Source organism: Ovis aries, chromosome 1 (genome assembly GCF_016772045.2).
Source record: "Ovis aries strain OAR_USU_Benz2616 breed Rambouillet chromosome 1, ARS-UI_Ramb_v3.0, whole genome shotgun sequence".
Classification (NCBI taxonomy): Eukaryota; Metazoa; Chordata; class Mammalia; order Artiodactyla; family Bovidae; genus Ovis; species Ovis aries.
In genome coordinates this window covers 188,410,462-188,523,754 of record NC_056054.1, presented here as the reverse complement: position 1 = coordinate 188,523,754, position 113,293 = coordinate 188,410,462, and the positions used below count along the sequence as shown (strand labels likewise).

General features: G+C 38.9%; 1 protein-coding gene across 2 annotated transcripts; it reads right to left on the bottom strand.

Annotated features, from left to right (window-relative positions):
- Positions 1–19,256: 19,256 nt before the first annotated feature.
- SEC22A (SEC22 homolog A, vesicle trafficking protein) lies at positions 19,257–108,477 on the bottom strand. 2 transcript variants are annotated; one of them, XM_060418607.1, is made up of 8 exons: positions 108,449–108,477; positions 106,391–106,485; positions 90,229–90,429; positions 78,917–79,080; positions 77,594–77,788; positions 46,510–46,625; positions 33,042–33,107; positions 19,257–23,092 (listed from the first exon to the last, which is right to left on the bottom strand). In XM_060418607.1, the coding sequence occupies exons 2-8, from the start codon at positions 106,393–106,395 to the stop codon at positions 22,892–22,894; spliced, it is 948 nt and encodes a 315-aa protein (XP_060274590.1). In that variant the 5' UTR covers positions 106,396–106,485; positions 108,449–108,477; the 3' UTR covers positions 19,257–22,891. The 2 variants fall into 2 exon arrangements, with proteins under 2 accessions (XP_060274590.1, XP_027812248.1); XM_027956447.3 differs by lacking the exon at positions 106,391–106,485.
- Between the last annotated feature and the right edge of the window lie 4,816 nt (positions 108,478–113,293).

The following is a 113,293-nucleotide window of genomic DNA, read 5'->3' as shown; positions in this document are numbered from 1 at the left end:
TTTGCAGCTAGATTTATTTATTAAGTAGGAAGAAAAGTGTGATGAAAATCTAATGTAATTTTTTATGTCACTGTATCTGAGTTGCTGCCGCTGCTAAGTCGCTTCAGTCATGTCCGACTCTGTGCAACCCCAAAGAAGGCAGCCCACCAGGCTCCCCCGTCCCTGGGATTCTCCAGGCAAGAACACTGGAATGGGTTGCCATTTCCTTCTCCAATGTATGAAAGTGAAAGGTGAAAGTGAAGTCACTCAGTCATGTCTGACTCTTCGCGACCCCATGGACTGCAGCCCACCAGGCTCCTCCGTCCATGGGATTTTCCAGGCAAGAGTACTGGAGTGGGGTGCCATTGCCTTCTCCTTTTATCTGAGTAAACCTGTGCAAAGAAAATAAGACTGCAGTTCAATAGGAAGGGAAGGCAAAGAAAGCCATTCTGCCTGATCCTAAGGAAAAAGAGGACTTGCTATTAACTCAGTAGAACACTCTGCTTGTTCCTCCTCCACCCCCATGTAATGGGGCTGCTACTCCTTCCCTGCCAGTGCCCGAGCCACAGCCTCTGGGCCACGGTTGCCCCTCTCTCTGAGAATCAAGAAGTAGGAATGGTCTCCCCTCTCATATCCACCAGAAAGTGAAAGTTAGTCACTCAGTCGTGTCCATCTCTTTGCGGCCCCATGGACTGTAGCCTGCCAGGCTCTTCTGTTCAAGGAGTTCTCCAGGCAAGAATACTGGAACGGTTGCCATTTCCTTCTCCAGGGATTAGACACAGGTATTCTGCATTGCAGGCAGATCCTTTACCATTTGAGCCACCAGGGAAGTCCAATCATATCCACCAGAGAGCCACCCAAACTCAGGGCAATCCTACCATTAAGGCAAATCCACACTGAGGGTGTAAATGCTGAGACTGGGCAGTTGATGGCATTGATTTGGGTCCACTGTTTCTTCAACTTCAGGTTTAATTAATCAGAAGAACAATATGCCAGAACTTCCTGGTAGTCCCGTGGTTAAGACTCTGCCCTTCCACTGCAGGGGGCACCGGTTCCATCCCTAGTCAGGGAACAACAATCCTGCATGCCACATAGCACAGCCAAAAATATATACATATGCCAATTTACAGAGATGACCCACAGAAAATGAAGTGTCTTTTCAATTTCTGCAACCCACAACTCAGTCTGGGCAGATGTTGAAAGTTTATTAAACACCACCCACACTTCAGAAGAACATGGAATGGTGCTGAATAAAGCTAGGGAGGAGGCAGATGGGCTTCATACAGAAACCCCTGGTAATTCAGTATGTGCTGCTGCAAGCAGAGCTACACCAACAGAGGATCCTAATTTGGGCTCGAATGCTGAACATTATCAAGACTGCATTCTTGTAGGACCCAGGGTCAAAACAAAGAAGCCTTAATAGAGTCAAGGAGGTAAGACAGAAACTGAGTGAGAATCTTCAGAACTTCTAGAAAGAGTCTGTGTCTGACGCGGGATGCAGCATGCTTGGGGCTGGTGCATGGGGATGACCCAGAAAGATGTTATGGGGAGGGAGGTGGGAGGGGGTTCATGTTTGGGAATGCATGTAAGAATTAAAGATTTTAAAATTTAAAAAATAAAAAACTAAAATTAAAAAAAAACAAAAAAACAAAATAAAATAAAATAAAATAAAGCTTATAGGCCACGTGCAGATACAGATCCTAAGACCCCAGAGAATTTTTAAAAAGGTTAATGGCTTTTATCGATGAGAGCAACCTCAGTATACGGAAGAAACTGCAAAAGGTGGAAGGGGCTTTAGGAATGCCTATGTCTCAATGTGCTGAAATTGCCTTCAAAGTTTTTAATGGTAGGAACCATGTTCAGGAGAAAAGGGAACAGCGGAGAGTGAAACAGGCTGCGTAGCTGGCTGCTGCCTTAACACAGGGGAGAGCTAGACCAAATCGAGGAGCCTCACAAGGGACTCAGCACAAGCTGGGAGGCCTCAAGCCCCAAACTTCCATTTGAATGGGGCACTTGACAGTGGGCCCCCCCAACATGCATACTGCCAACAGGAGGGACACTGAAAAAGACTGTCACATCCTAAATAACATTCTTGAAGATAAACAGAGGATGAGATGGCTGGCTGGCATCACCGACTCGATGGACATGAGTTTGAGTGAACTCTGGGAGTTGGTGATGGACAGGGAGGCCTGGTGTGCTGCGATTCGTGGGGTCACAAAGACTTGGACACGACTGAGCGACTGAACGGAACTGAAGGTAAACAGGCGGCACATCAGGTGTGTGAGCTGAGAATGACGGCGAACAAGAATGACAGCGCCCAGGGCCTCCTCTCAGTCCTGCATCCGTCAATATCCCCGTATGCAACCGCAGGTGACCACGACTGTGGGAAATCAGCTTTTGGACTTTCTGATTGATGCTGAGGCCACTCGCTTTGTTAAAAATAGGCTTTCTAAACCTTCTTCTGAGGCTAGGATGTCCAGAGAAACCTTGAAAAAGCCTTTTCTCCTGCTACTGGAGAGTCAGATGGGACAGACCCATCTGAAAGCATGGCTTTCTATACAAGTCTGAAGGCCTCATTCCCCTTCTGGGTTGAGATTTACTGAGTTAAATGCAAGGGTACCTTTGCACCTGCAAGAATGGACATTAAAATACCACCAGGGCAGGCTTGCACACTGCAGGCTCTATGGCTTTGACCCTGAAGAAAACATCCAGCAACTATCCAAGGAGAGAGACGGCAGAAGGTGAGCTCAGAGGAGTGAACGGATGGGAGGCAGGGGCAACAAACACAGCTATTCCTGTACAGGTTAGGCTTTGCTCTGGGGCAAAAATCCCAAACTTAAAAGCACTACCTGTTAAAGGAACAGGGGAAGTATGAAGTCAACCCCTGCTAATAGCTTTCCTTGAATATGATTTAATACACCTCTGCCTGTCACCTTCTAGAACTCTAATTTTACCAGTCAGAAACCAGACACAAACTGGTTTGTGCACAAACCAAAGAACAATTATTCAAACTGTAGAAGATATTCATCCAGTGCCTAATGCATACACTCTGCTCACTACTTTGGAGATTTTTGTTGGTTTACCATTTTGGATTCAAAGAATGCCTTTTTTGGGTATACCCTTGAGTTTTTGAATCCCAAGAGTTGTCTGCTTTCAAATGGGAAGATCTAGATACAAAAGTTTAACAAAAATTAAACAGTACTGCTGGATGGCACTGCCTCACAAAACCACACAACTAGTATTGGGACTCAGAGCATAGGCTGCCGAAACCTCAGAATGCATCTCAGGGCTAAATGAAGCTCAGGTTCTTTTGTCTCAGGGCGGAAAGAATTCTGCAAGCGGCAAAGGGTCAGGCAGGAAGTGATTTATTAGTATAGGATGCTTGAGAGAGAGATAAGCAGGCAGGAAAGGGTGTGCCACCCTGAGAACTTAGTGGGCTACAGTTTTATAATAGAAAAAAGGAGGGGGGAGGGGAAGAAGACCATCTTCTTCCTCATTCTTTTTAAAAAGTATATTTATTTATTTATTTGGCTGCACCAGTTCTTAGTTGTGGCGTGCACGATCTAGTTCCCTTCCTAGGGATTGAACCCTGGCCTCCTACATTGGGAGCATGGAGTCTCAGCCACTGCACCACCAGGGAAGTCCCCTTCCTCATTCTTGAGTAGACATCAAATTTCCACATCAGTTCCTTGTCCACATCCGGCCGAGGAGTTTTCTTGACCCTGTGTGGTCAAACTAGGACTGTTATGGTGCCATGGAAATGAGCAAAAAGGCAGTAACCTTCCTAATGTCACTCTGAAAGCAGTCTCTACTACAGACAAAGAACACAAAGAACCTTGCAGCCGTCAGTCACTGCAGCTGAGGGAACTCAGGATGGAGAAAGACAGGACAGGTTGTTATGGTGCATATCAAAGGGGTGATTTCAATGAGTCCAGACTCTTGCATCTTCGCATGTGAAGAAAGGGCTTCTCCAGTGGCTCAGATGGTAAAGAATCCACTTGCAATGCAGGAGACCTGGCTTCCATTCCTGGGTTGGGAAGATCCCCCTGGAGGAGGGCATGGCAATCCACCCCAGAATTCCTGGAAAATTCCATGGACAGAGGAGCCTGAGGACTACAGTCCATGGGTTACTGAGTTGGACACGACTGAGCGACTAAGCACACATACAAAGAAAAGTGCTCAGTTCAAAACCTTGAGATGTCTGTTTGCTTTAAGTGACTCTTCCAATGTTTGGCTACCCAGTTTGTTTTTGCTTTCGTGTTTTCCTCCAAAAACTCCTGTAGGTCCTGGCTCCTCCCTTACCTCTTCAGTACAGTCCCTCAGAACTATCCAAGAGACTGTACCCCAGGCTATGTACTCAGTATTGCCCTCAACATAATTATCAGCTTTTAGGTTGTGAATTTTTAAGTTGACAGGATGTTCACAGATGGAAGCAGCTTTAGAGACTGGGGCCACTGCAAGGCTGGGTATGTGGTGTTGACTCATCAAAAGGCACTGGAAGCTGAAACCCTTCCAAGGCACCCCTCACTCAAAAGGTGGAAGTTCACAGCCCTGATAAGAGCCCTCCATCTAATAAGGATAAGAAAATAACGATTATCACTGATGCCAAATATACTTTTGTGGTGGTCCAAGTCCGTGGGGTCATTTGGGGTAAGGACGGTTAACTGCAGGAAAGGAGGAAACTAAACATGCCAGGAAAGTTTAAACTTAGAAGCTGTCACAGAGCCAAAAGAACCCGCTATCTTCCACTGTGCAGGACATTAGAAATCAGGTTGTCTGACTGCTTCAGGGAATAATCTAGCAGTTCAAGTGGCAAAGCTAGCAGTTAGGACTAAAACCCCTGGGTTTCCAACTTGGCCCTTACCCTTGACAAAATGCTATCCAAAGTAGTCTCCTGAAGACTCAGAAGGGGCTAGGGAAAAGGAATTTGACTGGAGTCCTCCCAGCCATTCTCAGGAGGCTGACTATAAAGGTACACCAAGGAAGGGTGGGTTTAGAATAGACAATGCAAGGTGCTTGACCCTGAGCTCCTGATGGAAGATCTAATAAATTATTTACACAAGTGCACCCACAATGGAAAAGATGCCACCCTGCAGTGGATTCAGAAATTTACTATAGGACCCAACATGCAAAGAACAATTCAAAAGGTGATACAGAAATACACAGTATGTGCTGCTGCTGCTGCTAAGTCACTTCAGTCATGTCCGACTCTGTGCGACCCCATAGATGGCAGCCCTCCAGGCTCCCCCGTCCCTGGGATTCTCCAGGCAAGAACACTGGAGTGGGTTGCCATTTCCTTCTCCAATGCATGAAAGTGAAAATTGAAAGTGAAGTCGCTCAGTTGTGTCCGACTCTTCGCAAAGAAAGCTAACACTGGGCTACTGCCAATCAAAGAAGTTGAGACCGGATGTGCTGGACTGGGAGAAGATTGGTAAGCTGAGTTCACTGTGAGGCCAAGAGCAACTGGAAACCTTAGGTACTTACTAGTATTTGTGGACCCTTTTATTGCCTGGTGAGAAGCATTTCCCTGCTGGTCTGCAAAAGCTTCCGAGGTTGAAAAATCCCTACTAAAAGAAAGAATTCCTAGGTTTGTGTTCTCTGTGTCCATTCAGAGTGACAGTGGAGGGGCCTTTATAGCAACTCAAGTATCTGGAGCTTGAAAGCTTCGCTGGGGTTGCCATGAAACGTGTAATTTTTTTTTTGACATGTGCACACTGTTATATTTATTTTTTACCTGTTTTATTTTTGGCCGTGCAGGGTCTTCATCGCTGCAAGCTGGCTTTCTCTAGTTGCAGAGACCGGGGGCTATTCTCTAGCTGCAGGGAGGGCAGGCTTCTCATTGCAGTGGCCTCTCTTACTGGAGAGCACAGGCTCTAGGCACGCTGGTTCACTAGTTGTCATGCACAGGCTTAGTTGTGTGGCATGTGGAATCTTCCCAGACCAGGGATCAAACTCCTGTCCCCTGCATTGGCCAGGTGGATTCCTATCCACTGTGCCACCTGGAAAATCCACGCATGTAATTCCTAATTTACTGGCAAAAGGAAAGATGAATTATAATCTTAAAAAGACAAGTCTCTTGACAAATTTTAGCTATAATTCCCAGGAATAAGGTCTTACCAGTTGCCCTGCTTTGAGTAAAAGTAGCCCCTAGAAGCAAGCTCCAATTGAGCCCCTATGGAATGTTCTATGGGAGATGATTCCTATTTTCCAGAAATGGTTTATGAGACCAAGAGGGAACTTGAAACAAGAAACCAGACATTGTCGAATATATACAATCATTGGGAGCTACTCTAACTGCTATAAATGTTTTGCCTAGCAGGTTATGTTTCCCACTGCTGGTTTATTTCTTTGCTGATTTATACCTTCTGTGGTAACCATAAGTTTGTTTTTGATATCTGTAAGTCTATCTAAATAAGTTTATTCATATCATTTAAAAAAATTAGATTTCACATATGAGTGATATCATTTGGTATTCATCTGACTAACTTCACTTAGTATGATCTCGAGGTCCATCCAGGTTGCTGCAGACGGCATTATTTCGTTCTTTTTTATGTTGGAGCAATATTCCATTGTAAGTGTGTACCACATCTTTATCCATTCCCCTGTTGGTGGACACTGGGGTTGCTTCCATGTCCTGGCTATAGTAAGTAGTGCTGCGGTGAACACGGGTGCATGTATCTTTTCAAATTTAGGTTTTCTCTGGATACTTGCCCAGGAGTGGGATAGCTGGATCATATGATAGTTCTATTTTTAATTTTTTAAGGAACCTCCATACTGTTCTCCTCAGTGATTGTGCCGATTTATATTCCCACCAACAGTGTAGACGGATTCCCTTTTTCCCACATCCTCTCCAGCATCTGTTGTTTGTAGACTTTTTCATGATGGTCATTCTGACTAGTGTGAGGTGATATTCTCATTGTAGTTTCGATTTGCATCTCTCTGATAATTAGTAATGTTGAACATCTTTTCATGCACTGTTTGGCCATCTGTATGGTGTCTTTATTTAGATTTTCTGCTCATTTTTTGAGTAGGTCCTTTTTTTTTACTATAGAGCTACATGAGCTGTTTATATATTTTGGAGATTAATCCCTTGTGAGTTGCTTCATTTGCAAATATTTTCTCCCATTCTAAGGGTCTCTTTTCATTTTATTTATGGATTCCATTGTTGTACAGAAGCTTTTACTTTTTTTTCAGTCCTGTTTGTTTTTGTATTCATTGCTTTAGGGGGTGGGTCGAAGAAGATATTGCTGTGATTTATGTCAGAGAGTGCCTATGTTTTCCTGTAAAAGTTTGATGGCGTCTGGCCTTACATTAGGTTTATTTTTTATGTATGGTTCATTTTTTCTTTAACTCATACCTGTCTGGTTTTCCCAGCACCAGTTATTGAAGAGACTGTCTTTTCTCCATTATATAGTCTTGCCTCCTTTGCCATAGATTAGGTAACCACAGGTGCATAACTTTATTTCTTGGCTTTCTATCCTGTCCTATTGATATTTCTGTTTTTGTGTACAAGTGCCATATTTTTATTTTTTTTTTTTGATTACTGTAGCTTTGCAGTACAGTCTGAAGTCAGGGAGTCTGATGTCTCCAGTTCCATTTTCTTTCTCAAGATCACTTTGGCTACTTGGGTGGGGCCTTTTGTGTTGCCATTACAAACTTTATTTTTTTTTTCCAAAAATGCCACTGACAATTTGATAGGGCTTGCATTGAATCTATAAATTGCCGTGAGTAGTCTAGTATGATCATTTTATCAGTGCTGAGTTTAGATGCAAAGACTGGCAGGTTGATTTTACTATGACGCTAAAGAACCACTAGAGTACTCAGGTACTTATTGGTTTTCTTGGACACTTTAACTGGTTGTTTAGAAGTATTTTCCTGCTGTTCTGAAAGTTTCTGAGGTTAAAGCCTTACTGCATGAAATAAATCCTAGGTTTGGTGTCTATGTCCATTCAGAGACAACAGAAGGGCCTTTGTAGGAGGGCCTTTGCTGGAAATTACATGCTTCTTGGCAACCATGTCTATCCTGGAGACTGCGTCTTATTGAAATCTTGGAAGAAGAAACATCCAGAAGACCAGTTCCATACTTGCTGGACTGGACCTTGCCAGTGCTACTTGTGCCCCATTCCACAGTGAAGAGGAAGAGAACTAAGGCATGGTTTCATCACACTCATGATAAGCTCGTCTTGCAGAGATCAGCGGAAACCCTGCAGCAGAAGACAGCCTCGACAGAGCTCATCAAAGCATGGCTGCTCCAGCCCCAGCACTGGCTGCTCCAAGTGGGCACGTGGACCTCTAACAGTTCCTAAGTTGCTTTTCAGAAGGAAGCTACAGGAAAGAAATTGAGGTGAACAGCATTGCTGCAGTGGTAACTTCGTAAAGTAAAACTTTTCAGAAGGCACTTTAAATATTTGTTAAGTTAGCAGAATGATTATTTTCGTCTATTATGATTTCTCTGTCTCTAACTTTCCAGGCTTGAAAGAACAATGATGAGGATTTCTCAGACTTTGGCAAAAGCAGGTAATCTCTCAAGCTCTTGATATGTCATCCAAAGCTATTTTCCGTATTTCACATGTTGACCCCCTGGTTGTGCTTGTCATCAATTTTCAACCATCCCTAATGTCACTGTGACTTTACAATAAAAAGTCCTTGGATATAACATACCAACTTAGGCAAGTCAACAGAATTTCCTGTCCCCTATTTTTTTAACTAAGTTGAAATTTGGTCCTCAGATTGAAATTTAAAAAAAAGACCTTGGTCAGGATATTATAGAAACAATACCTATTTTTCCCAGCCTATGTCACTTCCATGTTTAATATCTAGGTTTCTGAGACAAACTGAGAATGTTGAGAAAGTCCAATAAGTAAAGGTAAGACACAGACCCCTAACTAGACCGTCTCCTAGGAGTCTAATGTCTGGCATTCTGTGTGCCCCTTCAGGGTGTGTCTCTTTGTCTACCATTGGTTTGATTACCAGTGAAGGCCTCGACAGTTGGCAGATATGTGGTATTGATTATTGAGGTTGTGAAAAGGGAATGTTGCCTGCCATTCCAGTTCAAGGATCAAGCTACCAGTCACCATAGCCACTGCCCATTGCTCCCATGGTGTGCACTGAAGGGAATTCAGTATGGAGAAAAATAGGATTTATGTTGTGCTTTGGATGCTGGACTTATATAATTAAGATGCATATCTAAGGAATAATTTGAATGAGCCCAGACTCAAAAGACCCCAAACAGCCAAAACAATTTTTAAAGAACAAAGCTTGAATCACACTCGACTTCACACTATACAATGAAGCTACAGTAATCAAAATAGTATGGTCTAGCAGAAAAACAGACATAGGTAAATGGAACAGGATAGCCCAGAAATAAACCCACACTCCTATGGTCAATTAATCTACAACAAAGGAAGCAAGAACATACACTGAGAATGTATCTTCAGAAGTGGTACTGGGGAAACTGGATAGCTACATGTATGAGAAATTAAAACATTTTCTCAAACCCTATAAGAACCTCAATAGATTAATACCTAAATGTAAGATCCAAAACCATAAAATTTCTAAAAGAGAATACAGGTAGAACACTCTAACATAAACCCTCCACAAACTGCTATAATTTGTCTCATAAGGCCAAAGATAAAAAAGCAAAAATAAATGGGATTTAATTGAACCTCAAAAGCTTTTGCACAGCAAAAGAAACCGCTGAAAAAATTAAAGAAAACCTACTGAATGGGAGAAAATACTTGTAAATGGCATGGCCAATAAAAGGTTAACATCTAAAAGATATAGATTATACAACTGAACATCAAAAAACCAATTTAAAAATGGGCAGACAACCTAAATAGACATTCTTCCAAGGAAATATACCAGATGTTCCACAGGCACATAAAAAAGATACTCACCATCACTAATCATCAGGGAAATGAAAATCAAAGCTACAATGAGATATCACCTCACAACCTGTCAGAACAGCCCTCATCAAAAAGAACACAAATAATAAATGTTGGCAAGGATATGGAGAAAAGAAAATCTCACACAACAATCTGTAGGCACCAGTGTCGTGATACTGAAAATTGCTCAGTCGTGTCCGACTCTTTGCGACCCCCTGGACTATACAGTCCATGGAATTCTCCAGGCCAGAATACTGGAGTGGGCAGCCTATCCCTTCTCTAGCAGATCTTCCTGACCCAGGAATTGAACCGGGGTCTCCTGCATTGCAGGTGGACTCTTTACCAACTGAGCTATCAGGGAAGCCCTAGTGTAGTGATGCCTCAGGCCAAACAACTAACTGGGTATGGACACAGTCCCACCCATCAGCAGAGAGGCTGCTTTAAGGCTTCCTGAGCCCACGGCCACCTCTAGACATGTCCAAAGACACAGCCCTGCTCACCAGAGGGCCAAGACCCAGCTCTGTCCACCACTGGGCAGGAACCAGCCATACTCTAGAAGAAGCCTATGCTAGCCTCTAAACCAGCCTCACCCACCAGGGAGCAGACATCAGATAGGGGAAAATTACAACCCTGCAACCTGCAAACCGAGTCCATCCACAGCAGCCCAGACCCTACCCTGTGACCCTCTGAGCCCTGTCTACTAGCAGGCCAGTTGAAGCTTCAGGACACCCCAGACCCCATTACTCAACAGGGCCATTCTGGGTGCAAAAGCCCATTTGTGTCCCTCATTTCCTGTTTGTAGATAAGAGACTTTAGTCTCTAGGCCTTCCCTGAATTCCAAAGAGCAGACTCAGCAGTTACTAAGTATGGAAGTGAGAGAAAGCAGAAACCAAGGAAAAGCAGTGAAGCAAGTTAAGTAATGATAGCTTAAACAATACAATCCTACCTAGGTCCTCCTCAAGGGATATATATATATATATATAATCTATTTCTGCTTTATAGACTACGCCAAAGCCTTTGACTGTGTGGATCACAAAAAACTGTGGAAAATTCTGAAAGACATGGACATACCAGACCACCTGACCTGCCTCTTGAGAAGCCTATATGCAGGTCAGGAAGCAACAGTTAGAACTGGACATGGAACAACAGACTGGTTCCAAATAGGAAAAGGAGTACATCAAGGCTGTATACTGTCACCCTGCTTATTTCACTTATATGCAGAGTACATCATGAGAAACGCTGGGCTGGATGAAGCACAAGCTGGAATCAAGATTGCCGGGAGAAATATCAATAACTTCAGATATGCAGATGACACCACCCTTATGGCAGAAAGTGAAGAGGAACTAAAAGCCTCTTGATGAAAGTGAAAGAGAGTGAAAAAGTTGGCTTAAAGCTCAACATTCAGAAAACTAAGATCATGGCATCTGGTCCCATCACTTCATAGGAAATAGATGGGGAAACAGTGAAAACACTGGCTGACTTTATTTTATTGGGCTCCAAAATCACTGCAGATGGTGACTGTAGCCATGAAATTAAAAGATGCTTACTCCTTGGAAGGAAAGTTATGACCAACCTAGACAGCATATTAAAAAGCAGAGACATTACTTTGCCAACAAAGGTCCGTCTAGTCAAGGCTATGGTTTTTCCAGTGGTCATGTATGGATGTGAGAGTTGGACTATAAAGAAAGCTGAGTGCTGAAGAATTGATGCTTTCAAACTGTGGTGTTGAAGAAGACTCTTGAGAGTCCTTTGGACTGCAAGGAGATCCAACCAGTCCATTCTAAAGGAGATCAGTCCTGAACATTCATTGGAAAGACTGATCCTGAAGCTGAAACTCCAATACTTTGGCCACCTGATGTGAAGAACTGACTCATTTAAAAAGATCCTGATGCTGGGAAAGATTGAAGGTAGGAGGAGAAAGGGAAGACAGAGGATGAGATGGTTGGATGGCATCACCGACTCAATGGACATGAGTTTGAGTAAGCTCCAGGAATTGGCAATGGACAGGGAGGCCTGGCGTGCTGCAGTCCACAGGGTTGCAAAGAGTCAGACACAACTGAGTGACTGAACTGAACTGGACAGCAAAGACGCAAAGATCACTAAAACTAAGACCTGATTTCATCCAACAGGGGGATAACTTAATGGTGGTAGTGATGTTAGCAGTAAGGCACAGTGAATATTGGTGCACTGAGGAAGCTAAAGCTAAATGTTCACCAGGTAGCCATGTTATGTTAAGACATTCAAAATTACATTTATATAACTTTTCCTAAAATGAGTATCATTTGAGAGGCACACATATAAATCATCTCCTGAACTGTGGTCTTTACACGATTAAAACATGGATGTTTCCATATGCAATCTGGCCACGAGTTGCTAAGTGATAGAATATGAGCTTCCCAGACCCAGAAAGAGATGCTGTGCTTGCATCGTCATGGGGCAGGAAAGCATTCTTGGACACAAGATACACGTTCAAAAGCAGTGCTGGGCAGGGTCTCATTGTCACTGAACAGGAGAACTGCACTGGCAGGGACAAGCACACTAGGAAAGCCCAGTGTTTGAATTTGCCTAGATTGAAACAACTCCACACTGACGAGAACACTGTACAGGTCATCATGTCCAGAAGGGAGGAGTGACATGGCTGGGCCACGCTGGTTGTGGCAAGCAGCATGGAGCACAGGTGTCAGGAGGAAAGTTGGAAGCGCTGGTGTTACTTGTAGAACTGGGGTCAGGCGAGGGGATGGATGACCAGAGGATACCAAGCCCCGTGATTTGGATGAACGTCCCAGTGTATAAAGAGCTTTCAGGTACACTTTCTCACTGTGCTGCCCCATGCCTAGCGGGCAATGGGAGAAATGATCAGTGCAGCTCCTGCGGTGGCTTGGATACTTAGCCCAGAGGCAGCTCTGTTCAGTGTGCCCACCTGGCTAAGTACCAATGATCCTGGCAGGAACAGAGGGTCCACCCTTCTCCAAGGTTGACAATAGATGAAATGAGATCCAATTACTATAGTATCCTGTAGATTTTATCTTTCCAAAATTTCTAAAAAGCCTTTTGGTGGGTTTTTTCTTTCTGTCTTGGGAGGAAAAACTTTTTTGCTGTCTTCCTCTAGCCTATCTCCCCTTCTCACTGGCAAAGTCACTGCTTTGCAAGACAGACACAAGAACAAAGCCAAGCGAGGCCACTGGAATGGCTGACCTCCAGGGTTTCTTTCTTCTCTGGCATTCCCTAACTAAATATTTGTGCAACTCTTCATCTTACCTTCAAGTGCCAGACTACAAGGATGGTGCAAACATAAACACAATCGAAATAGGATTTGAAGATGTTAGACAAAGACAGAAAGACAAATGAGGTGAAAGCACATTGCCAAGGGGGATCTGTGGGAGGATCACCTCCAAACCAAAGCCGGAAGCAGCCTTTGTTCAGTCCTCCTACCCAGCAGCAGCAGCAACCATGCATGATGGATGCCCTTTTCTATCAAGGGCCCTGGTCCAAGGAGTGGGGAGAGGCAAGTGCAGGTCAACCTAGGTTCACAGAGCAAGCAGAGATCCAAGAGAGGCAGGATGATGGTGAGAAGACAAAGAGAAAGAAAAGGATTGTTTGGGGCTGAGGGCATCCTGTCCCCACTGGCTTGTCAGCCCCAAACCTCACCATCTGTTTCTAATGAGCAGAGCTGAGCTGCCCCCTCCCTTGCATATTCATCCCCAAGGCCCTTTTCATATTGCTGGCCTATTAGGCCTGTGTGAATTTAAAGAAGTCTCACTGGAATCCGTTAGAAAGAAGCCTCATCACTTTTTTCCCCTCAGCCAATTCCCAGTGTAGACCCACCCGTAATCTCTAGTTTGTCAGCATCTCTGGTTATTCTCTTAGACTATTTTCCAATTTTGCAAACTGTGCTGCTCTGCTTTGACTCTGTTAGCTAGTCAGGCATTTCCCCGGCTCACATGGGATTTTTCTGGGGTGGTAGGGAGAATGCATTTCTCTTCAGATTACTCTCTAGAAAGCCATGTTGCATTTGCATGTTTGAAGAATGCCTTGCACTCTCACATCCTCAGCATCTACATATTTCCACTCTGTGCTAGAAGGCTGCTGGCTGCCTCCTCACCCCTTTCTCCCATCCAGGCACAGACCACGTGCACACACACTCCACTCTGTGGAGGCCCTGCAGAGTGGTAGGCACTAGGTGGCAGTCATCCAAGAATCCCGAATAGACCCAAACGGGATGTTCAAAGCAAACAGCGATGAGGCCAAAGGACTCACGTCGCATTGTAGCAGGCGAGGTTCCCAGAGGCACTTTCCCCATCTGACAGCAGTGCTCCAGTACCCAGGACACTGAGGGGGCCCAGAGAGTAGTCTACTTTTTCCAGGTTGAGTGACGTTGGATTAAGTGACAACTTAATCCTGTTTACTCACCTCAGATGGATTCTGTTAAGCTCACATAAATCCTGTATGTAAAACACCTGATGCACAGCAGGCATATGGCAAATGTCAGTCCCTCACTTCCCTTCTCTGACTTTGAATGCATCCCCAGCACACTGCCCTGAAGTCTGCACACAAGAGCTTGCCAGAGCAGGTCAACTGCCTACCAAATATTACAACAGGATCCTTTGTCTGTTTTTGTTTTTGAATTAGGATCCTTTCTTAATTCACAATTTCTGAAAAGTTATGTGCAGTGATATATTCGGGGGCATTTGCGTTGCTGTATGTCTCAGGGAACTCAAACAGGGGCTCTGTATCACCATAAAGGGGTGGGATGGGAAGGGAGATGGGAGGGAGGTTTGAGGGGACATATGTACACCTATGGCTGATTCATGTTGAGGTTTGACAGAAAACACAAAATTCTGTAAAGCAATTATCCTTCAATTAAAAATAAATAAATAAATAAATATAAAGATGCCTATTATCTTGAAAGTAACAGCAACACCTATCAGAGAGACCACAATAAGGCAGCAAATGTTGTCCTAGCACTTGCTGTGCCCGGCTCTGGGTGATTTACATTTATTGACTCATTCAATCCTCACAACACTTTGCCCAAAGCACAGTTACCTCTACTTCATACCTAAGGAAACTGAGGCAGAGAGGTTACATGGCTTGCCAAGGCCACCATGCCAGTGGCAGGGAGAGCTGGTGGGGCGGACGGTCGCAGGGGAGACAGTCTGGCTCTAAACTCATCATTACTACTTTTTGATTAAGCAATTAGTTACCTTCTACCTTTTGTCTAATGTTTTCAGATATAGGAATGACTTAAAGCAGAATTCCTATGAAATTATTTCATATCAAAGAATCAACCTATGCTGGCCTTCAGCTAGAAAAAGGAAATGTTTGTAACATCTTTACATTGGTTTGTAACTCCAATGAAGCTTTAACATTCTATATCATTAATTTGTGAGTTAGTTTTATGAGAAAGAATAAACTTTATAACTCCTTGCCCTAAAATCTAAGGCACACCTAAGGTTCACCAAACCTATGGCAGCCATCTGTCCTGACCATTATACATGTAGGAATTTTAGGAAACAATTTTACTAGGACATCTATACTGCAGGAATTAGCCATGATTTCGCCTCTTTTCAAAGTAATATGCATTACTTGTATATATATTCCTTATATATTTCAACATATTTCCATGTTGCCTAGCTTAATGTTATAGGGTGGTTGGTTAAGAGTGTGAGTTCTAAGACTGATGTGGATTGAAATCCTGGTGCCACAACAAAGGTTAGATTTGGACTGTTTACGTCATTTAACTTCTTTAGGCCTCAGGTGCTTCATCTAAAATACAGAAAGCCTTCATAAAGCAGCCTGTGAGGATGTTTAGCACACCCGCAGTATTGTTTTCCCCTCTACGTTGGCTTCATTTGTTCTCATTGCTGCTGTAATGGTAAGAGCCCAGTGTTGTCAGTAACACACACATAAAGAACTTGCTCTCTGAAAGGCTCTGTGGCATGGAAAAATGAGCCCCAATTTTTGAGTCATTTAATCTTGAATCCTAGGTTTCACTCTCAGCCTTTGTTTCCTCGAATGAATGTGAAATAGTGCCACCCTTGTCCCCTAAGGCTGCCATAAGGATAAACTACATAGGAGGCCCTACACTGGCCCACAAAAGGTGCTAATGAGCATTCTTTTTACATGAGTTGTAGGTACTGTTGCTGTTGTTCAGTTGCTAAGTTGTGTCCAACACTTTGCGACCCCATGGACTGCAGCACGCCAGGCTTCTCTTTCACTGTCTCCCAGAGTTTGCTCAAACTCATATCCATTGAGTCACGATGCCATCCAACCATCTCGTCCTCTGTTGTCCCCTTCTTCTACCTTCTATCTTTCTCAGCATCAGGGTCTTTTCCAGTGAGTGGGCTCTTTGCATCAGGTGACCAAAGTATTGGGAGTTTCAGCTTCAGCAATAGTCCTTCCAGTGAATATTCGGGCTTGATTTCTTTTAGGATTGACTGGTTTGATCTCCTTGCAGTCCAAGGGACTCTCGAGTCTTCTCCAACACCACTGCTCAAAAGTATCAATTCTTCGCCACTCAGCTTTCTTTATGGTCCAACTCTCACAGCCTTACATGATAACTGGAAAAACCATAGCTTTGACTAGACGGATCTTTGTGGGCAAAGTAACATCTCTGCTTTTTAATACACTAAGTTTGTCATAGCTTTTCACCAAAGAGCAAGCATCCTTTAATTTCATGGCTGCAGTCACTGTCCACAGTGATCTTAGAGCCCAAGAAAATAAAGTCTGTCACTGTTTCCACTGTTTCCCTATTGGCCATGAATAGATGGAACCAGATGCCATGATCTTTGTTTTTTGAATGCTGAGTTTTAAGCCAGCTTTTTCACTCTCCTCTTTCAGTTTCATCAAGAGGCTCTTCAGTTCCTCTTCACTTTCTGCCATTAGAGTAGTATCATCTGCATATCTGAGGTTGCTGATATTTCTCCCAGAAGTCTTGATTCCAGTGTGTGATTCATCCAGTCCAGCATTTCCCATGATGTACTCAGCATATAAGTTAAATAAATAAGGTGATGATATACAGCCTTGATGTACTTCTTTCCCAGTTTTAAACGAGTCTGTAGTTCAATGCCTGGTTCTAACTGTTGCTTCTTGACCTGCACACAGGTTTCTCAGGAGGCAGGTAAGGTGGTCTGGTATCCCCACCTCTTTAAGAATTTTCCAGTTTGTTGTGATCTGCACAAAGTCTTTACCATAGTCAATGAAGCAGAAGTGGATGTTCTTCTGGAATTCTCTTGCTTTGTCTATGATCCAACAGATGCTGGCAATTTGATCTCTGGTTTCTCTGGTTTTTCTAAATCCAGCTTGTACACCTGGAAGTTCTTGGATTACATACTACTGAAGTCTAGCTTGAAGGATTTTGAGAATTACCTAGCCTGCATGTGAAATGAGCGTTAACTGTACATAAGTTTGAATATTCTTTGGCATTGCTTTCCTTTGGGATTGGAATGGAAACTGGGCTTTTCCAGTCCTAAGGCCACTACTGAGTTTTCCAAATTCACAGCCATAGAGTGCAGCACTTTAATAGCATCATTTTTAAGCATTTTAAATAGTTCAGCTGGAATTCCATCACGTCCACTGGCTTTGTTCATAGTAATGGTTTCTAACGCCCATCTGACGTCACACTCCAGGATGTCTGGCTCTAGGTAAGTCACCATACTATCGTAGTTAGGTCCAGGTCATTAAGGCCTTTTTTGTATAGTTCTTCTGTATATTCTTGCCATGTCTTCTTAATCTCTTCTGCTTCTGTTAGGTCCTTGCCGTTTCTGTCCTTAATTGTGCCCATCTTTGCATTAAATTTTCCCTTGGTATCTCCCAATTTTCTGGAAGAAATCAAAGGGCAAGGGCAAAATGTCCTTTGCTCACCTTTAGGCAAAGTCCCTTTGAAAACCCAGCCTCAAAGAAATTCACCAGCACAAGGAGGCAGGTAACCAAGGCAGAGCTGGGAAGGGGCTGCTGGGACCAGAGAGGAGACAGAACTGACGAGCCCTATTTCCCACTGTCAGATGGAGCCTGGACGTGCTTTTGTGCATGATGCTTGCACTGCCGTACTGTGGGATGTAGAAGAAAAGGGCAAATGTGAACTGTGGGTGGGGTTGGGCTGAAAACACCATTTGTTGCCAAGGAAACACCAGGAACAATTCATAAGGTTCCAGTATCGACTTCAGGAACTCTTTGAGAATGAAGCCTTTTCTCTCCTTGAGATTCTTTAGCCTCCACTGTGTTGAGGCTATTCTTTACACACCAGCATCACCAATGCAGAAGAAAACGTCTGCACTCATGTCAATGCCACTCACTGTAACGGGCAAGGAGAATACAAGCCATGTGGCTTCCAACCACACAATGCTATGGCACTGTGATTTCACTTGTTGAATAAACCTAGAAAGCTTGGCCACCCAAGGAAGAGATGTTACAAGAGTGGCAGCCACAGATACCACTTCTCTTTGAAAAGCTCACTGCTCAAACAGAAGGCTACAATATGCCAGCATTCAACAGCAATCCTAGGACATTGATGAAGATCATCAGACCCTAGGCAGTACAACCAGAAAAGTAAAATCCTCAGCTGACATGGGCTCTGCACAATTCATTTATAACCCTGGGAGTTGGAAAGGTTTCTTCTATTAACTTTAGGCCAGGATATTCCTAAAGCCAATTTAACCCCAAATTTAGATTTGACTTTATCACAATATTTTTAGAAAGACTCCATCTCCTTAGTGATGTAAAGCAGAAAAATAAAAAGGCTTGACCACAGACAAAGAATGAAACCCTGAAAAGAAAGTGAAGTCGCTCAGTTGTGTTTGACTCTTTGTGACCCCATGGACTATAGCCTACTAGGCTCCTCTGTCCATGGAATTTTCCAGGCAACAGTACTGGAGTAGGTTGCCATTTCCTTCTCCAGAGGATCTTCCCGACCCAGGGATCAAACCCAAGTCTCTCGCATTGCAGGCAGACACTTTACCATCTGAGCCACCAGGGAAGCCCTGAAGAGCGACCTATAATATGTAGTAGAGCTAAGTGTTCAATTTGGTCTGAGTGGTGGCTGATTTTGAAATAATTTGTTCTTTTACTACATACTCTATTAAAACTATTTTACAGTGAATAAAAAGTCTGTTAAAACAGCAAAGAGAATAGTGAACACACACACACAATTTGCTGTGTCTCTTGGAAATCCAACAGCCTGGAATGGGCTCTCGGTTACTCAGTAAATCTTTTGTATTAAAGGCCAAGTGTATGCCTTTTTGGTAGGTCGCTAACCCCAGGAGGAAGCACTTTTGTGACAGGAGGGTTAAACGTTCACCTGACAAATCTGGTCTCTGTGGAGGCTTGACAAATCAGAATTCTAATGAGATTCCACACACAGTCCAAAAGAAATGGAGCTATGCATTTCTCCAGAATGGATTCCACTGTGAAATAGACAATATTTAATACAAAACAAATGTGCTAACCCAGAGGTAGCAGATTCACTTTATATAAGTTATAAAATTACAAAATTGGGTAAAGGTTTCCCAAGTGTCAAGGCATTTGTCTTAAATGGATTTTCAAGCTTTAACACGGATACTTGCTTTTAGCTTAGGAGCAGAATTCTTATTGGAACAAAATCCTCTATTAAACACATAAAAAAAAAAAAGCCCTGAAATGAAAGCCTTTGAACGCTGGTACAAAGTTGAGGATCCAAGGCACAATTGTAACATGGAAATGTGTGTAAAACAACTGAGGATTTTGTTCCTTTTAGCATTTCACAAGACTGCCAAGTGAAAACATTTTTACCTGAATTCATCAGGAAGACATCTTTTCTGAGAAACACGCTCTGACTTACAGATATAAATCAAGACAAAACTTGTTTTCCTTCTTCTAGCCTTGACTTTCAAGAAATTCAAGAATCAAATTTTATACTCAGTAACAGCAATGTGTTCACCCTTCTTTCTAGTCTCATTGGTTTTGCTTTTCTTCCCTTAATGTTCATATTTTATTACCATTATTGTGTATGTCTTTTTTGGATATGCTTCCCAAATTCTTTTGGCAAGGAGGCCAGGTATACTTCAAATACACACCCGACAAAAGCAAGCAAATATTGCAAATACTTTTAGGATATAAAAGGGAGTATCTTTGCCCTCATAGAACATCATAATCAAAAGCAACATTTCAGAATTACCTTAAGTAAGATAATATACACCTAGATACAATAGCGGGCTAAAGCTCATTATTTTAAGAAGTCCCCAGGACTTCAATTTTACCAAGAATAGACATATTTCCTGAATATAATCTTAGTTATCTTCATTAATATACTCTTAGCTACCTTCATTAGCCCAACCCTGGGCTAAGAGATTAGAAATTGTGTGTGCTTTGCTTTTGACCCTAGATAAGTCATTAACACCTGGTTATCATAGTGTCCTCTTTCCTATTGGGAAAATGGTACCTCCTCAACAGTAGAAGACCCATTATGATTAGGTAGGTGCTCTTAGAAGTAAAATTGCAATATAAATGCAATGTATCACCACCATACACATTAGAGGCCTAAGTGATTCTTTCTCAAGAGCTTAAAAACTTCTTTACATTCATGGCAAAAATTTATCTTTCTAAAGTCATACTTTCTTTGGCAACAACATGAAGAGGCAGGAAAGCTGTATAAACACACAAAGATGCAGGAAACAAATAATGAAAGAAAACATTTCTATACATAAAACATTATTTATACCTGTTTTCATTGTTTACATTAAAATATAAACATCCCCTTATCCAAAATAGCTGGCGAAAAAACTAAACGAAAAACAAATGAAGGATTTAAAGATAGCTGGTGAGTTTTCAAGTGTCCTTGCTTAATACCAGACATTATGACTCAATAATAAAAAGAACCAAACTGGTAAGAGAGCTATAAAGTATCAATATACAGCAAAATCTCGATGAACCAGAATACTCCAATTTCCTGGTTAATCAACTATTTACAAGAAAACTCTTCTTGCTTTAACCATTAGTTTATAAAAAACTTTCTCAAGTTTTACTTTCTAAAGTAAAGTGAACCAAGTTAACTTTCTGGTTCAGTAACTACAAAACACCAAACATAAATCAATTTTATTTTGATGATTTAGGATCATGTGGTACCTTGGGATAATCTCTCAGAACACTCACAATTTCTTTGCAGTTTTTTTAGGGGCAGAAAATTGGAGGGAACTGGAGTTTCTTGTATTAAATAAATCCCCCAAATCATAAGCTTTCACTGTCTTCTTTTGCCTCATTCTCCTAAAAAGGAGAGTGTAGCAAAAAGGTTGTAGTTAAGCAGGATTTCTCATTGTAAGCATACCTATATATACTGGTTCTGGAAACAAGGCAGTTTGGTGACTTTACCCCTCTGGACAATTTTTTCTGTTTAATTAATATACCCAGTAACATGAATTATATGTAATGAGTCCACTGTTTTTCTGGACATCAAATTTCAAACCTTATGAATTCCTTAATTAGAATCTTTCTTCAAGAAAATCACTCATGAAGATGATTTCAAAACCAGAAAGTGAAAGTGTTAGTCTCTCAGTCCTTGTCTGACTCTTTGCAACCCCATGGACTATAACCCACCAGGCTCCTCTGTCCATGGAATTCTCCAGGCAAGAAATACTGGAGTGGGTAGCCATTCCCTTCTCCAGGGGATCTTCCAGACCCAGAGATCAAACCAGGTCTCCTACACTGCAGGCAGATTCTTTATCATCTGAGCCACTGGGAAGCCCTCAAAACCAGAACCAAAATATGCTTCCTCTCACAACTGCTTAAACAATCTTTACAAGTTATCAAAAAGCACCACTTAGATAGTAGGTGCTTAACTCCTCGAAGTCATGAAATAATATGAGGGATAATAAGTGCTGAGAGAGGAGTTACCTTCTGACTCTTAGAACAACTCAGTGTTTCCACAGGGCAGGACCCATATCACTTGGTGGCTTGTGAGATGACTTTAGGTGATACACAACACAGAGTTAAATGATGTTGAGTCACAGTGTGAATGTCATTCCCTTTATAATTTTCTTTTAAACTTCTGATAATTCCACAGAGAGAGCCCATTTTGGGGCTAGCTAACATCTCTCACTGCAATAAAGAAAGAGTAGGCTTCTTGGATTCAGAGCCTTGGCAGTCATTAGCATCCAGTTAGAATCTCACAACATCCTGTTTTATTTTTAATTTATTTTGTAGTTCTCTTTTTTAATGGCAAACTGATGCTGGTTTTTCACTTGGAGTAGAGGTTAGTTTCTTTTTAAAATGTTTTAAAATTTAAAAGATAAATATTAAGTAAATAATAGCATATGTAATAGTAATACTTAAGTGATTGAAGTTTGGCAAATAATGGCTATAGCCTAATGACATATTTTTAAAAAGTGATTTCAAAAGAAGGTGTAAATGTGGTCTAGGAAAGAAACGTGTCACTGTGTTTTCAATACTTATGATGCTCTAGGGATGAGCTCACCACAGCCTTCTCCTACATCAGGTGATTTCCAGAGTTAAGATTCAAGCAAAAATATAAAAGGAAAAAGAAACCATTCCATACCAATCAGGACTTCATAGACTCATGGTACAATAAATGTGCAAATGATCTAATATTTAGTGAGTCATTTGTTTTACACATAAACTTTCCAATTCACTGCAGCATCTTTTATTTGGTCTGTACTAATGCCTCACAAAGGCAAACTGGGGTTGTAGAGTTCCTGCTTGGTTCTCAGAGCAAGTACCACACACACTTCTTGACTGAATTCTCCAGCCATGATTCAGAGCTGTTGGCCAAGTCTTCCAATGGCATCTGACTGTTCTTCCAATGCCATTGCCCTGTAGAGAGGGCTCTTCATCTTCTTCTGAACGATAATCATGGCCAACATTCTGCTGACAGGAATTTGCCTACCAGGTATTGCATGCTCACAGGCATGCCATGCTGACTTAAAAAGGACAGCTGGAGAGAAAGAAAGCAGAGCTTCTCATTTGTGGTGAACAGTTTCTTCATCACAGTGGTAGTGTCCTTCCTTTTCCTCTTTAAGGCAAGGCAATATGTCTGAAGGATGGTGTCAGACATCATAATCAGGAGCTTTGCCCTGGGCTTGCCTTAGCCAGATCTGTAGTGTAACAAATGCTCCCACAGTCACGTGAAAAAAAAGCTGCCAGAGGTTGCGCAGTTCATAGAGATACATGTTGCATAGACAGATTAAACCGAAAGTCAAAAAAGATTTGACATTCCGCCAGCTGGTATAGTAGACGAGTAAATAACACTGTTGAAAATATAAAAATAAATGATGATTAGGGTTATAGGAAGAAGAAATGGATGCTGCAACTATAAAACTTTAACAGGCCACAGGGTGAAATATGAGAGTGGAATGAGGGGATTTTTCAACTACAGATAAGACAATGTAATATCTTTAAGACATTCAGCTATGAAAGCTCCACAGCTTAAAAGGGAAATAGGTTTCTCCTTTTATGTTTTTCATTTTTCAAAAGGAAAAGCGTTTTGTATTGTATTTAAAATAGATAAACTTCCATGCAAACAAGCTAAACAAATTCCTCAAGATGACAGGCAACTAAGAAGCAGTCTTAGGATCTTAAGGGTTCTTATCCCAGAAAGGTTAAAAAAAAACTCATACAAGTTATTCAGCAAAATGGGCTCATATAACCTGAATCTGTATATTAATGAAATCAACAAATATTTACTTGAGTCTAAGGGGCTAAACTAGAACCTGAGAGAACACTTGAGGGAGAATTTATTCAATGGAAATTTATTTATCTGTTTGGTGTTGTTCTTTGGTTTTAAGTAAACAAAGACCTCACTCAGATGGAGCTTACATTCTACTGGGAGAAGACAGATTATAAAGTTTATATATAAATATATATATGTGTTTATATATATAAAATCAAGCAGTTATGTTCTAAAAAAGATTTTTAAAAATGGGACACAGAACTCAATGAGTGCTGATTTAAAAGATAAAATACTCTCCTGCACCCAAACCCTGGCATTCACCTTTCCTCCTTTATTTTTCTCTATATTACATTTATTAACATACTTCAAAAATATGCTTATTTTTTTTGTCATCTATAGTCTTCCAATGAGATCCAAGCTTCATGAAGGGAGAGGTTTTTAACTGCCTTGTTCACTCACTTTTCTCCATTGCCCCAAACAATGCCTGAAAGTTAAGTCGCTCAGTCATGTCCGACTCTTTGCAACCCAGTGGACTGTAGCCCACCAGCCTCCTCCATCCATGGGATTCTCCAGGCAAGAATACTGGAGTGTGTTGCCATTTCCTTCTCCAGGGATCTTCCTGACCCAGGGATCGAACCCAGGTCTCCCACATTGCAGGCAGACGCTTTAACCTCTGAGCCACCAGGGAAGCCCAAACAATGCCTGGTATGTATATAATAAGTGCACAATAAAAATCTGTTGAATCAATGAACTATTTTCTAGAAGATATCTAAAACTCCAAGTCTGGGATATATAGGAGTTACATATGATCACAAAGTCTTAGGAAAGAGGTGCAGGACTCTGTGTGAGATTTATATCCAGACTTCAGAACAGGAAGAACATTAGAGTGTTTGTGACAATACAGAAAGAATGTGATGCTCTGCTTAATGCATTTAGTTCTTATACAGATCAGGCCTGTGTTTGCTATCCAAGCAAAATTTAACTAGAAAAATTTATTTTATTGGAGTGTTTTGAATTTAACAAGTTGAAAAAAATAGAAATTTTCTTTTGAAATAATTTTAAATGTAAGAAAAGTTACAAAAGCTTTTCACCCCAACCAAATGTTATCCTCATATAACCACAGTATAATCATCAAAACAGGAAATTAACATTGATTTTAATACTATTAAGTAACCTAAAGACTTCACTTGAGTTTTGCCAGCTATCCCATAAGACCCTTTTCCTGGTCCAGAATCCAATCCAGGACTCCATATTTAATTTAGTTGTCAGGTCTCCTTGAATCTTTAACAGCTCAAGCCTTTCTTTGTTTTCTGTGACCTTAACAGTTTAAAGAGTACTGATCAGTTATTTTGTAAAATGGTCCTTAATTTTGGTTCGGCTGATATTGTCTCAAAATTGAATAGAGGATATCCAATTTTGGAAAGAAGAATACCAAAGAGGTAATATGTGATGTGTCAAATTACTTATTAACTGTGATCTTTTGGTAAGGTGGTATCCAACAGGTTTCTCCGCTAGTTACTGTTTTTCCCTTTGTAATCAGTATCCTGTGGGAGGATACTTTGAGATAATGTAGATTTCTATCCCATCATACTTTTGCCCACTGGTTTTAGCATCTATTGATGATTCCTGCCTGCCACAAGTGTTTGCCAAATGGTCACTTTCAATTTCCATCATTCTCTACATTTATTAACTGGAAAATTCTACTATGAAGAAGAGCTAGATTACCTGGTATTTTTTAAAAATAAATATTTAATTTGTGGTTTTCAAAGGCTTTAAAGATAATGGTCTGTACCCCACAGATTACTTACTAATTACAAAGAGGAAAAAGATACTTTTGCAATGGAGATATCTGATAGGCAATCACTTAATCAAATGATCAAATTTATTACATGCCTCTTGACTTCTGTAATTAGAGGTATACATTATACTATACTACATAGTATGGTCACCAAAATAATTAACCTGAATCTAATCACAAGAGACACATCTAGATTATGGGGCATTCTATAAAGTATTTGCTGGGACTGTTAAAAAATGTCAGGGCTATGAAAGACCAAAACAAAATATAACAACAAAAAGGGCAGGAGATGGCATTGTAGGTTAAAAGATACACAACAACCAAACACAACGCACAACTTGAAATCAGAGGAAAAGAGCTACAGAGAACATTTCGGAGACAACATAATCTGAATATGAATCCTATGTTAGGTAATACTGTATCAACGTTAAATTTCTTGGGTGCGATAAAGGTATCACAGCTATGTACAACAGAACGATGTCTCTGTTCTCAAAAGACACACGCTGAAGTTTCCAGAGGTGAAATATCTTGATGTTTGTAACTTACTTTAAAAAAAAAAACCTGCAGAAACCTCTGCTTCTGGGAAGATGGAGTTGATGTACTTTCCTCTATTCTTACCACTGCATACAACTACAAATCCTGGACATTATATATCAAACAAGTATCAGATGACTCTGGATGATAAAGAGAAGAAGGCAGACAGGCTAAGGACCTTAAGTCTCAAGGAATGACACACTGGTAAATTACCTAAGTTTGTTTGTTTTGCCTCATATACCACACTTGGAGCTGAAGAAGTTGACAACCAGAAAACCACTGGATGTACACCAACAAAACAAACAAAACTCAATAAAAATTTGCTTTCTCTAGCCAAAAGACCAAGAGTGACGCGATTTTCCACAATAGAAACTTGTACATAACAACTATTCTACTACAGCCAAACACCACCAAAACCAAACCAAAACAAACCAAAAAAGCCAACACACACACACACACACACACACACACACACACACACACACAAACTGTGACCACCCATATTCACCCCATCAAAGCCTATGTGGGCAGCCTATAATGCTCTAAGGAGATGTTCTCATTCTCCAGGGCTTCAGAGAAGGCAAGTGGGAAGCCAGAACTTTGATTTCCACTGGATGGTAGGAGTCTCTCAACCCCACCCCATGGGGTATCACTGGAGACTACGAAGGACTGCAGAAATTCACCTCCACTTGGCATTAAAAAGGCAATGGATTTCTCATTAGAAGCTATGAAGTTCAGATAAGAGTGGAACAACATTTTTCAAGTGTTGAAAGAAAATTAGCTCTCAATCCAGAATCCTATATCCAACAAAAATATCCCTTAGGAATGAAGGAAAAATAAAGACAGTCTCAGATGACAGAACCCACTCCAGTGTTCTTGCCTGGAGAATCCCAGGGACGGGGGAGCCTAGTGGGCTGCCATCTATGGGGTTGCACAGAGTCGGACACGACTTAAGTGACTTAGCAGCAGCAGCAGATGACAGAAGATGAAGAGAATTCATCACCTGCAAATATACTCTAAAGGAATGGCTAAAGGAAGTTCTCTAGACAGAAAGGAAACCAAAAAAAAAAAAAAAAAAAGGAACCTTGCAACACTGGATAGAAAAGGACTACATCAAAAATACATGTTAATGACTAGCTTTGCCTTTTTAAGAATTTTCTAAATTATGTTTGATGATCGAAGTAAAAATTGTGACAAGGTCTGATATGTTTCTAAATATATGTAGAGGAAATATTTAAGACAGTTATAAATAGAGAAGGACAAAGAGATATAAAGAGTTACAATTTCTATGCTTCACCTGAACTAGTAAAATGATGACATCAGTAAACTGAGTAAGTAAAATGTAATACCTAGAGCAATATTTAAAAAGTCATCCAAATAAATACATTCAAAACCATCACAGATAAAACAAAATGGAGTTCTAAAAAAAGTGTTCAAGTAATCCACAGGAAGAAACAAACAATAAAACAGAAAAATGAAAAAGCTGAAGACAAAAAATAAGATGGCAGACAAAAGCCTTAACATGTCAACAGCTACACTGGATATAAATGGCTTAAACATAGCAATTAAAAGATAGAGATTGACAGGATGTATTAAAAAGCATAATAAACTCTATGTTATCTACCAGAAACTCACTTCAAATGATATAGGCAAGTTTAAAGTAAAAGGATGGAAAAAGGTGTAGCATGCAAACACTAACCAAAGGCAAGCATGAGTGGCTATCCTACTATTAGATAAACATAAAAATATTTTGGGACTTTCCGGGTGGTCCAGACTCCATGTTTCTACTGCAGGGTGCACAAGTTCCATCCCTGGTTGAGAAACTAAGAAACAGAAAGTGCAGCCAAAAAAACAAAAATAAATAAGTAAAATTATTTCAAAGAAAGTAAAAATAACCAAGGACAGAGAGGGATATAATGATAAACGGATCAATCAATTAAAAAGATCCAGTAATCCTAAATATGTATGAAGCAAACAACAGAGATGCAAAAACTGATAGAACTCAAATAAGAAATTCACAAATACATGAATATAGTTGAAAATTTCAACACTCCTCTGAGCGTGCATACATGCTAAGTCGCTTCAGTCATGTCCAGCGCTTTGTGACCCCATGGATCCCATATAGCCCACTAGGTTCCTCTGTCCACGGGATTCTCTAGGCAAAGATACTGGAATGGGCTGCCATTTCCTCCTCCAGGGATCTTCTTGACCCAGGGACCAAATCCGCATCTCTTAAGTCTCCTGCATTGGCAGGCGGGTTCTTTACCACTGGTGCCACCTGGGAAGCCCAACAATTGATAGAACTAGCCAGGAAAATCAGCCAAGACATATAGAAACTGAGCAACACTACCAACCAACAGACTCTAATCAACACTTACAGAACACTCACTTAACAACAGAATACACAGTCTATTCAAGTGCCCGTGAAATATATACCAAGACAACACATATTCTGGGCCACAGAACAAACCTCAACAAATGTAAAATAACTGAAATCACACAGAATCTGTTATCAAACTACAATGGGATCAAACTAGAATAATGGAAAGAAAATGAAAATATCCAAACACTTGGAAACTAAGCAACACAATTCTAAATAATCCATAGGCCAAAGAGGAAACTGCAAGGAAAACATTTTTTAATACACTGAATTAAACGAAAATACAACATCTCAAAGTATGGAATGGAACTAAAGAAGTGCTAAGAGGGAAATCTGTAATATTAAACGTACACATTACAAAAGAGAAAATTCTCAAATCAAATAATCTAAGCTCTCACCTCAAGAATCCAGGAAAAGAAGAGTCAAATAAACCCAGAGGAAACATGAGGACACAAACAATGGAGGTAGTGCAGAAATCAATAAAATAGAAAACAGGAAAGAAACCATAAAACAAGGAACAGGCTCTGTGAGAAGATCAATGAAACTAATAAGACTGATCAAGAAAAGAGAAGATACAAATGATCAATATGAGAACTAAAATAAGAAATATCACTACATATCCTATAGACATCAAAAGGATAGTAAGGGAATACCACAGCCATCCAACACACAAATTTGATAACTTAAGTGAAATGGACAATTTCCTCATAAAATGCAAACCATCCATTGTACACAATTATGCGAACAGCTCTATAACTATTAAGAAAATTGTAAGACCTATTAGGGTTTTCCTGGTGGTCCAGTGGTTAAGAATCTACTTTGCAATGCAGGGGACACTGGTTCAATCCCTGGTCCAGGAAGATCCCACGTGCTGTAGAGCAACTAAGCCTGTGTGCCACGACTACCGGGCCCACGTGCTACAGCTACTGCAGTCTGTACATCTAGAGCCTGCGCTCTGCAACAACAGGAGCCGTCAAAATGAGAAGTCCACACATCACAATGAAGAGCAGCCCCTGCCCCTCGGAACTAGAGAAAGCCCATGTGCAGCAGCAAAGACCTACCACAGCCAAAAATAAAAATAATCTTTTTCTTTTAAAGACTTACTAATAGTGGAGGTAATCAAAACTGTATGGTACTGGCAGAGGAACAGACACACAGATCAACAGAACGGAACAGGGGATCCAGAAACAGATCCACACAAACATGCCCAACAGATTTTTTCAGTGCAAAAGCAATTCAGTAGTGGGGAAAAAAAGGAAAAACTGATAAATTAAACTTCATAAAAATTTAAAATGCTTGAACTACAAAAGACTCTTAAGAGGATGAAAAGCTAAGACTGGGAGAAGATATTTGCTACATATTTGACAAAGGACTAATATCTGGAATATATAAAGAACTCTCAAACTCAACAGTAAAAGACAAACAATCCCATTAGAAAATAGGCAAAAGACATGAACAGACATTTCACCCAAGATGATACACAGGTGACAAACATGAAACGATTTTCAATATCAGTAGCCCCCAGGAAACTGAAAATTAAAACCACAGTGAGATTATCACTACACATCCATCAGAATGGCTAAAAAAAAAAATACAGACACCACCGAATGCTGACAAGGATGCAGAGAAACTAGAGCATCCACACAGTGCTGAATGTAAAATGGTACACCACTCTGGGAAACAGCTTGTCTCTTAATAAGCATGCAATTGCCATGACCCAGTAATTACACTCCTGGGCACTGAGCTCAGAGGAACGAAGAATTTTTTCACACAAATCCCAACCATGAAAGTCTATAGCAACTTTATTTATAACAGCCAAAAACTAGAAACAATTCAGATGTCCTTTAAATGAGTGAAAGATCAAACAAACTGTGGTACAGCCATACCATGGAATACAATTCAGCAATGAAAAGGAACAAACCATTGATACGTGCATGGATAAACCTTCAGAGATTACGCTGAATAAAAAATGCCAACCACAAAAGGTTATATATACTATATGGTTCTATTCATATAACACATTCAAAATGAGAAAATTATATTAATGGAGAACACAGTAGTGGTTGCCAGAGATTAAAGAGGGGTTGGAGTTGGGGCAGGAGGGAACTATAAAAGGCAACCTGAGGAGTCTTTATGGTAAGGACTGTTATATACTTGACAACATCAATATGCATTGTGATGTTGTATTATAGCTTTCCAAGGTGGTTACATTGGGGGGAAACAGATAAAATGTTATACAAGCACGCTTTATGACTCCAGGTGAGTCTAATTGTCTCGAAATAAAAAGTCTAATAAGGAAAACAACTTCACATATTCATTTTACCTGCAACTTACACTGTAAACAATGAGTATATACCCCATATACACACACAAACAAAAAAAGAATAAGACAAAGCAAACGTTGTGAAATGTTGACAACTGGTGATTCTAGGTGCACCAGTTTCTCAACTTTTCTAGAAATCTAAAGGTTTCCAAAATAAAACACAGAAGGAAAAGTACAGTCTCTAGTTCCTTCTGATTTCCTATTTTACGTTTTTGGTCCTGCAGTGCAGCTTGCGGGACGCTAGTGCCCAGATTAGGAACTGAGTCCATGCCCCCTGCTGTGGAAGCGTGGAGTTCTAACCACTGAACTGCCAGGGAATTCCCAGATTTCCTATTGTGAATGCTCCATATCAAGACTGAACCCTGTGATTCTGTAAGTATCCAGAGACTGGAGGAAAAGGCACCAAACCATTTAGTAGTGGCCTTTGAGGTCTGATCTAAAGGAGATTAAAAAATACCCTGAAATTGGAGATACAGCACATCCCATGGTAAAAGCTAATCACTTAATTTTTCCTATGGGGAAATCATAGGAATATGCTAATCATATTTGGAAAGTATTCAGTTTCAAGCCTGTCAATATGAAGGACATTGTTTTTTTAATTTTTCTTTTTTAAAGTATTTATCTGTTTACTTCTCAAGTGAAAAGAAGACCTGGGTGACATTGCTCCACCATAGGCTACTCTTAAAACTATCAATACTTTCATCTGTTCTGAGAAAGTTAACAGAGGTATGCCTATCCTTGGCAAGAGCACTGGTTCTAAGATCACCTAGATTCAAGTCACTGACTGACTGTAAGAACTGTCTAGGCTGGAGTGAAAAATGGCGATAATGATAGGATTAGTGTGGGGCTTTCTTTGAGGATCAAATGGCATAAGGAATGTAAAGAGGTTACCACAAAGGAAGAGCTCAACACATTTTTGCATTATTATTAGCATTTAAAATTATTTCATTAAGGTAAAACAGCTTAAAGTATATTTTATAAGGATAATCATTCATGAGACTATTTTAAAGTCAATATTTACCTCACATTGTTTTAGAATATGAAATAGTGCATATAAGTTATTAAGTTATACACTTACAGCATTATAAAAGTCATGCAAATATAGGAATTTTGCTTAGAGGTAGCATGATATAGTGTAATGAATATGACATTTAAAATCTGAAGACCCAGTTCAGTTCTGACTCTACCACTTGCTGGCTATGTGATCTCAGGATAGTATTGAAACTGCTTCAGATTTCTCTTTTTCAAAAAAGTGAGGATAATATACCCTCTATGATAGACTGTAGAGATTAAAGGACGAAATCTGCACAAGAATACTTCATAAAATTAAAATACCTGTGACATCAGTGAAGACAAGCTTTCATATCTCCTGTATGAAATGTCATTCATTATAACCCAATCTGTCAAATTTGACAGAAAAACAATTTCTAAAGCTAATATAAATGATTAAGAAAAATTAGGGGAATTAAAAAAAATGGAGCCACTGTAACTAAAATTTCTAATGTCTTTACATAAAAGTCAAATGCATACATTTAATATATTTCCCTAAAGATTTCTTCTGAGTTTTAGGTACCCTTTTATTTGCAGTACTGAATCTAACATTTTTCTATGCAAGACAGAGAAATGTGACACCTGTAAGTGTTAAGTCAAAAGGCCTTACTTGCTCTAACATGTTTCAGCAAAAAGACTTGAATCTGGGTAATCAGCATGGTTAAATCTCCCTTCTCTAACTCATCTGTGCCTCTTCTGGTCTTGGAAATGAGAGTACGTATCTCCCTATCATTCAGGTACAAAACCTCCTCTCTCCTGAAGTCTCAGATCTACTTGGCCTTCGAATCTCAGCGAGTCTTCCTTCTCAGCGTCCTTTCTTTTCCTATCCCTACTGCCATTCCCTGGAGAAGGGGTAGGCTGCCCACCCCAGTATTCTGGCCTGGAGAATTCCATGGACTGTGCAGTCCATGTGGTCGCAAAGAGCCGGAAACAAGCGAGCGACTTTCACTTTCACTTTTCACTGCCATTACCATAACTTAGGCTTTCATTACCTTCTGCCTCAAAACTAATAGCCTTACTTGTAGTCTCTCTGCTCTGACAATCTACTCTATTCATCACTGCTAAATTAAATATCCTAAAATCCTGCTTTTGCTGTTCCCTCTTCACAGACCGTCTCAAAAATACAAAATTCTCAACCTGGAGTAAAAGCAGAGCCTGCAAGTAGAATAATAAGTCACCAGAATATCTAGAAGTAGCCCTTACTGCCACAGGCTGATGACCTGCTGCCAATGAAGCCCCAGCACAGGAAAAGGGCTAATACTGAATTCACTGGGATCTATGTTCATTCAAAAGGGTCACAAAGCTTACAGAGGCTCAAACTGAAAAACGAGGTAAAGAACTCAGACATTATTTTATTTTAAGTGCCCAAGAAGTTAATTAGAAATGACACCTGAAATGAGCAATGACAGGAAGGTATTTCTTAAAAATGAGAGAGAACCTACCTGGTAAAGGCAGGCTGCTGTTCCAAGAAAAAATGCAACAATGTAATTAAAGTCCTCACCATCACTCTGCAAAAATAAAATTAAAAGTTACTCTCTGTGGAAGCCCATTTCCAAAAACAATCCATTGGGATAGGATATGACCTTTATGCACAAATGGTCAAAATTTTCAAAAGTGGCATATAAAAAAAAGAGTCCTAAAAGAGAAACATAAAACCTGGGAGTGTGAGGTAGGGGAAGCCTACCAGTGTTCCTCTAGGTCTGGGCTCCCGCATCAATTATATCTTACCCAAGAGAAGATGAAAGCCAATGGAAACAAGTTTCCGTGTAACATTAAACGTGCCTCATGTGTCTCTCCTTTCCACTAAAGAAACCATATGAAAATACACAATACCCCAGCAGCCTATAAAGCTAGGCCTGCTTATTGGGATTACTATTTGACTCAAATAAATACTGACAGTTTACATCTAGAACTAGCAGATCACGGAACTGTCCAATGAAGTCATTTGACATGATTAACATTTTTTTAAAAAGACACCTAAAATTGAAAAGCTACTGTCCACTAGAGTGTGCTAAATCCCAATGAGGAAATTCAGTCACATGTATTATGCTAAAACCACTCAGAGGAAAAAGAGAGATAGATTATGCATAAGAGTATTTCTTTTAAAAGAAAACTGATGGAGACATGCAAAAACCCATTTTTTCCTACTCCTTTTCGGCTCCTTTTAAATATCTGTATTTCTCAAGTCTTTTGATGGAGTAGAACATAAAGCCCAAGCAGCAGCATCGCATTTCTTTTCTTCTAGGTAGGAACATTAAATATGGCCTTTATTTTAGAAAAAAAAATCTCTATAGACAATAAAAATTTTCAGAAGACATGGGAGTGTCTCTCATGACCATGAGTTCTTGAAATAACATAAAGCAGACATTCCTTTTCCATTCGCTACTGGACAACAGAAGTGCCTGTAAGGCAGAAAGAAAATGGCTTACCCTAGTGAGAGGATCTTAAAATAGAAACCATTAATCTGTCTGGGATGGTTAGACCAGTTCTATACCAGAGACAAGGAAGGTCAAGAAAAAGCCCTTCTACTTTAATAATTCTAAGACTTTTAAATAAGTTCTGCTTCATTGTTTTTTCTTCTTCCTTTCAATTATCTTTTTTGATTATAAAAGTTCATATTCATTGTAGAGAATCTGATACAAAACGTTACAAAGAAGAAACTCACATAGTACATAATATCACAATTTTAGGAGAATTACCACTAACCATTTATGTACTTCCTTCTAATCCTTTCTGTACAAAAGTATATGTACATTGAAAAAATGGAATCATACTTTTATGTACTTTTTAGTACTTCACACTGTATCATAAAACATGTTCTCAAGATACTAAATATTTCTCAACCACTTAATTTGTAATCATTACATAACCTTTAACTGTGGGGCTATATAATAATTTCATTATTGTCTTAAAATCAAATATTATATTTTCCCTAAATCTACAGTATCACTTTATAACTCTCCTAATTGCCTTTGGAACACTTAACAGCATGTTTCTGGAGTAGATCAGAACTGGGTTCAAATCTTTACTTATTAGCCAGCTGTGTGACCATGGATACTATTATTAATATTTAACTCCAATTCCCTTTTTTGAAAATAAAAGTTGTAGAGAGTGAAATATCAATAATATTGGGAAACACAAAGAACAGTAACTGACACAGTAAGTATTCAAAAACATTCACTAATTTTTCCTTCCCAGAGGTTACTATGTGCATCATTTATCAGATAATTAGGATTACCTTTCAATATTGTTTAAATCTCTAATTTACTAGCCTTGTCTTCTCAGTGAGATCCTAACCTTCCTTCAAGGAAGAAAATAAATGTTATTACTTGCAAGAAACTGCACAAAGTGAGAATTCAACAAATGAATGCCAAATTGAGTTGTGCTTTGGAAAATCTTTATTTCCACTTAGTAAAGAGAATATTTATAAACATATTCTTCCATTCAAGAAATAGTCATTCATTAAACACTGATGGCCCAAGTACTCTGTTATGCAACCAAGGATAGAAAACAAGTCAACACAAAATGAGGAAGCTCAACTCTAATTAGGAAGGCAGATATAGAAAGTAACAATTTACATCCGAAGTGGTAACTGACGGGATAGGTGTATGTATAGGGTACTAAGGTAGCATACTGGAGACACATTTAATTCTGGAGAAAAACAGGATCAGGGAAGGTCTGTCACAGAAAGTACAGCTTAATTTGCATCTTGAAGGATAAACCAGTAGACAAGGTAGGACAAGAATTCCAGGCAAACGGAGTAGCCTGTACAGTTTTAAGAGGATAGGATGACTCCAAGGTCTCCTATTTAGGCAACATTTGAATGATACATACACTAAGTTGGCCTTTGCTGGTTGTTCAGATGCTGCAATGTGGGAGACCTGGGTTTGATTCCTGGGTTGGGAAGATCCCCTGGAGGAGGGCATAGCAACCCACTCCAGTATGCTTGCCTAGTGAATCCCCATGGACAGAGGAGCCTGGCAGGCTACAGTCAGTCCATGGGTTACAAAGAGTCGGACACGACTGAGAGACTAAGCATATACAAACACTAAGCCGGGAATATAGGAGGAAAAATGCGCTTGAGAGAAGAAAAAATGAGTTCATTCTGGACTCAGGTATTTTGGAGTTGCTCGTGAGATATCCAAAAAATAAGTTCAGTAGCCATTTAAGTCAGCTTCAGGGAAGAGTTTAACCTAGAGATCTAGTTTAGTAGTCAAATATTTACATAGTAGTTAAATGAAATAAAGGAATATGACAACGAAATGCAAAATATATTTCTTGACTGGCTGATAGACTAGAGAGAGGAAAAAATATAAATATAAAGGATATTTGGGATCAAATATGAATTGTGAAATCTGAAAACATTTTATAATTAGCTAATACTACATTGGTCTTCAGTTTCTTTGGTTTAATAAAGGTATTGTGATTATGCAGGAGAATGTTCTAGTCCTAAAGACAGACATATTGAATAATTTTGGAATAAATCTGTCATAATTCTGAAAATTTACTTTCCAATGATTCAGAAAAAAAGTAAATAAAGAGAGAACGGAAGAAAGAATGGTAGGTATGTAACAGTTCAGTTCAGTCACTCAGTTGTGTCCGAATCTTTGTAACCCCATGGACTGCAGCATGCCAGTCTTCCCTGTTCATCAACAACTTCCAGAGCTTACTCAAACTCATGTCCATCAAGTCGGTGATGCCATCCAACCATCTCATCCTCTGTTGTCCCCTTCTCCTCCCACTTTCAATCTTTCCCAGCATCAAGGACTCTTCCAATGAGTCAGTACTTCACATCACATGGCCAAAGTACTGGAGCTTCAGCTTTAGCATCGGTCCTTTCGATGAATATTCAGGACTGATTTCCTTCATGATGGACTGGTTGGATCTACTTGCTGTCCAAGGGAGTCCCAGGAGTCAACACTACAGTTTAAAAGCATCAATTCTTCAGCGCTCAGTTTTCTATATAGTCCAACTCTCACATCCATACATGACTACTGGGAAAACCATAGCTTTGACTAGACAGATCTTAGCTGGCAAAGTAATGTCTCTGCTTTTTAATATGCTGTCTAGGTTGGTCATAGCTTTTCTTCCAAGGAGTAAGCGTCTTTTAATTTCATAGCTTTACTTTCAAGGAGCAAGTGTCTTTTAATTTCATGACTGCAGTCACCATCTGCAGTGAGCCCCCCAAAATTTTTTGGAACCCCCCAAAATAAAGTCTCTCATTGTTTCCATTGTTTTCCCACCTATTTGCCATGAAGTGATGGGACCAGATGCCATGATCTTAGTTTTCTGAATGTTGAGCATTAAGCCAACTTTTTCACTCTCCTCTTTCACTTTCATCAAGAGGCTCTTTAGTTCTTCTTTGCTTTCTGCCATAAAGGTGGTGTCATCTGCATATCTGAGGTTATTGATATTTTTCACGGCAATCTTGATTCCAGCTTATGCTTCATCCAGCCTGGCATTTCTCATGATGTACTCTACATATAAGTTAAATAAGCAGGGTGACAATATGCAGCTTTGACATAATCCTTTCCTGATTTGGAACCAGTCTGTTGTTCCATGCCCAGTTCTAACTGTTGCTTCTTGACCTGCATACAGATTTTTCAGGAGGCAGGTCAGGTGGTCTGGTATTCCCATCTCTTTCAGAATTTTCCAGTTTGTTGTCATCCACACAGTCAAAGGTTTTGGAGTAGTCAATAAAGCAGAGGTAGATGTTTTTCTGGAACTCTCTTGCTTTTTCCATGATCCAGCGGATGTTGGCAATTTGATCTCTGGTTCCTCTGCCTTTTCTAAATCCAGCTTGAACATCTGGAAGTTCACGGTTCAAGTACTACTTGGAGCCTGGCTTGGAAGATTTTGAGCATTACTTGGCTAGCATGAGAGATGAGTGCGATTGTGCGGTAGCTTGAACATTCTTTGGCATTGCCTTTCTTTGGGATTGGAATGAAAACTGACCTTTTCCAGTCCTGTGGCCACTGCTGAGTTTTCCAAATTTGCTGGCATATTGAGTGTAGCACTTTCACAGCATCTTCTTTTAGGATTTGAAATAGCTCAGCTGGAATTCCATCACCTCCACTAGCTTTATTCGTAGTGATGCTTCCTAAGGCCCACTTGACTTCTCATTCCAGGAAGTCTGGCTCTAGGTGAGTGATCACACCATCATGGTTATCTGGGTCATGAAGATCTTTTTCGTATAATTCTGTGTATTCTTGCCACCTCTTCTTAATATCTTCTGCCTGTGTTAGGTCTATAACATTTCTTTCCTTTATTGTGCTCCGGTATCTCTCATTTTCTTGAAGAGATCTCGTCTTTCCCATTCTATTGTTTTCCTCTATTTCTTTGCATTGATCACTTATCTCTCCTTGCTATTTGTTGGAAGTCTGCATTCGAATGGGTATATCTTTCCTTTTCTCCTTTGCCTTTAGCTTCTCTTCTTTTCTCAGCTGTTTGTAAGGTTTTCTCAGGCAACCATTTTGCCTTTTTGCATTTCTTTCTCTTGGAGATGGTCTTGATCACTGCCTCCTGTACAATGTCATGAACCTCCGTCCAGAGTTCTTCAGGCACTGTCTATCAGATCTAAACCCTTGAATCTATTTGTCACTTCCACTGTATAATCGTAACGCATTTGATTTACGTCATACCTGAATGGCCTAGTGGTTTTCCCTACTTTCTTCAATTTAAGTCTGAATTTGGCAATAAGGAGTTCATGATCTGAGCCACAGTCAGCTCCCGGTCTTGTTTTTGCTGACTGTATAGAGCTTCTACATCTTTGGCTGCAAAGAATATAATCAATATGATTTCTATATTGACTATCTGCTGATGTCCATGGTAGTCTTTTCTTGTGTTGTTGGAAGAGGGTGTTTGCTATGACAAGTGTGTTCTCTTGTCAAAACTCTGTTAGCCTTTGCCCTGCTTCATTCTGTACTCCAAGGACAAATTTGCCTGTTACTCCAGGTGTTTCTTGACTTCCTACTTTTGCATTCTAGTCCCCTATAATGAAAAGGACATCTCTTCTGGGTGTTAGTTCCAGAAGGTCTTCATAGAACCGTTCAACTTCAGCTTCTTCAGCATTACTGGTTGGGCAAAGACTTGGATTACTGTGACATTGAATGGTTTAGCAGCTGTTAATTGTATTGCTTTTTAAAACCTTTCTGTAAGTTTGAATTCTGTCAAAATAAAATGCTGTGTTGGGGGGAAACAGGGATACAAATGAAAAAAAAAAATGCTTTTCGGTCACTAACAAGAATCTCTATATACTGCTATGAAATGATTTACATAGTTAGATGGAAAAAGATTCAAATCAATATGAATAGTATACTTCCATTTACAAAGGAATAATTTTAAAAGAATATATAAGTAAAAATATAAATACATATTTATTAACATATGTGGGCTCCCCTGGTGGCTCACTGGTAAAGAAACCACCTGCAATGCAGGAGACCTGGGTTCAGTTCCTGGGTTGGGAAGATCCCCTGGAGAAGGGAACAGCTACCCACTCCAGTATTCTGGTCTAGAGAACTCCATGGACTGTATAGTCCATGGGGTCACAAAGGGTCGGACACAACTGGGAGACTTTCACTTCATTTCACTAACATATGCACAGAGTCTTTCTAGAAGGATATACTGGTGGTTGACTCTGGGGAGGAGAAATAGGAAGAGAATTGCCTATTATGAAAATTACAGGCTCTGAAATTTGCCATGTACATGTTTTACTTATGTATGCATGACTGTTGATATCTGTAGGATACATGCATTAACTTTTTAAAAAGTCATTATGAAAATATCCAAGAAGATGTAGACTTTAAAGACTATAAAGCCAAGCACATGACACAAACCCTACAATTTAAAGGACAGGTGGAGGACGAAATTTACCAGATAAACTGAACAACAAGAAGAGAAAGGGAAAAAAATACAATAGGAAAAACTGTTTCATGGCAATGAAGGGATGAGATTAAGTCAAGAATAAAGTAAAACATCGAACTATTAACAGTAATCTATTTTATTTGGTTCTAAGTTTTCTAAAATAAACATTATTTTTTAATTCAAACAATGAATTATTTTCAAAAGCAAGCACTGAACAACATGTGTGATGAGACAGAGAGGACACATAAAACAAGGCTTCTAAAGTGGCTGCAATATCTGGTGACCCAAAGGACACTGGTGAACTTAATGGTCACTGAAAGAATTATAAGGGCAGAAAGGGATCATGGTAAACCAAGAGAATAGAGGTAAGGGAATAGGGGCACAAGTATAGTCTATGCTTTCAAAATATTAGAAGGGAACATACATCAAGAAGTTTTTTAGGGGTGTTTGTTTTAAAGATCAGCAGGCTATAGCATACTTATGAGCTGAGAGAACAGAGCCAGTAGAGAGGGAGCATATGAAAAACAGATGGATAGCTACAGGATGGGGAAACATGGGGCAGAGGTTTAGAGAGGGACGAAAGTGGGAGTCAGTGGGGGCAGGGTGGACAGTAGATGGGATTAAGGGTGAGGTGGGGAAGAAAGGGCTGAAGTAAAGAGTTCAAAATTTTAAAAATCACATCCACCTTCAGAGGCTGCTAGGGTACCAATATACTGCTTGAAAAATAATTAATAAAGGGAAAGAATTTTTTAAAATAAGGATGTCAAGGTAAGCAGAAGCTTGCTATGATAGCCACAAAATGTATTAGAATGATACTATTTAAATGTCTGTAATAATTGAGAAACATTCACTTTTTAAACTTCAGTGAAAAAAAGGACACAAAGTTACATAATGGTATGATATGTGTGTGTATATATATGGTAGATATTAATAAAACAAGGGAAAATTGGGGGATTTTTCTTTTCTTCTTTATATTTTTCCTTCCAACTCTTTATGCACAGAACACATGAAAAATGCATTTATTTTTTTGAAGAAAGCAATCATTGCATCTTAACATAGATATAATGCTGCTGCTGCTGCTGCCAAGTCGCTTCAGTTGTGTCCAACTCTGTGTGACCCCATAGACAGCAGCCCATCAGGCTCCTCCATCCATGGGATTTTCCAGGCAAGAGTACTGGAGTGGGGTGCCATTGCCTTCTCCAAGATATAATGCTACTAAAGAAATAAAAACTTCCATTGAGCTTTAATAGGTATATAATTTGTTTAAAAGGTAGTAACAAATCTATGGGAAATAAAGAACTCCAGGAATAAAAGCAAGCTGACTTTTAGTTATAGTATCCATTACAAACGTCAGACATGACTGAGCAACTGAACTGAACAAACAATTTCAGAACCAGAGCCGTAGTAATGAAGTGATCCTTGAGCCTCTGTAGTCTAAAACTTTCCTCTTGCAAAATAGAAAAATGATATCCAAGAAGGTAAAATAACCCATCCAAGGTCACAAAGTTTTCTATTAGCAAATGTGACCCAGGTATTCTGACTTCCGGGTCAGCATTTCTACTTCTGTATCAGAATACTCGTCTTTTTTTCCTAGTGCACCACATGTGAATTACTTCTGGTTGGCATCAGTCTAATTAAGATCATCGTTCCAAGGCTGATCCTTAAAAGAACACAGGAAAAATAAGCCCAATCTGATAAAAGCTTATGCATTTGTGAGGTGTCAATTCACAATAACATCTCTAAACTCAGAACAAAGTATGGAAATAAGCGAAAATAATCTAATTTACACGTTACTGTGAATACCAAATCAAATTTACCAACTTGAAAAAAAGCTGTACTCATCCTAAACCTCCCCAGTCTGAACTTAGATACCAAAGAAAAACTTCACTACTGGGCATTGTAATAAATCACTTCTTATCACCCTAAGAATCAGTTATTAATCCAGAAGAAACAAACTTGTGCTGAACCTTCAAACGACATTAACTACATAGGAATGTTAATTCCTGTGGGTTCTCAAATTTAAATTGCCTCAGGCACCAAGTTACATACTAGAAGATAAATGTGGCAATCAGTTTTAATACTTAAGGACAGTATTTAGAATTCACAGCCTTAAAAAATCAAATTTGAAATTAATATCAATATATTGCTCACATTCAGGACACATACTATACATTTTCAGCTAGATCTAAAAATATGGCCCCCAAATAAACCCTTTGCTCTTAAATCAAGTATTAAAGAAATGCTGAGGCCACTTAATCTAGGTACTGTTTTTCCACTTCCTCTGTTACTACCATGATCTGCTGCTGCTAAGTTGCTCCAGTCGTCTCCGACTTTGTGCGACCCCATAGACGGCAGCCCACCAGGCTCCTCCGTCCCTGGGATTCTCCAGGCAAGAACACTGGAGTGGGTTGCCATTTCTTTCTTCAATGCATGAAAGTGAAAAGTGAAAGTGAAGTCACTCAGTCGTGTCCGAATCTTAGCGACCCCATGGACTGCAGCCTACCAGGCTCCTCCGTCCATGGGATTTCCCAGGCAAGAGTACTGGAGTGGGGTGCCATTTCCTTCTCCAACTAGCATGTGAGATGAGTGCAATTGTGCTATAGTCTGAGCATTCTTTGGCACTGCCTTTCTTAGGGACTGGAATGAAAACTGACTATTTCCAGTCCTGTGATAACTATATGTTTTTTGTTTGTTTGTTTTTTTTTCCTTTAGCATCCTTGCATTTGAACTGGGGGCATTGCTGCTGAGCTTCATGTCCAGCTCCTCTTGCAGACAGGTGTGGCCATATGACTAAGTCTATATCAGTGGGCTGTGATTAGATACAGGTAAGTTCAGAACAGATAAAGGTTTAAGACCCATGTTCGAGATTTTGCACTCAAGTCTACACAGTGGACCACCTCAAAAAGATCTACTTTACTGATCAAAAATTATCTACAGCAAACACAAAGCACAGAGAAAAGGCTAAGAAGTATGTCTTAAATTCAGTGGCTTTAATGAGAATAAAAAGAACATTCTAACGAACACAAGTCATAAACAATGATAAAAGAGATGCTGAGGGAAGAGTAAAAGAGAGAAAACTCAGGTCCCTAATTTTGTATATATTTCCTTTCAGGTTAATTCAAGCTATAAAGGACATACTGTTGAAATTAATCTAGTTTGCATGCCTAAACTCAACCTGCTAAGAGCTCTAAGTTTATCACAGTGCTCTCTGCAATCACATTTTTCTCCATTTGCTAGCCTATTATCCATTCCATCTTTCAGGAATCCAACACTACGTGGAATCCAACACTACATGGAATCCAACACTACACAGCACTCCTTCATTAGTTTCATAACAAGACAAGGAAACATATTTCCAAGCTCTAGTCACTTACCAGAACATTCTCTCTATACAGATGTAAAAACCCCAATAACTGGAACAATGGGAATCTCTACTTTTGGTACAGTGAATTTCCAAAAGCAGTAATTCTCATTTAGGTGAGAGGATCAAAATTTGCTGGAAAATGCCTTAAAACTACCAATGAGTGACAAAGTACCTGTAGATTACATTCCCCCAACTTTGTACTCTTTTGTTTCCTCAGTCCTCTCTTAAAGCATCAGTTTTAGGAACCTCAACTGTTGATGAGTGTATTTGGGTTATGGCAGAACAAAGACTTAAAACAATGCTAAGAGAGTAACATAACCAGGTGTCCCTGGCCTCCAGATAGCTAATATCCCCACACGGAACAATTTACAGTTCCCTGGGTCAAGTGAGAAAGCAATGTTATTGGGGTGAATTTAGTCTAGGACGACAGTGAAAAAGAATTCCATATCAACCATCAGAAAGACATATCTTCAAAGATATAAGCATCCCAAACTATAAAAGACCACTATAACTTTTTCCCCATTCATAATTCACCCCATGCTGCTTTCATACCCCACCACCACAGTTTTAAGGAACTGTTTAAAACAAAAAAACCCTGAAGCTCCTCGGGAAATTGTAGACTCTAAGAGACAATAAGAAGCTTCAAAAAATGTAGGGAAAATGCTCAGCTTCCTCTTACTCTTTATGAAAATATATACCTTTACTCTGCCTGAAATTTCTGTTTCTTGAAAATCTACCTATTAATTTGGATTAAGACAAGTGTTTTCCAGATTACATAAGTGCTAATAAATATTAATTTTTAGCATTTAAAATCTGAATGTCATATATTTATATGGTTCAAAAAGTAAAAATTAAGATATATATTGTGAAGATTCCCAATCCTACTCTGCTTCCTATCTATCCAGTTCCCACTACATTTATTAGTTTCTTATCTTTCCAGACTTTCCTTGTGCAAAGTAATGCAAATCACAGTTATTTCCCAGGACATCTTGATGAGGGAAGCTGGGGGCCAAGCTGAGAGAGACTGGTGGGTACAATGTCAGAGAACCTGTTCTGTCTCTCAGTGGCTTTCTCAAAATGGCCATAGTTCTCAGACAGCAAAAATTTGTACATCCGACTATGAAATACAAATCAGACTCCTGAACCCAGGCTCCATTCTGGCTAGGGCTCTGGTGTCCCTACCTGGCCCATGTGAAGGGGAACACTGCCACTGTTAGAAAAGAAAGCCCCATCCACCATTTCTTAAGAGCTGGCCAAATGTGTAGAGCCACACTTAATGAAATATCAAAGTCCGGAGAATGTGCCTCCATTCTTTGCTAGAATCTGGTGGTGGGGGGGAGGTGTGTGTACATATGAACAGACTGCTATCTTTAGAGCAGCTTCAGGTTTACAGAAAATTTAAGCAGATGGTACAGCGAGTTCCCATGTATCCACCCTTTCCCTTACTCAGTTTCCTCTATCATTAGCATCATGCACTAACATTGCAACTGATGAACCAACAGTGACATACTATTACTAACTGAAGTCCATGGTTTACATCAGGGCCCACTCTTTGTGTTGTACATTCTACTGGTTTTGACAAATGTATAATGACATAGGGCTTCCCTGGCAGCTCAGACAGTAAAGAATCTGCTTGCAATGAGGGAGACCCAGGTTCGATCCCGGGGTTGGGAAGATTCCCTGGAGAAGAGAATGGCTACCCACTCTAGTATTCTTGCCTGGAGAATTCCATGGACAGAGCAGCCTGGTGGGCTTGGAGTCGCAAATGAGTCAGACACGACTGAGCAACTAACACTATATGTGTACTATAATGACATAACCACTATTATAGTAAGAATTTTTTCACTGCCCTAAAAACCTCATGCTCCCTTCCTCCATCCCTCCAAATCTTTTCACTTATTCTCTTTATAAAGTTTTGCCTTTTCAAAATGTCATATAGTTGAAATCACTTAGTATATAGTTTTTTTTTTTCAAACTGGCTTCTTTCATTAAGCAATATGAACTTAAGGATTAGCCATGTGTTTTTGTAGCTTGATAACTCACTTCTTTTTATTACTGAATAATATTCCATTGTATAGTTTGCTGAAATCTGTTTATCCATTCACCATTCACTTTTTTTTTTTAAACATGGTAGATTTATTTGGATGTATTTTGCCTTTTTTTTTTCGGTTGTGCTGCATGTGGAAACCTTAATTCCCCTACTGGGGATTGAACCCATTTCCCCTGCATTGGAAGCATGGAGTCTTAACCACTGGACTACCAGGAAAGTCTCCAGTCTCCTTCATTTTATAAGAAATGAAACTGAGGAACCAGAAAGTTAAGGTGAGCAATTCAAGGTCACAGAGCTAATCAGTAGCTCAGCTGGAGTCAACCCTCTCTCTCGCTCATCCACAAACAAAAATCAGCTCTCACACTTCTATACGACTGTTCTTTCCACTATATCAAGTTTTTTTGTGTGTGTTTTTTTTAAAGGCAAGAGAAGATCTTATTTATTAGCTTTTTCCAGTCAGCAGCCTCCAAATTGCCTTTGTTTCTTTTTGGCAGGTTGTTTAAGTGGCTTGAAATTGATGCCCTACTAAAATAAAGCTAAACAGCTAAGCAACCAGGGCAGGAATGCCAAGAGACAGCAGCCAGCTGCCCTGTGCCTGAAAGGGAACAGGGGCTTTACCTGCAGGCCCAGGATGTTCAGGAGAGGAACCAGGAAGTCATAAGAAGACCCCCAATCCCACTGGAGGGACAGCTCGGCTGCCTGAAAGCTGTGATGTCCTCTGCTCTTGGCTTCATATGGCTGAGGACTTTCAGAGGGTACTCAAGATGCCACTCTCTTGCGTATTCCCCAAACTAACAGCAACTTTAAAACAATATAAAGTCCCTTGACTGGGTTCTTACAAATGATATTTTTAGCATAATACTGGCCAAAAAAAAAAAAAAAAAAAGAGAGAGAGAGAACTAATTTACAATGTGTAAGTGTCAAAAACTTCAGAGAATATGAGTAAAAACAGGGAAAAGAAAAGGGGAGATGTGTGTAACTTCAAGAAAGGAAGTTTCAAAAGTTTACAAAAAGAGTAAGAGAAAAAGTATGTTCTGATAGCTATAGTCTCTGGGAGAAACTCCTCTGGAAAACAAAATAGTTGGCAATATCTGAAAAAATTAGCGATTTCAGAGGCAGCCATCAATAAAAAAGAAAAAAAGGGCAGATAACTAGGGAGGAAACCCCAAAGCAGGACGAAAGCCTGCCTATGAGTGCTCTCCTCTTTCTTCCACTTATCTCTGTCTACTCAGGTCCTTCCAGGTCCTGCTCACTGCCCCCTCAGAGATTCCTTCTCGTACCCTGACTCCTCTTTCAAACTCTCTGTACTTGTCATTTATTTGTGGACTTCTCTGCCTCCCAATTCAATTCCAGGGCCTGAGACTGCAAGGCCCTTGTCACACATATCTTGGTTTCCCCAGAACACCTCTAAACAGTGCCTCCTGCAGAGCAGATAATAAATAAATATGTGTTAGTTAAGTCAAAGAAGCCAACTAGAGTAGTGTTTTTAAGAGGAGAGGAAACTAGAGTAGTATAAAGGATACAAAATCTGAGCACAGTAAGTTGTACTAATGACCAAATCAATCTAAATCAATTGTGTAACAAGTGGAATCAAAAAGCACAGTCACCTGAAATTGCAGAAATAGCACAGTACCTGCAGGAGACTTTCTATGGCATGAAAGCCTCGAATTAAATTCAGAGCAGCACATAAAAGACTAAGGATAAATGCCACAATCCCTGAAAGAGTTGCTGGTTCCAGTCTCTGGTGAGCTGAAAAATAAAAGAAATGATCAGAAATGAACATCAATATCTCACATCAATACCTATACTTATATAAAATGAAATTCACTGCCCAATTTATATGGATCAAATATTGGTGAATCTTCATAAAATTATTTAATAATATACCTTACAAATTAAATACTTTTTTAAATGCAAAATGTCTGACATGACACCTTCATTCCCTTGAACTCAAGTTAACTTTTTTTCTACATTTTTAACAAAGACACCTAATTTGCATTTGGGGTACATAGTGCTAAGGAGTTCTCACATTTGCCAGTAAACCATATAGGAAAAAAATCTTATTGCCTAAATATGTCTACCATTTACAAGTAGCTGCAAATATGTATATTTTTTTAGCTGCAAATATTTGCAAAGGTGACTTTGCTCAGAAATTCACTGCATAATTCCTATTTTTTCTGAAAATGCTTAGGAGACATTTTAAAGGATAAACATAGCTTGCTTTTAAGAAAAGCTCTTCCTTATTTGGGTCCCAGGGCTATAAATACCACAGGATATATGTGAAAGCTCATCTATAACCACTGATCTGAACTCTATAATAGAATGGACTCTTACAGTTATGAAGCTCCTGGTCTCTGAAGACCACTTGAAGATAAAACAACAGTTGATGAAGTGACCAGTTTATTTTATAAACACATGCCTTATCCATCGGGGCTTTACAGTGTAACACATTTAGATATACAAGAGCTTCCCTTCATCATTCTGCAGTTAACAAAATTAACTATAGAGTCTAAATGAAAACACAAAATTAAATACATAATCATCTAGACCTCAAAAGGGAGAGAGAGGGAAAAAGAGGACAACAGAACTATATTTAGATCATTTTATTTTAAATCATTGAAGTGTAAAAGCCCTAACAATGAAGCTAATGAGGTAGAACATTAATATAAAGGCTTAAATCTTTGCAACTTATATTCAACAATTACAGCAGAAAAGCATCCCTAAATAATTCATAAAAACACAAAAACCCATGTGTCACGAAAAAAGTTATTCCTCAAATTCAGTAGGAATCCAAATATAGGATATATTTTCTTAAATTTCTTCTGTGCCAAAGCTAATTGCTTGTTCTCCCAGTTAATTTCTTTGAAGTCACTCAGTCGTGTCCGACTCTTTGAGACCCCGTGGACTGGAGCCCACCAGGCTCCTCTGTCCATGGGATTCTCCAGACAAGAATACTGGAGTGGGTTGCCATTTCCTTCTCCAGGGGATCTTCCCAACCCAGAGATCAAACCCGGGTCTCTCTCCTGCATTGCAGGCAGATGCTTTATCCTCTGAGCCACCAGGGAAGGCTTGAGATTAATATGAAAGCAAAAATTAAATTTCTTTGTAAAGTATTGGTACCAGATTTTCTATCACTAGGGAAAAAATCACACAACTTTTAAGAATCTATCCAATGGTCTAACAATTAGTCCTACTCTGCATCCCTCCCTCCATCCTTCTCCACTTCCTCTGGGTAGTAAGGGGGATCTGACCTCCAAGTGAAAAAGAAATCCTTAGCAAGGACCTCACAAAGCTACAAAGCTACCTGATAACTAAACAGATTACAGAAATAATACTTCTAATGCCCATGGGATTTTCCAGGCAAGAGTACTGGAGTGGGGTGCCATTGCCTTCTCTGCAAGTATACAAGTTTATCTTACAAAAAAATCAAATAGTAATCTATACTATTAGATTAAGAACCATAATTAAGAACCATAGCCTTTTGTGGTCAAGTAAGGAATGGCCATTCTTTAATGAAAAAATATTACCATTTTAATGTGTTGATCAATACCTATTTAACAAATAAATAATATTTACCAAGTTTCTAACACTTGCCTCTTAGGCCCTTGGAGCACTCTCTTTATAATGATAGTATATGACTTAAAAATTATTTCAAATAACTAGAAACATTTTTAAAGGCATTAAAGCAAATGACAAGCCTCCTTTAACAAGGACAAGGCACAGATTATGCTGAAGGACAGGCTGGAAAGGCGCCAAATCACCACAAGAAAGAAAATTCTCAAGTGGAGATTCCCCCACTCCCACCCCAACCCCTTCCTAAGACCTGTGGGAACGCTTACTAAGAAAAACTCCACCTGCACAGAATGTGAGGCTGACACTTTGTAAGGACACTTTCTCATTTTAATGAATTGAACGAGATATTTAATCACATTTCAATGAATTATATTACATATTTTTTATTTTATAAAACAGATTTTAGATGAATTATTATCCACAAATGCTTACTTCACATTTTAATTTGGCACCATGATAGGTACTATTAGGTATAAAGCAGGTTTAGAACAGTAAGAAGTGAAGAAATGAGAGGTAATATAGAAAATAATAGTTTTGTTTAATTCAAAATAACACTATCGGGTCACTTTTTATTTGTTTAGCTATTATTGACTTCTGCTATGATGCTTTTTTTAAAATTAGTCTCCTTGAGCCCAATAACTGCATTTTCACATGAAAATTAAAATTTTAATGTGCCAATGATTAATGGAAAGTTTAAAAAAATTCCTAAAGAAATAAGAGCAAATCCCTTGGAACAAAAGGGCTATCGGTTATAGTGAACTAATATATTTATTCAGCATACATTTTGGGGCATGATTCTGTGTAAGATGCTGTGCTTTACAGGATTAAAAAAATAAATTACCCAATCTGCCCACAAGGCACTTCTAGTCTTTCACAGCAAAATGGACAGATAAGCTCATGGAAGTAATAAGCATTCTAAATTAAGAGTTAGGGAATTTTGAAGAAGAAAGGTGACACGGGAGTGGTAAGAAAACCAAGATAGGTCTTTAAAGATGGTTAAAACTTAGACACGTACAAATGGGAAGAACTGTACTCCACACACAGAAAAGAACATGAGGAGCCTGGAGATGAAAATGGGAGAAGCAAATAATAACAGCATCAACAAAAACCACTGCCACTACTTCTAATCCTTCTAATAGTGGCTGCTCTCAATGTACCAGGCACCAAGTGCTTCATATACACAATCTCATTCTATCCTTCCAAGAATTCAGTGCAGTACACACTACAGTTGTCGAAGTTTTTTCTAACAGGAAACTATGGTTTAGGGAGATTGAGAAATTTGCCCAAACTGAGTAAAGGAACTGACATTTAAATTTAGGTGGGTCTTCCCAGGTGGCACAGTGGTAAGAATCAGCCTGCCAATGCAGGAGATGCAAGAGACCTGGGTTTGACTCTTGGGTTGAGAAGATTCCCCGGAGTAGGAAATGGCAACCCACTCTAATATTCTTGCCTGGAAAATTCCATGGAAAGAGAAGCCTGGCAGGCTACAGTCCATGGGATTGCAAAGAGACATGACTGAGTGACTGGGCACACACACAGCCTGACTCTAGAATTCATGCTCTTAACCACTTTGCTATTGGGCATTGCTACTGGTTTTGTTTTGCTCAAAAAGATGTTTATAAAAGTAGGAAGAAATCAGATCAGAAAGGGAGGCTAAAACAAATCAACAGTCTGAAATATGAGGCTAAAAATTATGAACAAACTCAACAACAGGGAAACATGGAAGAGCAAGATTTATGATAAAAGCTGTTCTTAAATAATATTAACCTGTAAATGGGTTGTAAAGAAATTAAAGGTATAGAGAGATACATAATATTTCCTTAGTGCCTTCTCACTAGGGATACACAGTCCCATTTATCCTTCAAAACAGTGTACTTCGTAAGGTAGGAATGACTAAATTCTTTGTGTTTGAATTTTCTCACCTACAAATTAAGGTTAAATAATTTGCTCTAAGATGGCTAGTAAGTGCCATCTTCACAATCAGCAGTTGGGTCTGAAAAGCCCATGCTTTTCTACAATTCTGCATTAAGAAATTCATGAGTGAGTCATTGTAAGATATTGACTGAATTGAGGACCTGAATTAGAATAGTGAAGTAGAAATGGAAAAGAAGAAAGAGGTGAGAGAGATTAGAGAGTCTAAAATTATTAGACTTGGCAACTAACTAGATGTGGGAAAAACAGAAAAGAAAAAATCAAGGAAAATGCCAAGCTTCGGAGTGCAGGTATTAGAAAGATAAGGGTATTATTAGCAGACCCAGAGGAAGAAACCCAGGTTTGATTGAGAATGGAGACATGTTAAACATATCAAACTTGAAGTGATGGTGAGATATGAGATATGTTTAATAAGCAACTGAAGAATGCAAGAAAGGTGAGTTGGAAAAACAGATGAGGTCTGCATCTGATGGGAAGGGTGTGGATGAGATTACACTGAAGGAACTGAGCCAACAGCAAATCCTTGGTCAACACTACCTTCACAGAAAGGAAGAAGAGGCAGGGAAGACAGACGTAGAACAAACAGAAGAGGAGGGAGCAACAGAAGCTCAGGAAGGGGAGGCCATCAAGAAGGTGTGGATTACAATGCCTGTAAACAGGCCAAAGACAATCTGAACTGAAAAAGAAAACAGATTCGATTTACTGACAAAGATGGTTCTGACTCTTCAGAAAGTATTCAATGGTTTCAGAAGAGTGGCTGAAGGTGAAATTCAGACTGCAAGGAGTTAAATAACTAGTAAAGCTAAGAGACAGCAGCAGTAAGTGAACACTTCTGCAGTTACAGGAGAGGAAAACAGGACGACAGCTTGACAGATACAACAGGATTGGAAAACAATTATTTTTCCCCAGTAATGGGGTGGAGGAAGGAGACTTTAATAAATTTATAGGTAGAACAACAAATTCAGAGAAGAAGAAATAGAAGAATCAAGAGAAAGGAAAAATAATTGGTGAAACAGAGTACCAGAACAGTCATAGTGAGTATTCAAAAAGATGGTCCCATTCTAACTTCAAACCTCATTAGTGTCTATGCTGAGTCAAAGACAAAGTTCAGAAGTTGCAGTCATTCAATGATGTCCAAAACACCTGGAGACACAGGTTTTAAAACGCAGAGAAATTTCAAATCAGTTCTATCTAAATGAGCGTAGCTTATTACTAAATTGTGACTGAGACTAACTGAAAGGTATAAGAGCACACTATTTTTTTTCACTATAAGACCCTTTCTTATCATTACCACTTGTCAAAAATGTGCATGTCCTTCAAGTTTCCAAGGTCTAAAAGTGTTACTTCCTTTTTATCTTAGAGCATGTATCACATTCTACCTTGTATTTTATTTACTGACTTTTACTTGCTTTTCCCATCTTGAAACCAGACATGTGGTTACTGTCTTTATAAAATGCCCTACAATATTTAAGCATAATACTTTGGAGGGAAAAAAGCAATAAATATTTGTTAGATTATGAGGGTGTGTGTGTGTGTGTGTGTATGAGAAAGAGATTGGGAAATCTACTTGCATTGTGGGACAACAGTCAAATACAGCCACATTTTTAGGCAACTAATAAATTGTCTAGAAAATTATATAGATTGACAAAATGCTGATTAACCACCAAGTACTTATGCTAAAAACAGAGGTATTAAAGAAACTAAGAAACGTGTATTAAATTTAGGGTTTCATAAATTTGTTTTGAAGGATATAAAATTTAAAAGAATAACAACATTAAATGTTGGTGAGGATAGAGGGCAATCAAAACTCTCATACACTGCTTGTGGGAATGTAAAATGGCACAACTACTTCAAAAAACTGGCAGTTTCATGAAGAGTTAAACATGCATCTAACCCGTGACCTATCAACTTGACTCCTAATACTTACTTGAGAGAAATGAAAACACACAGCAACAAAAGATGAATGTTTATAACAGGTTTATCTACAATAAGCAAAAACTGGAAACAAGCTAATGTCCAGTGTTTACTCACTCTGGATAAACAAATTGTGGTATGCCCACACAGTGACTACTACTCAGCGATGGGAACAAACTACAGAGATGCAACATACACATATGACATTTTATTAAGCAAAAGAGGCCGAACACAAGAATTACACTACATAGTCTTGTTTACATAAAGCTCTAGAACAAATAAAACTAATTTAAAGTGAAAAAAATCTCAATAGTGGTTGTCTGGAGTAGGATAGAGATTGACTGAGAAAGGTCACAAACAAACTTTCTAGGGAGATGGAAATGGTTCACACTGTGATAGGTGTATGTACTATCATGGTTTTTTTACTCTGTATTTTTGATGCTTTGACATCTTGGGCCTTGCAGACATCGAAGGACTGCCTCTCCCAGGACTATTTAATTGCTAGAGATGGCAAAAAACTCACCTGCAAGCATGGCTTTCATAAGCAAACCCCACATCTGGAGCCCACACTCCTAACTACAAGGTTCTCATACCAAAGGGCACTATTCCCCTGCATGAAGTACCCCAGGGGCAGGTATCACTACAAGTATTCAAACTAGCCAATCTTAAATGTACTTTCTCTGCCTCTCCCATTCCTTCCTGGGGAAGGCACAGCAAAGCCTCTTACCTCCTAATCTGTTGGCCATGCCGTGCCATACGTAAATAAGAGTAAAATCTATATTTTGAAACAGAGTGTGGTTTATACACTAACTGTTATATCCATTTGCTGAACCATACAGCAAATATCTGTGCATTTCAGTATGTGCAAATTTCCCTTAAAAAAGAAAACTGTGGCAAACTATTGGGTATAAGATAGGCTCAACAATGTGTTATACAACATGGGGAGTATAGCCAATATTTTATAGTAACTGTAAATGGAAAATGACCTTTATAAATTGTATAAAAACTTAATTTAAAAAGAAAAAGAGAAAGAACTGTATAAATTATCAAGTGGATAAGTGGGTAGTGAGGGGAGGTACAGATGAAACAAGAATGTCAAAATATTGATATAACAGTTGGATGATGGATACAAAAGTGTTAATTATAATATTCTATTTACTTGATATATGTTTAAATTTTTCTATAATAAAATGTTTAAAAAAGAAAACAAGTAAAATTAAGACATAGTATTTAACATATTGACCCCAGCAGAACATCTGTCGAAAAAAGATATCAAAAGTAAGAGAGAAAAAGGCCTGCAAAATAATGTTTATCAAATAACTATTAATTAGATTCTAAAATAAATTCATTTAGGAAAGACAGCTGCAAAACAAGAAAGTATATTTAAACCGGGAGACTATACAGAAAATATTATGCAGGCCTGATCTGAATTAAAAACAAATTTAAAGTTAATATTATGATAATCTCCAATTGCCAATTACTTTAAAATTTTCTCTTTCTTATGATTTTTCTCTCCTTTCTTAAAACAATAACAAATTCCAGATTTCTCCCCATTTTCGAAGTATCTCCTATTTGGTGATCCAAGATACCATTGCAATCTACACATCAGAGTAGAGACTTATGGAAGTTAAGTAATACAAGGAGTTTCTAATAAAATCTTCTTCCTAGTAGGTCAAGTTGAACCCCTACCCCAAATTAAGGTAATTCTCCTGGATCCTGAGTATATATTTTAATGAACATATATTCTTAGCAAGTGCTAAACCTATGGAATTAAAACTACTGGAGAAGGAAAGACCAATGGAAGTCTTGGAGCCCCCTCAATCCAAATATCATCAAAAAATTAATCCCTAGGCTAACTGCAGAGATTGGTGTGACCACCCGAGGCTTGCTTAAAAAGATGCATAGGTGATCATCACTATCATCCTATCATCCTCCTTTTTAACTTTCTAGTTTGTCTCCAAAATAGGTGCATCATAGAGGATGACAACAGATTACTGTAGGTTTCAACCGCACATGCTTTTCCAGATGCAGTCTCCAGGTGGAACAAACCAACTAACTCCCTGGCACACAGGTACTAACTTTTGTACACTTTTTTTTACCTATCCTAAAACAGAAGATCAGAAGCACTTTGCTTTTACTTAATACAGATATCAGTAAATTTATCATATTGCCACTGCTGCTGCTGCTGCTGCTGCTGCTAAGTCGCTTCAGTCATGTCTGACTAGGTTTTATCAGCTGTGTGCCACTGATTTGTCTAGAGCATGGGTTAGCAAACCATGACCCACAGACCAAATCCAGCCTAGCACCTATTTTTATAAATAAAGTTTTACTGCAAGACAGTTTCAGCTATTCTTTTACATACTGCATATGGCTGTTTTCATACTATACCAGCAGAGTCGAGTAGTTACAAGAGAGACCACATGGCCTGTAAAATATAAAATATTTACTACCTGGCCTTTTACAGAAAAAGTTTGCTAAATCTTGGCTTACAAGCACTTAACATCTTAACACCTCATAGAATATTGTATTAATCTACTTCATTGAGGACCTCATGCTGACAGGACCTGAAGAACAGACAGTATATGCTTTGTGTTAGATATCTTGAGATGACATATATGCCAGAGGGTAAAAAATAACCACAAGATTATAAAAGTCTACCACCTCCGTCAAATTTCTGGTGGTTAAAGGTCTAGAAAACATAGAAAGTAAAGATCAAGTTGCACCTTTCCACCCATACCACTAAGAAAACATATATTGCTTAATATGCCTTTGTAGATTTGTATATGATGCTTCAACATGTTTACTAAATGACAATGGTTAAGGAGGGCCTAAAGCAACAGAAGGATCCAGACTTCAATACAGGACATTTTTCTACTCAGCACTTATGACCCAGGGATCCAATGTTGCTAAAAATATCTGTGGGACTTCCCTGGTGGCACAGAGGATATGAATCCTCCTGCCAATACAGGGGACATGGGTTCCATCTCTGGTCCAGGATGATTCCATATGCTGTGGAGTAACTAAGTCCACGTGCCACAACTATGGAAGCCTACATGCTCTTGGGCTCTTAAGCCACAACTAACAAGAGCCCCTGTGTCACAACTACTGAAGTCCACATGCCCTAGAGCCCCCACGCCATAAGTGCTGAGCCCATGGGCTGCAGCTACTGAAGTGTGTGTGCCTAGAGCCTGTGCTCTGCAACAATTTCAAGAAGCCACAGCAGTGAGAAGCCCATGCACCACAACTAGAGAGTAGCCCCTACTCTCCACAACTAGAGAAAGCTCGTGTGCAGCAATGAAGACCCAGTGCAGCCAAAAATCCACTAATTAATTATTAAAATCTGTGGGTAAGAGGGATGATGTTTTGAGCCTGTAGTAAACCTGGAAAGAAAAATCATAAAAGAGGCTCCAGGTATTCTGAAGCAATGACACAGCCCTTAGGCAAAAAATGTTTTCATTTTCAGAACTAGTTTTAGGCTTATTAGCCACCACAGAAGTCCATACCACAAAATATCAGATATATATTAATAATCTCTCTTCTCTTTTTTTTGTTTTGTCAAATAGGGCAGTTAAGGCATGAGAAATTGTATTTTCAATTACCATCTTTTCTCAATCATAAGTTACCTTGTCAGCTTATCCATTGGAAAGAAAGACTATAAAACCCAAAAGAACCACAAAAACTGACAAATGAAACAAAGAGGTATAATAAGGCAACAAAGAACAGAAAATAGATCAAAAGTAATCAATACAAAAAGAGGCAGAAAAAGAGACATCTGATCAAAACCTGAAAGAACAAAACCAAATAGCCAAGATGATAGGTTTAAACCCAAACATACCAATAAGCACACTAAACATCAATGATCTGAATACATAGGTAAACAGGCAGATATTGTCAAATTGGATTTTTTCCCCAAAAGACTCAACTACATGATACCTAAAAAAAAAAAAAAAATACTCTTTAAATATAAAAATACAATAGTCTCCCAAGGCAATATAAATAAAAGCAAAAATAAACAAATGGAACCTAATCAAACTTACAAGCTTTTGTACAGCAACGGAAACAATAAACAAAACAGACGGCCTACAGAGGGAGAAAATATCTGCAAATGTTTTAACCAACAAAAGCTTAAACTCCAAAATACACAGATAGTTCACACAACTTAATAACAAGAACAAGGAAAAAACCCAATCAAAAAATGAGAAGACTTTCTCCAAAGAAGACATACAGATGGTCAACAGGCACGTGAAAAATGCTCAACATCACTAATTATTAGAGAAAAGCAAGTTAAAACTATAATGAGGTACCGCCTCACACTGGTCAGAACAGCCATCATTAAAAAGTCTATAAATATCAAATGCTGCAAAGGGTATGAAGAAAGGGGGACCCTTCTACATCTTGGTGGGAATGTAAATTGGTACAGTCACTATGGAGGACAGTATAGAAGTTCCTCAGAAAACTAAAAATAGAGTTGGCATATGATCCAGCAATCCCACTTTGGGGCATATATCCGGACAAAACTATAATTCAAAAATGTTCACTGAAGCACTATTTACTAGACATGGAAGCAACATAAATGTCCACTGACCGATGAATGGATAAAGATGTGGTACATATATACAACGGCATACAGCAGCATGGACTTTGAGATCATCATACTAAGTAAGCCAGAAAGAGAAAGACAAACACCATGTGATATCATTGACATGTGGAGTCTAAAAGATGACATAAACATGTCTATAAAACAGAAACAAACCCACAGACACAGAGAACAGACTTGTAGTGGCCAAGGTGCAAGGAGGGAGGGTAGGGATGGACTGGGAGTTTGGGATTAGCAGATGCAAACTATTGTGTATAAAATGGAAAACAAGATCCTACTGTATAGCACTTGGAACTACAGTCAACATCCTGTGATAAACCATAAAGGAAAAGAACATGAAAGAGAATGTATAATATAGATAGATATGTATAACTCAATCACTTTGCTATAAAGTAGAAATTAACACAACACTGCAAATCAACTATATTTCATTAAAAAATATATAAGTAAATGTATATATTTTAAAATATATAAATGTAGTTATTTAAATTAACTAATTTATTTAAATATTAAACAAGTATTTTTAAAAATACATTTACCTATTTAAAAATATGTTAAAAACAAATGTTAAAAGAAAAAAGACGGTAAAATATATCCTAATTTAAAAAAAGATTATCATTGCTCTATTAATAAAATAGACTGCAGAGCTAAGAATATTACTGGATAGAAAGAAAGTAATTTCAAAGGACAAAGGAGTACATAACACCAAGAGAACAATCCTAAATATTTAACAAGATTTAAAATATACAAAATATAAACAATAAGGAACAAAACATAAATTTGCAAATAGAGTAAGAGATTTCAACACCTCTTTCTCAATAATTAACAGAAATAGAAAATCAGAAAGGTATAAAAGACTTGAACACCATCAACTAGCTTGATCTAAATGATATTGATCACTGATAATGATATATGATCATCTAGCCAGTAACAGTAGAATACATATTCTTTTCAAATGAACAGAGAAAAATTACTAAGATATACTATACTCAGAGAAAACAAAACAAACTCAATAAATGTAAAAGGATTAAAATTATACAAAATTTGTACTTGGCTACAGTGAAATTAAATTTGAAATCAATAACAGGTATCTGAAAAATCTCTATATATTTGAAACATGTAACATATTTCTAACAAATCCATGGATCATGAAAGAAATCAAAAGGGAAATTTAAAAACCATTCTGAACAGACTGAAAACAAAAATGCAATAGATTATAATTTAAATTCACGAAATGTAGCTAAAGCAATATTTAGCGGGAAATATACAGTACTAAATGTCTGTATTAAAAAAGAAAGTTCTGAAGTAAACTATCTCAACTTCTACCTTCAGTTCAGTTCAATTCAGTCGCTCAGTCATGTCCGACTCTTTGCGACCCCATGAGTCACAGCACGCCAGGCCTCCCTGTCCATCACCAACTCCTGAAGTTCACTCAAACTCATGTCCATCGAGTCGGTGATGCCATCCAGCCATCTCATCCTCTGTCGTCCCCTTCTCCTCCTGCCCCCAATTCCTCCCAGCATCAGAGTCTTTTCCAATGAGTCAACTCTTCGCATGAGGTGGCCAAAGTATTGGAGTTTCAGCTTCAACAGAGAGTGAAAAAGTTGGCTTAAAGCTCAACATTAAGAAAACAAAGATTATGGCATCTGGTCCCATCACTTCATGGGAAATAGATGGGGAAACAGTGGAAACAGTGTCAGACTTTATTTTTTTGGGCTCCAAAATCACTGCAGATGCTGACTGCAGCCATGAAATTAAAAGACGCTTACTCCTTGGAAGGAAAGTTATGACCAATCTAGATAGCATATTGAAAAGCAGAGATATTACTTTGCCAACTTCTACCTTAATAACCTACAAAAAGAAAACTCAACTAAACTCTAAGGAAGCAAAAGATAGGAAGTAATAAACATCGAAACATAAATCATGAAACAGAAAATGAAACAATAAAAAGTCAAGGTAAGCAAAAGCTAGTTTTTTAAGAAAATCAATAAAAATTATAAACTCCATAGGGGAGAATGGATACATGTTTATGTATGGTTGAGTCCCTTTGCTGTTCACCATGGAACAATCACAACATTGTTATCAGCTGTACCCCAATACAAAATATATTTTTTAAAAAAACAAAGAAAAATGATAAACTCTAAGAAGACTGATATCAAACTTTATGCCCCAAAATTCAATAACTTAGGTGAAACAGACAGAATTCTTACAAGAAACAAACTAATAAAACTCACTCAAGAAGATAACTCGAATAACTACATTCACTAAAGAAACTTATCTGTAAACAAAAACCTTATCACAAAGAAAACTAGAAGCTCGAAAGGCTTCACCTACTAAATGCTTAAAGAAATAAAACTTCTACAGAAATATTTCTCAAATTTTGAAGAAGAGAGAATACCTTTCCATTTATTCTATGAGGCCAGTTTTTTCATGTTAGCAAAACCAGACACCCCCTCCCCTCAAAAAAAAAATCACAAAAGAGGAAAACTACAAACCAATTCCCTGATGAATACAGGTACAATATCTTAAGAAAATTTTAGCAAATTGGATCTGACTATATAAACAGGATAATACAGGATAAACCTCAGTGGGGTTTATCACAGAACCACCAGATTGATCTAACATTTGAAAAGCTACAATCATCTCAATAAATGCAGACAAAGCATTTGACAGAATACAACTTCAGTTCCTGATAAAAACCACTCATCAAACTGGGAATATAAGGGAATTTTCTCAACCCAGTAAAAAGGCATCAAATATAAACCTTAAGTTAATATCGTATTATAAGTATTTAACTGTTTAGACTGAGCTTTTCCTGCTAAGATCAAAATCAGGAACAAAGCAAGAATATCCATTCCTGCTACTTTATTCTTTCAAGATATCTTTGTTAACCACAGAATTCTACATTTGTAGTTAACCTCTCTTTTAGAAGATATTATTAAGTTGCCTTCTGGCCTCCACGGTTTCTATGAGAGGGACAGAGAGAGAGAGTGTATGTATGTGTGTGTGTGTCTAATGGTTTGCATTCACATAATCTGGTCTCCTCAAGGAGTCTGGTTATTTTTTGATTGCTTGCCAATCTATTTTCAAAATCGTATTGTAGACATTAAAGCTTGTGAGACTATTTCTTCTAGGATATTTGTTTGTTTCTGCCAGGATCTTTGGAGCAAAGCATGGTGTAATCAGCTCAATTCAGTTTCAGAGACCAATATAGTTCAAAACTAAGCTGCAGTCCTGATAAAGCCTATCTACTTCACACAGAAAGCCTACCTACTTCGTACGCCTTCCTGTCTATCCTTTTCTTAGAGTGCAGAAATGCAAAATCCTAACCCAAAGCTGAAGAGCTGCTCATGAGGTTCAACACCTTGGTGGGTTCTGCTCTCTAATCCCTGTCTCCCAAGTCTTGAGAGGTTATCAGTAGTTCCCTCCAGAATTGGAAAAAGCCTCCCCACCAAAAAAGTAGTTCCAAACATTGGGCTCATTTTTCTGAGCCACCATTTTCCCCTGTAACCTAGTAATTTTTAGTACTCTGTTAGGTCTCCAAAGACTTCAGGAACATTATATTTTAAATTAAATTCTACATTAGACCTGTTATTCTATACAATATATACATTCCATTTATCTCGTCCACATGTATTTCATGGGACTACTGGTCTGAATGTCTTCCCTGGGGGCTCAGATGGTCAAGAATCCACCTGCAATGCAGGAGGCCAAGGTTCAATCCTTGGGTCAGGAAGATCCCCTGGAGAAGGAAATGGCAACCCACTCCACTATTCTTGCCTGGAGAATTCCATGGACAGAGGAGCCTAGCAGGCTATAACTCATGGGGTCATAAAGAGCCAGACATGACTGAGCGACTCACACAATTGGTCTCAATTACCTATTCCATCATTACTGGAAGTCTTTAAAGTAATAACTCCTTCATTTATTACTTATTTTAATAATTGAATATAATCCAAATATAATAAAATTCACCATTTTAAAGTATACAATTCAGAAATTTTAAAACATTCACAGAGTTGTACCATCATTATCAACTAATTCCACAACATTTTTATTACCTTAAAAAGAAACCTCATAACAATTAGTAGTTATTATGCCTATTTTGCTCCAGCTCCTATCAATGGCAAAGATACTTTTCTATCTGTGTAGATCTGCCTGCTTAGGACATATTGAATAACTGAATTATAAATATGTGACCTTTTGTACCTGGCTTCTTTCACATCATGTTTTAAAGTTCATACAGTACCATGTAATATCAATACTTCATTCTTTTTTTATTACTTAGTAATATTGCAGAAGCTCTATACAGTCAGCAAAAACAAGACCGGGAGCTGACTGTGGCTCACATCATGAACTCCTTATTGCCAAATTCAGACTGAAATTGAAGAAAGTGGGGAAAAACACTAGACCATTCAGGTATGACCTAAATCAAACCCCTTATGATTATACAGTAGACATGAGAAATTAAATTAAAGGAGTAGATCTGATAGAGTGCCTGATGAACCATGGACGGAGGTTTGTGACATTGTACAGGAGACAGGGATAGAGACCATCCCTAAGAAAAAGAAATGCAAAAAAGCAAAATGGCTGTCTGAGCAGGCTTACAAACGGCTGTGAAAAGAAGAGAAGTGAAAAGCAAAGAGAAAAGGAAAGATAAACCCATTTGAATGCAGAGTTCCAAAGAATAGCAAGGAGAGATAAGAAAGCCTTCCTCAGCGATCAATGCAAAGAAATAGAGGAAAACAACAGAACAGGAAAGACTAGAGATCTGTTCAAGAAAATTAGAGATACCAAGGGAACATTTCATGCAAATATGGGCTCAATTAAGGACAGAAAAGATATGGACCTAACAGAAGCTGAAGATATTAAGAAGACATGGCAAGAATACACAGAAGAACTGTACACAAAAGATCTTCACGACCAAAATAAACATGATGGTGTGATCACTCACCTAGAGCCAGACATCCTGGAATGAGAAGTCAAGTGGGCCTTAGGAAGCATCACTACGAACAAAGCTAGTAGAGGTGATGGAACTCTAGTTGAACTATTTCAAATCCTAAAAGATGATGTTGTGAAAGTGCTGCACTCAATATGTCAGCAAATTTGGGAAACTCAGCAGTGGCCACAGGACTGGAAAAGGTCCGTTTTCATTCCAATCCCAAAGAAAGGTAATGCCAAAGAATGCTCAAACTACCGCACAATTGCACTCATCTCACATGCTAGTAAAGTAATGCTCAAAATTCTCCAAGCCAGGCTTCAGCAATACGTGAACTGTGAACTTTCAGATGTTCAAGCTGGTTTTAGACAAGCAAGAGGAACCAGATATCAAATTGCCAACATCTGCTGGATCATCAAAAAGCAAGAGAGTTCCAGAAAAAACATCTATTTCTGCTTTATTGACTATGCCAAAGCCCTTGACTGTGTGGATCACAATAAACTGTGGAAAATTCTGAAAGAGATGGGAATACCAGACCACCTGACCTGCCTCTTAAGAAACCTATATGCAGGTCAGGAAGCAACAGTTGGAACTGGACATGGAACAACAGACTGGTTCCAAATAGGAAAAGGCAGACGTCAAGGCTGTATATTGTCACCCTGCTTATTTAACTTATACGCATAGTACATCACGAGTAACACTGGGCTGGATGAAGCACAAGCTGGAATCAAGATTGCCAAGAGGAATAACAATAAGCTCAGATATGCAGATGATACCACCCAATGGCATAAAGTGAAGAAGAACTAAAGAGCCTCTTGATGAAAGTGAAAGAGGAGAGTGAAAATGTTGGCTTAAAGCTCAACATTCAGAAAACTGAGATCATGGCATCCGGTCCTATCACTTCATGGCAAATAGATGGGGAAACAGTAGAAACAGTGGCTGACTTTATTTTGGGGGGCCCCCAAATCACCACAGATGGTGACTGCAGCCATGAAATTAAAAGACGCTTACTCCTTGGAAGGAAAATTATGAGCAACCTAGACAGCATATTCAAAAGCAGAGACATTACTTTGCCAACAAAGGTCCGTCTAGTCAAAGTTATGGTTTTTCCAGTAGTCATGTATGGATGTGAGAGTTGGACTATAAAGAAAGCTGAGCGCCGAAGAATTGATGCTTTTGAACTGTGGTGTTGGAGAAGACTCTTGAGAGTACCTTGGACTGCAAGGAGTTCCAACCAGTCAGTCCTAAAGGAAATCAGTCCTGGGTGTTCACTGGAAGGACTGATGTTGAGGCTGAAACTCCAATACTTTGGCCACCTGATGTGAAGAGCTGAGTCATATGAAAAGACCCTGATGTTGGGAAAGATTGAAGGCAGGAGGAGAAGGGGACGACAGAGGATGAGATGGTTAGATGGCATCACCAACTCAATGGACATGAGTTTGGGTAAACTCGGGGAGTTAGTGATAGACATGGAGGCCTGGTGTGCTGTGGTTCATGGGGTTGCAAAGAGTCGGACATGACTGAGCGACTGAACTGAACTGAATATTCTATTACGTGATTATGCCCTCTTTATTTATTCATCAATTGATGGACACTTGGGTTATTTCTACTTTTTAACTGGTATGCATATTCATGTATACACTTTTGTTTAGACATACACTTTCAATTTCTGGGATATGTACCAAGAACTAGAATTGCTGAGTCATATGATAACTTTTTTTACTCTTCTAAGAACTTTCAAACTATTTTCCAAAGCAGCTGTACCATTTTACAATCCTATTAACAACATAAGAATGTTCAATTCTCCACTTCCTTGCCAACACTTGTTATTGTCTGTCTTGTTACAGTCATCCTAGTGGGTATGACGTGGTATCTTAACACCTTGCTTTGCTTTTTACTAATGACTAACAATGTAACAGTGAAAGAGGATAGTGAAAAAGCTGGCTTGAAACTCAACATTCAAAAAACTAAGATCACGGCCTCTGTCCCCATCAATTCATGGCAAAGAGATGAGGAAACAATGGAATTTTCTTTAACAAACAATTTATTTTCTTGGGCTCCAAAATCACTGCAGATGGTGACCGCAGCCATAAAATCAAAAGACGCTTGCTCCTTGGAAGAAAATCTATGACCAATCTGCTGCTGCTGCTAAGTCGCTTCAGTCATGTCCGACTCTGTGCAACCCCATAGATGGCAGCCCACCAGAATCCCGTCCTTGGGATTCTCCAGGCAAGAATACTGGAGTTGCCATTTCCTTCTCCAATCTAGACAGCATATTAAAAAGCAGAGACATTACTTTGTTGACAAAGGTTCATCTAGTCAAAGCTATGGTTCTTCCAGTAGTCATGTATGGATGTCAGAGTTGGACCATAAAGAAAGCTGAGCACTGAAGAACTGATGCTTTTGAACTGTGGTGTTGAAGAAGACTCTTGAGAGCCCCTTAGACTGCAAGATCAAGCCAGTCAATCTTGAAGGAAATCAGTGCTAAATACTCACTGGAGTACTGATGCTGAAGTTCCAATACTTTGGCCACCTGATACAAAGAACTGACTCACTGGGAATGATCCTGATGCTTGGAAAGATTGAAAGCAGAGGAGAAGGGGACAATAGAGGAGATGGTTGGATGGCATCACCGACTCAACAGACATGAGTTTGAGCAAGCTCTGGGAACTGGTGATGGATAGAGAAACCTGGAGTGCTGCAGTCCATGGGGTCACAAAGACTTAGACATGACTGAGCAACTGAATGATGTTCAGCATTTTTTCATGTGCTAATTAGCCAGCTACACATTTTCTTTGTAGAACCATAAGTTTTCTGCTAGGAATCTCACAGTTTTAGCTGTTAAATTTAGATCTCTGATTCATTATGAGTCAGTTTCAACACATTTTGTAAGGTAGAGGTCTAACTTCATTCTTTTGCAAGTTGGTATCCACTTGTCCCAGAATTATTTGTTGAAAAGACTATCCTCTCACCATTGCCTTGGCATTTTTCTTAAAAATGAATTGACTATAAGGATTTCTTTCTGTACTCTCAGTTCTAGTCTGTTGATCTGTACATCTATCTTTACACCAGAACCACAGTCCTGACTATCTAGCCTGGTAGTAAGCTGGGAAGTGTGAGTCCCCCAACTTTATTCTTTTTCAAGATTATTTTGACTATTCTTAGTTCCTTGCATTTCCATATGAATTTTAGGATCAGTTTGTCAATTTCTGCACACACACACACAAAAGCTGGAATTTTCATAGAGACTTCACTGAAGCTGTGTATCAATTTAGGAGTATGAAATGAAAGCAATACTGTCTTTGAATCCATGAACAAAGGACTACTTTACGTTCCATTAATTTTGGTCTTCTTTAATTTTTTCCTATGTTTGGTACTTTTCAGCATATGGGATTTTCTTTCTAATTGCAAACAGTGGAATACATACGTGTCTTGTTTTGGCCAATAGTTGCTAGGATCTTCTTAATTTCCATTTCAGATTGTCCATTGGTATTATTTAGAACACAAATGACTTTTCTATTTTGGTCTTGTACCCTACAACCTTGCTTGATACATTAGTTTAACAGTTTTTTGGTGAATTCTTTAGGATTTTCTCAGTTGAGAAATGCATAGTGTATTTATAACTGTTATACCTTAGTATATTGATTCTTTTATCATTATATAATGTCCTTTGTTTCTAGTAGTGGTTTCTGTTTAAATTCCATTTGTCTGATATCAAAATAGCTATTCCAGCTCTCTTTTGGTTCTTGGTTGCAATATCTTTTTTTCTTCCTTTTACTTTCAATCTATCTGTATCTTTGAATTTTGGTTTTTTAAATCCAGTTTAAAAATCTCTAACTTTTGACTAGAATGTCTCATCCATTCACATTAAAGAAAGCCCATTCGCATACGATGTGGTTACTGAGACAGAAGACTTACACTTGCCATTCCTACTTACTTGATATCCCTCATGCTTTTACTCTCTTCCTTATTCACTGCTATATTTACGATAAGTGAATACTGTAGTGTTTTTCTTCAGTGATTTCTCACTATTTGAGTTATTTGCTTAGTGTCTGCTCTAGAAATTACCATATACATCTTAATTTATCAGAAACAGCTTCAGATTTATACTAACCTAATTCAAATGAGCTACATAAAACATTACTCTTTTATGGCTTTATTCCCTTTCTCCTGTTTTTGTGGCATTGCTCTATGTGTATGTCTTTTAAAGAAATTAAGAGGAAAAAACACTGCAATTATATTTTTGCAGGTTTTTGTTAATACGAATTCTTATCATTTCTGGCTTTTTTCATTTACTCCTGTGGAATCAAATTACTACCTGGGGTATCAAATTACCATCTGGGGTCATTTCTTTAACCCAGTGGAGCTTTGCTACCATCTACCTCCTTTGTACTATAGAAACAGAAAATATACTACATTTTTATATGTCATTGGTAGCAAAATATATACATTGTTTTATTTTTTATTAATTTTTATTGGAGTACAGTTGATTTTCAAATTGAGGTGCTGGAAAAGACTCTTGAGAGCCCCTTGGACAACAAGGAGATCAAACCAATCAATGCTAAAGGAAATTAACCCTGAATAATTGACGTTGAATGATTCTATGAAGACCTACAAGACCTTTTAGAACTAACACCCAAAAAAGATGTCCTTTTCATTATAGCGGACTGGAATGCAAAAGTAGGAAGTCAAGAAACACCTGGAGTAACAGACAAATTTGGCCTTGGAATGCGGAATGAAGCAGGGCAAAGACTAATAGAGTTTTGCCAAAAAAATGCACTGGTCATAGCAAACACCCTCTTCCAACAATACAAGAGAAGACACTACACATGGACATCACCAGATGGTCAACACCGAAATCAGATTGGTTATATTCTCTGCAGCCAAAGATGGAGAAGCTCTATACAATCAACAAAAACAAGACCAGGAGCTGACTGGGGCTCAGATCATGAACTCCTTATTACCAAATTCAGATTCAAATTGAAGAAACTAGGGAAAATCGCTAGACCATTCAGGTATGACCTAAATCAAATCCCTTATGATTATACATTGGAAGTGAGAAATAGATTTAAGGGACTAGATCTGATAGATAGAGTGCCTGATGAAGTATGGATGGAGGTTCGTGACATTGTACAGGAGACAGGGATCAAGAACATCCCCATGGAAAAGAAATGCAAAAAAGCAAAATGGCTGTCTGGGGAGGCCTTACAAATAGCTGTGAAAAGAAGAGAAGTGAAAAGCAAAGGAGAAAAGGAAAGATATAAGCATCTGAATGCAGAGTTCCAAAGAATAGCAAGAAGAGATAAGAAAGCCTTCCTCAGCGATCAATGCAAAGAAATAGAGGAAAAGAACAGAATAGGAAAGACTAGAGATCTCTTCAAGAAAATTAGAGATACCAAGGGAACATTTCATGCAAATATGGGCTCGACAAAGGACAGAAATTGTATGGACTTAACAGAAGCAGAAGATATTAAGAAAAGGTGGCAAGAATACACAGAAGAACTGTACAAAAAGAGCTTCACAACCAAGATAATCACAATGGTGTGATCATTCATCTAGAGCCAGACATCCTGGAATGTGAAGTCAAGTGGGCCTTAGAAAGCATCACTACGAACAAAGCTAGTGGAGATGACGGCATTCCAGTTGAGCTATTTCAAATCCTGAAAGATGATGCTGTGAAAGTGCTGCACTCAATATGCCAGCAAATTTGGAAAACTCACCAGTGGCCACAGGACTGGAAAAGGTCAGTTTTCATTCTAATCCCAAAGAAAGGCAATACCAAAGAATGCTCAAACTACCGCACAATTGCACTCATCTCACATGCTAGTAAAGTAATGCTCAAAATTATCCAAGCCAGGCATCAGCAATACGTGAACCGTGAACTTCCAGATGTTCAAGCTGGTTTTAGAAAAGGAAGAGGAACCACAGATCAAATTGCCAACATCCGCTAGATCATGGAAAAAGCAAGAGAGTTCCAGAAAAACATCTATTTCTGCTTTATTGACTATGCCAAAGCCTTTGACTGTGTGGATCACAATAAACTGTGGAAAATTCTGAAAGAGATGGGAATACAGACCACCTGACCTGCCTCTTAAGAAACCTATATGCAGGTCAGGAAGCAACAGTTAGAACTGGACATGGAACAATAGACTGCTTTCAAATAGGAAAAGGAGTACGTCAAGGCTGTATATTGTCACCCTGCTTATTTAACTTATATGCAGAATACATCATGAGAAACGCTGGACTGGAAGAAACACAAGCTGGAATCAAGATTGCTGGGAGAAATATCAATAAGCTCAGATATGCAGATGACACCACCTTTATGGCAGAAAGTTAAGAGCAACTAAAAAGCCTCTTGATGAAAGTGAAAGAGGAGAGTGAAAAAGTTGGCTTAAGGCTCAACATCCAGAAAATGAAGAAAGATCATGGCATCCAGTCCCATCACTTCATGGGAAATAGATGGGGAAACAGTGGAAACAGTGTCAGACTATTTTGGGGGGCTCCAAAATCACTGCAGATGGTGACTGCAGCCATGAAATTAAAAGACGCTTACTCCTTAGAAGAAAAGTTATGACCAACCTAGATAGCATATTCAAAAGCAGAGATATTACTTTGCCGACTAAGGTCTGTCTAGTCAAGGCTATGCTTTTTCCTGTGGTCATGTATGGATGAAGGTAATGGCACCCCACTCCAGTGCTCTTGCCTGGAAAACCCCATTGATGGAGGAGCCTGGTGGGCTGCAGTCCGTGGGGTCGCTAAGAGTCTGACACGACTGAGCGAGTTCACTTTCACTTTTCACTTTCGTGCACTGGAAAAGGAAGTGGCAACCCACTCCAGTGCTCTTGCCTGGAGAATCCCAGGGATGAGGGAGCCTGGTGGGCTGCCATCTAGGGGGTTGCACAGAGTCGGACACGACTGAAGTGACTTAGCAGCAGCATGTATGGATGTGAGAGTTGGACTGTGAAGAAGGCTGAGCGCCGAAGAATTGATGCTTCTGAACTGTGGTGTTGGAGAAGACTCTTGCGAGTCCCTTGGACTGCAAGGAGATCTAACCAATCCATTCTGAAGAAGATCAGCCCTGGGATTTCTTTGGAAGGATACTAAAGCTGAAACTCCAGTACTTTGGCCACCTCATGTGAAGAGTTGACTCACTGGAAAAGACTCTGATGCTGGGAGGGATTGGGGGCAAGAGGAGAAGGGGAAGACAGAGGATGAGACGGCTGGATGGCATCACTGACTCGATGGACATGAGTCTGAGTGAACTCCGGGAGTTGGTGATAGACAGGGTGGCCTGGCGTGCTGCGATTCATGGGGTTGCAAGGAGTTGGACACGACTGCGTGACTGAACTGAATCATTGGAAAGACTGACACTGAAGCTGAAGCTCCAATACTTTGGCCACGTGATGCGAACAGCCAACTCATTGGAAAAGACCCTGATGCTGGGAAAGACTGAAGGCAAAAGGAGAACAGGGTGGCAGACAATAAGATGATTGGGCAACATTACCGATTTGAAGGATATGAACCTGGGCAAACTCTAGAAGATAGTGAGGGACAGGGAGGCCTGGGGTGATGTAAGTCCATGGGGTCGCAAAGAGTTTGACCCAGCTTAGCGACTGAACAACAACAACAAATAGCTGCTTTACAATGTTGTGTTAGTTTCTCATTGTACAGCAAAGTTAATCAGCCATACATACACATATATCCACTCTGTTATAGATTTCCTTCCCATTTAAGTCACCACCGAGCACTGAGGAGAATTCCTCGTGCTCATTAACTATTTTATAGATAGTGGTGGTTTAGTGGCTAAGTCGTGTCCAATCCTTGCAATCCCATGGACTGTATGTAGCCTGCCAGGCTCTTCTGTCCACGGGATTATCCCGGCAAGAATACTAGAGTGGGTTGCCATTTCCTACTCCAGATTTTATACACAGTAGTGTACATATGTCAGTCCCAATCACCCAATTCTTCCCACTCTCTCTCTCCCATCCTTTGGTGGCCATACATTTGTTCTCTATGTCAGTGTCTTTATTTCTGTTTTGCAAATAGGTTCATCTCTACCATTTTTCTAAATCCACATATAAAGTGTTAGGTACTGCTCTTCCGTCCATGGAATTCTCCAGACAAGAATACTGGAGTGGGTTGCCATTTCCTTCTCCAGGAGATATTCCTGACCTAGGGATCAAACCCAGGTCTCCTGCATTGCAGGCAGATTCTTTACCATCCGAACCACCAGGAAAGCCATGATATTATACAATATCTTTTTCTGACATACTTCACCTGTTATGATAATCTCTAGGTCCATCCACATTTCTGCAAACGACATTATTTCATTCCTTTTTATGACCAAGTAATATTCTACTGTGTATATGTACAGTAGCAAGAATAAAGAAGCTATTCTTTATCCATTCCTTTGTCAATGGACATTTGCATTGACACTGTGCTGCAATGAACACTGGAGTACATACATCCTTGAGAAATATGGTTTTCTTCAGATATATGCCCAGGAATGGGATTGCTGGGTCATATGATAGCTCTATTTTTAGTCTTTTAAGAAACCTCCATACTATTCTCCATAGTGGCTGTACCAATTTACACTCCCATCAACAGTGTAGGAAGGTTCCCTTTTCAGCATTTATTGTTTGTAGAATTTTTGATGATGGCCATGCTGGTGTGAGGTGATACCTCATTGTAGTTTTGATTTGTATTTCTCTAGTAATAATGTTGAGCATCTTTTTATGTGTCTGTTGGCCATCTATATGTCTTCTTTGAAGAAATCTCTATTTAGGTCTCCAACAGTTTTTGATTGGGTTGTTTATTTTCTTTCTATATTGATCTGCATGAGGTGTTTGTATATTTTGGAGATTAATCCCTGCTGTTGCTTCGTTGGCAAATATTTTCTCCCATGTAATGGTTGTCTTTTTGTTTTATGGTTTCCTTTGCTGGGTAAAGCTTTTAAATTTAACTGGTCCCATTTGTTTATTTTTGTCTTTTTTTCCATCACTCTAGGCAGTAGATCAAAAAATGTCTTGCTGTGATTTATGTCACAGAATGTTCTGTCTACATTTTCCTCCAAGAGTTTTATGGTATCTAGCATTTAGGTCTTTAATCCATTTTTGAGGGGTGTGTGTGTGTGTGTGCGGTGTTAGGGCATGTTCTAATTTCATTCTTTTACATGCAGTTGTTCAGTTTTACCAGCACAGTTTATTGAAGAGACTGTCTTTTTTCCACTGTATATTCTTGCCTCCTTTTTCATAAATAGAAATATCTTGCTTTCCTATACACTAACAATGGAAGATCAGAAAGAGAGATTAAGGAAATAATCCCATTTACCATTACATCAAAAAGAATAAAATACCTAGGAATAAATTGATCTAAGAAAGTAAAAGACCTGTACTCGGAAAACTGTAAGATACTGATGAAAGAAATCCAAGATAACAAAAATAAGTGGAAAGATATACTGTGTTCTTGGATGGGCCACAGGTGGCCACAGGTGCATGGATTTACCTCTGGCCTTTCTATCCTGTTACGCTGATCTATATTTCTGTTTTTGTGCCAGTACCATATTGTTTTGATTACTGCAAATTTGTAGTATAGTCAGAAGTCAGGGAGCCTGACTCCTCCAGCTCCATTCTTCTTTCTCAAGATTGCTTTTGCTATTCAGAGTCTTTTTTGTTTCCATACAAATTGCAAATTTTTTTAATTCTTTGAAAAGTGCCCTTGAATAGGGATTGCATTAAATCTACAGATTGCTTTTGGGTAGTATAGTCATTTTGACAATAGTGATTCTTCCAATCCAAGAACACAGTATATCTTCCCATCTATTTTTGTTATCTTGGATTTCTTTCATCAGTATCTTACAGTTTTCCGAGTACAGGTCTTTTACTTTCTTAGATCAGTTTATTCCTAGGTATTTTATTCTTTTTGATGCAATGGTAAATAGGATTATTTCCTTAATCTCTTTTTCTGATCTTTTATTGTTAGCGTATACTACTACTACTAAGTCGCTTCAGTCGTGTCCGACTCTGTGCGACCCCACAGACAGCAGCCCACCAGGATCCCCCGTCCCTGGGATTCTCCAGGCAAGAACACTGGAGTGGGTTGCCACTTCCTTCTCCAATGCATGAAAGTGAAAAGTGAAAGTGAAATCACTCAGTCGTGTTCAACTCTCAATGACCCCATGGACTGCAGCCCACCAGGCTCCTCCGCCCATGAGATTCTCCAGGCAAGAGTACTAGAGTGGGGTGCCATTGCCTTCTCCGTTGTTAGTGTATAGGAAAGTAAGATATTTCTGTTTATTAATTTTGTATCCTGCAACTTTACCAAATGCATTGATGAGCTCTAGTAGTTTTCTGGTAGCATTTTCAGGATTTTCCACATTTGGAAAACTCAGCAGTGGCCACAGGACTGGAAAAGGTCAGTTTTCATTCCAATCCCAAAGAAAGGCAATGCCAAAGATGTTCAAATTACCATACAATTGCACTTCTTTCACAGGCCAGCAAGATTATGCTCAAAATCCTTCAAGCTAGGCACCAGCATTACATGAATGGAGAACTTCCAGATGTACCAACTGGATTTAGAAAAGACAGAGGAACTAGAAATCAAATTGCCAATATCCACTAGCTCATAGAAAAAGTAAGGGAATTCCAAAAAACATCTACCTCATTGACTATGCTAAAGGCTTTGACTGCAAGGATCACAATAAACTGTGGAATATTCTTAATGAGAATGGGAATACCAGACCCCATTACCTGCCTCCTGAGAAAGCTGTATGCAGGACAAGAACAACATTTAGAAACAGATATAGGACAAGAGACTGTTTGTAAATTGGGAAAGGAGTACGTCAAGGCTGTATATTGTCACCCTGCTTATTTAACTTATATGCAGAGTACATCATGCAAAATGCCGGGCTGGATGAATCACAAGCTGGAATCAAAATTCCTGGGAGAAATATCAATAACCTCAGATATGCAGATGATATCACTTTAATGGCAGAAAGCAAAGAGGAACTAAAGAGCCTCTTGATGAAAGTGAAAGAGGAGAGTGAAAAAGCTGGCTTAAAACTCAACATTTAAAAAACTAAGATCATGTCATCCAATCCTATCACTTCATGGCAAATAGATGGGGAAAATGTGGAAACAGTGTCATTTTTCATTTTCTTGGGCTCCAAAATCAATGCAGATGGTGACTACAGCCAAAATTTTAAAAGACGCTTGCTGTCTTGTTCTTGATCTGAGAGGAAATGCTTTCAGCCTTTCACTATTGAGTATGATGCTAGCTGTACGTTTGTCATCAGTTCAGTTGCTCACTTGGGTCTGACTCTCTGCGACTCTATGGACCACAGCACTCCAGGGCTCCCTGTCCATCAATAACTCTAGAAGTTTACTCAAACTCATGTCCATTAAGTCGGTGATGCCATCCAACCATCTCATCCTCTGTCGTCCCCTTCTCCTCCCACCTTCATATCTTTCCCAGTGTCAGGGTCTTTTCAAATGAGTCAGTTCTTCGCATCAGGTGGCCAAAGTATTGGAGTTTCAGCTTCAGCTCCAGTCCTTCCAATAATTATTCAGGACTGATTTCCTTTAGGATGGACTGGTTGGATCTCCTTGTAGTCCAAGGGACTCTCAGGAGTCTTCTCTAACACCACAGTTCAAAAGCATCAACTCTTTGGTGCTCAGCTTTCTTTATAGTCCAACTCTCACATCCATACATGACTACTGGAAAAACCATAGCCTTGACTGGATGGACCTTTGTTGATAAAGTAATGTCTCTGCTTTTCAATATGCTGTCTAGGTTGCTCATAACTTTTCTCCCAAGGAGTAAGTATCTTTTAATTTCATGCCTGCAATCACAATCTGCAATGATTTTGGAGCCGAAAAAAATAGTCTGTCACTGTTTCCACTGTTTCCCCATCTATTTGCGATGAAGTGATGGGACCAGATGCCATGATCTTAGTTTTCGGAATGCTGAGTTTTAAGCCAGCGTTTTCACTCTCCTCTTTCACTTTCATCAAGAGGCTTTTTAGTTCCTCTTAACTTTCTGCCATAAGGGTGATGTCATCTTCATATTTGAGGTTATCGATATTTCTCCTGGCAATCTTGATTCCAGCTTGTGCTGCCTCTAGCCCAGTGTTTCTCATGATGTACTCTGTATATAAGTTAAATAAGCAGGGTGACTTGACAGATTCCTTTCCCTATTTGAAACCAGTCTATTGTTCCATGTCCAGTTCTAACTGTTGCTTCTTGACCTGCATACAGATTTCTCAGGAGGCAGGTCAGGTGGTCTGGTATTCCCATCTCTTTGAGAACTGTCCAGAGTTTGTTGTGATCCACACAGTCAAAGGCTTTGGCATAGTCAATGAAGCAGAAATATATGTTTTTCTGGAACTTTCTTGCTTTTTCGATGATCCAGAGAATGTGGGCAATTTGATCTCTACCTTTTCTAAAACCAGCTTGAACATCTGGAAGTTCATGGTTCACGTATTGCTGAAGCCTGGCTTGGAGAATGTTGAGCATTACTTTACTAGCGTGTGAGATGAGTGCAACTGGGCAGTAGTTTGAGCATTCTTTGGTATTGCCTTTCTTTGGGATTAGAATGAAAACTGACGTTTTCCAGTCCTGTGGCCACTGCTGAGTTTCCCAAATTTGCTGGCATATTGAGTGCAGCACTTTCACAGCATCACCTTTTAGGATTTGAAATAGTTCAACTGGAGTTCCATCACCTCCGCTAGCTTTGTTCGTAGTGATGCTTCCTAAGGCCCACTTGACTTTGCATTCCAGGATGCCTGGCTCTAGATGAGTGATCAAACCACCATGATTATCTGGGTCATGAAGATCTTTTTTATACAGTTCTTCTGTGTATTCTTGCCACCTCTTCCTAATATCTTCTGCTTCTGTTAGGTCCATACCATCTGTCCTTTATTGTACCCATCTTTGCATGAATGAATGAAGAGATGGGGCCAAAGCTAAAACAACACCCAGTTGTGGATGTGACTGGTGATAGAAGCAAAGACTGATGCTGTAAGGAGCAATATTGCATAGGATCCTGGAATGTTAGTTCCATGAACCAAGGCAAATTGGAAGTGGTCAAACAGGAGATGGCAAGAGTAAATGTCGACATTTTAGGAATCAGTGAACTAAAATGGACTGGAATGGGTGAATTTAACTCAGATAAACATTTTATCTATTACTGTGGGCAAGAATCCCTTAGAAGAAATGGAGTAGCCATCATAGTCAACAAAAGAGTCGGAAATACAGTATTTGGATGCAATCTCAAAAACAACAGAATGATCTCTGTTCGTTTCCAAGGCAAACCATTCAATATCATGGTAACCCAAGTCTATGCCCTAACCAGTAATGCTGAAGAAGCTGAAGTTGAATGGTTCTATGAAGACCTACAAGACCTTCTAGAACTAACACCCAAAAAGATGTCCTTTTCATTACAGGGGACTGGAATGCAAAAGTAGGAAGTCAAGAAACACCTGGAGTAACAGGCAAATTTGTCCTTGGAGTACAGAATGAAGCAGGGCAAAAGCTAATAGAGTTTTGCCAAGAGAACGCACTGGTCATAGCAAACAACCTCTTCCAACAACAGAAGAGGTTTGTCATATATGGCTTTATTACGTTGAGGCAGGTTCCCTCTAAGCCTACTTTCTGGAGAGCTTTCATCACAAATGTTTGCTGAACTTTGTCAAAAGCTTTTTCTGCATCTATTGAGATTATATATATATATATATAGCTTTATAATATTGCTTTTAACTGACTTAGAAAAGAAGAAAATACATTTTATTGTCTAACTACCTTTATGATTGCTCTTTGCTTTTTATTCTTTCAGTATGGATTCAAACTATTGTCTGGGTCTTGCTTTCAAATATGAAGAACCTGCATCAGTATTTCTTTATGGTGAGTCCACCAGAAACAAATTCTCTCATTTTCTGCTTATTTGCAAATATCTTTATTTCACCTTCATTTTTGAAAGACAGGCTTACTATATATAGGATTCTTGGTTGAGTTTTTGTTTCCCTTTGAGTTTTTTGAGCATATTATCCTATCACTTTTTGTCCCCACTGTTTCTGTTGAGAAGGCAGTTGTTAATTTTGTTGTGGTTAACCTTGCAAATGACAAGTTGTTTTTCTCTTTCTGTTTTAAAGATTTTTCCTTGTCTTTCAGCATTTTTAATGATTCATCTATTTGTGAATCTCTTGCATGTATCCTATTTGGAATCCCTTGAGCTTCCTGGAGGAGCAGATTAACATATCCGAATAAGTGGAAACTTTTTAGCTTTTATTTCTTCAATGCTTCTTCTGCTCCCCTCTCTCCTTTCCTTCTGGCTCTCCCATCATGCATATGTTAGTGTGCTTAATAGGGCCCCATATTTTTCTGAAGTTCTATTCATTTTTCTTCATTTTTCTCTCTGTTCTTTGGACTACATAATCTCTATTAATCTTTTTTCTGCCTGTTCAAATCTACTATTGAGCCCAACTAGCAAGTTTTTAAATTTTAGCTGTATTTGTCAATTCCAGAATTTCCATTTGGTTCCTTTACTTTAAATTTTCTTTCTTTTATTAAAACTGTCTATTTGATGTGACATCACCATCATATTCTTTAATCATGGCTTCCTTTAGTTCTTTGAAGAAAATTATAATGGCTACTTTGAAGTATTTGTTAAATCTGACATCAGATCATTCTCACAGGCAGTTTCTATTGCCTGCCTTCCCTACCATACCCCATCCCCAGTGGATGAATTATAATTTCCTTTTCTTTTGAATGTCTTGTAATTGTTTTTATTGGAAACTAGGCATTTTAGAAACTATATTTTAACAACTCTGGGTACTGATCCACCTCTTCTCCCCCAAGGTTTGTTACTATTATTTGTTTGTTTACTTGTTTTCTGGCTAGCTGGATTATTTTAGTGAAATCTGCTTCCTCTGTCTCCCATAATTTATATTAATCAAACCAAACATGAAAGGTTGTGTTCAACCTTGAATGTCACATCTGAAGAATACTAACAAACATAAGCATAGAAAGAGGAAGCTTCCAGGATGAGGAGGGTTTCAAAATACAATAGACAAAAAGGGTAAGGAAATTGGGGATATTTTACATGAAGTCAATCAGACTAATAGGATAAAAAGGACACAAAGCTGCTGATTTCAAAGCTGTGGTACAGCTGAAGCCAGGGAGGGAGAGGTCACAGAACTTAGACAAATGTAGGCATTACAGGGAACAGATTTTAGCTCAAAAATACAAGAAAGAATTTTTAAAATAAGCAATTCAACAGTGGCATATACTACCTTATAAAAGAACAAGGGTTTTACTTTTAAGCAGAAATTTTCAACATGTCACAGCTGTTGAGAATGACACTCCTTGTTTGAGAGGGACATCTGAGCAGATGATCATATTTTCCGTGACAGCCAAAAACCTTGACCTCAAATGTAGTCATTTTTACAGAATGCAAAGCACTTTACATGCCTATAGGTATACATTGCAAATAAACTATTATTCTTTTCAAGAAAAATGTGTACAAGGAAACCTTAAATGTTTCTCTAGCAAAGAGTTCCTTTGAGATTGCTGTTTAAAAGTATTTTTCTGATCAGTCACATATCTGAGAGATAACTATATAAATCATTGGGAGAAATGATTAATTACTTTGAGCTTCTACATTCATGTACTTGCTTTAAAATTTTAGAATAAATTAATTCATTTTTTAAGAGCCCCTCAGTTCTTAGAAAATACTTTTTTAATGAAGTAATTGAGATCCAGAACTCACCAGAAGAAATCTTACCAGCACCTTTATAGTCAACAGAAAATGCAGATGTGACTCCATTGGCTGACCCCAGCTCACCCATGGAAATTTGATAAGGGGGCCTCAGCTTGATTTCCATCTGCATGTCAGACAGATTTATCTTTGTTGAAAGAGATCTGGGATTATTATATCGCTGCTTGGTCCTCTGAATGAAGTTATCTATGTAAAATAAAAAATAAATTTCCTTGCAGTCATTTGTTAATTAAATCATTTGAAAGTGTGATGTTTACAGACAGTAAATTTGGTGATAAACAGTTTGTTATCCTAAATGTTCAACCTGTCATGGAATGCCCTAATATTATTTGTGTTTAATATATCATGGCATCATCAGTTTTTCTCACTAGAAATTATACTCTAGAAACTAGTAATTATAACTAAACTAAGGATTTAATATCACATGATTGTGAGAATACTTCTACAATTATATCCACTTCAAGGAATTACTCTGAACCTCTTAAAAAAAAATGAAAACAGCTCCCTTTAAATTTAAACCAAAGCTTTAATTTGTACAGGGATTCAGATCTCATAAAATATTATCTGTAAGTATTACCAGTTGTAATTACATTAAAACATACACTGTAAATTGCATGTTCATATAAACCTGTTTTCTTATTTATTGCTTATACCATTAGAACATATGCTTTAAAGAACAAATTTAATGAAATCAATAAAAGACATTTCCTAAATTTCTCCCAATTTTATTTCCACTATTTGCACCTTGAATTTACCCTTTTTCCCCCTTCTGCATCAGGAGTCAAGCAAACTAATGTCCACAGGCCAAATCTAGCCTGTTGATTCTATTTGTGAACAAAATGTTACTGGAATATAACTATACTCATTCATTTATGCACTGCCTATGGCTGTTTTCAAGCCATAATAGCAAGGACTGAGACTGAGAAAATAATCCTTAAAGCCTAAAATTGTACTATCTGGTCCTTTCCAATAAACGTTTGTCAACTTCTGTTCTATATTAAGCAGCCTAAAAATACTATCACATAAACACAAAGCTCTGAATCTGTAGCTTATAAATTTCTCACTGAGAAATTATCCTCTGGGATTAATTCTTTGAGCCAATAATCACGATCCTCTAGAGAGTTCAAAGAGAACCTTTTCTAATAGGCATCCAAGTGAAGAAGTTGCCATAATTTATAGACTGTCGAACTATTCTGTCAAAAGAAAGTTAGTAGAATTTTTTGAGTTTTCTCTCTGTCCCTTAGTATTAGATGAAAAGTCATTTATGACTGAATAGAGACATGAAAAGGGAGAAAAAAAAAATCAGGCCCTTACCAAATTCAATGAAACAGTACGGTCTGACAGCAGTATTTGTCTTCATCATGTTATAAGTAGTAATGAACTCCTTCTGAAGCTCATCCAGGAAAGAGAAGGCCAGAACATTTGGGTAATTTTCAGTGCACAACATCATGTAGCTCACTCCCATAGAGCTAATAAAACTACAGTGTAGAAAACATCGGATTTAAAATTTCAAATTAAATCAAGGTAATCCATTACTTCACAAGACTGGCTCTATACACCATACACTGCTGCTACAGAGGCATTGATGATATTAACACTTATTAAATATTTTGGCAAAAAATTAAAGGAATTGAAATCAGTTGCAGTTTAAAAACAATAGACAAAAAAGTGAATGTATCCACTTTGCTGTATAGCAGAAACTAACACAACATTGTAAATCAACTACATTCAAACTAAGATTCATTTTTAAACAGTGGAGAGGGACATATACTGTGATTCGAATGTTTCAGTTACTTATCATTTGGGGTAGAAAGCAGGAAAGACTATGCAAATAGATAAGAGTCACAGATAGCTTAACATTTCAATCCTTCAACCTAGAGGAATTCAACACTGAGGTTCTGATGAAAGTTATGGACACTCTTTGCAGAAACAACACAGAATTTGGCTAACAGTCTCAAGGTGATTACTGACCTCCTAAAGTTATCCACTGACTCCAAAATCAAATCCTCTACTTCACAAAATGAATTATGTATCATTGGGGGAAAAAGAGAATTTAGGAGTTCATAACAACAAATAAAAGGGAAGAAAGGAAGACTCATTCATAGCAGAATGCTGAATACCACCTGGTAAATGTGGAGACAGTGGTAGAACTGGGAAACTTAGCACTTTGCAGCCTACACAGTAAAGAATGAATCCATTTATAAACAGTGGGTGCTAAATCTAGGTAGGTACTTTGGTAAGGAGCAGGAAATCGTGCATGGCTTTAAAATGTCTTCTCATGGATTGCTTATTGGCTGCAGGGGAATTCTACTGTATTTATAAAACAGTAGAAACTAGACAACACCTTAACCAGGTACTCTAATATCACTAAAGAGGGACAGATGGCCTTCCCATGCCTCCAGATGTGATCCTTGGTAAGACATATCAGTTCTGGCTGAGAATGCATAATCTGAATCTAATCACGAAGGAACACCAGAGTAATCAACGTTCTATTTTCTTTAAAAGGGTATGGGGTGGGGAGCTGTATTCTTTAGAAATCTCAAAGTTGTAAAAAAAAAAAGAAAGAAAGAAAGGCTTTGGAAACATTTCTGATCACAGGAGGTTAAAGAGACACAACTAAATGCAATACCTAACCCAGTCTGGATCCTGTGTTACAGAAGGGGAAAATTCTATAGAGGATATTCCTTGGTCAACTGACAAAAACAGAAAACAGGCGGTACGGTAGTTTAGGTAAAGGTATAGTATCAATATTAAATATACTAGATCTGATAACCATACTATAATTAAGTATAGGAATATCTCTAACCTTAGAAAATACACTCTGAAGTAGTTAGGAATAAAAGGGTATGGTATTTTTGTTTCTCTCAAATGGTTTAGACAAAAATAAATCAGATAGATAAAACAATAAAGTAAATGGGGTAAAATGTTAACAAAATGTGACTCTGGGTTCAAGTAATATTTGTAATTTTCATACTTGTGCAACTTTTCTGAAAGTTTGAAATCATTTCTAAATAAGTTAAAATTTAAAAACAAAAATGTTTAACCATCTTCTATTGGAAAAAAAATTTCTAAAACAAAGTATACATTGCCCTATAACGTGCATAGGATGGGACAGAAATTGATAGTTTTCAACGAGTCATTAAATGTTCTTGCATAGTACTGTCAACATCGTTCTGGTCTAGCTCAAGGGAAGCAAACAGAGCATACAGGCTATAACCTTGCCACTCCCATGCCAGACACTGCTAATCTGTCACAGCAGTTTTTCCTACCGAACCCTGATCTACATCAGAGTCTCTCTCTCTCCCTTTTTCTCTGCTATTATAGAAGCAGAATTTATTAATATCACTTTAAATTTAACTTTTAAAATATTCACATGACTCAAATTTTAAAAGAATGAAAAATGAAAGGAAATGTATACTTGAAGTATCTTATCCCCACCGCTGCTCTCAGATACTCAGTTCTCTGTCCCTCAAGCAACTCATGTTACTATTAATTTCATATGCATCCTTCCAGTCAGAGTTATGCATATGAAAACAAATATACATCTGTCTTTTTTAAAACACCACCCAAGGCAGCCAAATGATGTGGGTTTGGTACCTATTCATCATCTATTATTAACAGTGCAGGATATACTACTAGAAAAACTGCTGATCTTGTTCTTCTGGAATAACCTGAAATTCCTTTCTGAAGTTCCACTTAACATACAGCCATTTGATGCAATGTTTTTCAAGCTGAAAGTTGTGACCCCTCCCCAGTAGATCATAAAATTAAAGAATTACACACAGCATTTTCTTAAAAACTGAAATAGAATATTACAGAAAATGCCAGAATGCAAATTGTTTCATAAAACTTTGGTGTATTCTATTTGTATGCTAAGTAACGGTCACAAAGTAAAATGTATCTCTTCTTGTGGGTCACAGTCAAAAAAGTTTAGCCATAATGTACTGTACTTTTCTACAAAATTGTCAAGTAAATTGAAAAATCAAAGTATGATTTTCCCAAATACTTTTCCCTGTCCAAAAAAATCTTCACTGTCACTATCAAAATTCTTCAACATGTCATTAGCATTCAAATATATCTCACAATAACTTGAACTGTGATAGAACAAAATTGGTGATTGGCTTCTAAACACTTGGAACTTTCAAGTAGCTACGAGGCGTTATTTCACTATCCTTCAATAATATGATGGAAGCTTTTACACTCCAGTTTTTGTGCTATAACAGGGTTTTACTGTACTTCCATGTTAATAACAGAGTGAACCATAGACACCTACATGTGTTTATCCCAAATGGTTTCTCTTGCTTGCACTCAATTTACCTGGCAAATTATTTGTGAAATTTAAAAAGTCCTGTTTTTAAGATGGTATGTTAACGTTTTCAAGTCTTTATTATAAAGTCTTTATTTTATTATAAATGCTCGATATTCTCCAAAAATGCTATATTCTATAGTATTATGACTTTTCATAGTGAATTTACCCTTACAATGCTGTCTTTTTTTGAAATGCAAAGCTGGTTTTCCAAAATTACATACAACTCTGTTATCAAAGGTTCTACTTTTTCATATCACTGGGACAAACTGAAAGACTCCTACCATCGCGCTGAAGACAACTTGCAATGAAATAGTTTAAAGTCACTAGAGGCAAGCAAGTTTGTGCAGGCTTTAGCCTGTCCATCAAGTTCATTTGGCTCACTTGTTACAGACAATCTGGCTGTTGTTCTTCTGCCTTGATGAGGAGGAAGAAGAGAAGCAGTAGTAACAGTAATGGTGCGATTTAATAATAGTAACAGTAATAGCAGGTACGGTTTACTGATCACTTGGTATGAACCAGGCCCTTTGCTAAGTATTTTACATATTTTATCTAATTTCATTCTTACTTTACGTAAATAAAGCACATGCTATCTATCTTCACGTAATTAACCCAGTTTATACTTACATATTTGTATGTTTGTTGTTATGTCTCTCTCACTAATATTTATGCTCCATGAGAGCAGAGACGATTCTTTACAGTTCACCACTGTATTCTTAATATCTAGAATATTATGTCCAGTACACAATAAGTGCTCAATAAATTTGTAAATAAATAAGTGCATAGATGGCATCATTCATTTATTCATCTATATCTAATTGATCTAGATACTATGCAAAGATAATTGCACAGCTCAGTGGCATCTACACCAAGAAGCTCAATAAACACCTGACTAATGACAGAAGGGAGTAGAACTTCACATACTCTTCCAGGTCATTGTTCCCAGAAGGCTTGAGTTCAAGTCACTAAGTCTTCAACATCCCCCTATTTAAAAGACAGAGCTGTTCTCAGAGATCATGTAGAACTACTCACCTGTGCACTGAGTACCTCCAGATGGTTATAAAGATCTAACAAGTCTGTCGGCTTTCCTCTTATCACAGTCATGAGTAATCCTCACATCAACAAAAAGTCCTCTTTTCTCCACCTTGAGCACAATTCTTAAATTGTCACTGTTTTCTTCCTACTTCACTCTAATTTCCTTTTTCTTTTTTATTTCCTTCCACTTCTGGACTTTGGGATCCATGGGATTTGATCTCTATAGCTACTGCCTTTCTTCTGACCCAGGAATTTATCTAACCTCATTACATCTTTGGTTCCTCTCCGTGGCACATATACTAGAAACTTCTTTAAGGAATTCCAAGGTCAAGAGTGTCTGGGACAGGTAAGGCTGGCTGAAGTTCAAACTACAGATAAGGAGGCTTTACCACTTTCAGTCACTTTGTTTAAAAGCTAATTTTAACACGTATCCAAGCAGGCAGCACCTCAAGTGATTCCTGAAGTCGAACAAAATGAATAAGTGGTTTTAGACATTAAACTTTTCCTAGAACCTAATTTTATTTATGAGATGCCAAAAAATATTTTTTAGACATCACCAATTAAACATCAACATTATTAGGACTTGTTGGCTTGCTGTACCAAACTAAAATGATAAGTGAAGACTATGATCTTTCTCACAGCAAATAATAAAGCACCCAGTGCATATTCAGCATTCTACTCTACAGGCTTTAATATCAAAGACCAAATGTCTGCCCAATAGGAACCTGTAGTTAGGTACTGGGAATGTACTTAAAATGATATACAAAACAAGATTAAAGAAACAAAACTGAACTTTTTAGCATGCTAAATGAAGAAGTATAAAAACAGTTATAAATTGAAACAGTAATAATATTTGTATTACATATAGTTTTCAGCCACAGGACTGGAGGTCAGTTTTCATTCCAACCCTAAAGAAAGGCAATGCCAAAGAATGTTCAAACTACTGCACAATTGCACTCATCTCACATGCTAGCAAAGTAATGGTCAAAATTCTCCAAGCCAGGCTTCAACAGTATGTGAACCATGAACTTCCAGATGTTCAACATGGATTTAGAAAAGGCAAAGGAACCAGAGATCAAATTGCCAACATCTGTTGGATCATAGAAATAGCAACAGAATTCCAGAAAAACATCTACTTCTGCTTAAAGCCTTTGACTGTGTGGATCACAACAAACTGTGGAAAATTCTGAAAGAGATGGGAATACCAGACCATCTGACCTGTCTCTTGAGAAATCTGTATGCAGATCAGGAAGCAACAGTTAGAACTGGACATGGAACACCAGACTGGTTCCAAATCGGGAAAGGAGTACATCAAGGCTGTATATTGTCACCCTGCTTATTTAACTTACATGCAGAGTACATCATGCGAAATACCTGGCTGGATGAAGCACAAGCTGGAATCAAGATTGTCGAGAGAAATATCAATAACCTCAATACGCAGATGACAGGACCCTAATGGCAGAAACCAAAGAAGAATTAAAGAGTCTCTTGATGAAAGTGAAAGAGAAGAGTGAAAAAGTTGGCTGAAAACTCAACATTTAAAAAACTAAGATCATGGCATCTGGTCCAATTACTTCATGGTCAATAGATGGGGAAACAGTGAAAACAGTGACAGACTTTATTTTCTTGGGTTCCAAAATCACTGCAGATGGTGACTGCAGCCATGAAATTAAGACATTTGCTCCTTGGAAGAAAAGCTATGACCAACCTAGACAGCAGACTAAAAAGCAGAGACATTACTTTGCCAACTAAGGTTTGTCTAATCAAAGCTATGGCTTTTTGAGTAGTCACGTATGGATGTGAGAGTTGGACCATAAAGAAAGCTGAGTGCCAAAGAACTGACGCTTTTAAACTATGGTGTTGAAGAAGACTCTCAAGAGTCCCTTGGACTTCAAGGAGACCCAACCAGTCTATCCTAAAGGAAATCAGTCCTGAATATTCATTGGAAGGACTGATTGCTGAGGCTGAAACTCCAATAATTTGGCCACCTGATGCAAAGAACTGACTCATTGGAAAAGACCCTGACACTGGGAAAGATTGAAGGTAGGAGGAGAAGGGGAAGACAGGGGATGAGATGGTTGGATGGCATCACCAACTTGATGGATGTGAGTTTGAGCAAGGTCCAGGAGCTGGTGATGGACAGGGAAGCCTGGCATGCTACGGTCCATGGAGTCGCAAAGAGTCATATAGGACTGAGCAACCGAACTGAACTGAACTGAACTGATAGTTTTCATTCTGCAATTGTACCATTGCACATAGAAAATCTGCTCATCCTTTGTAGCCATGTTTAACAAGCAAACAGCTTTCCTGGGTGAAGAAAAGTTTTCCAGTTGGACATGAAATCTCTAATCCACATTTTAAAAACTCCTAAGAAAAAAAACCTTCCATACTGCATTCCATTTCCTAAAATAATGATTTTAAAGTTTTAATCATAAAAAACGGCTTGATGTTGTGAAATTGAGTATACCTTATGAATTTGTTATCACCAAATATATATGATAAGAAACAAAGTGAAAACAAGACTTTACCACCAGAGGGACAGTACAGTGACAGTATGATGACAAGAACCAGAAACAGAACTAAGTAACAATGAGCGTCTGCCATGCTCCACATTCCATCAGGAATTTCATATTTTCTCACTCATTCCTCTCTTACGTAGCCAACCTTTAATTATCCTCCAATGGTGAAGAGCTAAATCATAAATACATTATCACATAAATTAAAGACCCATTTTCATTACTAACTTAAACCTCATTATATAAGAAAATATGTATTAATATGTAATATGTCCGGTGATAGTAACTTATAACAGTAAGCTAAAGAAGAATTGGGCTTTCCTGGTGGCTCAGTGGTAAAGAATCCACCTGACAATGCAGGAGATATAGCTCAATCTGTGGGTGAGGAAGATCCCCTGGAGAAAGTAAGTGAAAGCAGTAGACACTCAGTCGTGTCTGACTCTTTGCGATCCTATGGACTGTAAATTGCTAAGCTCCTCTATCCATGGAATTCTCACTGGAGTGGGTTGCCATTCCCTTCTTGGATCTTGCTGACCCAGGGGGTCATCTTGTAAGTCTATGGGGTCACAGAAGAGTTGGACATGACTTAGCAAATAAACAAAAACAAATGGAGAATCAGATGATTTTAAGTGACTGAAGATGATTACACCATCAGAACCTTGGATACAAACTTTGCCTTTGACAGCCTTCATTTTCTTTTTCTGCAGAGTTAATCTATCTCCTGATTTTAACCCTAATTCCTTTACACCTTCACATTCCTGAATAAAGACCCTAACTTCTTTTAGATAACCGACCATTGACAGCCTCTTATTTGCCTGTTAGCTGCATTTCAGAGGTTTACTACACCTACAGAAACTGCATTGTAAGAGTAACTAGATTTCTAGATCAGTTCATAAGAGCCTATTTAACGTAACTGGAGCTGAAAAGCTGTGGATCTTACCATAATAAACAGTAGAAAAGTAATACGATGCTAGTAATGAGACAAAACACAGGTTATCTTCTTTCCCCAAGTGGCCTGGTAACTACTGGTGAGTTGCATTCCCCTGCTGCATCCCCCACACCAACCAAACACCTCGTCTCCAATGTTTTCTCATCAATTTTAGACTTCATATATACTCCATTCCTCATTGTTTTTCAACCAAAAAAGGGAGGGGGGATAGTTTCACTTAATACTCTTCCCTAGTTAATTTCATAAAATGAAAAGAATTAGGAAGGCAGTTTATCAGAAAAGAGGTTAAGGGTAAAAGGAGGTAACTCCCTCTTTTTACTTCTTGCACTAAACTCACCTCAGAGTATGACTGACCTTCCAAAGGGTTTGTCTTTTCATAAGACCAATGTCTCAATGTTTAAAGAGATTTCAAAATGTACAACTATCCTTTTTATACACCTACAACCAATTTCAAAGTTTCAAGATTTCATAAAATACAACTTAATTTCCATATGGTTAATAATTATTGTGTGAGTCACTGTTCCCTAAGTAGTAATATAAGTTTATCTATTAAACACTATAATTTAAGGAAGGTATCCTTCAATTAATAAAACAGATGAATTCCTTAAAGTTTTATACAGAGAATTATACTATCACATATGAAAAGAAATCACAAAACTGGATTATACATCCCCCTCCCCCACCCCAATTAGTCAAGTTGAAGAATTAAAAGAAAATGAAGACTTAACTCCATTGCACTCTGCTACCACACCGCACAACCACCCCTCATGTAGCAGCTACTATGATATGTGCATGGCACAGTACCACCACAAGCCAGACTCCACAGAACGTGCACCATTAGCTGAACTGCATTACTCAGATACTACAATCTGTTGAAATTTATCTTTTATCCAATACATAGGGGGAGAAAATTAAAAGAATTTTCTCAATTTTAAATGTTACTCACCTATTTTTTTTCTTAAAACTTTGAACTTCCTCTACCTATTCAACTAGAATCTAAGGTGAGGTACCATCTGATTTAGCACATAATTTGAAACTTAGTTTGGCTTCTCAGGGGTATTCTGAAAAGAGCACTTCAATTTCTTTACAAATCTAAAAACCACAATGCTTAGAGGTGAGGAATCGAAAATAATACAAGCCAGGGCAGGTCAATTATCTCAATGAGTTACAACCTAATTTTAGAGAGTGGATATAGAAATTCTCAAAAATATTAATAAGAAAACAAAATGGTGAAAAGGGCAGTCAACAAGTTCTACAGGCAATCTGTGAAGGGAGTGAGGTTACTAGAGAAATCAAACAGTAGTAATGAGGCAGGTGACTCAAAAGACCCAGGCTATAGGCGGAGCTTTGAAAGAAAGAGAAGTACTTAGAAATATGGCTAAGAAAGTACAGAGTGTTGCCAGTTTCATGCTGTGCTGCAACCACTACTATAGATCTTTGGGTTTTATCTGGCAAACTCATGGTGGTTAGAAAAAGAGGTGTCATGTGAGAATTTTAATATGTCAAGTAACACATCAATTTCCAATTTTATGTATTTCAGGCTAAATTTATCATACTGCATAAAAACCTCAATGAACTAGAAACCAACTAACAAGACTTCTAATCAGTGAAAGAAAATATATGAAATCTAGGTTGTTAGGAACTAGAACTAAAAATTCTCTGTTATTCAAACCTTTCTTAAAACTTGGCTATAAAAATACACAAAGACGTTTTTCTATATGTGGTTCTGGGGGTCATGTAATCTATTTATTCTTTTAGACATTTCTAAATTATATTCTTAGATCAGGCTGATTAGACCTCTGCTGATTCACCTGACTCCTAAACTCACTAATAAATTGCTTTTTGCATCAAGCTATTTGCTTATACTAAGGAATATTATAAGAAAAATCATAAAAAGCTCATGGTATGGCTGCTGGAAGAATACTATCCAAATTCTGTCTCTCTTTATGTACATCGGGTTTCAGTAACATGAGAAGCAATGTTTTTATTCAATGGAACCTGTGAATCCCATAAATGACCCATTATCCCCCTTTGTTTTGGCCCCAAGGAAGTTCAGAACAATGTTTGTAGCCTTTTTCTAAAAAAATTAATGGACTATGCAGTTTGCATCTCTAGAAGGATATGGTACTTCAGTTTATTACTCTATCTTTATTTTTTCTGTCATATGTTTCTCTTACCTGTACTCTTGAATTTTTTTAATTGCCTCACATCCTTTGTGGAATAACATGGGTGCAAATAAATAATACAAAATCTAGAATTCACAACAATTAAACAGCATTGAGCACTGGAAGAATGCTAAAATTTCACCACATTCTACTCTCCTTTTAAGCCAATAAGGTAGAGGAACAAAAAACATTTGCAAACAACCGTTTGGTTTTTTAGAGTCCAGGATATCTGCCAGAATTAATACATATTCAAACCAATCTGTCTTGGCACTACACAACAACTGGAACTCGGGATGATAAACCCAGGGCACTAAAAGAACCTATGAAATATTTTAAGGTTTCAGGCTTTTTCTTCAAAATACAGAAGTAGACTAAGATATCATTTTAGATATATTTTAACCACCATGACCACCACCACATTTTCTAGCTAAAACTCCCAGAAAGACCAAGTAAAGACAATGCTCATTATCCCAGGTAATCCAAGTAAATATAGACCTTCTTTAAGGTTCTCTTCTGGGCTTCTCTGAAACTCATTGGGCATGTCTACCCTCACAGTTTCAGTTTCTATGTAAATAACTCAAAAATCTCTCTACCACTTCAACTGAACGCCTTGTTATAACCTCAAGTAAAATGATGAAAATGGAGCTTCACTGTCTCCCTCTTCCTCACCACATAAGCAACCCTTTTCAAAGATCTCATTCTGTCCTATTCCAATTCCAAGTCAACTTCGTCCCTTTCTTCTCTTCATCTCTGATATTCTATCTTATCAGGCTTAACCATTTCTTCTTCTGAAGTATCTTTCTTGTTGGCATTTTCTTTATCATTTGCACTTTTATGTTACGAGTTCAGGCCCTAATTACAAGTTGACTTCTCTCCTCTACTCAGACTTTCCATTTCACCCTATATTTTACTGTCTCAGCATTGTTTTTTATAAAGCTATTTTCCTCAAACCTGCAATAACAGTTTCCTAAACTTATTACATCATCAAAGTGACATCCCTCGACCTGAACTTTCAGGGAGATGTAGGACATGGCCCCACACTAATTATCTCACATTTCCCATAATTATCCCTACATCACCATTCACTACTCCAGGCCAGGTTAATGCAGCTACCACACTTTGATCTTCAGCCACAGCATTCATAAGACTGTTGTCTTTCATGTCTTCTAGATCTCTGTTCAAATGTCACCCTCTCAGAGAGGCCCCTGACCACCAAAAGTCACTATCCCACTGCTCATTATTTATTGGGCACTATGTCAATAAATAATAATGATGAGCACTATCTCCTCTCACTAGGATATAAATCTTGTAAGTTCTTTGAGGGCAGCTATCAGGTATGATTTTTTATATTTCCCATGAAAGTTTTCCTGGACATGTAAGAACACCAATAAATACCTAATGATCAGTTTACAAGACAGAATATCTGCAATCTGTAAAAATATAAAATTTTCTAAAGCCAGACATAAACACAGAGAAACTACAAAAAGGGTAATGACATAACAAATATTATTTAGTATAAGTTCAGAATCACATAATTTTTGACTTGAAAAGTTTTCCTAAGCTAATCAACACTAATTTCTATTTCAACAACTAAAATTTCATTAAAATGACAACCACTAAGCGAATGATTCTAAGGGAGCAAGCTGAAGTCTTACTTAATATTATAACGTCCAGTTTTCAGTGCACATCTATCAGGAAGCTGAGCCAGTTTTCTCGAGAGCATTTTAAAATACTTTCTGCACTCCTGCATGCCTGTGCCTTGTTCATAGTCAGTAGAAGCAGAAAGTGGCAGTCCATCTCTGACACGAATGACTGAGGCAGATAAAATCATAGACATTTCCACCAGCAGAGAAGACCTGAAACAAAATTAACAATTTGAGTTAGGTAAGCAATTAAATCCAAGGCTGATAAAACAGTGCAAAAATGTGCAACTCACTAATAATCAAAGACTTACTAATTAAAGTAATGACATATCATACTTTCCCTCACAAATTAGCTGTTAAAAAAAACCACTTGCTTCCTTCTGGCATTTCTATAAGTATACATGGAAATAAATATTGGAATAAACAGCATGTCAAAACAATTTGGTGATGCTCAACAAGAGTTTAAAAAAAATATGCCCTTTGACCACTATATATATATATATATCCTTATCCTAAAGAAGATAATCAGAATTAGAAAAAAAATTTTAAACGGAAAGACATTTTTCTCATAGAAAGAGCTGAAAACCTAAACATTCAACAACAGGGGGATGGTTAAACAAATTATTGGTACACCCCATGATGGAATATAATGCAAGTAAAAGTTATGTTTGTTAAGAACAGTTTAATGATATGGTAAAATGTTTATATGTTAGGTATTTGAAAAGCAGGATCAAAACTGTATATGTTGTTTTCCATAAAGACACAGAGAAGGAAGAAGGGAGGGATAAATGGTGAAACAGATACTGGAAGGAAACATGACAAAATCAGAATGCTCATTTCCAAGAAACAGTATTATAGGTGACAGTTATTTTACAATTTCCTAAGTCTCTGCAATATTCCACAATGGGAACATATTATTTTCATAATCAGACAAATGTTTTATTTAAAATAAGTCTTAAAGCTAAAGGAATACTAATCAATACTGTTCTCAATCTTTTTGCCAGAAAGCAAATCATAATGCATGGATGTGAGAGTAATGTATGGATGTGAGAATGGACTATAAAGAAAGAAAGCTGTGCACTAAAGAATTGATGCTTTTGAACTGTGGTATTGGAGAAGACTCTTGAGAGTCCCTTGGACTGCAACGAGAGCCAACCAGTCCATCCTAAAGGTAATCAGTCCTAAATAGTCTATTAGAAGGATTGATGCTGAAGCTGAAACTCCAATACTTTCACCAGCTGATGCGAAGAACTGACTCACTGGATAAAACCCTGATGCTGGGAAAGACTGAAGGTGGGAGGAGAAGGGGACGACAGAGGATGAGATGGATGGATGGCATCATCAACTCAATGGACATGAGTCTGAGTAAACTCCGGGAGTTGGTGACGGACAGGGAGGCCTGGTGTGCTGCAGTCCATGGGGTCGAAAAGAGTCGGACACGACTGAGCAACTGAACTGACTAAATCATAATGACCTGTTTTATTATATTCTAATCATGCTTTATAAAAATAAATAAAAGACCATAGGTTTTTGCAGGTCTGAAAGAAATCAGGTAAACAGTCAAATTTTTATAAAATACACACATATACAGTGGTTCTCAAATTTTAGCCTGTATCAAAACCACTGGAATTTTTATTAGAAATGCAGATTTCTGGGTCCATCCCTCAAAAAATTCTGATCCATCGACTATGGGGTGGAGCTTGAGCATTTTCCATTTTAAGCAAATTCCCCAAGTAATTACTATACTTATCTAAGGACCATACTTTGAAAAAAACTGAATTACAACATGTTCAGTTCAGTTCAGTTCAGTCACTCAGTCATGTCTGACTCTTTGCAACCCCATGAATCACAGCATACCAGGCCTCCCTGTCCATCACCAACTCCCTGAGTTCACTCAGACTCACGTCCATTGAGTCAGTGATGCCATCCAGCCATCGCATCCTCTGTCATCCCCTTCTCCTCCTGCCCCCAATCCCTCCCAGCATCAGAGTCTTTTCCAATGAGTCAACTCTTCACGTGAGGTGGTCAAAGTACTGGAGTTTCAGCTTTAGTATCATTCCTTCCAAAGAAATCCCAGGGTTGATCTCCTTCAGAACGGCCTGGTTGGATATCCTTGCAGTCCAAGGGACTCTCAAGAGTCTTCTCCAACACCACAGTTCAAAAGCATCAATTCTTCGGTGCTCAGCCTTCTTCACAGTCCAACTCTCACATCCATACATGACCATTGGAAAAAACCATAGCCTTGACTAGACGGACCTTTGCTGGCAAAGTAATGTCACTGCTTTTGAATATGCTATCTAGGTTGGTCATAACTTTCCTTCCAAGGAGTAAGCGTCTTTTAATTTCATGGCTGCAGTCACCATCTGCAGTGATTTGGGAGCCCCCCAAAATAAAATCTGACACTGTTTCCACTGTTTCCCCGTCTATTTGCCATGAAGTGATGGGACCAGAGGCCATGATCTTAGTTTTCTGAATGCTGAGTTTTAAGCCAACTTTTTCACTCTCCTCTTTCACTTTCATCAAGAGGCTTTTTAGTTCCTCTTCACTTTCTGCCATATGGGTGGTGTCATCTGCATATCTGAGGTTATTGATATTTCTCCTGGCAATCTTGATTCCAGCTTGTCCTTCTTCCAGCCCAGTGTTTCTCATGATGTACTCTGCATATAAGTTAAATAAGCAGGGTGACAATATACAGCCTTGATGTACTCCTTTTCCTATTTGGAACCAGTCTGTTAGCAGTCTATATTTAAGTGATAACTCTTTCCTGCCAGGCCATAGAGCATAATGCCACTAAATACGTCTCCTTCACCAGCAGCAGTAAAATTGAAAAATTTGGTAACAATGTCATAGGCTTTTTTCAAGATAATACTCAGAGACTAAATTAATCCTTACCTAATCAGCTTAGTTAGTTCAATATTATCTCACTCCAAAAATGAAAAACTGAGTTAGTAATATATCAAACAATGACAAAGAAAATCAGTTGGTACCAAGTTTGGAAACCAGGGGCCCCTAATTTTTGTCGCTGTGTCAAGTCGAAATCTGAGTGCCCAATCATGATGATAACTGATAACACAACTTAACCCAAATAATAAAGCTAATGCATTAAATTTACTTCCCCCTTTACCTCTATTCATGAGGGAATGAGAAGAAAAGCTAGGTATTAATATGTCATTATCCTTTAATATTTTCCGTCTCCATTTATTTGAAAGGAAAAAAAAAAAAAACCCAGCAGGAATTAAATTAGTCTTTACCATAATGGAATCTTCAAACAAAAGTTCCAACGTGACATATCCAAATCATTTTTTTTCTTCCTACTGAACCAGCTCCTTTTCCTTCTGAAGGCAGTAGCAAAAGAAAGCTGGGATCAAGGGATAATGTCTATACTATAAATCTCTTTTAAAAGTTGTTACATTTATTAAACCACAATTGTAATATTTAGCCTAAGTGTAAGAAATTAGGAAGATGGCTTACTTTATACCCTTATAATTTATGATTTAAACAGAAAATTTCATCTTCCAGAAGTATACTGAAACACAATGACCACTCTAGGACTTAACATGAGGGCAAGATTGTGACTTACAGTTTCCAAACATCCATATTCTTAGTACTGTTTAAAAGAAACTGCATTCTTTATGTTTCATCTTTCTAGGATCTCAACAGAAATATTAGGAATAAGCTTTACTATACAATGCCAACTTTCACATAACCTTCAAACCTACTCTTTTCTTTTTATATGACTTAAGACAGAAATGTATGATTCATACTTCCTAAAAGAATACCAACCTAGTTAAGTTCCATTCATTTAATGAACATTTATTATTTATGCCAGGGGCTATGTTAGACATTAGGAATAGATAGTTCCTACCACGGAGAAGCATCAATCCAGAATTAAATTCAGATGGAAAGAGCAAACATAACAAAAGCATATTGCCAACTGCTTTACTAACTGGAAAACTACCGTTACACAAACTTGCCTTTCAGATATTCCTAATATACAGTTTTAGGCTTGTAAGCAAAAGCACAACAGCAGTGACATTCCCTTTCTAACTTCTTGAAAGGCTTTCAGAGAGGCTTCAATAGACCCACTGATAAGATTTCTCTGAGGAGAAAAAATTAAACCTCTTCGTTTCAGAGTCATTTAACCTAGCATTCAAACCAGCGAACTAACAAAAGAAATTGGGATGACAGTTAGTGAACAATACGAGGCTTGACTAATTTATAGAGACTTTAGTCACCTTCAGTTCAGTTCAGTCATGTCCAACTCTTTGGATTAGCAATCTTTCCGTTATTTACTCAATACATACACCCCACCTTTTTTATTTTTACCTTGAATTCTTAATACAGTTCCTTAAACATACACACACTCCAATCTTAATCTGGACTGTGGCAGTAGAAAAAGGAATCTGTTGACATTAAGGCCAAGCTCGGGTTCAGTTCAGTCAGTTCAGTCGCTCAGTCGTGTCTGACTTTTTGCAACCCCATGAATTGCAGCACACCAGGCCTCCCTGTCCATCACCAACTCCTGGAGATCACTCAGACTCATGTCCACCAAGTCAGTGATGCCATCCAGCCATCTCATCCTCTGTCATCCCCTTCTCCTCCTGCCCCCAATCCCTCCCAGCATCAGAGTCCTTTCCAATGAGTCAACTCTTCGCATGAGGTGGCCAAAGTATTGGAGTTTCAGCTTTAGCATCAGTCCTTCCAAAGAAATCCCAGGGCTGATCTCCTTCAAATTGGACTGCTTGGATATCCTTGCAGTCCAAGGGACTCTCAAGAGTCTTCTCCAACACCACAGTTCAAAAGCATCAATTCTTCAGCGCTCAGCTTTCATCACAGTGCAACTCTCACATCCATACATGACCACTGGAAAAACCATAGCCTTGACTAGACGGACCTTTGTAATGTCTCTGCTTTTCATATGTTACCTAGGTTGGTCATAACTTTCCCTCCAAGGAGTAAGCATCTTTTAATTTCATGGCTGCAATCACCATCTACAGTGATTTTGGAGCCCAGAAAAATAAAGTCTGACACTGTTTCCACTGTTTCCCCATCTATTTGCCATGAAGTGATGAGACCAGATGCCATGATCTTAGTTTTCTGAATGTTGCGCTTTAAGCCAACTTTTTCACTCTCCACTTTCACTTTCATCAAGAGGCTTTTTAGTTCCTCTTCACTTTCTGCCATAAGGGTGGTGTCTATCTGAGGTGCATATCTGAGGTTATTGAGATTTCTCCCAGCAATCTTGATTCCAGCTTGTGCTTCTTCCAGCCCAGCATTTCTCATGAGGTACTCTGCATATAAGTTAAATAAGCAGGGTGACAATATACAGCCTTGATGTACTCCTTTTCCTGTTTGGAACCAGTCTGTTGTTCCGTGTCCAATTTTAACTGCTGCTTCCTGACCTGCATATAGGTTTCTCAAGAGGCAGGTTAGGTGGTCTGATATTCCCATCTCTTTCAGAATTTTCCACAGTTTATTGTGATCCACACAGTCATAGGCTTTGGCGTAGTCAATAAAACAGAAATAGATGTTTTTCTGGAACTCTCTTGCTTTTTCCATGATCCAGCAGTTGTTGGCAATTTGATCTCTGGCTCCTCTACCTTTTCTAAAACCAGCTTGAACATCTGGAAGTTCATGGTTCACGTATTGCTGAAGTCTGGCTTGGAGAATGTTGAGCATCACTTTACTAGCGTGTGAGATGAGTGCAACTGGGCAGTAGTTTGAGCATTCTTTGGTATTGCCTTTCTTTGGGATTAGAATGAAAACTGACCCTTTCCATTCCTGTGGCCACTGCTGAGTTTTCCAAGTTTGCTGGCATATTGAGTGCAGCACTTTCATAGCATCATCTTTCAGGATTTGAAATAGCTCAACTGGAATGCCATCATCTCCACTAGCTTTGTTCATAGTGATGCTTTCTAAGGCACACTTGACTGCACATTCCAGGATGTCTGGCTCTAGGTGAGTGATCACACCATCGTGATTATCTGGGTCATGAAGATCTTTTTTGTACAGTTCTTCTATATATTCTGCCACCTCTTCTTAATATCTTCTGCTTCTGTTAGGTCCATACCATTTCTGTCCTTTATCGAGCCCATGTTTTCATGAATTGCTGGAATGGGTGACTTTAACTCAGATGAACATTATATCTACTACTACAGGCAAGAATCCCTTAGAAGAAATGGAGTAGCCATCATGGTCAACAAAAGAGTCCGAAATGCAGTACTTGGACGCAGTCTCAAAAACGACAGAATGATCTTTGTTCATTTCCAAGGCAAACCATTCAATATCACAGTAATCCAAGTCTATGCCCAAACTAATAACGCTGAAGAAGTTGAAATTGAATGGTTCTATGAAGACCTACAAGACCTTTTAGAACTAACACCCAAAAAAGATATCCTTTTCATTATAGGGGACTGGAATGCAAAAGTAGGAAGTCAAGAAATACCTGGAGTAACAGACAAATTTGGCCTTGGAATACGGAATGAAGCAGGGCGAAGGCTAATAGAGTTTTGCCAAGAAAATGCACTGGTCATAGCAAATACCCTCTTCCAAAAACACAAGAGAAGACTCTACACACGGACATCACCAGATGGTCAACACCGAAATCAGACTGATTATATTCTTTGCAGCCAAAGATGGAGAAGCTCTATACAGTCAACAAAAAACAAGACCAGGAGCTGACTGTGGCTCAGATCATGAACTCCTTATTGCCAAGTTCAGACTTAAACTGAAGTAGGGAAAACCACTAGACCATTCAGGTATGACCTAAATCAAATCCCTTATGATTACACAGTGGAAGTGAGAAATAGATTTAAGGGACTAGATCTGATAGATAGAGTGCCTGATGAAGTATGGATGGAGGTTCGTGACATCGTACAGGAGACAGGGATCAGGACCATCCCCATGGAAAAGAAATGCAAAAAGCAAAATGACTGTCTGAGGAGGCCTTACAAATAGCTGTGAAAAGAAGAGAAGTGAAAAGCAAAGGAGAAAAGGAAAGATATAAGCATCTGAATGCAGAGTTCCAAAGAATAGCAAGAAGAGATAAAGGCTTCCTCAGCAATCAATGCAAAGAAATAGAGGAAAACAACAGCATGGGAAAGACTAGAGATCTCTTCAAGAAAATTAGAGATACCAAGGGAACATTTCATGCAAAGATGGGCTCGATAAAGGACAGAAATGGTATGGACCTAACAGAAGTTCAGGTTAGGATACCCTTAAAGTCTAGGCAGGGTAGTGGCTGGAGAAAACATGGAAAAGCTAGTGGGAACTGAGAAAAGGGAGAGGTTAAGACACTTGCATGGAAAGATTTAACAGCAGTAGTTTTATTGGGGTTATATATACATTTTTAGTACACTGGTCCATTCTCCCTCACCTTTAACAGAAAAAAAAAAAAAAGTAGCATATGCCTTTACACAGCATCAGAAAACTCACAGGAAATCTGAGTGCTGGCTTATATATTCTTTGCCCAATAGTAACTGCTAGAGTAAAAATTTCCACAATACCAAACTCCTATAGCAGTGGTTAGCAAGCAGTCTTTTAGATCCAAGACAACAAGACGCTGGCCTTTCTTCTTCAGAATGTTGTAGGGTAATGACTGTGGTTCCAAGGTTCCAGGAAGGCAATCTCTCAAAAGTAGTAAACAAAACCCAACACGTAAGTACATTTTATATCTACTTTACAGCAAGATGCTTTCAAAATGCCACTTTTAAGGGAAAAATAATAATAATTTCATGACAGGTTAATCACTCTTACTTTTAGTCTGTTATTTCCCAAACTTCCGTCATCCAAGTACCATTTTCAGAAGTCATATTACCATATCTGCATCCCACCTGTACTATTTTTTACCTAATACAGGTCTTTTAATTGATTTACTTTTTGCCCTATGCTTAGCAATAGCATCTATGAAATCAGTTTTGAGGTGTTAGGTTTTCCTTCTAATTTAAATCAAAATATATAAAGAACTTTTGTCTTATCAAACATGTGTGGGAAAATTTTTGCAGAATTTCTTTTATGTTCATCTGCTTATCATTTGAATTATCTTGCCTATCTTAAGTTACCAAAGTTTGGGAAACACTACTTTGGTACATACTGTTTTATTAAAAGTACTAGCTGAAGATCTGTCTCTCTTCTTTTGACTCCCCCACTTCTCCTACCTCCCTCTTCTCTTCTCTATGTAACTCTGTGAACCTCTCTGGGTGTTCCAGGCTGTGGAGAGCACATAGGGAACTGATTACTGGCTAGACTGCTCTTTCCCTTCTGATTCCCCCTCTTCTCCTCCTGGTCACCTGTATCTCCCTCCTCCCTCTTCTCTTCTCCATGTAATTCTGCAAACCCCTCTGGGTGTCCCTCACTGTGGAGAATCTTTTCTCCATTAACCTAGATGTTTTACCATCAGTGCAATATGGATGGAGAAGTCTTGAGGCTACTGTAAGAATAAGACTGAAAAACCAGAGGCTGAAGGCTTAAATCCAAAACTTGAAAACACCAGAAAACTCCTGACTCCAGGGAATATTAATCAACAAGAGCTCATCCAAAAGCCTCCATACCTACACTGAAACCAAGCTTCACCCAAGAGCCAACAAGTTTCAGAGCAAGGCATACCATGCAAATTCTCCAGCAACGCAGGAACATAGCTCTGAGCATTAATATACAGGCTGCCCAAGTCACACCAAACCCATACACACCTCAGAACTCACTACTGGACACTTCATTGCACTCCAGAGAGAAGAAATCCAGCTCCACTCACCAGAACACTGACCCAAGCTTCCTTAATCAGGAAACTTTGACAAGCCACTCGTCCAACCCCACCCACAGGGAGGAACCACAAACTTCCAGCATAGAGAAAGGCCACCCCAAACACAGCAATCTAAACAAAATGAAAAGGCAGAGAAATATCTAGCAGGTAAAGGAACATGATAAATGCCCACCAAACCAAACAAAAGAGGAGGAGATAGGGAGTCTACCTGAAAAGAATTCAGAATAATGATAGTAAAAATGATCCAAAATCGTGAAAACAAAATGGAGTTACAGACAAATAGCCTGGAGACAAGGATTCAGACGATGCAAGAAATGTTTAACAAGGACCTAGAAGAAATAAAAAAGGGTCAGTCAATAATGCATAATGCAATAACTGAGATCAAAAACACTCTGGAGGGAACCAACAGTAGAATAACTGAGGCAGAAGATAGGATAAGTGAGGTGGAAGATAGAATGGTAGAAATAAATGAAGCAGAGAGGAAAAAAGAATTTTTAAAAATAAGGACAACCTCAGAGACCTCTGGGACAATGTCAAATGCCCCAACATTTGAACTATAGGCGTCCCAGAAGAAGACAAAAAGAAAGGCCATGAGAAAATAGTTGAGGAGATAATAGTTGAAAACTTCCCTAAAATGGGGAAGGAAATAGCCACCCAAGTCCAAGAAACCCAGAGAGTCCCAAACAGGATAAACCCAAGGTGAAACACCCCAAGACACATATTAATCAAATTAACAAAGATCAAACACAAAGAACAAATATTAAAAGCAGCAAGGGAAAAACAACAAATAACACACAAGGGGATTCCCATAAGGATAACAGCTGATCTTTCAATAGAAACTCTTCAGGCCAGGAGGGAATGGCAGAACATACTTAAAGTGATGAAAGAAAATAACCTACAGCCCAGATTACTGTACCCAGCAAGGATCTCATTCAAATATGAAGGAAAAATCAAAAGTTTTACAGACAACCAAAAGCTGAGAGAATTCAGCACCGCCAAACAAGCTCTTCAACAAATGCTAAAGGATCTTCTCTAGACAGGAAACACAGAAAAAGTTTATAAACTCAAACCCAAAGCAACAAAGTAAATGACAACAGGATCATACTTATCAATAATTACCTTAAATCTAAATGGGTTGAATGCCCCAACCAAAAGACAAAGACTGGCTGAATGGATACAAAAACAAGACCCCTATGTATGCTGTCTACAAGAGACCCACCTCAAAACAAGGGACACATACAGACTGAAAGTGAAGGGCTGGAAAAGATATTTCACACAAATGGAGACCAAAAGAAAGTAGGAGTAGCAATACTCATATCAGATAAAATAGACTTTGAAATGAAGGCCATGAAAAGAGACAAAGGACATTACATAATAATCAAAGGGTCAATCCAAGAAGAAGATATAACAAGTATAAATATATATGCACCCAACATAGGAGCACCGCAGTATGTAAGGAAAATGCTAACAAGTATGAAAGGGGAAATTAACAGTAACACAATAATAGTAGGAGACTTTAATACCCCACTCACACCTATGGAAAGATCAACTAAACAGAAAATTAGCAAGGAAACACAAACTTTAAATGATACAATGAACCAGTTAGACCTAATTGATATCTATAGGACACTTCACCCCAAATCAATGAATTTCACCTTTTTCTCAAGTGCACATGAAACCTTCTCCAGGACAGATCACATCCTGGGCCATAAATCTAGCCTTGGTAAATTCAAAAAATTGAAATGATTCCAGGTATCTTTTCTGATCACAATACAATAAGATTACATGTCAACTACAGGAAAAAAAAACTATTAAAAATACAAAATGGAGGCTAAACAGCATGCTTCTGAAAAACCAACAAATCACAGAAGAAATGAAAATATGCATAGAAACAAATGAAAATGAAAACACAACAACCCAAAACCTATGGAACTCAGTAAAAGCAGTGCTAAGGGGAAGGTTCATAGCAATACAAGCTTGCCTCAAGAAACAAGAGAAAAGTCAAATAAATAACCTAACTCTATCCGGTAGTCATACATGGAGGTGAGAGTTGGACTATAAAGAAAGCTGAGCACCAAAGAACTTATGTTTTTGAACTGTGGTGTTAGAGAAGACTCTTGAGAGTCCCTTGGACTGCAAGGAGATCCAACCAGTCCATCCTAAAGGAGATCAGTCTTGGGTGTTCATTGGAAGGACTGATGTTCAAGCTGAAACTCCAATACTTTGGCCATCTGATGTGAACAGCTGACTCATTTGAAAAGGCCCTGATGCTGGGAAAGATTGAAGGTGGGAGGAGGAGGGGACGACAGAGGATGAGATGGTTGGATGGCTTCACTGGCTCAATGGACATGAGTCTGAGTAAACTCCAGGAGCTAGTGACGGACAGGGAGGCCTGGTGTGCTGCAATTCATGGGGTCGCAAAGAGTAGGACATGACTGAGCTGAACTGAACACCTAAAGCAACTAGAAAAGGAAGAAATGAAGAACCCCTGAGTTAGTAAAAGGAAAGAAGCCATAACAACTAGGGCAGAAATAAATGAAAAAGAAACAAAGGAGACCATAGCAAAAATCAACAAAGCTAAAAGCTAGTTCTTTGAGAGGATAAATAAAATAGACAAACCATTAGCCAGATTCATTAAAAAAAAAAAAGGAGAATAATCAAATCAACATAATTAGAAATGAAAATAGAGAAATCACGACAGATAACACAGAAATACAAAGGATCATAAGAGACTGCTATCAGCAACTATACACCAATAAAATGGACAACTTGGAAGAAATGGACAAATTCTTAGAAAAGTACAACTTTCCAAACTGAACCCGGAAGAAATAGAAAATTCTAAACAGGCCCATCACAAGCATGGAAATCAAAAGCATAATCAGAAATCTTCCAGCAAACAAAAGCCCAGGACCAGACAGCTTCACAGCTGAATTCTAACAAAAATTTAAAGAAGAGCTAACATCTATCCTAGTCAAACTCTTCCAGAAAACTGCAGAGGAAGGTAAACTTCCAAACTCATTCTATGAGGCCACCATCACCCTAATACCAAAACCAGACAAAGAATGCCACAAAAAAAGAAAACTACAGGCCAATATCACTGATGAACATAGATGCAAAAATCCTTAACAAAATTCTATCAGAATCTAACAACATATTAAAAAGATCATACATCATGACCAAGTAGGCTTTATCCCAGGGATGCAAGGATTCTTTAATATCCACAAATCAATCAATGTGATAACCACATTAACAAACTGAAAGATAAAAACCATATGAATATCTCAATAGATGCAGAGAAAGCCTTTGACAAAATTCAACCTACATTTATGATAAAAACCCTCCAGAAAGCAGAAATAGAAGGAACATACCTCAATATAATAAAAGCCATATATGACAAACCCACAGCAAACATTATCCTCAATGGTGAAAAATTGAAAGCATTTCCCCTAAAGTCAGGAACAAGACAAGGGTGCCCACTCTCACCACTACTATTCAACACAGTTTGGGAAGTTTTAGCCACAACAATCAGAGACGAAAATGAAATAAAAGGAATCCAGATTGGAAAAGAAAAAGACAGACTCTCACTGTTTGCAGATGACATGATCCTCTACATAGAAAACCCTAAAGACTCCATCAGAAAATTACTAGAGCTAATCAATGACTAGAGTAAAATTTCAAGATATAAAATTAACACATAGAAATCCCTTGCATTCCTATACACTAACAATGAGAAAATAGAAAGAGGAATTAAGGAAACAGTTCCATTCACCATTGCAACGAAAAGAATAAAATACTTAGGAATAAATCTACCTAAAGAAACAAAAGACCTATGTATAGAAAACTATAAACACTGATGAAAGAAATCAAAGGTGACACAAATAGATGGAGAAATATACCATGTTCATGGATCAGAAGAATCAATATAGTGAAAATGAGTATACTATCCAAAGGAATCTATAGATGCAATACAATACCTATCAAGCTACCAACGGTATTTTTCAGAGAACTAGAACAAATAATTTTACAATTTGTATGGAAATACAAAAAACCTCGAATAGCCAAAGCAATCTTGAGAAAGAAGAATGGATCTGAAGGAATCAACCTGCCTGACTTCAGACTATACTACAGTCATCAAGACAGTATGGTACTGGCACAAAGACAGAAATATAGATCAATGGAACAAAATAGAAAGCCCAGAGATAAATCCACACACCTACGGACACCTTATCTTTGACAAAGGAGGCAAGAATATACAATGGAGAAAAGACAATCTCTTTAACAAGTGGTGCTGGGAAAACTGGTTAACCACTTGTAAAAGAGTGAAACTAGAACATTTTCTAACACCATACACAAAAATAAACTCAAAATGGATTAAAGAGCTAAACGTAAGACCAGAAACTATAAAACTTCTAGAGGAAAATATTCAAGAATATACAATGCAGAAAAGACAATCTCTTTAACAAGTGGTGCTGAGCACAAGCTGGAATCCAGATTGCCAGGAGAAATATCAATAATCTCAGATTTGCAGATGACACCACCCTTATGACAGAAAGTGAAGAACTAAAGAGCCTTTTGAGGAGAGTGAAAAAGTTGGCTTAAAGCTCAACATTCAGAAAACTAAGATCATGGCATCTGGTCCCATCACTTCATGGCAAATAGATGGGGAAATAGTGGAAACAGTGTCAGACTTTATTTTTGAGGGCTCCAAAATCACTGTAGATGGTGATTGCAGCCATGAAATTAAAAGATGCTTGCTCCTTGGAAGGAAAGTTATGACCAACCTAGACAGAATATTAAAATGCAGAGACATTACTTTGTCAACAAAGGTCCATCCAGGCAAAGCAATGGTTTCTCCAGTAGTCATGTATGGATGTGAGAGTTGGACTATAAGGAAAGCTGAGCACCAAAGAATTGATGCTTTTGAACTGTGGTGTTGGAGAAGACTCTTGAGAGTCCCTTGGACTGCAAGGAGATCCAACCAGTCCATCAGTCCTGGTGTTCACTGGAAGGACTGATATTGAAGCTGAAACTCCAATACTTTGGCCACCTGATGTGAACAGCTGACTCATTTGAAAAGAACCTGATTCTGGGAAAGATTGAGGGCAGGAGGAGAAGGGGACGACAGAGGATGAGATGGTTGGATGGCATCACTGGCTCAATTGACATGGGTTTGGGTAGCCTCCAGGAGTTGGTGATGGAAAGCAAGGCATGGCGTGCTGCGGTACATGGGGTCGCAAAGAGACACGACTGAGTGACTGAACTGAACTGAAGAGGAAAACATAGGCAAAACACTCTCTGACATAAATCACAGCAGGATCCTTTATGACCCACCTCCCAGAGTAATGGAAATAAAAGCAAAAATAAACAAATGTGACCTAATTAAACTTAAAAGTTTTTGCACAAGAAGGAAACTATAAGCAAGGTGAAAAGACAGCCTTAAGAATGAGAGAAAATAATAGCAAATGAACCAACTGACAAAGAATTAATCTCAAAAATATACAAGCAGCTCCTGCAGCTCAATTCCAGAAAAATAAATGACCCAATCAAAAAATGGGCCAAAAAACTAAACAGACATTTCTCCAAAGAAGACATACAGATGGCTAACAAATACATGAAAAGATGCTCAATATCACTCATTATCAGAAAAGTGCAAATCAAAACCACAATGAGGTACCATCTCACACCAGTCAGAATGGCTACTATCCAAAAGTCTACAAGCAACAAATGCTGGAGAGGGTAAGAAGAAAAGGGAACCCTCTTACACTGTTGGTGGGAATGCAAACTAGTACAGCCACTATGGAGAACAGTGTGGAGATTCCTTTAAAAACTGGAAACAGAACTGCCATACGACCAAGTAATCCCACTGCTGGGCATACACACCAAGGAAACCAGAATTGAAAGAGACACGTGTACCCCAATGTTCATTGCAGCACTGTTTACAATAGCCAGGACGTGGAAGCAACCTAGATGTCCATCATCAGACAAACAGATAAGAAAGCTGTGGTACATATACACAATGGAGTATTATTCAGCCATTAAAAAGAATACATTTGAATCAGTTCTAATGAGGTGGATGCAACTAGAGCGTATCATACAGAGTGAAGTAAGTCAGAAAGAAAATCACCAATATAGTATACTATTGCATATATATGGAATTTAGAAAGATGGTAACGATGACCCTATATGTGAGACAGCAAAAGAGACCCAGATGAACACAGCAAAAGAGAACAGTCTTTTGGACTCTGTGGGAGAAGGCGAGGGTGGGATGATTTGAGAGGGTAGCATTGAAATGTGTATATTATCATATGTGAAGCGGATCACTGGTCCAGGTTCAATGCATGAGAGAGGGTGCTCAGGGCTGGTGCACTGGGATGACCCTAGGGGATGGGATGGGGAAGGAGGTGGGAGGGGGGTTCTGGATGGGGAACACATGTGCACCCGTGGCTGATTCATGTTGATGTCTGGCAAAAACCACTAAAATATTGTAAAGTAATTAGCTTCCAATTAAAATAAATTAATTAATTTTTTAAAAAGTACTAGCTGAGATCTGGGAACTGGGGTGTAGCTTTGGAGAAGGCTATACTAATTGTGATGCACTGGACTGGGGGAAGATTGAGTGAAACGAGAAGGATTTCATGCAGCCATAGGTTAGCAGGAAGGTACTTGGGAGATAGAGCCTGAAAAGAGGTGAAAAGGGTACTAAAAACAACCAGAGTTTATTTTGCAACTTTACCTGTGCCCCGCATCTTATCAACAGCCTTTGGTATTTTTATTATAGGTACTTGTACTGCATAGTATGCATAAGAACTCTGGCTCCAGAGTAGATCATTCACACATCTAGGAAGAAGGCCTTCAACACATACTCAATTGCATCAGTAATTTGTGTAACACCTCACAGTTAACGAAGAGTGAGGGAGGTATAACCTTCATTTTACGGATGAGGAAACTTTCCTCAGTGTCACACTGCTAATATATGGCAGTGCTTAAATCTAAGTCTCTTGTATATCTCTACATCACTGTGCTCCTCCTATAATCAACAAGGGGCAAGAAGCCAGTGATACAGGAATTAGCTATTCATTCTGAAATAACAATTTTTAAAAACAGCTTATATACTATACAGTAAGTATTATAGTTAACAGGGTGTACTATGAAACCAAATTGCCTGGATTCAAAAACTGGCTCTACCGTTTAGTAATTGTGTAAACTTGGGCAAACTGTCTTTTTATGCTCAATACCCTCATCTGTCAATTTTGACTACCAATAGCACCCATCTCATAGGACTGTTTAAAGATACTAATAGTATCTACCACATAATAACATGTAAAGAACCTGAAACATCACCTTGCAGACGGAAAGTGCAATATTAAGCTTTTGTTATTATTGACTGTCCTCTATTTACCACTTTATACACATTACCTCATTTAAGCCTTCCAATACCCTGTGAGGTAGTTATTATCCATTCCATTTTATCTCTGAGGAAATTCAAGCCCAGAAAAGTAATCTATTCAATCCTGAAATGAGCAAGTGACAGAATTAAACTCAAGCATAATTCTAACCACACTCTGAAATGTTGCCTATCAACATATTTAAGCTTCTTACTCAACTACATTGGAGAAGGAAATGACAACCCACTCCAGTGTTCTTGCCTGGAGAATCCCAGGGACGGGGGAGCCTGGTGAGCTGCCGTCTGTGGGGTCACACAGGGTCGGACATGACTGAAGCGACTTAGCAGCAGCAGCAACTCAACTGCATGGACAGGAAGGTCGAAAGTGCCTGTTTGTTAAGACCTAGACTCATTGGAAAAGAGCCTGATGCTGGGAAAGATTGTAGGCGGGAGGAGAAAGGGACAACAGAAGATGAGATGGTTGGATGGCATCACTGACTCAATGGACATGAGTTTGAGCAAGCTCTGGGAGTTGGTGGACAGGGAAGCCTGTGCACTGCAGTCCATGGAGTCGCAAAGAGCTGGACACGTCTAAGCGGCTGAACTGAACTGCAGGCTCCATTAATACACCAGTATAAAATACACTGAAGATTTTTAAGAATCAATTATGTACACACGGGCTTTCCTGGTGCCTCAGATGGTAAATAATCTGTCTGCAATGCAGGAGACCCAAGTTTGATCCTTGGGTGGGGAAGATCCCCTGAAGGAGGAAATGGCAACCCACTCCAGTATTCTTGCCTGGAGAATCCTACGGACAGAAGAGTCTGGTGGGCTACAATCCGTGGGATCACAAAGACTCAGACACGACTACCACTTTATAATCACTTTATACACATACACACACACACAAACACTAAACTAATTACGGTTCTCAGTATAGGCAATGCCCAGATGCCCCTTAAATTAGGGTTGTGTTGTGTGCTTGGTCCCTCAGTCCTGTCTGACTCTTTGCAACTCCATGGACTGTAGCCTGCCAGGCTCTTCTGCCTATGAAATTCTCCAGGCAAGAATACTGGAGTGGGTTGCCATTCCCTTCTCCAGGGGATCTTCCTGACCCAGGGATCAAACCCAGGTCTCCCACATTGCAGGCAGGTTCTTTACCATCTGAGCCACCAGGGAAACCATTATCTTAGCACTTGAACAAACGCCAGTAACCTGCAAAGGGACTCAGAAAGTTTTAAGTGGCTGTTCCACCTGTTAGCTGAGATCCCATCATCTCCCTCCTGGTGGCTGACACCTCACCCCTAGGCTTTGCCTTGGCTGAAGCAAAGCATAGAAGGAACTGATTCTCAAGCTTTCCCACTGCCCCAGGTGGATGACCCAGGAAACTAAACGGGGCGGAGCAAAGCTGCTGTTTTCACTGTCAGAGAGATTAAAGGCAGCTGAGGCTCGGCCTCCTATTCCGGAACCCTCAGCTACCTGTCGAGCCAATTGCTTAGGTCTCCCTTATGCCACATCGTTTCCTAAGTGCCATTAACAGGACCTTCGGTTTCTGTGAGCCAACGCGGGCAAATCTCTGGGTTCAATGCTTGAATTAGCATTGAGGTTGAACTACCTCACAAAAAAACTAAGTAACCCTGCCTAAAAGAAAATAGGAAGTGCCGTGTCAAGCTCTCTGGGCCACCTAAACAGCCTAGGAGGGCCACCGTGTTTCTGACACCTGGGCGCCAGGGAATGCCGCTTAACCGCTGGCACCTCAGAGCGACTGTCCCCCCCTCCTCGGCCCCCTGCCCAAGCTGCCCGATATCCCGGCAGGTCAGCCGAAGGGCAACCGCCGTTCGCGCGGCCCCAGTGATCCCTCAAGTTGAAGGGAACGAAGTCCCAGCAATCCCACCCCTCCAAAGCTCCACGACTCCGAAGACTCCCGCTCCCACGCCACGAACTTAGTTCCCGCCCGGGGTAGGTAGGTCTGTAGTCCCAACGGCGAGAGTCAGGACCGTGGCAGGAGAAAGGGAGAGAGAGGCGAGCAGCAGATCAGGGTTCGGGCGACCCCAAGAAGGGACGAAGGACTGGGAGGGGCCGGGCCGTACCTGTCGAGCCGAGACCCGCCGCTCCGAGTGACGCGCTTCGCAGTGCACTGTGGGGCCGGGGAGTGGCCTCTCGGCGGGGCAGCCTCGCGTGCAACGTGGCTGGCACCCAGCGGGATCAAGCCCCGCCCCCGTTCCATGCTCAGGCCAATCAGGTTCTGGGGGAAGGACACACTTACCCGCCCGCTCCGGAGGAGATTGACAGCTTTTCACGCTTCTACGCCAAGAGAGTGGCAAGTCCTGGATTGACTGATTATACTGTCCCTCGCAAATAAGGCTGATCTCCGGTCTGCCGCCTGTACCTGCAGGTAGTTTGTTTCTTATGCGGCCCTGCAGGAAACACTTATAGAAGGAGCATGAAAGCCCCACTCTGAGTGAACAAGAAAAGGACCTGTCCCATTATTACCACGCCGGGGAAGGCATCCTACCTTGACAAAGAAATGCCAAATGCTGTTCCTGCAGTCCATCCTAGCTTTTGCATCGGTCATGCATTATTAAACAAGTGCTTACTGACTGCATACTATGTGCCAAGCCCAGGGTTAGGCATTGGGTTATAGGAGTGAATATAACTTTCGGTGGATCTAATGTGTGATAGGAGCAAGAGATGTTAAAGCATAAACATTACGTAATTATAAATTGTGATCAATTCTATGAAGAAAAATTAGTGAGTGCAACGATAGATTAATAAGGACTATGGGGAAAGAGTTCTTTGAAGAAGTGCCTTTGAAGCTCCAGGCACATGAAAGAGCCTTTAAGAATGTTGCAGGCATAGAGAATGTTATGTTTGAGATTGTTGGGGCATGAAAGAATTTGATGTGTTCTAGGAACATGTCACTGAAAGGAAGTCAGTGGGGTTGAGGTGTAGGAGCAAAGGAGTCGAAATGAATCAGAGGCCAGACTATGCAGGCTCCTCCTGGCCACATTATAAATTTTAGACTGTATTTTGGAATGTATCTTAAGGTCAATGGGCAGCTAATAGAGTGTTAAGTAGGGTCAGATTTACATATTTATTAATAAACTCTCACTTAGGCTATTTGTGGGGAATAGTTTGAAAGAGGAGAGAAGGGCTTATTGGAAGTCCTGTTTGGAGGCAGTTGCATTAGTCAAGGCCAGAGATGACGGTGGCTTGAGCTAGGGTAATGACACTAGAGACAGAAAGATTTGGGTAATTTTGAAATACTTATTTATAAATTAGAGGTGGAATCCAAAGGATGTAATAAAGAATTGGTTTGCCTAGGATGATAAAGAAAAGCAGAGCATTAAGAATGCCTCCATGACTTACTAGATGAATTAAGAACCCATTTACTGACTCAGGGAACCTAGAAGGAGGAGCAAACGGTCTTGGACATATTAAGCTGGACATGCTTGTATATGGAGATGTCAAACAGATTTGGAGATGTAAGTCTGAAGTCCAGAAGCAATGTCTGGACTAATTATATAAATTTGCTGGTTGTTGGAGTGGGTTAACCAAGCAATTCCACTCCTAGATATATGTGGAACAGAAATGTATTCATTTGTTTACCATAAACATATATAAGAATATACCACATATATAAGAATTCTCATAGGATAAATAAACTTTAGAATATTCACATAGTAGAACAGTATACAGGAAAGAGAATGAACAATCAACAACTACATACAAAACATGGATGAATCTCACAACTGTAAAACTGACTGATAAAAGCCAGACACAGAGACTGTATACTACTTGATTCTACTTATATAACATTCAAACAGAGACAAAAATAATATATGGTAATAGAAGACTGTTGGTTACCCTTAGGTGGCATTAAGGTTTAGAAAGGGCCCCTAGGGGCTTCTGGGGTTCTAGTAATGTTTGATCTGGATGTTAATTACACTAGTGTGTTTGATTAATGAAAACTCATAAGGTTGGGAATTCCATGGCAATCCAGTGGGAACTCTCCCTGCTTCTACTGCAGGGGGCACAGGTTCAAACCCTGATCAAGGAACTAAGATCCTGCATGCTACATGGAGGTGGCAAAAAAAGAAAAGAAAATTTGTCAAATTGCACACTTAAGATACGTAATTTTTAGTATGCATCTTATTATTCAATAGAAATTTTATATTTTTAAAGTGTTATGGTGATTCAGCCATAAATAAGTGACTGGTACCAAACCAAACTAACTTTCCTACCACAAACAATAGAAAACTGAACCAAACCTATGAGACAAGTATCTCTTCAGACATTGGACAGTAGGCACAGTAGAACTGTGATCTTAGAAAGAAGGAAAGCAAATAAGATGAGCCCAAAGGTGTCCCTGGAGAAGGCAATGGCACCCCGCTCCAGTACTCTTGCCTGGAAAATCCCATGGACAGAGGAGCCTGGTGGGCTGCAGTCCATGGGGTCGTGAAGAATCGGACACGACTGAGCGATGTCACTTTCACCTTTCACTTTCATGCACTGGAGAAGGAAATGGCAACCCACTCCAGTGTTCTTGCCTGGAGAATCCCAGGGATGGGGGAGCCTGGTGGGCTGCAGTCTATGGGGTTGCACAGAGTCAGACACGACTGAAGCGACTTAGCAGCAGCAGCAGCAGCAAAGATGTCCCCAGATCTTCTTTCTGGTAGTATTTTCCAAAGCACAGGATTGAAGAAAGCTAAGCAGAATACAGTACTCTCTCTAACTGAGGAGAGTGAAATTTGAATTATGAGAGATGGAGGCAACTGAAATTTGCAGGGCAGAGAACCAGATTAAGAGTTTCAGAAATATGCGTGAGTCTCCTTGAATCTTTGGCATAGCTTTAATGAGACTCCAGGAGGCTGGTTAAATAACAACTACTGTGGGAACTACAAGCTGAACAACTACTAGATCTTAAATAAGGTTTGGAAACATTGAAGTTCTGACCAACTGGAATGGAAAAACCTTATTAAACAAATAGGGCATTTGGTAAGAAAACCTCAGAAAGGCCACAGTTTAGCGATAAGGCTAAATTAGCCCAAGAGTAAAAGCTATTCTAGACTCACTCAAACAAAACAGAAAACTTACCTGCAAGTAAATTAAGTGCTTCATTGAATGAAACTTAATAATCTTTAAGGACAACAAAATCCAGGCACTAAACAATGTAGTACCCATAATGTCCAGTATCCAAAGGTCAGTTTTCATTCCAGTCCCAAAGAAAGGCAATGCCAAAGAATGCTCAAACTACCGCACAATTGCACTCATCTCACATGCTAGCAAAGTAATGCTCAAAATTCTCCAAGCCAGGCTTCAGCAATACGTGAACTGTGAACTTCCAGATGGTCAAGCTGGTTTTAGAAAAGGCAGAGGAACCAGAGATCAACTCGCCAACGTCTGCTGGATCATTGAAAAAGCAAGAGAGTTCCAGAAAAACATCTATTTCTGCTTTATTGACTATGCCAAAGCCTATGACTGCGTGGATCACAATAAACTGGAAAATTCTGAAAGAGATGGGAATACCAGACCACCTAACCTGCCTCTTGAGAAATCTGTATGCAGGTCAAGAAGCAACAGTTAGAACTGGACATGGAGCAACAGACTGGTTCCAAATAGGGAAAGGAATACGTCAAGGCTGCATATTGTCACCCTGCTTATTTAACTTATATGCAGAGTACATCATGAGAAATGCCAGGCTGAATGAAGCACAAGCTGGAATTAAGATTGCCGTGAGAAATATCAATAACCTCAGATATGCAGATGACACCACCCTTATGGCAGAAAGCAAAGAAGAACTAAAGAGCCTCTTGATGAAAGTAAAAGAGAAGAGTGAAAAAGTTGGCTTAAAGCTCAACATTCAGAAAACGAAGATCATGGCATCTGGTCCCATCACTTCATGGCAAATAGATGGGGAAACAGTGGAAACAGTGTCAGACTTATTTTTTTGGGCTCCAAAATCACTGCAGATGGTGACTGCAGCCATGAAATTAAAAGATGCTTGCTCCTTGGAAGGAAAGCTATGACCAACCTAGACAGCATATTAAAAAGCAGAGGCATTACCTTGCCAATAAATGTCCGTCTAGTCAAAGTTATGGTTTTTCCAGTAGTCATGTATGGATGTGAGAGCTGGACTATAAAAAAAGCTGAGCGCCGAAGAACTGATGATTTTGAACTGTGATGTTGGAGAAGACTCTTGAGAGTCTCTTGGACTGCAAGGAAATCCAACCAGTCCATCCTAAAGGAGATCAGTTCTGAGCGTTCATTGGAAGGACTGATGTTGAAGCTGAAACTCCAATACTTTGGCCACCTGATGCGAAGAACTGACTCATTTGAAAAGACCCTGATGCTGGGAAAGATTGAAGGCATGAGGAGAAGGGGACAACAGAGGATGAGATGGTTGGATGGCATTACCAACTCAATGGACATGAGTTTGGGTAAACTCCAGGAGTTGGTGATTCATAGGGAAGCCTGATGTGCTGCAGTCCATGGGGTCGCAAAGAGTCGGACATGACTGAACTGAACTGAATTATATGAAGAAGCAAGAAAATGTGAATCATAAACAGGAGAAAAATTAGTCAATGGACCCAGAAAGGACAATGGTAATGAAATTATCAGAGTACTTAAAACAGCTGTTAAAAATGTAGCCAGAAATTTAAAGGAAAACACAATAAATGAAAACTATAAAAATAACCAAATAGAACTTTTAGGGCAGAAAAATACAGTATCCAAAATGAAAACTTCACTGGATGGCCTTAAAAACAGCTTAGTTATACAGAAAAAAAGATCTGTGAATGAGAAAATAGTACAAAAAGAATTATCTATACCAGAGCACAAAGAGAATAAAAGTTGAAAAGAAAATGAAGAGAGACTTAGTGACCTACAGGACAATACCAAGTTACCTAGCACATGTATTATCAGAGACCTAGAAA

What these genes read in the sequence shown, in the direction of transcription:
- SEC22A (XM_060418607.1), bottom strand. An exon ending in GTACTGTTTCATTGAATTTG is followed by an intron (nt 77,789 to 78,916) that starts GTAAGGGCCTGA and finishes TATTTTACATAG; the next exon opens with ATAACTTCATTCAGAGGACC. An exon ending in CCATAGAAAGTCTCCTGCAG is followed by an intron (nt 33,108 to 46,509) that starts GTACTGTGCTAT and finishes TTATTTTTGCAG; the next exon opens with AGTGATGGTGAGGACTTTAA.